General features: G+C 44.3%; 2 protein-coding genes across 3 annotated transcripts; one reads left to right on the forward strand and one right to left on the reverse strand.

Annotated features, from left to right (window-relative positions):
* Nucleotides 1-8,769: 8,769 nt before the first annotated feature.
* Nucleotides 8,770-80,765, reverse strand: THBS4 (thrombospondin 4). Its single transcript, XM_045022034.1, has 22 exons — nt 80,472-80,765; nt 67,874-68,074; nt 59,990-60,237; nt 58,143-58,248; nt 53,017-53,099; nt 52,096-52,147; nt 50,097-50,269; nt 44,178-44,315; nt 42,423-42,500; nt 39,417-39,569; nt 36,170-36,274; nt 35,803-35,910; nt 26,972-27,131; nt 24,961-25,079; nt 24,154-24,206; nt 20,412-20,605; nt 16,590-16,768; nt 16,188-16,236; nt 15,881-16,077; nt 14,979-15,151; nt 11,951-12,090; nt 8,770-9,110 (listed from the first exon to the last, which is right to left on the reverse strand). Exons 1-22 carry the CDS (start codon nt 80,557-80,559, stop codon nt 9,049-9,051), a joined length of 2,859 nt encoding a protein of 952 aa, XP_044877969.1. The 5' UTR covers nt 80,560-80,765; the 3' UTR covers nt 8,770-9,048.
* A 14,262-nt stretch (nt 80,766-95,027) lies between these two features.
* Nucleotides 95,028-113,632, forward strand: MTX3 (metaxin 3). 2 transcript variants are annotated; one of them, XM_045022429.1, is made up of 9 exons: nt 95,028-95,144; nt 97,045-97,114; nt 101,439-101,515; nt 103,485-103,577; nt 105,828-106,010; nt 106,164-106,240; nt 107,107-107,264; nt 109,732-109,820; nt 112,042-113,632. In XM_045022429.1, the coding sequence occupies exons 1-9, from the start codon at nt 95,064-95,066 to the stop codon at nt 112,150-112,152; spliced, it is 939 nt and encodes a 312-aa protein (XP_044878364.1). In that variant the 5' UTR covers nt 95,028-95,063; the 3' UTR covers nt 112,153-113,632. The 2 variants fall into 2 exon arrangements, with proteins under 2 accessions (XP_044878364.1, XP_044878365.1); XM_045022430.1 differs by lacking the exon at nt 109,732-109,820.
* The last annotated feature ends 30,547 nt before the right edge of the window (nt 113,633-144,179 follow it).

Consider the following 144,179-nt stretch of genomic DNA (forward strand, 5'->3'; position numbering starts at 1 on the left):
TCAAATGAATGACGAGATGGCAATGCCTTTCTTTTGACAGCGTTTTTAGCTTATGCATGCGTGCGAAGTAGGTGCTGATATCATCATTTTAAAGATGGATAGGCAGAAGCAGAGTGAGTCACTTAACCCAAGATTGTACAACAAACCAATGATAAAACTGAAGGCGCTCTACACCATCCCTACTCCAGTTTCAGTTCAATCCCTGGTCTGCCTCCTATGCCAGGAATTGGGAGTGCACTGCACTATTGATATTCTCTGCTTCCCATGGATCCCTCTGGTTCCTGGAGAATAGGCTACTCTAATTTAGGCCCTTCCCAGCTTGCCTCCAGAGTGTGGTGAGCACACAGAGGGTGACTGCCTCAAGCATAGGAATGGAGTAACAATCAGTCTTTGGGGTCTCGAGGCTGTGGCAGCACAGCTCTCTTGAATGTGGGGTGCCTGTAGATGTTCAGGTGTAGCCCAGCTTACTCGTTTTTCCTGACTGAACATTTCTAGCCACCTCTATTGCAATGAGAGCTTTAAAAATAGAGCTCCCTAATGTTCAGTTTGTCATGCTAGCTTTTCCTAGAGTTGGCCTTCTGGTCCCATGAAGCCAATGGCCACGGCTCCTTCAATTCTATGGCAGGCTCCTAAATATTTTGTAGGGGAAATGCTGCTGGGTCTGCCCAGGTGGTGACAGGGCTGCTGTGAGATCCCACTCAGATCTTCTCATTCTGACTCTGATGCTACTTCTGAGGCCTTGTTGAAGTCACATAATCTCTTGGTCTTGTTTCTATCTGTAAAATGGGGCTATATCAACTTTTCTTGTGGGGTGCTGGGATGGTCTTTGCTGTCGTGTTTCCCCAAGCCATTCCATCTAAACTGTTCTTCCTTTCTAATTTGTCTTCTGTACTCTTTCTAATTGCATTTGGTGGCTGAGGGAAGCAACTGCTGACTTCAGAACATGAAGCCTTGCTGAAGAAAATAATACAATTCTGTTAACTCCTGTTTAGTCCCAGCCAACTGAGTGCTTTCCACCTCTGCTCCTGTCATCACTTACATCTGTTTGAGCATATCCTACCGGCACACTGCCCCTTGGTGCCTGTCACATACTTGTATGGACCCACTGGCTGTCATTACTGCCGGGTGAACAACAATGAGTCTAAATAGAGCTGCTGGCTCTTGTACTGAAGCTGTTCCTGTAGTACAGATCAAAGGGAATGGTAACATTTAACCCCTAGAATATTTATACCAAGGAGGAATGTAATTTTTCCAGGCCAACAAAGGCAGAATTTTGCTGTTGCAGCTATATAGCCACCAAGAAATGTATTGCATTGCATATAACCCAACTTGCAGCCCGGCACAACAACTAAGCACAAAGATACTAACCCTCATTTTACTGAAGACAGCCCTGAGGGCTAAATTATGGATATAATTCCTTCCTAGTCCCCTGCTATGTCTACACTACAATATTATGTTGACCTAACTTACATTGGCATACAGCCACGGCAGTTATTAAATTGCTTGTGTGTGCACACACTTGGCTCCTTGTGTCAGCAGAGTGTGTTCTCACCAAGAGCGCTTGTGTCGATTTTATTGTCTGTGGGGCCATGTGGGATGGCTCCTGGAGGCCAGCAACAGTTGACATAAGCAACACGTGTCTACGCTGACCCTTTCTCGACCTAATTACATTGACCATGACACTCTGCCAATCAGGGAGGTGGTGTTACTAAATCAGCACAGAGAGGCACTTGGGTCAACGGGAGCCAAATTTAAGTGAAGACACTTCCAGAGCTAGGTGGACACAAGGCAGCTAATGTCCACCTAGCCCTGTAGTGTAGACCAGGCCTCAGTGTCTGTGATTAGCTTGGGAAAGAAGTGCCAGACTGCATGCTGGGGGTGCTGTGTAACAAGTTCCTTTCTGACTCTACTGTTGCATCAGCAGAATTTTTTGCTCTGATTGCCAGGAACGATAACACTCCCCCTTGGCGTGAACATGCTGATTAAATGTTCCCATTCCCATTGAGCTGTACTACACTAACAGCTGCAGTACAAAGTCTCTGAAGCTGCTTTTAATTTAGTAAGTATTCATTAAGAAAAATACTAATTTTGGTTTTGCTTGTCTGAGCAAACATGGCAATAATCTGGAAACTATGGAACTGTAACAGTGGAGAGGTGGTTATTAGTATGCTTAATTACTGGTCAGTGTTGGGACCCATATTTCCAGCTATAAATACTCCCTGCCCCCTTTTCCATTTTGCAAGAGAGAAGACCCTGCGCTGGATGGAATTTCCGTAAGCAGCATATTTCAAATTTCCCCTGAATTCATGTAACACAGAGTTCTTCGTTACTTCCCATTTTCAAACCAAATAACATGTGGTATCAGTTGTGAGAAATGTCTTTAATTTTCAGCTATTTTCCTCTTGGGGAAAATCTGGAAAAACTAAACACTTTCTGCAAAGTCCTATTTTTGTGACAGATGCCTGCAACAGCGGGGGTCCAGTCAAGCACAGCTAGAAACTTATAACTAAAGCTTTTTGACAAAATGTTAATGCAAACAGATGTAGCTGCTGTAACAGAGTAGCCGGTGAAAGCACTAATGGCAGCCCCAAGTATTAAAAAACCTTGAGTCAGACCTCAAAATCATGATTGGCTTAGATCATGAGGTATTTAAAAAAAAATACATTCTACGGGTTTTATTTGCCTTGTTTCTGAGCCTTTAGGGTGTACTCAATCACATTTTCAAAGTTTGTCTCTACAACTCTGAGTTATGGCACTTATGAGGGTTATAGTGGATCACAAATTGTATTTGAGTCAACAAGGTGATGCAGTTGCAAAGGAGGCTAATATGCTGTGGAATTTTAACACGTGTCATATGTAAGACAGGAGATAGTTGTCCCGCTTTACTTGGCACTGGTGAGGCATCAGCTGGAGTAGTGTATCCATTTGGGTGCCACACTTTAGGAAAGATGTGAACAAATTAAAGGGAGTCCATAGGGCAGCAACAAAAATGATGATAGGTTTAGGAAAGCTGATCTCTGAGGAAAGGTTAAAAAATCTGGGCATGTTCAGTCTTTAGTAAAGACTGAGGAGGGACCTGATAGTTTTCTAATATGTTATGGTCTGTAGCAAAGAGAGTGGTGATCAGTTGTTCTCTGTGTGCACTGAAGGTAGGACAAGAAACAATGGGCTTAATCTGTGGCAAGGGAGATTTAGGTTAGATATCAGGAGAAACTTAAGGCTAGTTAAGCAGTGAAGTAGGTTACCAAAGGAGGCTGTACAATCCCTGTCATTAATAGTCTCTTAGAACAGGTTAAACACCTGTCAGGGGTGGTCTAGGTATACTTGGTCCTGCCTCAGCGGAGGAGAGGGGGCTGCTAGATAACCTCTCAAGGTCCCTTCCTGCCCTACATTTCTATGAGGGCTAGAAACTTACCATCTCTAAATGAAAGCTGAGATTCTCATGGAATCTCTTGACCCCTGGAGCTTCAAGAAAAGCACAAACTATCATAAGACTCGATAACATTGTGAGTTGGCAACACTTTGAAACTCAAGGGTTATGATGACTACCTCTTGACATTTTAAACTTAAATACAAAACCAAGTAGCCGGCTATGTTTGAGCTGTGTGAAAAAGTTTGGCGTTTGGGACTGTGGTGGCTTAGCTGGAGGAACTTACAGAAAGAAGGGCCAAACTTCTACTGTTTTCTCTGCAAAAGTTAGTAAATATAATACTAAAAAGATGCAAATTTCCATTCTCTTGTGAAGAGAGATTGTGCCAAATATGGAGACTAACTCAGTCTTTTAAGTGTAAAACAGGGATTCTAATTCTTCACTGCAAAATTTCAGTGCAGCCCTACCTCTGAATTTACTACTGCTATTTCCAGAATTCTGCATGTTCCTATTAAAGGGAGATCCTGGCTGCTTTGGTTTGATGATTTGTACTTAATCTTCCTTGAAGGTCTGTGGGGAACTGAAGCTTCTGACATCTATTTGCACTGGTATTTTACCATTTGTCATGTTAATGAAAGAGTTAACAAATAACTTGTGGCACTGCCCATGAGATCTTTGATCCTGGGGTAATCACATCATGGCCATCTGAGAATGCAAAGTGCTTTCGGGGCGGGGGGTACTTTCATTTAAGTAGAATTTACCCTTGCAACACCCATGTGAGAAAAATGATTAGGCCCATTTTACAGATATGGAACTGTAACTTGGATTTTGACTAGCCAAAGGCATAGGACAGGAATACAGCTCAGATCTCCTGACTCATTCTGAGTTTTATCCACAGAACATCCTTCGTCCTTTAAAACTGAAAGAAGGTTTCAGCATTTCCACTTTGATGCAAAGGTTGGAAGAATGAAAGTGGGGGAAATAATTCTGCTGCCCAAGTAGGAAAGCAAATTTATCATTTGTCCTGCTGCACTTGCCCAACTTCATATCGTCCCTGTGCTCCATTTCACTTCTCAAGCCTGCAACGGTGCAGTCAGAAAGTTCCCCGCTCATTTTTCTTCCCCAAATGAGCATGGGGTATTGCTGGCAAAATGCAGACAGGGTGATGCAAGTTTTTAAGGTGGTGTGTTAGTGCCCAAATTGGCAACCAAATCCCAGCAATTGGTGTCCGTAATACATCCTCCTGGTAGCTTCAGCTGTAGACTTTAATCTCCACGTCTCCTGTAAAAATTTTTGTGCAGTGTTGCTGATGCAGAATTCCTACCACATTCCACCCGATTGACGGCAATGTTTCCATGGCTGTGTATATGCAAGTCTGGTAGTTACATGGCCATGGATTTGAATCCTCAGATTTATCTCAAGGGGAATAAAAGTCACCATCTCCATAGGTCTGTGAATTCATTAAGGAAGAGCGTCTGTATGGACTTGAAGAGTAGACAGCCCTGCACTAGGTACTGTATGGCGTGGGAGCTAGCAGACTAGCCCCATTCTGAGGAAAATGCTATTGGTGTGCTAACTTTTAGGCTACTAGGGGACAAATTTTCCTTGGTGTAACTCTGATACCAATCCAGATAAATTTGGCCTGGTGGCAAATCTCAAAAGATGATGGTATAAGCGCCAAAGCAGCTCAGTTGCTGTCCCCCCTGTGGCAGCATGGCGGGTGGCTGGACAGTCCTGTTCTTGAATGGCGGTCCTTGACTCAAATAGTGCAGGTGTAAAGTGCACTGCCAGAGGATGAAGCTGACGCACTACTAGTGCTTAAGGCCAGCTGCGCTTTCCTCTCTCTCAGCCACATCTCTTCAGCCTCTGACTCCCTGGCATAGCTCAGGACTCCAACATAGCGAGTTGCTAGCTGCATCTCCCCAGATTGTGGGGTTGATGTTGAAAGTTTTCAAATCCTTCTTGTAAATGTCGTTGAACCTGAGCTTTAGTTGGCCCAGTAGCTTTGGCATCACAAGTTCTCCACAAAGGAGATCCTTTGGAATGCATCCATAGGCCATCCAGTGCAGATGACCAAGTTAAGGGAGACATCTGTGTTTGTGTGTAGTGATTAGACTTGGCAATTTTGCTTTCTGAGGTGTCCAAAACTTTGTTTTTTCACAAGTGGAAGGTGTTTAGTTTTCCTTCATGCCTGCTGCAAATGGGCCAGGTCTCACCACCATACAGAAGCATGCTCAAAAGGAATAGCGGGTAGATCTGTATCCTGATGTTCAATGTTCGTTTCCTGTGATTCCACGTGCGCTTGGTCAGTTGACCGAATGTGGTAGCTGCTTTTCTGATGTGAGAATTAAGTTAGTAATCTTGAGATAAGTTATCAAATACAGTTGATCCTAGATCACAGAACTTTGTGCACAATTTCTAGCATGGTGTTAACTATTGACATCTCTGGTGCAGCAAACATGTCTTGAGCAATAAACGTTGTCTTCTTTAGATTATTAGTCCAGATTCATAACAAGTTGTCACAACACTACTTAAAAGTTGTTGAAGCACCTCTTCATTGTATGTGATGAGCCCTGTGGTGTTGGCAAAATAAAATAGTTCTCTTAGCAGCAGATGACGGACTTTGCTTTTTCCTCTAAAGTGTGCAATGCTGAAGAGTTTTCCATCTGATCTTGGATGGAGATATATGCCCTCGGTGCTAGATGAGAAGCATGCCAAAGTGGCAGAGAAGAAACTACCAAAGAGTATTGGTGCCAAAACATATCCCTGTTTGACACCACTGTGGATTAGACTAATACCAATCATACTGGACTGTAGCCTTCATGCCATCATAGAAGGATTGAATCACAGTGAGGAGGATTGGGGTGGGGTGGGGTGGGGTGGGGGAACCAATTGTCTCTGGCAATTGAAAAAGACCTTTCTTCTGCCCAGGTCAAAAGCCGTTGTAAGATCTATGAAGGCCACACAAAAGGTTTTTCCTTGTTCTTGACAGTTTTCTTGCAGTTGCTTCAATGCAAAGAGCATGTCGATAATAGATCTTCTGGCATGGAAGCTGCACTGACTCTCTGCATAAACACGTTCAGGAAGAACTTGCAGTCTTTTGAGAAGGCCCTGTGTGAACACCTTGCCAGCAGCACTTAGAACTTATTCTGCAATTATCCAATCACTCCAATCTCCTTTGTTTTTATATGTTTTGATGTTCGTATCCTTTATGGCTTGTGGTACCCCATTTGCCTGCCAGCAGGCAAGCAAGACATTGGGCTGATGTTTAAGCACAACCTGTCCCCATTTGTCTAATACCTTAGGGACCAGCCAGACTCCAAAGTTTTCAGCCAGGCTGCTGGGAGATGAGAGAGAGGCGCATTTTCTAACCTTTGGGGAACATGAGGGGACTCCTGAAAACTCCATACTCTCTGCCCCCTCCCTCCATCTATTGTTCATAAAATGACTAATCTCCCCAATAGCCTTAATCACTCTCATTAGGAACCCATGGGAGGAGAGGAAAGGAGATGGTCTCATGTGGAGCTGTAGGAGTAAGACTATAAGGGTATGTCCAGACTACCCGCCATATCGGCGGGTAGCAATCGATTTTTCGGGGATTGATATATCACATCTCATCTAGACATGATATATTGATCCCCGAACGCGCTCCCGTCGACTTCAGAACTCCACCGGAGCGAGCGGCAGTAGCGGAGTCGACAGGGGGAGCCGCGGACGTCGATCCCGCGCCGTGAGGACCCGAGGTAAATCGATCTAAGATACTTCGACTTCAGCTTCGCTATTCACGTAGCTGAAGTTGCGTATCTTAGATCGATGCCCCCCCCCGTGTAGACCAGCCCTGAATAGCAGTGGGGAGCGAGGCAGGGATCCTGGAAGGATGAAGGAATGGGAGGGTGGGGGGGAGAGGAACAGAGATGAGCTTTATTCCTCTTCTGTCCCCCAGTAAAGAGCCCAGAGGATGAATATCCTAGTCTTTAGTGCTTGCATGGTTAAGTTTTGCTAAGAAATATGAACGCCTTGTTTTCTTTTCCCTCCAGTGGAATGGATCCTAGCCAAGAGAATGACCCAAGATTTTAATAGGATTCTTCCTACAAGGGTGGGAGGGGGGTGTATGGATTTTTTTGGGCAGGGCCGCCCAGAGGATTCCGGGGGCCCGGGGTCTTGAGCGGCGGGGGGCCCCCGCTTCGGGGGTAAGTCGGCGGCAGGGGGGTCCTTCCGTTCCGGGACCCGCCGCCAAAGTGCCCCAAAGACCCATGGCGGGGACCCCCCGCTGCCGAATTACCGCTGAAGCGGGACCCGCCACCGAAGTGCAGCCCCCACCGCGGGTCTTCAGGGCACTTCGGCGGCGGGTCCCGGAACGGAAGCACCCCCCTGCCACCCAATTACCGCCAAAGACCCAGCTGCACTCCGGCGGCGGGTCCCGCTTGGCAGCGGGGGGTCCTTCTGTCCCGGAGCGGAAGGACCCCCCGCCAGCGAAGACCGGGAGCGAAGAAGCTCCGGGGGCTCCAGGGGCCCCGAAAAACTCTCGTGGGGGCCCCTGCGGGGCCTGGGGCAAATTGCCCCTCTTGCTCCCCCCCCCCCCTCTGGGCGGCCCTGTTTTTGGGTATAGCATTCAGAGGAAGAGCGAGAAACCCGTGACCATGCCTTCAGCCACCTTGTGGTTTAGGCTTAAACCCCACACAAAGGAGAAATCTTCAGTATCTGTAGAAGCAGCAAAGAATCCTGTGGCACCTTATAGACTAACAGACGTTTTGCAGCATGAGCTTTTGTGGGTGAATACGAAATTTTCACTGGAGTGTATGGATTAAATGCTGCCATCTTGTGGGCAGTTAAAATAGGAATTTCTCTTAATGCTGCTGTTTTGAAGATTTTTTCAAAGTGATTTTTCCAAAGTGACTATAGGCCAGCACAGCAACTTTAAGAACAGACCATTCTACATGCTGAACAGACAATCGTGAATGTTTAACTACATAAATTACTTCCACACATGGAGCATGCAACTGAGAGGGTCTGTGATTAACACTGCTTGCCAGGAACCTTTGGAGAACTGAAGAGCTAGAGCCTGAGGCCATGCCCCATTGTTTGCGGAATTAGTTTCAGACTTCTGTGGGTAGAAGCTGGTTTTTCATGGATGAAATTAGAAGGAAAAGTTAGACTAAATCAGGAACAATTCTCAGAGTAGCCCATTAGGGAGTGGTCTGGAATAGTCCATGGGAAAGGGTGGGACCCGATCCTTTCTCACTGAAGACACAAAAAACTAGACTGGAAAAGAGCGTGAGAAGAGCTACCCATGGGGAACAAACCTCCTGTGACAGGAGCATAGACTAGATGACCTAAGACTTTGCTTCCAACTTGGACTTCTACAACTCTGAGAACCACTGATCATTTCATGCTGGTTGCATCCTTTGTTTTATGTGTGCATGCACGCAAAGTAGTGCCTCCCAGTTCATAGCCAAGCGTTTTTACATTAAACTCCATGAGGCAGCATGCCAAGCAATTTCCAAAGACAGGGAAGCCCCAGCCTATTTTATCTACTTTTTATTTTCATATTTACATAAAAAGTCTGACAGTTATATCAGCCACAGGAGCTGCAGTGTGCACTCTTACAAAAAAAATCATAGCAGGATTGAAAGTATTGCTTTACTGTTTGAAATAGCAACATCAGTTTGCTTTCTGTGTTAAATAGCTCCAACTCCAAGCTGCTGAGCTTGAAATTCCTGAAAGTCCTCTGGGATGGTGTCTGAAAATAAGAAAATATGCAAAGGTTAGTCTTCTTCCTATGTAGCTGATGAGTGTTTAGGACTAGAGCAATGTGGCTAATTGGGAATGAATAACTAATTGGCTAAATGATGCCAACTTTTCTAATCAGAATTGCCTGTAAGTATAAATGTGGAAGTTCCAAGCTGAATTTTTGATTTGTTGAATCATTTCTGTGAATAACTTTTGAGTTGCAGATCATTCAAGAATTGGGCACAGTTCTCTTTGCACTGTGTGGTTGTGTAACAAACCACAGCAGGGAAAATAGTGAATTTTATAACTGAACAAGCAACTTATAATTTGCTGCCTGTGATGATTCAAGCTGAAGGTATTTGTGGGCTAATAAAGGCTGAGTGGTCAAATGCTTTGCTGCAAGGGAACACGAAAGAGCTGGTTGTGGGAATGGGGTGGAACCAAAATACACTCTCTCAAATTCAGCGGAACATTCACAAGCAGGTTTTTTCCTACTCTTTGCCCAGCTATCTTTAGAGTGTCATGAAGAATCTGTCTATCTCCTGGTTTTAAGTACCATGCAGGATTTATCAGTCTGTGGCTAAAAGTCCTTGAAGCTGAGTGTGTCAATTTCAAAATCACATTTGTCTGAAAACGTCCTATTACAAACTGCACCTGAAGGACTGAACAGAAAGAGACAAGAAGGGAAATATTTTTTGTGTTTACTCTGTGCCTTTGTCAGAACTTTGCACATTCAGCTGCACTGCTTCGTGCCTACAGCCAGCCAGCGTCCCCTGTTTGGGGGTGCTTTTCACACAGCTACAGGCAAAGGAACCATTAAAACAATAATAAAATATTTAAAAACGGGAAGGTCAGTGTTGCCAAAATGACTGTAGTTCATTTGGTTGGAAATTGACTAGTTTCAAGTGAACAGTGTCCCCTTAAACCTTTGTGCCAAATCCCATAGCTTCTCACTTGAAGCTCCTGGGAGCTGGTACAAAAGCCTCCGAGGCAGATAGCTGAATGACCAGTCTGAGGCACTCAGCTGTACGGGGCTTCAGACCCATGCCCTGACCTAAGCCAGACACGTGTTCCACACTGACCCAGTAACACCAGCCTTAAGCCTTAAAAAATCAAGAGTCAATCACAAATTTGGCTCAAGAATCAGTGAGATTAAAAGGGGGGGGGCTTTTTATTTGCCACGTGTATTTTTTTAAGTGTTTAGGATTCACTTGGATCACGGGTTCAAGCTTTTCTCTGAAATGGTGAGGGCTAGAGAGAAATTTTTTTTTAAATGAAAGCTCTGAGATCGTTTGACTCCAGCAACTGGGGCATGAAGAAAACATTGTGAGACGAGTGTTACAATTGTGAGAGTTGACAGCGCTGCTATTTCCATAAGGGAAGGTACTGCTGAATAGGTGGCAATAGTGCTTTTGCTATGGAAGAGTCAGTGATGTAGCTTAGGAAGCAGAGCTGTTGCCAAGCAGAGTCTGTCAGTTTTGAACCTTTTTTCTACACGTGCTAAAGCGGGGGGTGGGGGGGAGATGCTTTGTGGAAAATCAAACTTCTAATCTTAAGAACTCTTGTCACTTCATAAAGTGCCAATTACACTTGTCACCCCAGGTCTTTCTTTTGCTTGAATCACAACATTTCTGAGCACAGCAATTTGCTTTGTCATTGAAACTAAAGGCAGAGCCTTTGCAGCAAAGGCCAACAGCTCTGAGAGCCTGCTTCACGTATTCTAAGCTGGCAACTCTCATTAAACGTGCAACATGTCACCTTGGGACTAGTTCTGGGCCGGAGATTTGGATTTAAATGTTTCATTCCAACAAATGTAAGTTACTAGCTCAGTCAGTATTTGCTCACTGCAGTATTGGCTAACTGGCTTTGCTTCAGTACATGGGTGGACTATAGTGGCATTAAACAGGGGGACTGTTTGGTCAGGCAGAGGTTGAGTCTGAGAAGAGAGAAGTGACTGTGTTCCACTTCTATAAGACTGATGAGTTGATGTGACAGAAATAGCCTCATGTGAACAATTCCTCCAGAAGAATTTCATACAATAAGGAAAAAGTGTACTCATTATCTAAAGGGGAAGCACAGCTGTGAACACGAAGTACATGGGAGCACCAGGGCAGTGTGGTGATATAGGCGAGGTGGGGGCGACAGCCCAGGACTGTGTATTGCATCACTGTTTTAAAATTAATTCAGAGATTTTCATGCTGACTCACTACATTAGAGCTCTGAGTTCAGCTAGAAGGAGCCCTGGCCAAAACTGAAATCTAAAGTCTGTCTGCAGATGATGATGCCTTCTCAGCTGTGGTGCCAGGCATCACGCAGAGGAAGCTCATAGCAACAACTGTAACTGTAAAGACCGGTACAAGAAACTGCCTTCCACTAACTGATTCGAGCAGCAGCAGTTTGGCTGGAGTGTGGGTTGGCTAACATCCCAGACAGTGGCTGTATTGGTGCAGGCGATGGGTGCTGTGGGACATCATATTTAATTCACTGAGGACAAAGCCACATTTGCTGTATGGTTAGCTTTAAGGTGTTGTCCCTTTGGTCTTTTAGTAACATTTCTAATGGCATCTACTTCATGTAGTTAGCATGCTCCATACAAGGGCACAACTGTGCTGGCAGATTACATGTATATTGCAGATCAGGAGAAACAGAGCAGCTGAGCTGCTCATTCTATCTCTGGTGAGACGCGACCCATACTAAGATAGGCCACATCAGGCACAATGGTTCACAAATTCATTTGCTGGTGAAGGCTGCAAAGTGGTTAATTAAAAAAACAAACCCCAAACTACTTATCCTCTAGTACAGTAGGTCATTTGATAATCATGAGCTGAGTCGCTCTAAGAGAAATGTTACCATTGCAGCGATATTTCAGGTTGGACCAAATAATGTTTTCCTGAGAGAAGCAGAAAACACCAAGTCTTCCTCCACGCATGGTAGTGTCTACAGTTACTCCAGAATCTGCCACCAGTTGAGAACCTTCATAAAATCTTGCCCTTCAGAATAAAACAAATGCAACCTGTTAGCTCTCAAATAGCCACAGTTGCTTTGCAAAAGGGTTTATAATATCTATCTTTAGTCTACCTTGTGACAAGCTCGTTAGACTAGTCTCCGGACCATACCACCATAAACTTGAAAAGAAACCAGGGTTATAACCCTTAGCTGTGACAGGGCTGTGCCAGTGGGGTAGAGAAGGGGCAGAGTTGCTCCAAATTAGGCTAGTTTCTAACAGCCGAGTAGGAGGCCTTATACTAGCTGGGGATCACTAAAGCACAGTACGTTCTGACCACAGCAGGGCAAGCGTTTTCGGTTTTGTGCAATTAGAAAATTGGCAACCCTACATGCCCACGCTCGTCCCAGCAATGCTCCCCACACCAGGGGAGTCAGTTGGCTATGCTAGCTCCATACCAACTACACCAAACGTTCAGCTGTGTACTTACCCATAAATATCAGTATTTATTATTATTAATCAGGATCAGGGCTCCATGGTGCTAGGAGCTGTACAAACACATATGGAAATACAGACACCTTCCCCAAGAGTTTCCTTGCTATAAAACCATTATAAAAAGAAATCATTTACCATCCTTGATTTTTGTTTATTCGGGTGTTTCAAAAATAGCACAGCTGGTGAATTTAGTCGATCAACTATCCTGGGCTATTTTGGCTTTTGTACCTATTCCTAGGCCTTGCTGAAGTCTCCGAGAAATGTGTGATGCTACATATTCCACAGGGCTGCTATATTTAGTCAAAACATACTGTAGTGAGTTATGGCCCAAGCGTTGGCTCAGACTTTCACTTTTGGTTCTGAAGGCCCTTGTTCTTGAAGGATTAAATAAGACTCGCTTTATCCACTCCTTTGGTTTCTGAAGATTTTTAACTGGAGTTACTAAAAAGAGTGTGTGTGGCTGTATACTCAGCACATGCTGAAAGGCAGGGAGCTGCAAAAATTGTGATTAATGTTGAAGTTTATTAAATCCTTTGTCCAATTCAACCTACTTGAAAAAGAGTGTAAATACGCAACTGGTTTGATGGGGCTGTGTGCACTTAGAGTTTTTTTCATATAATACTTTTAGAGCCTACTCCCATTGACTTGAATGTTCCAAGATCAAAGCCCTGATTCTGAATGATGTTTTCTTGTTAAAATGCTTTCTCATTTTTGTCGCTTTGCCCTTCTTAGATATTAACAAAATAGAATGCCCTGTTTCTTTAGGAGACCTACACCTCTCCATGGATGTCAGCCAAAGACCAACATCACTCAAATAACATCTGTAAATCCCGATCTACTGAAAAACAGATTAAAAATCAAGAGCAATTTGTAAAGGCTTCTCACTGAGTGAATCATAGGGCATGGCTACACTTGCAGATGTAGATTGCTTTGAGTTAAACCTGCCTTCGTAGAGCGCAGTAGGGAAAGCGCTGCAGTCTGGCCACACTGACAGCTTCAAGCGCACTGGCATGGCCATATCTGCAGCACTTGCAGTGGCATTGGGAGTGGTGCATTATGGGCAGCTATCCCAGCATGCAAGTGACTGCAACGTGCTTTTAAAATGGGAGGGGTGGGGTAGAGTGTGACAGGGAGTGTGTTGTGTGTTTGTAGGGGGAGAGAAATGGGTTTTGGGGGGGCTGAGAGCATGTCAGCATGCTGTCTTGTAAGTTCAGACGGCAGGAGACCTCCTCCTCCCCCCCGCTTCTCTTGCTCACACACAGCATTCCACAGTAATGGCTTGCATGACGGCTGTCAGAAACAGAGCTTTGAAAGGGCATTTCCACATTCCTACAGGAGTTCAGAACAATGACAAGAGTGGCCACTTGACTTAAGGGGATTATGGGATGTTTCCGGAGGCTGATCAGAGTGCAGTAATGCAACAGCTCGTCCACACTGGTGTTGCAGCGCTCCAGCGGGGGCACAAAGGTTATTCCACTTGCCGAAGTGGACTACCAGCAGCGCTGTAGCTGCAGAGTCAGAGCGCTCTACGTGCCTTGCCAGTGTGGACGGGGAGTGAGTTAGTGCACCTGGGGCTCCTTTATTGTGCTGTAACTTGCAAGTGTAGCCAAACCCATAGTCTTATAGCTGGGTCAACATCTCATTTGCCTTTTAATACTTAAATAGACGACTGCAGTAATGGCCTCACTACTTCCGGACTTTGTTCAAAGAGTGTGAATTCCACCATCATGACTACTTGTCTTGCCCCTGGCAATTTGTAAACATCATAGGGACAAGAAGAACTTCTCTGCTAACATACACTCAGAGAACATATTGAGGTCATATCTCATATAGACAAGGTTACCTGAAGAAGAGCTCTGTATGTAAGCTCGAAAGCTTGTCTCTCTCACCAGCAGAAGTAGGTCAAATAAAAAATATTACTTCAGCCATCTTCTCTCTAATATCCTGGGACCAACACAGCTACACCAACACTGCTTACATCATGGATATATATCTCATGTCATGCTAATTACTGATAATGTTCTGTTTTACTATCTTTACAATTTCTATGTGGCCAGCTTTGGTTGATTAGTTCTGTTACTTGTTACACGTCGTGTTATGGATAAATTATCACAGTTCATCTTTACATATTCCAAGGGATCAACATTAAGGAATATTCATATGAAAGTCAAATATCTGTGAAATGTTAAGATTTGAATGTGTTTCTAGAAGTGATGTCACTGGTATTTTCAAAATCTTTTAAAGCAAAACCAGGCACAATAGCAGTGTCTGTCTTTAGCAGCTACAAAGCCCAGAGACATTTGACAATATTTTGTCATTATATGAGGTTTGGTTTTTCTAAAAAACAAAACCACCCCACACTAAATAGAATTTCACAAATCTAAAAAAACCAGTCACTGCCATTTAGCTCTACAAAGGTTTAAACAAGCCAGTCCCTACCTGATGTATCCAACCTGGGGTCTGTGCTGCAAGAACCAGCGATAAGAGACTTTATCTTTCCAACCTACATTTCTGGGGTCTTTCCATAGCAGTCTGACTTGGTCATTGGTGTCCCCAGTATGCCAGAGTGAATTCCTGAGGTGTTCACCAGGGCCAGTCTTAGATTTAACAGCCTAGACAAATATGGCATAGTTTAGAAAGTGAACAAAGAGAATTTTCTCTTTAAGCGTTAGACCAGGAGCTCTCACTTTTCATAGTGAGATCACATCTTACTAAAGGGCTTGCCTTGTGCACACCTCCCCTCCCATGCATGAGCTCATGACATCCCTGTGCCAATTGTAGCAACTGCTTACAAGGAGAAATAAAAGTATTTAATTTTTGCTGTCTTTTCATTTAGCAGCTAGGAACAAGGAGAAGCCAGCAGCATGTGATCAGAAGGTCTCAATGGGCTACTATTGAGTGGACCACATTTGGGGAAGTTCTGGTTTAGACAAACACACGGCCTCTTTGAAATGGTCACTTTAGGCATCACCAGTGAATTGAATGAGATCTGTGTCCAGGTTTGATTTTAATGTATTTATTCTAATTAAAAAGGCCCATTTCAACTCGAGGTCAACTGATGAAAGCTGCCTTATTCATTTTTAATGAGCATTGACTGGCATGCAAATTTTGGTAGATTCAGCTTATCCTCTGCATTTCCATATACTTATTAGAGTGATGCACATACGTAAGGTACCACTCTGACATTAAATTAAACTTTCCTTTAGGAAAGAGCTGGTGATCCCCCAGCAATGGTGTGAGAACAGCATAGGCATTATATGGCCAACTCCTTGTATGCTTGGGTAGTCATTACACAGAGAACGCTGAGCCACTGGATTTGATGATGTTACTTAGCTCAGTACCTTAAGCTGAATGCCAGGCTCTGCAACAGCTCTGAATGGAGTTGCTTGCCAATAAGTCTGTTCTGTCTGCTTCCACATTACCACATAAAAACTGGAACTGTCTTGGTAACCAAAAATAAAGCCAGCATAGTCATCATCTGTCACCGTGTTCACATGAAAGGTGCCTTCAAAGTCAACCCCATTGAAAGCTGTGTAACCTAGGAGCAATGGATATACACTATGTTAAGACCAATAGTTGGCAGAAAACTTGACCACATGCCAAAAGCTTTTCTATTGCAAAACATGAGTACAAAAAAGGTGTCCATACCAACTGCAAGGCCAGGATCACTGTTCATGGTCTGTACAATCTCCATACCCTGAGAGGGGAAATTAATTACGTTATTGAGGCATGATAAACAATAGGGTGATACTGCAATTACTATAATGAGACATCCCAAAGCAGTACATTGGCCTCATGCTGGCCCTCTGTGCAGCAGGGAAGTTCTCCCAGAATGAGCTTTCTGTGTCTGTAATTATTTTAGCCCATGTGTTAGTATGTGTAACTTCAAACTTAGTTTCACACTTTTTCAAAAATACCCTTTCCAAGCATCAGTTGATTTTCATTTCTTTGCTAAAGCATTACAGATTCTGATAAGTTCAGCACAGGTTTTTTATTTTGTTTTGTAATGATTTGTTTCTGGCAGCTAAATGGTGTTGAATATATTTTTACCTGATTCAGAACCACCCAGTTAGGATCAATCTGAGCATCACCTTCGGGATCCAGGACCACAGTTTGATAAGCCCTGAAATCTGTCAGGGTAATCTCAGCATTCTCAGGGCAAATATCAATTCGATCAATTACTGTGTCCTGGTCAAAATCCGATTCACATATGTCACCAACTCCATCACCTGAATGCATCAATTAAACAAAAGGGGACTTATTTACAATGCAGCTACAGTCACCTTAGGGTACGTCTACACTACGGGATTATTCCGAATTTGCATAAACCGGTTTTGTAAAACAGAATTTATAAAATCGGGTGGAGCGCGGCCATACTAAGCACATTAAATCGGTGGTGTGCGTCCATGGTCCGTGGCTAGCGTCGATTTCTGGAGCGTTGCACTGTGGGTAGCTATTCCCTAGCTATCCCATAGTTCCCGCAGCCTCCCCCGCCCCTTGGAACTTCCGGGTTGAGATCCCAGTGCCTGATGGGGCAAAAATCATTGTCGCGGGTGGTTCTGGGTAAATGTCGTCAGTCACTCCTTCGTCTGGGAAAGCAACGGCAGACAAGCATTTCGCGCCTTTTTCCCCTGGATTGCCCTGGCAGATGCCATAGCATGGCAGTCATGGAGCTTGTTTTGCCGTTTGTGACTCTCACCGTATGTGTACTAGATGCCGCTCACAGAGGCGATTCAGCAGCGCTACACAGAAGCATGCTTTTGCTTTTGCATGACAGCAGAGATGGTTACTAGCCATATTGCACCATCCAAACCCTTCCATAAATTGGAACTGAGGATGATCATGGCTACCAGTCCTTTTGTACCATTTGCTGCTAGTGCCCCTGGCCAATCAGCCAGGGGCGCAAAAGCCAAGATTGGTTACTAGCCATATTGCACCTTCCATCGTTTTGTACCATTAGCTGCTGTCATAAGTGCCCCTGGCCGATCAGCCAGGGGCGCAAAAGCAAAAATTGGGAATGACTCCCTGAGTCAATCCCTCCTTTTTGGTATCTAAAAATAGAATCAGTGCTGCCTAATATAGGCAAGTGTGCTAGAGAACCACCGTATCATAGAACCAGAGAGCACAGCTGCTGTGTGTCAGAGCCTGCAGAAATTATTATCTGTATGCTATTCACAGGGGGTGCTCCTGTAACAACCCCACCTGTTGATTCCGTTCTTCCCCCAGCCTTTCTTGGCTACCGTAGCATTGTCCCCCCACTTGTGTGATGAATTAATAAAGAATGCAGGAATAAGACACACTGACTTGTTAGTGAGAAATGAGTGGAAGGCAGCCTCCAGCTGCTATGATAGTCCAGACAGGACATTAAGCAGTGTGTAGGAGAGAAGCCCAGCATCCCACTGCTAGTCCAGGGGCAACTGAATCTTTTCTTTACACATGAAGGGTGGGGGCTGATGGAGCTCACCCCCTGTTGCTATGATGAGGATGGTTACCAGCCATATTGCACCATCCATCCACCAGAAAAAATTAGGGCCAATAGGCTGATGACGAGGACGGTTACCAGTCCTTTTGTACCATCAGCTGAGGCTGATGATGAGGATGGATTTCCATCTTTTTGTACGATCAGCTTATGCTGATGATGAGGATGGATTTCCATCGTATTGTACCATCAGCCGCCCATGGCGGGGGGAGGGGAGCAAGGATGTTGGTGTTGAGTGCTGCACTATCGCGTCTATCTGCAGCATTCAGTAAAGATAGGGTGACATGTAAAAGAGTCAGAGGATTGTTTTACCTTTCGCTTCTGGGGGTGGGTGGGGGGTGGGTGAGTAGATTGCCAAGCTATGCCCTGACCCGCGGACACTGTGTTTGACCCTAGAAGCATTTGGAGCTCAGCCAAGAATGCAAATAATTTTCGGAGGCTGCAGGAACTGTGGGATAGCTTCAGTCCTCCAGTCCATGCGCATCCATTTGATTCTTTGGCTTTCTGTTACGCTTGTCACGCTGCAGTGCGCTGAGTCCCTGCTATGGCGTCTGTCTGGAGATTTTTAAAAAAGGATTCTGAATTTCATCTTCTGTAACGGAGCGCTGATAGAACGGATTTGCCTGCCCTTACAGCGATCACATCCGCATGGTCCATGCGGGAGCTCTTTTTTTATTTTGATTTCGGACTGCATCGCCACCCATGCTGATCGGAGCTCCACGCTGGGCAAACAGGAAATATTCAAAAGTTCGCGGGGCTTTTCCTGTTTACCTGACCACTGCATCCGAGTTCAGATTGCGGTCCAGAGCGGTCACTGGTGCACTGTGGGATAGCTCCCGGAGGCCAATACCGTCGATCAGCGTCCACACTAACCCTAATCCGATATGTTAATACCGATACTAGCGTTACTCCTCTCGTTAGGGAGGAGTACAGAAACCGGTTTAAAGAGCCATTAAAATCGATATAAGGTGCCTCCTAGTGTGGACGGTTTTGGCGTTAAATCGGTTTTACGCTCCTAAAACCGATTTAAACGCCTAGTGTAGACCAGGCTTTAGTCTTAACCACTGGAACAAACTACTGAAGGAAGCGGTTGATTCTCCATTTCTTGATGTCTTAAAATCAAGACTGGTTGCCTTTCTGGAAGATATGTTTTAGCCAAACACAAGTTATTGATCTAAGAGTGGCAAAGGAACCTACAGAAAGTGCTTGAAATTTACAGCAAATCTGACATGTGCAACAGGTGTTTTATTAGGATTTAACAAACACACCATTAGCTGTACTCTGATCTGACATTGCTAACAGATCAAGCAAAATTCAGAATACAAGTGTATAGCACTTTTGTTGGACTAAAATTAATACCACATAATGACACACAAAATGACGGTCTTTTGCCACTTGTAAGCAAAGATTTGACAGCAGAGTTCCACACTGAGTTCTCAAATGACCAAGACACCATTGTTTTTAGAAATATTTTCTAGTTAAATATAAAAATACAAATATCCAAATTAACGAATAAAGTATATTCTGTGATGCATTCTCCTTGCTTTGTAAATTGTTTAGTCATTTGCTTGTTTGCAAGATTCAGTAAGGTGCAATGGGGACCCTCAATCACTAATAGTAGCAAAGAGTCTTGTGGCACCTTATAGACTAACAGACGTAATCTCAATGTGAAGTATTGAGATTTTACAGTATTGGCTTGTTTTTAAGATTGTTTTGTATCATTGTTCTGGTGAAAACTGAAAAATCTTCCAGGGATATTTTACAAATGATAGTTAGTTTAAGAAAAACAGAGAGAGAAATGATTTTAGTGTTTTGTGCTGAGCCACAGGGATCCTAATGTGAGTCTATCTTTCACATCTGAATAAATTTGGTGAATTCACATTGTTCATGAAAGTGAGAGCCAAGGGCCAAATTCTAGCCTCTGCTAGCACCTCTATGCCATTCCAGCAGCATAAAGGGCATTGAGTGCCCCCTGAGGGAATTCCTCAATGGTAGGGGCATGCTGGGGCAATAAGGGGGGTGTCAAAGGTGTGATGGCAGCAGCTCACAGGCAGCCAAGGAAGGGGTCCCTGGGCTGCCCAGACCCCAGAGTAGCCTACAATCTGGGAAGGCCAAAGATGGTTTAAAGCCTCTCCCCACCCCAGCTGTGCCTCCTTGAGAGATGCAGCACAGAATCTGGCCCAGAGTATGGGATAGAGCCATTGGCTGCTGCTACTCGTAATATGTATCAGTCCTGACTTGTAAGTAACAGGGCTCCCTCCTGTACAAAAGAGAAATCAGACTTTGGACAACAGGGGCCTATGTGAACTTGGTTCCCCTTGGTGAGAATATGCTGCCTTACAGTAAGTGTACTGCATGTTCACTAACTGCATAGGTGGGTAGAACAGACTTACTGTTGTCATCTTCCTGTCCTGGGTTGGGAACCAGTCTGCAGTTATCAGGGCCTGGGGGCGTGAGGTCTGGAATCCCATCATTATCATCATCATCATCACACTCATCACCCAGCCCATCCTTATCAGTGTCCAGCTGGGAGCTGTTAATGACTGTGGGACAGTTGTCTGTGCTGTCCTGGTGTCCATCTCCGTCACTATGAATTCAAACAAAACAATAAACCACACACACACAAACAATCCTCCCTCTCCCCCCAAAGAATCAGTTCTTGTCCCCAGACTAGAGCACAAAGCCAAGCAATCATGAAATACAAAGCCTTTCATGGTGACAGGTTTCAGAGTGGTAGCCGTGTTACTCTGAATCAGCAAAAACAATGAGGAGTCCTTGTAGCACCTTAGAGACTAACACATTTATTTGGGCATAAGCTTTCGTGGGCTAGATCTGATGAAGTGGGTTCTAGCCCATGAAAGCTTATGCCCAAATAAATTTGTTAGTCTCTAAGGTGCCACAAGGGCTCCTTGTAGTTTTTGATGAAATACGAAGTACACTTGATGCCATCAGATGGATCCTGATGCCAGCACATGTAATGAAAGGAAAACTCTCATCAGGACCATGAAATGGGATATCTGGGACAGTGAAACTTGCTCATAGTTAATCTGGTTATAGTGAAGCTTCAGGTTTTGAATGTGAGGACACTGAGACCAGGAAGTGGTTATCTGCCTAGCTTCTCCTTGCCATGGTTTAGCAATACTGCTTTTTGACAGACATTTTGAGGTATCTAAATATAGCACAATTAAAAGTCATGTTGTACCAGTGTGTCCTGGGGTTCCTGATGGACCATGGTACTCAGCACTGACAGGTTTTTTGGGGAAATGTCCATACAGCAGCAGCCCTGCATTGAGGCCCAGCTAAACTGATACAGCTGCATCACTAGTGGTCAGGCTTGGTGGGATTTGATTTTTTTTTAAAATCAATGTTTATTTTTACGCCTTTTCTAATTTTTAATCCATTTAAATGTTTGCTGTTGTGCCAAATGATGGGGAGGAGGCTGCATTCTCCAGGCAAAGCAGAGACCCCCCTACACCTGACCCTGGCAGTGTCCTTGCCTCAGAGGCTCCCTCTTCTTAAAATTAACACATGGTAAATCATGGGGGTTGGGGGAGGAGGGAGAGGGGAAGCAGAGGAACTGCCTTCCAGCCATATCTAAATGGCACCAGCTCCAGCTCAGCTAATGCCCGTATTACAACATGGGCTATACAAATGGAGGTGGGACTCTACTAAAGTTCTCAAGCAGCATTTAATCTGACTTTCCTTATCTGTACATTGCTATTGTTGTAGATGGAAATATTTTGTGTGCGTTCGGTGAAATCAACCTTTCCCAATAAAAATCTAGTCCTCCCAAACCTACTTGTGGCTTCCTGACTGTGCTGTAGTGAAATCACCATAAGATACAATGGCTCGGTCAGACTCCTTCTGAAGACCTTACCGCAGGTGCAGCAACCAATCTGTACAACCCATGCTGGTGAAGCACCTGGGGCTGTGTTATGTAGGGGTAGGAGGTGTTGCAAACTCAAGGCATTCCAGCAATGTTTTTCCCCAGTACCTTTTGGCCTAGAGTAGACAGAGCCACAGTGAAGTGCAGTGAGAGTAGGAGTAGCTACAACGTTTATCAATGGACAGTCATGACTTGTCTCCACTGCTAAAAAAGGTGTTTTTTTTCCCCTCTGGATAGCATTTACGTTATGGTGCTACACCTGCACATCTGGAGTGCTGTAGCTATGTCACTGTAGCAGCTGTAGCGTAGCTTCACTGCTAAAAAAGGTGGTTTTTTTTCCTCTGGATAACAAACGTGTGTGAGGTTCCCTGAGGTAAAACCACAATAGAGATAAGGCACTTTAGATTTACCTCAAGGTAAACTAGGTGAGCTCAATCCCAGTTAGGGATACAGTGCTGTCACTTAGGCCTGGTCTACACTTGACTTAGCTACATTGCTCAGGGCTGTGAAAAATTTCATGCCCTGAGTGCTGTCCATGGGCAGTGGGTATCATAGGCAGGGGGAGGCTGAGCCTCCCCAAACAGCCTGGTTCCCCCTGCAATTCCATACTCTGCCCCCTGGTTCCCCTCCTGCAATTCCTGCTCTTCTGTGCCCCAGGCTGGTTGGGGCTGGGGGGACGGTCTCTGGGACTCTGAGAAGCTGGCGCTGGGGCCACACTATGCCGCCTGCCTGGTTCTCTGGGCACTAGAACTGTGCCATGCGCCAGCCTGGTGCTCTGGGGCTGGGGATGCTTGGGCGGCCCAGAGCTGGGGTGGTGGGGGCTGGTGGCACTGGGGGTGTTTCTCTGTGCTCCTGTGGGGATGGGGGGGCAGAAGGGAAGGGCTGGGGACTAGCCTCCCCCATCGGCCAGTTCACCGACTGCCCATGGTGCTGTAGTTAACGTGATCAAACTCCTGGTGTAGCTGCAGCTAGGTCAATGGGAGAATGCTTCCCTTGACCTAGTTACTGCCTCTCAGAGAGGTAGATTAACTACACTGACAGAAAAGCCCCTTCTGTGGATGTGGGAAGCATTTACGTTACGGTGCTACACCTGCACATCTGGAGTGCTGTAGCTATGTCGCTGTAGCATAGCTATAACCTGTCTTTACCTCATGGAAAAACTACAGTGCCTTGTCTCCACTGTGTTTTTACCCTAGGATAGGTTGTGTAATAGCTACCCCAAGACAGAAAACACACCTTTTTAGTAGTGAAAGCAAGGTCTCATTCTCTTTGCAGTGAAGCTTCACTCCATGATAAAGCTAATCCCCATACATGAGGATAGATGAAGGTAGGGTAATTTCAAGAAATCCTTAGTGCAGACCTGGCCTCAGTGGTTTCCACTGTGCTAATCATCTTGGAATGCAGCAATTTTCACCTTCCCATGAGTGGGAAATGGTGCATCCCTAAGGGATTTAATCACTTCCCCTTTTCTCTGCTTTCAGGAGGGGCAAGTAGTAGTTGCCTTTTCCTTGTGGAAAGAGGAGTAAAATATAATCCTGTAATATTGGTTTTGCTGGAGCTGCTCTCATCATGGAGTGAAAGTGAATGCAGCTGGTCTTGTGACAGTTGTTGCCTTTGGGAGAAAAGAAATGGCATTTCATAGATTCCCCAGCACACCCTCAGCTGCCGCTGCTCCGCCTAGTATCTGCAAGGGATGAAGGCAGACCTTACTACCACTCCTATGCTAAAGTGAAAGGGGTATTTTTTCAGGTAGGTCCTTGCCTTTTATAATGAAACTTTGTTATAGTGAAGTCTTGTGTGTTTAGTGGGAAAACTCCTCACCCTAAAATTGTTTGTATGGTTTTGATTTGTGTTTATTTGATAATATAAGCTCTGTGTGGAGCTTGCCAGTTTTATTTCTATGGAATCAGCTATGAATCATGTCATGTACCTGTTTTCTATGCCTTTTTTGGACCTGAACTGGTGAAATGTGCATAGGAGAAAGTGGAAGGGAGAGGGATGTTTTACCCACTGTAATAGCAACAGTAACTGATGACTATGGCTATGAATGATCGTTATTTCAGAAGAGAATTTTATGTAATGAAAACAAAGTATGTTCTTATTGGGCAGGAAGTACTGAAAATAACCTAGGGCTGAACTGAGTCCTGGTGGGAGTGTGGGTGCAACTCTACTGAATTGGGTGGAATTAGACTAGCTTATGCTAGGGCTAAATTTAACCCAGTATTGACATTAGATAGGGGGTACTGTACCTGTCTTGGTTAGTGTCACAAGAATCTCCAATCAGGTCATTGTCAATATCTGACTGCAAACAAAAACAGAGGAAGTTGTAGTATTAACTGCTGAGAGAATAATTAAATGACAGTACTATGTTGGCAGGATCAGTTCTTTTTATAAAATATATCTTCTGGTTATGTGGGTGATCCAAAAAGAAAATCTATTTAACAAGGCAGAAAAACAACCTAGTATTAAATTGGGCAGTACTAGCTTCTGGGGTTCTAGCTAAAGGAATTAAAAAAAGTTGCCTGAGATACTGAAAATGAATAAACCTTCATTTTCCAGAAGAGATTTCCCTTATATGTAACTTAAAAATAAGCCTACACAGCTGAACAAAATGTTACACAACTGAACAAACAAATGTAGCAAGTCTATTCTGTTTACTCAGTGCCTGAGTCTGTGGTGATAGGGTTTTTTGTCTGAATAAGAAAATCAGGATTTGGCCATAATGAATTTGTACTCCCAGTGGAGTCTTCCCACTGACTTTTATAGGATTGGGGTTTGGCCCACAACAGATGGGACATGTTGCAGCATATTGATCAGGGGAGGTGCACATTGAGACATGCATAGTGTGAAAAAGCACCTATCTGTTCCTATTTCCAGTCTCCTTTTCCAAACTCAAGCTTTCAAAGTTTCAGAAGTTTTTTCTACATATCCTTTAACAAAATGGGAGCTGATCTCTTGCAGCTCCAATTGTCTCCTGCTACAGTTATTTGGTGCTCACGGTCACTTTTTCACTGAGTGCTTGTGGTATCCTACAGATTTTTCTTCCCCTCACTAACCTGGTTGGGGTTGCTGATAGTGGGGCAGCTGTCACAAGCATCACCAACACCGTCGTTATCCCCGTCCTTTTGGTCCCGATTGGGAACCCTCTGACAATTGTCCAAAAGGTTCTTAATACCTGGAAAAATCATCGATATTAGTTAAAATTATTCCCTAGGTTTCCAAATGTGTGTATTTTCCAAATGCATCCGTTTATGTATTTTCACAGAATACAGCATTTCTGTTCAGCCATCACCAATGCCTGCAGCAGTTCACTTGGGGCACAGTATGTGATTACATCATAAACATTAACAGCAAATCTGTTTTGTTCCTGTGTTAATCAAGGTTAGGAGCATCTCACGAAAGACATTGCCTTGCATTCCATTTTCCTGCACACCTCACTGTGTTCTGTCCCCATACCGCATAGTTTGTATCACGTGACATTTCATCCCTATTACTATATTTAAGGGGACTTGATTTTCTCCCAAGCCCCACGCAGCAATGAGAATAAAATGTTGCATGACAGAGATCTCTTGGGCATTCAGGCAGGAGGCAGTCAGTTGTGGTAGGATGTGGTTGGGCCTGTGGATTATTGTGAAGAGGTTTGGGGTTTTTTGCTGTTAGTATTGATAGTCCATTAAAATGTTCAATAGCCTTTTAATTGTATGAATTATTGTGGCGTTTAACTGTTACACGGTGCCTGGGACTTGGGGTGGAGCAACAGCCCCCCCCATATTTACATAAAATAAATAAAAATGGCTGCAACTAGAAGTTGCTTGCAGAGATGGAATATGTGATCTCTGACAAAATCTCACATGAGAAGATGTTTGACCAAGTGATGTCGTCCCCAAATTTGCTGCATTTTAGTCTAAGGCTTGGTTACACTTGCAAGTTAGAGCACATTAAATCAGCCCTGGGCACCATAACTTCTGAGGTGTCCACACTGGCAAGGCACTTAGAGAGCCCGGACCCTGCAGCTGGAGCGCTCCTGGTAATCCACCTCTATGAGAAGCATAGATCTTGCTGCACCCTGGCTGGAGTGCCAGGGTGTCAGTGTGGATGATGTGTTGCACTACTGTGCTGTGATTAGCCTTCAGAAAGGTTCCATAATCCCCTGAAGTCATGTGGACCCTCTGGTCATTGTTTAGAACTCGGCTGCAGACATGTGGATATCCCCTTTCAAAGCTCCGTTTCTCCGTTTCTGATGCATCTGGCAAAGTGGGTATTCACCCATGAAAGCTCATGCTCCAATACGTGTTAGTCTATAAGGTGCCACAGGATTCTTTGCTGCTTTTAAAGATCCAGACTAACACGGCTACCCCTCTGATACTTGGGTTTTACACAGTATCTCTGGGTTACCCCATCACTGTTGGAAACTAGAACTAAAGTATTCAGCCTTAGAGATGCCTAAAATCTGGTGACAAATATCCTCTCTAAGGCCTTGGCTACACTGGCACTTTACAGCGCTGCAACTTTCTCGCTCAGGGGTGTGAAAAAACACACCCCTGAGCGCAGCAAGCTACAGCGCTGTAAAGCGCCAGTGTAAACAGTGCCCCAGCGCTGGGAGCACGGCTCCCAGTGCTGTAAACTAATCCTCTCGGATTAGTGCTGGGAGAACTCTCTCCCAGAGCTGGCGCCGCGACCACACTCACACTTCAAAGCACTGCTGCGGGAGCACTCCCGCGGCAGCGCTTTGGAGTTTGGAGTGTAGCCAAGCCCTAAGGCTATGCCTACACTACAGGGGACACACTATACTAGTGTATGCCATTCAGAGATGTGAATAAACTACCCACCGAGTGACAAGTTACACCAACGTGAGCACTGGACGGCGCTATGTCGGCGGGAGAGCTACTGCTGCTTGCAGGGGCTGGAGTAGTTAAGCCAAGGGCCTGTCGACTTAGAGCGGCTACATTAGCGAGTTTACAGTGGTGCAGCTTGTGCAGCTACGCCATTGTAAACACTAGTGTAGCTGTGCCGTAACACACAAAACATGCTGGGTGATTTTAAAGAATTAAGTGAAGATTTATCAACCATCTCCATCCATGTCATCATCACAGGCGTCTCCTTTCCCATCACCATCTGTGTCCCTCTGGTCATTATTCAAGACTGTGCGACAGTTGTCACAAGCATCTCCAAAAATATCTTGATCACTGTTCCTCTGGTTAAGGTTTGGCACCAATACACAGTTATCCTAAAAGGGAGACAAACACAAATTCCCTTCTGTTAGGATTATTTGACTCCAGTAAGAATTTAACTCTCATTTATACACTCTTTTGCAGATGGAAATATATTATTGTAAATAGCTTGGCATTCTATGTGGTCAATAAATCGGGAACAGATTCCACTGGTCCTATGCCAACTTTCAGTTTTTATATACAGTGTGTGTGTGGATGAGAGGTATTACTGTCCAATGTGCATAAGGGTTTGTTCATAACTCACTTTTGGTTCTCATTTCACATGCGTCCATTTAAACAGTCTGCCTTAATATGCCAGTTCTCTTATTTAATGTGTTCTATTTCAGGGTCTGAATTTCAGAATGCACGCTGCTTCAATCCATTAGGACAGTGGCTTTCAACCTGTAGTCTGTGGACCCGTGGGGGTCTGCAGATTGTCTAACATTTCCAAAGGAGTCTGCACCTTCATTTGAAATTTGTTAGGAGTCCACAAATGAAAAAAGGTTGAAAACTACTGCATTAGGAGAAAAGCCAGCTCCCCCTACTGGTATATCCTCAAACCAAGACTCTGCTTGGCAATTTGACTTTTTCACCCAGAAAAGCGTGAATTCCAGTTTTAACATGTTTTCTAATTTGGTATTAATTCCGCAAGGGGGGACAATGACAAGGAGGCAGCACTTTCCTCTTCTGTGCATCCCTCCTGAACACCTGGGTTCTCATCCTCTCTTCACCCAGAGATGGACAGGACAATAGGGCCCTACGTTAATTTACAGTATCAGCTGTGTATTATTGTTAATGCAGGTTCAGCACTGTGAAGGTGCCAAAGCAATTCCACAGTTAGCACTGCATTAGGATTTTCATTTAAAGCAAAAATTACATTTTTTTTGTTGTGACGTTGCACTCCATATGACTATATTCACACTCATTAGCATATTTTCATAAAATGTAACTGGAATATGCTTCATGCAAAAGGTCTCTTGTAAGGTATCATTACAAAGCTTATAATCTACTGAGTGTGGTCATCCAATTTGTATAAATGTATAATTCTTGTATCTGAAACTAGAAATATGAAATATAACTGAGGTCCTATTGTAGTTATGCAAAGTGTGGGCCATTAATGGTGATTTAGAATCTTGATGGCTCCCATCAACTAGGACAATTGACTGTAGATGGCTCTGTTTACTTGCAAGGCTTCCTGTGAGTCAGGCTGGGAAGAATGAAGGCTTGGGGTCTCACAGGACATGTGACCATGTCACCTGGTAGTGGAATCCATCTTAAACCTGGTGCTTTTCCATTTAGAAGGAGGGGTGGGGAACCAGAGACAAAAGATTCCTGCCTTGTGCAAAAGGTATATAAGGGGGTGGAACAGAAAAAAAGGGACTGCAGTCATGAGAAATCCCCTAGCTACCACCTTAGCTGTAAAAAGGACTGTGCCAGGGGACAGGATTGGGCCCAGACTAGAAAGGAGTCTAGTCTTTGAAAGAAGCTTATTGGAACATCTCTGAGGGTCAGGTTTCATCTGTAATCAGTTTCTTACTGTATTAGGCTTAGACTTGCGTGGTTTTGTCTTATTTTGCTTGGTAATTTACTTTGTCTGTTATTACTTGGAACCACTTAAATCCTAATTTTTTATATTTAATAAAATCACTTTTTACTTATTTATTAACCCAGAGCAAGTAATTAATACCTTGGGGAGCAAACAACTGTGCATATCTCTCTATCAGTGTTATAGAGGGTGAACAATTTATGCATTTACCCTGTATAAACTTTATACAGAGTAAAATGGATTTATTTGGGGTTTGGACCCCATTGGGAACTGGGTATCTGGGTGCTGAAGACAAGAGCACTTCTTAAGCTGTTTTCAGTTAAGTCAGCAGCTTGTGGGGGGCGTGGTTCAAACCTGGGTCTGTGTTTGCAGCAGGCTAGTATGTCTGGCTCAACAAGACTGGGTACTGAAGTCCCAAGCTGCCAGAGAAAACGGGCTCAGAGGTAGTTTCAGCACATCGGGTGGCAGTCCCAAGGGGGTTTCTGTGACCCAACCCGTCACATTTGTTATGCACCAATAACACAGTGAATTGTCCCAAACTGACTGCACTTACTCTTTGAGAACCTGGCCTGATTCAAAGCACTTTGAAATCACTGGAAAGGCTCCTGTTAACTGCTGTCGGCTTTGGACCAGGCTCTGAGTAGAGACTGAATTCTCACGCCGAACTATTCATTATTTGAGTTATAATAACTCTTAAAGGGGCTTCTAAGTTCTTTTTCTGGGGATGAGACTAACTTTATTGCCACTCCCTCTGGCAAATAAGCTCCTGGGTGTTTTTGAGATTTTAAAATTGTTTTGCTGTAACAAAATCTGAGACATGGGCTACTTTCATTGTTAATTTAACACTGTTAATATATCCCCCTATGATGGGGTGTCAACCCCACACAGGACTGGAAGGGGTTAAGGTGGCCAGGTAGGTCTATTTAACTCCACAGGCTGCACCTGGAGGAAGAGCCAGGGAGTTGATTGCAAGCAGGTTCAGCTGTGCAGTAACAGGCAGGGCCTATAAAGCCAAGAAGTTGGCACCGGACAGGGACTGCTGCTGGCAATGGGGTTGCCAGGTGTCTGACCTTTGACTGGAGGGACTAGTCAAAAAGGGGCCTAGTGGCTCTGGTCAGCGCCGCTGACAGGGCTGTTAAAAGTCCTGTTGGTGGTGCTGCCTGGCAAAGGCAGGCTAGTCCCTACCTGTCCTAGCACCACGCTGTGCCCCCGAAGGGGCTAGCAGGTCCGGCTCCTCTGCAGGGTGGCCACGGGACTCCGCATGCTGCCCCCACCCCGAGCACCAGCTCCGCACTCCCATTGTCTGGGAACCGCAGCCAATGGGAGCTGGAGGGGGTGGTGCCTGTGGGTGAGAGCAGCGCACGGAGCCTCCTGGCCCCACTACCTAGGAGCCAGACCTGCTGGCCGCTTCCAGGGCGCAGTGCAGTGCCAGCGCAGTGCAGTGCCAGCACAGGCAGGGAGCCTGCCTTAGCCCTGCTGCGCCCTTGACCGGGAGCTGCCGGAGGTAAGCCCATGCCCCAACCCCCTGCCCCAGCCCTGAGCCCCCCAGAACCCCTCCTGTGCCCCAAATCCCTCATCCCTGGCCCCACCCCAGAGCTCACCCCCCCATCCCAGACCCCGTACTCCTTCCTGCACCCCAATCCCCTGCCTCAACCGCCTCCCACACTTTGAATCCCTTGGCCTCACCACCCCCCCAAGCCTGGAGCCCCCTCCTGCACCCCCAAACCCCTTATCCCCAACCCAGAACCTGCACCTCCAGCCATAGCCCTCATCCCTTCCTGCACCCCAATTCCCTGACCCAGCCTGAAGCCCCCTCCCACACCCTGAACCCTTCATTTCTGGCCCCACCCTAGAGCCTGCACCCCCAGTTAGAGCCCTCACCCTCACCCTCTCACATGCTCCAGCCCAGTGAAAGTGAGTGAGGATGGGGGAGAGCGAGCCACCGAGGGAGGGGGAATGTAGGGGGCGGGGCCTCATAAGGGGCAGGGCGGGGCCTTGGGGCAGGGGTGGGGCTAAGGTGTTTGATTTTGTGTGATTAGAAAAGTGGCAACCCTAGCTGGCAAAGGGCAGTCACTCCCTGGGAAGAGGGAGGAGGGCTTGAGGCTGGTACACCCAGAGCGAGGAGGGAAACCAGGAGTTGTAGGAAGCAGTCCAGGAAAGGAGCAGTGTGTGCTGGGAGAGGAAAGCCCAGAACTGCTGGGTTGAGGGTCCCTGGGTTGGAACCTGGAATAGAGGGCAGGCTGGGGTTCCCTACCCACCACTGGGGAAATGGCACTGGTGGGGCAGTGAACTGAAAGAGTGCCGGGGTCACTGGGAGTGACAGAGACTTTGAAGGCCTACATCCTGAAGTTGGGAATGCTGAGTGACCTGGACAGAAGGCTGACTCATGAAGAGGATCCTGCAGCTCCTGAAGCAAGATAAGGGTTGCAGACCAGAGAGAAAGATGGAGTGACAGTGTACAACCATGGGAAGGGGTGTTGACCTTGTGAGCTAATCCCCAGAGCAGCCAGGAAGAGGCACCAGACAAGTGGTGAATGGTGGACTCTGTGACACTGCTATTGGATGGATGGATGCTACAGAATCTAAGCTTTAATTTAAATAAAAACAAGAGTGCCTAGCTCTCATGGTTGGTTGTTCAAGAAACCCTTGGAAAAAAATGAACATGTAAATAAATGCAGAGTTGTCTTCCTCAATATGTGGACAGCCTCTAAAAATAGTTCTGGGAGGTGAGACCTGCCCAATTCATGAAAATGGAACTTTTATGTCTGAAACATAGAGGTGAAAATTTCAATGTCAACATTAACTATTTCACTGCTGAGACAAGGTGCGTGAGGCAATATCTTTTTATTGGACCAATTTCTGTTGGTGAGAGAGACAAGCTTTCAGGCTATACGGAGCTCTTCAGGTCTGGGAAAGATACTCGGTGTCAGAGCTAAGAACAAGATGGAGCAGATTGTTTAGCATAAGTAGTTAACACGTATTCTAAGGCATGGTCATAACACAAAAAGTGGGGCTAGTGCAAGGGTGGGCAAACCTTTTTTCTTGGCCTGAGGGCAGCATTGGGTTTTGGAAATTGTATGGAGGGCGGGTTAGGGGAGGGGGTTGTGGCCCCGCCCCCCCAGGACTCCTGCCCCATCCAACCCCCCCCCCCGTTCCCTGATGCCACCCCCACTCCCTGCCCCCACCACCGCATCCAACCCCTCCTCTCATTCCTGATGGTCCCCTGGGACCTCGGCCCCATACAACCACTCCTTCTCTCTGTCCCCTGACTGTCCTGGGAACCGCCAGCCCATCCAACCCCCCCCTTCATTCCTGACTGCCCCCCACCCCGGGACCCCTACCCCATCCAACTATCCCTTCTTCCTGTCCCCCTGACTGCCCCCTGCTGGCCCATTCAACCCCCCTCCTTCCTGACTGCCCCCCATGACCTCTGCCCCCATTCAACCCCTCTGTTCCCCACCCTCTGACTGCCCTGACCCCAATCCACACACCCCCAAACTCCCCTGCCCTCTATCCAACCCCCCTGCTCCCTGCCCCCTTACCATGCTGCCTGGAGCACCAGTGCCTGGCTGCACTACAGCCGCACTGCCCGGCTGGAGCCAGCCACGCCGTCGCCAGTGCGCAGCACAAAGCACCGGGTCAGGCCAGGCTCTGCAGCTGTGCCACCCCAGAAGCTTGCACCCTGCCACCCGCAGCATTGCACCAGCAGTGGTGCAAGCTGAGGCTGCAGGAGAGGGGGAACAGCAGGGAAGGAGCCCGGGGCTAGCCTCCCGGGCCAGGAGCTGGGCAGGAGGGTCTTGCGGGCCGGATGTGGGCTATAGGTTTGCCCACCTCGGGGCTAGTGGATTGTAGGTTGTTGTAATAAGCCATAGATCCAATGTCTTTATTAAGACCATGATTTTTAGTGTCTAGCAAAGTTTTCATGAATTTAAGCTCCCAGGCTTGTCCTTTGAAAGTGTTGTGCAGGTTCCTTTGTGTATCTTAGGAAGCATGTTAAAGGTCACTGGGGTGGGTTTGTAGAGTTTCTCTTGGAGTTGTTTGGGGAAGGATTTGATTATATCCTTAAGTTTCTGGGTAAATTGTGGTGTGGGGTCTTCTTTGAGTTCTCTGTAGCAGTGGTTCTGAAAGCTGGTCCACCGCTTGTTCAGGAAAAGCTCCTGGTGGGCCGGGCCAGTTTGTTTACCTGCCGCGTCCGCAGGTTCGCTGCTCCAGGCCAGTGGGGGTGGAGGGAAGTGGCAGCCAGCACATCCCTCGGCCTGCGCTGCTTCCCGCCGCCCCCACTGGCCTGGAGCGGTGAACCGCGGCCAATGGGAGCCGTGATCAGCCGAACCTGTGGACCTGGCAGTTAAACAAACCGGCCCGGCCCACCAGGGGCTTTCCCTGAACAAGTGATAGACCAGCTTTCAGAACCACTGCTCTATAGTACGTGGTGTCAGAGAGTTGTCGGTTGGCCTGATCTTGTATCTAGCTGTGACACTCTTAGTGCCTTTCCCAGACTTGAAGAAGAGCTCTGTGAAAGTTTGAAACCTTGTCTCTCTCACCAATTGAAGTTGGTCCAGTAAAAGATATTACCTCACCCACCTTGTCTCTCTAACATCCCGGGACCAACCACTACTACCCCAATACTGCAAACAACAATGGAAGATATTTAATTACATGGTCACATAGTATTTTTTCCATTGGAAATTTGTCATTAAATAATTGTAATCTTAATGACATTAAATTGCTAGTAATGTAGTATCATAAAAATGAGGAGGTTAGTTAAATAGAAATTAAAGGGTACAGTTCCAAAAGTGAAATCTCTGCAAGCTGCATGGAAACTTTTTCAAGACACCATAATAGAGGCTCAACTTAAATGTATACTCCAAATAAAAAAAATAGTAAAAGGACCAAAAAAGAGCCACCGTGGCTAAACAACAGAGTAAAAGAAGCAGTGAGAGGCAAAAAGGTATCCTTTAAAAAGTGAAAGTTAAATCCTAGTGAGGAAAATAGAAAGGAGCATAAACACTACCAAATGAAGTATAAAAATACAATTAGGAAGGCCAAAAAAGAATTTGAGGAACAGTTAGCCAAAGGCTCAAAAAGTAATAGCATTTTTTTTTAAGTACATCAGAAGCAGGAAGCCTGTTAAACAACCAGCGATGATTGAGGTGCTAAAGAAGAACTCATGAATGACAAGGCCATTGCAGAGAAACTAAATTAATTCTTTGCATCAGTCTTCATGGCTGAGGATATGAGAGAGATTCCCAAACCTGAGCCATTCTTTTTAGGTGACAGATCTGAGGAACTGTCCCAGATTGAGGTATCATTAGAGCAGGTTGTGGAACAAATTGATAAATTAAACAGCAATAAGTCACCAGGACCAGATGGTATTCACCCAGGAGTTCTGAAGGAACTCAAATGTGAAATTGCAGAACTACTAACTGTAGTCTGTAACCTATCATTTAAATCAGTTTCTGTACCAGATGACTGGAGGATAGCTAATGTGACACCAATTTTTAAAACAGGCTCCAGAGGTGATCCCAGCAATTACAGGCCTGTAAGCCTGACTTCAGTACCAGGCAAATAGGTTGAAACTATAATAAAGAACAATATTGTCAGACATATAGATGAACATAATTTGTTGAGGAAGAGTCAACAAGGTTTTAGTAAAGGGAAATCATGCCTCACCAATCTACTAGAATTCTTTAAGGGGGGTCAACAAGCATGTGGAACAAGGGGATCCAGTGGATATAGTGTACTTAGATTTTTCAGAAAGCCTTTGACAAGGTCCCTCACCAAAGGCTCTTATGCAAAGTGAGCTGCCACAGGATAAGAGGGAAGGTGCTCTCATGGATTGGTAACTGGTTAAAAGATAAGGAAACAAATGATAGGTATAAATGGTCAGTTTTCAGAATGGAGAGAGGTAAATAGTGGTGTCCCCCAGCGGTCTGTTCTGGGACCAGTCCTATTCAACATATTCATAAATGATCTGGAAGAAGGGGTAAACAGTGCGATGGCAAAATTTTCAGGTGATACAAAATTACTAAAAATAGTTAAGACCCAGGCAGACTGCAAAGAGCTACAAAAGGATCTCTCAAAACTGGGTGACTGGGCAACAAAATGACAGATGAAATGTAATGTTGATAAATGCAAAGTAATGCACATATAAAATGATGGGGTCTAAATTAGCTATTAAAGAGATTTTGGAGTCATGAATAGTTCTCTGAAAACATCCACTCAATGTGCAGCGGCAGTCAAAAAAACGAACAGAATGCTGGGAATAATTAAGAAAGGGATAGATAATAGGTCATAAACTATTATGTTGCCTCTATATAAATCCATGGTACACCCACAGCTTGAATACTGTGTGCAGATGTGGTTGCCCCATCTCAAAAAAGATATCTTGGAATTGGAAAAGGTTCAGAAAATGGCAACAAAAATGATTAAGGGTATGGAACGGCTTCTGGATGAGAAGAGATTAATAAGACTGGGACTTCTCAGCTTGGAAAAGAGATGGCTAAGGGGAGATATGATTGAGGTCTATAAAATCATGACTGGTGTAGATAAAGTAGATAAGGAAGTGTTGTTTACTACTTCTCATAACACAAAAACTAGGGGGCACCAAATGAAATTAATAGGCAGCAGGTTTAAAACAAATAAAAGGAAGTACTTCTTCACATAACGCACAGTCAACCTGTGGAACTCCTTGCCAGAAGATGTTGTGAAGGCCAAGACCATAATAGGGTTCAAAAAAGAGCTAGATAAATTAATGGAGGATAGGTCCATCAATGGCTATTAGCCAGGATGGGCAGGAATGGTGTCCCCAGTCTCTGTTGCCAGGAGCTGGGAATGAGCAACAGGGGATGGGTCACTTGATGATTACCTGTTTTGTTATGTTCTTATTGGTAGATTGGAGTTAAGGTTGTTTGTCACAGTGTGATTTTTCAGATCTTTGACGTGAGCATCGTATAAATAGAAATGAGTGCATTAGAGAAGATGCTGGTGAGTACAGGTGGCTAAATGTAGTGAGGGCAGTGAGACATGCCTAGGAAAATGATACTGTATTAGGTTTAGAAATGTCCCACCTTGCGCCAACTTCATTCCATCCTATTTGCACAAGATCCCAAACCTGAACCATGTTCTATGTCTGTGTATAGTACCTCTTCATTAGGAATTCCATCTCCATCTGCATCCTCATCACAGGCATCTCCGAGTCCATCGCCATCTGCATCTTCTTGTCCTGAGTTTGGAACAAATCTGCAGTTGTCCTAAGCAAAAAATAAACCCAAGAAATATGACCAGCATTCCACAACATTACTTGAAATCTCTCTCCTGAGGGCTGGCTGACTTTTTTTTTTTTTTTTTTTTACTATTAACCTGAAAAGTTTCTTAATGAAATATATTTTAAACAAAATAAACATAAAAGAACTTGCAAAAGTGTTTTACACATTGTAGTGTTTCCCCCACTGCCTCTTCATGCCCCCCACTATCACTCCCCTGGGTGATTAAAAAGAATAAGTCTCCTACCTTTCTGCAGCTATCAGCAGAGCATGGGAGTTTTTCATCAGGATAGCCATCAATGTCTATGTCCTTTCCACAGATATAGCCATCACCAGCCCAACCAATGCCACACTACAAATGAAAACACTATTATAGAGCCACAGAAAGACTGAAGTTTCCACTTTGCAAACATGTACAGCAATGCTCAAGATGGGACCCTAGGTCAGTTTCAGAAAGGATCCATATGCAGTGCAGGAGGCACTAACATTTATAATGATATATTCAAGCATACATCGCTATCTGTTAAGGTAGGCATCGAGATTTAGCTCCAAACTTAAAATGTATCTGCTAATTTTGGATTGCCAGCTTCAGACACTGATTTTCAGAGGCGCTGAGTACCCACAACTCCAAATGACTCCAGCGGGTGCTCAGATCCTCAGGGCCTCAAGGTGATCATCCAAAATTAGTGGTTGCTTTTGAAAATGTAGGCAATTAGTGATCCGAGGTGAAGCAGAGGTCAACAGTCTCCCTGAAAGATGATAAAATGCAAACACTGGAAAAAGAGAGCCAAAATATGTAACACATATTCTGAGGGCCAGACTTTCAGAAAGAGAAGCCTGAACTTTCTCTGGAATATTTTACACACAATTATTTGCACTAGCAAATTGGGCATTTCTGCATATGAACATTTGTTAAGTATCTAAATTGCGATCAGTTCTCAAAAATACCTAATTTGTGGATACAACTGCTGAAACTGCACACTCAAATGTGTGGATAAAATTGCATGTGGACTTCAGACCTTTCCTGACTGTCCTCAGCACCAATATCTAGAAATCTCTGTTACAGACATTTGAAGTATCCCAGTTTTTTCTTTGAAATAAATGTACTTAAAACTGAGATTCACCTAGAGGGCCAGAGAGTGAGGACAGCAGAATCAACATCAGGAAAAATGTCTGATTTAGCTTCAGGCCCCAGAAGAAAATTGCAGAGCATATGTGGTATTCATATGCAGGATCAGTCCCTTGCTTCTAGAGTGATGAGTTGGATGAGCTGCAAAGATTGAGGTTTGGCAAGGGAGCACCTCTGGTCACACTCTACTAGGGCTAGCTTCCTCATGCTGCCCCACTAATGTATTTCAATCTTGGTTTAGAGTTGCTACCTCCCAGAGTAGAAAGGGCAGTAAAGTCTATATATGTACTGTGTCCTTGGCCTCTCTACTGAGAGTGCCATCTAGCAAACCAGATAAATACTAGCTGTCATGGTGTTTTGAGGGTGTTGAAACATATCCATAGAGAATTAGACTAAAACCAGCAGGTTATTTCACAGAGAGAAGTGAAAAGTGCTGTATCTCATTGGTTGGCCCAAGCAGATTTGTGATCTCTGTAGACACAGAACTTATAAACTCTTGCTACAAAAAGGGGCTCTGAAATATTGCAGTATTCTAGAGACCCTGCCCATAGAGCAGACATCTTTAAAGACACGGAATTGAGCTCTGCTGCAGTGAATCTCCAGCCACCTGATTCCTTCTACTACATCTCTTTAAACAAAGACAAATAGGTTTAGAATGAAAACGTTCAACATAACAGGGAATAGTCTTTTGGCATTTCAGATTACTTTAACCAATATCAAATTTAAATGACTCCTTCACTATCGGATGCTTGCATACAAAAATAGAAATACTTCTAGATAAATAGATCTGTCCAACCTTTTCATTACAACAGAAACAAAACCCTCATAATCCCTTAAATATACCATAAAGAGGAACAATACAGATCTTTATTTAATGCAGTAGGCATCGGTTGTGATGTTTTCATCCTTTTAGACACAGTGGGGGAACTGCTGTACCTGGTGTATGAATTCCTTGATATTAGTCTTCCTTGTGGCAAAATAAATGAACTTCACTTGAGATTCTGCCTGTACAAAGGCTACACTGTTAGGACCATTGTATTTAAGGTTCCATCTACACTAAAACTTCTGATTGAGTTTGTACCCCTTTAGTGGCACAGTTTGTGCCCACACGTTGCATGACTATTAACTACAGCAACCAGCTATGTGTCACCCTTGCCAGAGATCTGATCTGACGTGTTCAATCTTCAAGTAATCTGGTCAGAACACTATCATCTCATTATGTAGACAGGAGCCCATAACCACACTTAAATACCAGAAAACTTTCTTCACAGCTCACTGGACAGCAGGACATGGCCAGAGATCTGCAGAAAAGGACCTAGGGGTTACAGTGGACGAGAAGCTGGATATGAGTCAGCAGTGTGCCCTTGTTGACAAGAAGGCTAATGGCATTTTGGGCTGTATAAGTAGGGGCATTGCCAGCAGATTGAGGGACGTGATCATTCCCCTCTATTTGACATTGGTGAGGCCTCATCTGGAGTACTGTGTCCAGTTTTGGGCCCCACACTACAAGAAGGATGTGGAAAAATTGGAAAGAGTCCAGCAGAGGGCAACAAAAATGATTAGGGGGCTGGAGCACATGACTTATGAGGAGAGGCTGAGGGAACTCGGATTGTTTAGTCTGCAGAAGAGAAGACTGAGGGGGGATTTTGATAGCTGCTTCCAACTACCTGAAAGGAGGTTCCAAAGAGGATGGATCTAGACTGTTCTCAGTGGTACCTGATGACAGAACAAGGAGTAATGGTCTCAAGTTGCAGTGGGGGAGGTTTTGGTTGGATATTAGGAAAAACTTTTTCACTCAGAGAGTGGTGAAGCACTGGAATGGGTTACCTAGGGAGGTGGTGGAATCTCCTTCCTTAGAGGTTTTTAAGGTTGGGCTTGACAAAGCCCTGGCTGGGATGAATTAGTTGGGAATTGGTCCTGCTTTGAGCAGGGGGTTGGACTAGATGACCTCCTGAGGTCCCTTCCAACTCTGATATTCTATGATCCACGTGATGCTGATGCTCTGTGCGCATTGATATTTGGCACACTTTGCCACTGCTATCTGAGCTGCTATCCTGTACGGTCTCAGCAGAAAAAGACTTCCCAGAATTCAATCATACAAATGCTGCTAGGCAGCATGGTAAATGTAGCCACCCAGATTTGGCTACCACCTAGATGTACTGGAGTGGGGGGAGTCTGCTATCTGGACACAACTGGACTGTTTGTAACTGGGTCAAATGAGTGTGTCATACTCTGGTTACAAACACACTTTTTTACTGATCAAAGTGTACACAGGCCCTAAAACATCCTGCTCATTGCCTCAGTAGGACTGTTTTTTTCCTAGTTTCTCTGGAGTGGCCTAAAATATATCCTATCAGCAACTTACAGTACATGAAATCTCTCCTTGTTTTTCTTCAATACACCGTGCATAAACACTGCATGGGTTCAAGGCTCGATTTCTGCAGCTTTTCTCAGCCTTGCATCCTTTGACCTGGTCTCCAGTGTAACCGGGTTTGCATGGGCCGCAGCGGTAAGAACCCTGTAAAGACAATCAGTCATTTGCACGAGTGTGTCTGTGATTTGCCTCACACTGCTTACGATGTGCAGGCTCAGTTTCATGTTCACTGTGGCATCTTGCTAGCAACTTTTGTGAACAGACATGTTGGACTAAGTGCTGTCAAACATGTGAGACTGACAGTTGTGGAGGGACCAAAGTCCCCTATTTATCCAGAGAACAAGTAGAGTACCAGCAACCGCCCACACTTCTCTACAGTGCCCTGTGAATGTCCTTAAAACCTGCTCAGGATGAGCCACCTTTAAGATGGGAGAGGGATATTACAATCTCCTTGCCTGTTCATTCTTTGCTGAGCTCTTGTCTATACACACATTACACTAGTTGACCTCAATCAATTTAACCAGTGCAAAGCATGTGTGGACACTTTTATTTTGGTATAAATCAGCCTTGTTTTGGTTTAGCTTCACTTAATTGGGAACAAGTTTTAAGCTAAACTGAAATCGGCTGCTCTTAAGCTAAAATAAATGTGTCCACCAAAAGTTTTTTCTGGTTTTGCTTAAATCAGTTTAAAAACTGACTTAAGCTAAACCGGTACAACTTCTGTCTGTTGACAATGCCTAGGATTTGACATAAATTAGATCAAAATAAGCCTTGTTTAAGCTGACATAAGAGTGTCCATGCAGCCTTTTGCATTGGCTTAACTAAATCAGCTTAAAATAGCACCGTAAACTACATCAGTTTGACTTTCTTACGTAAACCAGCCCAGAGATTCCAAGCAAGAATGTTGCAGTTAGAGCCTTTGCTACTGATGGTGGGTATTGTGGTGTGGACAGGTTTACTAATGGGTTATAATAAGCCCACACAGGCATTTCATTTGGTCTTGAGCTCTCTATTCCCTCTGCTTAGTTATTTTTAATCTTTTACTGTCTGGGAGGGAAAAAAAAATAAAAACGTCAGCTAAAACCCCACCATAATCAATAATAACTTTCAACATTTTCAAAGACAAAGAAAGGGAACAAATATATATGTACATAACTAGACATGCAGCCCTATGTGTTAATAACGAGTCTTTGTTTCATTAGGAGTTCCAGATGACTTCCTAACACTTAAGCAGCAAAGCTTCATGGGTGACCTGTTAGAGTTGACCTAGTCCAGGTGGACTGGAAAAGCATACTCATAACCCACATATGGAGTATTTTGTCTCTACCAGGAAGTACATGGGTTTTGTCTGGATTTGTTCAGGATTTTCACCGTCTGTGCTATCTGATTTCATGGCAGTAAGCCATACAGTTTGAACGTGGAGATAGGCGGAGAACTGCATAAATCAAATAATCAATGAGTGGTCGTTTAGAAAATTGGCAGCTAGCTTAGATCTGCATGGGGTTAGGACTGTATGAAATCCAGTGCTTTGTGCAATTCTTTCCCCCCCTTAATTAAAGTTGATGGGTTCAGTTCATCCAGGCTCAGAACTCCTGAAATCTGCTAGTTACTTTGAATTTGCACAATGTATTCTGAGCTGTATCATGGCTCCGAATCCAATGGTGCCACATAAACCTTATCACAACCTTGTGTGGGCCAAACAGATTCTACATATTTTAATAAGATTTAAAGTCACCTGTATTGATTTATATTTTAAGTTAGGTCGTTTCTAGGTAAATATTGTCTATTTACACATTTGTGTAAACTAAAATGATGTCAATATGATGATAAAATGCTAATGAATTAGCTGTTAGTGTATTGCATTGAAGTAGGTCACGGGCCTTATGAAATGCTCTGGTGGGCCGTGTATGGCCCACAGGCCAGAGGTTGGGCACCCCTGAGTTAAACAACCTTTAAAGCAGCATTTCCTGACACCGATGATACTGACTGGAGGCAGGGCAGAAAGACAGTCTGTCCCACTCATGAGCTTCTCAAGAACTGGCTTATCCAGAGGCCCACTTATTTCCCTAAAGACTGCATGAAAAAGGGTTGAAGATCTCTAAAGGATGCCTGCTCTAGTAACAGGACAGAAGATGCATCAGATAGAAATGCTGTAGATCTTTTTTAAAAAAAAAAAAAAAAAAAAAGGAAGATATTCAGATGGGGAGTGGGGTTTAGTAACAAAATACTTCATTTATGTAAAAGTACCTCACCCAGAGCTTGCAGTTTGATATCACCAGAAGCACTCAGTAAACTTAAATATTTAAATGTGGAGGTTCTCTTATTCTTTCTGTGTGAGTATACTTAGCTATACACAGCAGACCATCTCACAGTGAAACAGCATTTAGCAGTAGGGTGAAATGGAGTGAAAGGCCCAAAATGCATTAAAAGGAGCTTCCACTCCTTTTCTCCTCCTTTCACTCCTCTCATTCCACTTTTAGTTCCACTCTGCTCACTCTTCTGTAATATAGCAGTTACATTTAACACCTATACTATTTGGTAGCTGTATCATTCCTCCTCTGCCCTGACTTCCCCTATATACTATGGCAATTGAGAAAGATGGAGAGGTTGCCCCTACTTACAGGGCACCAGGCGGAATTGCTGGCTTCCAGTCTTGTTACATCTACTCCCAGTGGGGAGTGAAGATGTATCTTTTCAGAGGATGCTCCACCGCAAACACTTGCACAATTGCCAGAACTCCCTGCAACTGCAGGGGATGAAGGGAAGACTGCCATCATTGCTGGGTGAAGAGGAGAGGATGGAGTTCATGAAGCCATGCTAATTGTTCATTAAGCAATGGTTGTTTTAACTTTTAGGGAGGAGATGGGATTCTTCTTTATCTTTAGATAGAGTCAAAAGATATACTACAGAGGTCATCTCAAGCCAGAACAACAGATCCAAATCACAGCCTGATGTAAATGATCATTTTTTGAAAACAGTAAATGAAAGGGTACTTACCATGGTGTTTATGCACTGGGAATTTGGAACGCATCCTCCATTTTGGCCATTATTACATTCATCAATATCCAAGCAGACCTAATACAACAAAATAAGGAGCCTATAATAAAAAACTAGTGAACCTTAGCTCCAAGTGTGAAGGGAAATCACTCACTGACCACCTTCAAAAGCTTTGGAAACATGAACAAGCATGTTCAGTATGGCATTCAACCTACATCAGAAATTGAGGAAGGCAGGTCTAGGGTTTAGGATGCTGGCCAGTGACCCAGGAGACCTGGATTCACATTCCTGCTCCACTACAGACTTCCTCTGTGACTGCGGAAAAGTGACTTGGTCTCTCTGTGCCACCGTTCCGTCTGTAAGGTGGGGGTAGTGGTACTTCCCTACCACACATGAGTGTTGTGAAACTAAATCAATTTTTGTTTGGTTTAATATAGCCAATATTTTTAGAGTCAGTTTAATTACAAAGAACTTCTTCCCAGTTAATTGACCTTGTGCCAAAAGTCATTATGCAGATACCACTTCTGAGATATGCTATAAAAAAGGAAGAAATGCATTAACTCAGCCTCAGAGGAAATCTAATTTGGCCCTATAAATAAAGTAGAATTAACTTTTTCTTTTAAAATTACTTATTTTGTGTTTTATCTGTGATGGAAAAGCAGACTAATCTCTTAACAATTGCAAACAAAATGGCCACTTATAATAGCATAGAGCAGCGGTTCTCAAACTGTGGGTCGAGAGGGACCCTAAAGTGGGTCACGGCCCTGTTTTAATGGGGTCACCAGGACCAAAGCCAGAGCTGAGGGCTTCAGCGCTGGGCAGCAGAGCTCCAGTTACAGACCCCCTACCTGGGGCTGAAGCCCTTGGGCTTTGGCTTTGGCCCCCTATCTGGGGCAGTGGGACTTGGGGCGGGGAGGGGCTTAGGCTCGGGTCCCCCCTCCTGGGGTCGTGTAGTAATTTTTGTTGTCAGAAGGGGGCCATGGTGCAATGAAGTTTGAAAACCCCTGCCATAGAGTCTGTCCCAAAATAATGCCCTGTTAAATAACTTCCTACACATTGGTGAGGTAACAAAACATATTACTATGTACAGTGTGGAAGAACCAATTACTAAATTGTCTCACCTATATGCTCTGTTGCTTTTTTAATCTGTTTGTGATCCTTCTGAGAAACTCCTATAGAATTTAATGGGGTCGTAAACAGTAGGGTTCTATAGAAATTACACTAAAACCCGTAGGGCTGTATTCATATAGGAATGCAAAACAGCCATGAACATGGCAGATCTGGCCAACTGAAGTCTCTCCTAACCTAGGGGAGCCCATGTGTAGTGTTTCTGCCACTATAGTGACACTCCAGACTCAGCCCAGAATCTGGTCTACAGAGTTGTATGAAAGATGCCAACTTTACTGTAAGTTTTATGAACCATCCTATAGAAATCTACAGAAGGAACATAAATCTCTTTTACAAGATATCCTATGGACCTACAGAAAGTTTGGCATTTTCTATCAAATCCTACAGGACACTTCCCATTAGCTAAGGCCTTCTCCTGTCTCCCCTCCACCCCACATTAACCTGTTGTTGCTGTTAAAGTCAGGGACAAAATGATGTCACTCTGCCGAGCTGCCCAAAACACTTGTAATTTTATTGAATGAAAAATAATTAGAATTTTTAATAGTTTTAAGCTGTATTTGGAAAGCAAAAGTGACAGCAAACCAGCCTTGCACACTGGAGATGGCAGTGTGTCTGGCTGCCACTCACCTGCTTATTGTTCTTGGCAGCATTGATCCCTACCCCCTGAACTGTCTGTCCTGTGTATCCTGGAGGGCAAGCCTCACATCTGAAGCCTGGAACAATGTTCACGCAGCGCACCCCAGGGAAGCATGGGCCATAGCGGCACTAAAAAGACAAATGAATCGTTGAACCTGCATCAGTGAGTCAATAACATTCTGTTGATCTCAGATTCCAAAACGTGACCTTTTTAAGCACTTAAATAATATTGAATTGTATAGTTGTCCTAGAAGTCTCAAACCATGAGCTCAACTCTCCCCTCAGTTGTATGGGTTCAATTCCCTCTGAAGTCTGACCAAGTACCACTTGAATGGACATGACCGAAAAAAGTAGAAAGCCCTGTAATTGTGGCAGTCATGAGATCACTGGGGAATGACTGTCCACCTGTATTCAATGCACATACAAATAGCAAAATGCTGCTATTTATATTTGATAAAATACACGGGGGGGGGGGGGAGAAAAAATGGCATATGCCCTGTTGCAGTCCTGCCCCTGTCTAGTATTTGTCAAATACCAACACCATTTGTTAATTGGCAGACAAATCCTGACTATGTTCATTTTTCATCTCCCTAGATATGGTTCAAACAGAAGATTAAACAAGTAATAGGAAATATAAAATATTTTTAAAGATGCCTGGTCTTTTCACCATTATCTGGTGTGGTCCCACAGGTGTCTGTCCTGGGTCTGGTACTATTCAATATTGTCACTGATGACTTAGATAATGGAGTGGAGAGCATGCTTAAATTTGTGGATGGCATCAATCTGGGAGGGGTTGAAAGCACTTTGGAGGGCAGGATTAGAATTCAAAATAGCCTTGATTAATGGGAAAATTGGTCTGAAATCAACCAGATAAAATTCAATAAAGGCAAGTGCAAAGTATTTCACTTGGGAAGGAAAAATCACATGGACAAATACAAAATGAAGAATATGGGACTAGGCAGTAGTACTGCTGAGAAGGAGCTGGGGTTACAGTGGATTACAAATTGGAAGAAAAGGCTAATTCTGAGGTGCATTAGCAGGAGTGACATTGTAAGAAATGGGAGGTAATTGTGTTGCTCTACTTGGTACTGGTGAGGCCTCAGCTGCAATATTGAGTTCAGTTCTAGGCACCAACCTTTAGAAAAGATGTGGACAAACTGGAGGGAGACCAGAGGAGAACAATTAAAATGATGATAGGTTAGAAAATTGAGTTATGAGGAAAGGTTAAAGAAACTAGGCATGTTTAGTCTTAAAAGAAGACTCAAAGGGACAGTCTTCAAAGGGCTGTTACAAGGACGGTGATCAATTGTTCTCCATGTCCACTGAAGGTAGGACAAGAAGTGTAATGGGTTTAATCTGAAGCAAGGGAGATTTAGCTTAGATGGTAGGACAAACTTTATAACTATAAGGATAGTTAAGCACTGGGATAGGTTACCAAGGGAGGTGGTGGAATCCCCATTACAGGAAATTTTAAAGAACAGGCTGGACAAACCCCTATCAGGGATGGTCTACATTTACTTGGTCCTGCCTTAGCATGGTGGAAGGTACTAGACGAGCTCTCAAGGTCCCTTCCAACCCTACATTTCTGCGATTCTATGATTAACTCAGCTTGGGCATAAAGCAAAAATATCCATAAAATGATGACAAAACAAACCACAATAACATACACAAAATACATACAGTTCAGTGTATATCCCTCAACATATAAAAAAAATGTAATACCATTGTAACAGACTATTAAACACAAAATTGGGAGAAATCATCCTTTGGTGCCTAATAGAAAAAAAGATTTAATAAAAGCATAATCCAAAATGTGAACTTAAACGTAAGACAACATAGGGTGACCAGATAGCAAGTGTGGAAAAATTGGGACGGGGGTGGGGAGTGCCTATATAAGGCAACACCATGAATATAGGGACCGGCCCTATAAAATCGAGACATCTGATCACCCTAGACAGACATGCTCATAATGTAGCTCTTGATTTGAAAAAGTAGATTAATTTTTTTTAGTCAGTAGAGGGAGCTCAAACAATTTCATTATTAACAGAAGAGACATATGCAGTTCAAAATACATATTAAGATAATGTTTTAAGGTTCTGAGGCACATCCCCCAAACAAATCAGCAACGCTTCCTCCTGGGTTGGTGTTAAGAGGCCTTACTAGAGAGATGTTAACAGTCTCAAGGCTCAGACAGGGATAAGGATGGCTCCTAGTTGGAATTCTAGATTCCTTTTTAACAGTTATTGAATACAAAACTCCTATTTAAATGCCCTGGTTTCATGACATGCAGAAACAGTTTACAGAGGGAGACACAATATGATGTTAACTGTCCTTCCTGGACAATTGGACAGTTTGGGGGTGGATAAGGGCATAGAGATCCTTCCACTGGTTCAAATGCTCCCCACATTTAGCCTAGTGTGACAACCTGTCCCTAACTGGGTGGGACAGTGCAAAAATGTACATTTCAAGTCCCAGAACCAGGCTGAATGAGTCTGGAACAGCATTTGTCCCAGATTCCCTGTAGCACCAATCTGCGCCCGCCCAAGCCTCAAGGGCTGTGCCAGATTCTTCCCTGTCCCCTCTGTGGTCCTACCCCCTGTTCCTTCTCTTATTCTGAGGCCCCACCCCCTCGTCAGGCCAGAAGCCAGAGCCAGGCATTAGTAAGAGCTGCCCAGGGAGCCCGGGCTGCTGTGGGGAACCCCAGAGTCCCGGACCCTCCATCTACCCAGGGGTTGGGGGTGGGGGACATGGGCCGAGGGCTTTTCTTGGGCACCACAGTCCCCTGCCCAGAGCTTAGAGCAGAGGTCCCCAAACTGTGGGGTGTGGGGAGGAACGCTTGGGGCCTGGCAGGGCCCAGGCAGGAAGTGATCACCACCCAACCCCAGTTGGCCCCTAGCAGTGCTCTGGCCCCACCCCCAGCTTAGCCCCACTTCCAGCTCTGGCGGGGTGGGTGCAGAAAGGGATGGGGGGGGTGCAACCATGACAAATTTGGAGACCGCTGAGGTAGAGGGTCCAGGGCTCCCGACGGTAGCCTGGGCTCCCTGGGCAGTTCTTACCAATGCCCAGTTCCAGCTTCTGGTCCGACCAGCAGGCGGGGCCTTGGGGAAGAGGAGGAGCAGGGGGCAGGGCTCCTATATGTGTCACATTTTTGCATTTTGAAAAGGTGGTCCACCTAATGTAGCCCAATGAACGTTATCATTTGATGGACTATGTGAGGTGAGTTGTAGGCATTATTCCAGTTTTTAACAGACGTGCTCTTGTAAAGAAAAAGCCCCACGTTGCTTGGCAATTTATTGGCACTATCGGCATAAAGGCGAAGGTGTGAATGGACATGGCTTGTGTCTGTTCTATATCTTTTTGGCAAAAATGTCACCACTCTGACACTAACTCAGCTCCACCATGCTAGGGGCACTAGTGCCTGTGTTTTTAACTCCGTGTGATCTGACCATGTTCAAAGTAAGCCTGAACCACTCGGTGTTGAACACACTGATGACCAATCTGCATTAGTCCTCCCACAACTTCTACCATTGGTGGAGCTGCTCCAATGGTAGTAACAGGAACTTTTTTGCTCAAAATCACCAGGGCAGGGAAGGCTCTGGAAACTGAAGTGCCCTTGCACACCTACCATAGGTAAGGACAAGGTCCATCCAGGTGTGGGCTGAGTCAGAGTAGCAAGGTAGTGTGAGGAAGATGATTGTGCTATGCCTTTTGGACCAGATTTACAAAAGCAGGCCTCCATTTTTGTGCATAACAGTAGGCATAATTCATGTCATGTGATGTTTGGGCACCTGACTCTACCCACAAACGAGGTAACTGCAACATGCATTAAATTTCTTCAATTTAGTTTTCCCCCTATAAGATTTTTTTTTCATAAACGGATACAAGTAGACTCATGCACCTTCTCTCTCCGACTTGCACACACAACATCAACCTGCAATCAAAACAACTATCAAATACTCAAGCTATTTCTCCTGCTGGCTGGGGAGGAAGAAAGAGATTATTTCTATTTTGATTTACTTGGGAGGTGCTTAGACGCTACAATGTACATCTGTAGATTAAACACCTCAGCCTATGTCTAAACTGCAGTTGGGAGGGGAGATTCCCAGTGCAGGTATACAGACAGACTCGCACTAAAAATAGCAACATGAGCATTGCTGCATGGGGGGCGGCTCAGGCTAGCCTCCCAAGTCCAAGCCACTCAATGTCCGGGCTCAGGCAGCTAGCCCATGCAACCATCAGTGCCCCAACAGCCACACTGATATTTTTAGCATGCTAACTCAAGCAGAGCTCACAGAGTCTGTTCACCTGTGCTGGGAATCACAGTTGCAGCTCCCCAAGGATATGTCTACACTGCAGACTCTGACTCAGTTTGAGCCCAAGCCCCATTCTGTCCGCACACAAACCAGTCTGATTTGGTCAGCAAATACTTAGAACCCAGGTCCACAGACACTGCTAGTGGGGTGGGTGGGAGCTCAAGTCCCACTGTGCCTTGGGTCCAAACGCAGCCATTTTGCAGTGTGGACGCAGCTCAGACTGCAGATTTGAGTCAGTAGGTCTGTGTAGGGCAGTATGGCTGCATTAGCAATGTCTGTGGGACTCAGGGCCAGCATTTGTAAGCCCAGGTTTACCATGCAGTGTGGATGCTCAAGTGTCGTCTTGGAAACACGAAGTCCACAAGCCCGGGTCCCACAGAGGGTTCACAATGCAGCGTAGAAATACTTTCTAAGTGACTAGACAGTCTGCAAATAACTGCAGACATAAATCTGCAGGTATAAAAACAGAAGCCTGTTAAATAGTGCCTGAAAAGTAAATGTTTTGTGCCTTTTTTATGCTTCTTTATGATGTATAAAGAAGGTGTAAAATTTTATTTCCCCCCTTCAAAATACCAGGAATATTGAGTGGTTTTTTTTTTTTTACTGAGTGGCTTTTTGAAAATGTGGGCTGGGAGCTTTTTCAGCCCTCAGTTGAAAGGGAGTGGGAGTGCTGAATCCTTAATAAAGGAAGCTTCCCTCCCACCAAACTGTTTTGAGTTAAGTAAGTGCTGCAGCCAACCAAAATACAAAGAACCTGATTTTTCGCTCCATTACACTATGGCTTTTCCCCACAACAATCAGTATAAAGCAGTGGAAAATCAGGACCAAGGAAGTGTGGGTGGTGGATTTTTATTTTTTTTAAACACTTCTGAATAATTCTTATTTCCTCTTTCGATTAATCAGGCTTCATTTCCTTGGTTTTTCAGATATCATTAATCTGCTAATTCTCAAGTCTCCCAGGGTGAACAAAACCTGAATTTCTAATGTAGAACCACTCCCCCTCCCACAAAAATTTAAAAACAAACCTTTTAGGTTTTCTTTATACATCATAAAGAAGCGGCACCATCCCAATGTTTATTCCTTTGCAATTGACCTTTACGGCTGAATTGAAAACAGCCAATTCTGTGAATAAACTGACTTCAGTCTCCAAGGCCATTTAAACTAAAACTTTTTATGAGCACTGAAATTCAGAGAAATAAAATCCAAATCAACAGGAAGTGCTTCTGCAGTTCTGCCCTATAACTGCTGATATTTAATCTTTTTGTGGAATCCCAATAACTGTGTCAATAGCTTTGCCCTTTCAATGTAACATTCAGAGAGCAGTAAAATGGAAATATGTACTGCAGATACTTGAAAAATAAATACAGTGGTCTTGATTCACCACAGTACAACTCCATATTTTCACCCATGTAACTCCACTGACAACAATGGAGTCATGGCAACATACCTCTAGTGTAATGGAGTGAAGAACTGGGCCCAGGATGTATTACTATTCACTGTGCAGCCTGTTAGTGAATGCTGCAGAAAGCAAGAATCAGGGCCCATTTATGTGAGAAATGAGTTGGGATTTTTTTCTTTTTACAAGTCAATATTTTACCTCATCGATATCTGAGCATGTAACTCCATTTCCTGTGAACCCTTCGGGACAGGGCCCACACTGAAATCCATCTGCTGTCTCTGTGCACCTGACCCCCATGAAACAGGAGCTGGCTTCGCATTTGGGTTTAGGGGGCACTGGGGCCTCAGTTGGAAAGTTTGTAGCTCCCAAACCTTTGAGTAGAAAGAACAGCATTTTTAGTGATTCAAGGAAATATCCATCATGCATTTCAATTGACAAGAGTTCTAAGGAGATACCTAATCCACTGCTGAGCAGTGGGATTGTGTTTCTGCATCATAAATATCCTTTATGTTGGCTGGGCTGGGGCTGCAGCAGTAGCAACTTCTTGGATTGTGATTGAGGAGACTTTTGTTTAGGAACTGATCAAGAACGTACAGAATAGTGGAGGTTAAGGCTATGTTGCATATGTCACAGGGATATGGATGTCTTTCTGCTTAGTTAGTCCCAGAGCAGATGTATAACTTCTGATGCTGGCCAGAGGAAAGCAATAAGTGCAGGTTAGAGTGACCTAACCAGGACAAATGGAGAACAGGTCTCAGAAGGATTATAGGTTGATGGTACTATTGGAAAGACAAGGTGAGCCATTACTCTGGCTAAATCAGCAATGCTGCCCTCAGCATAAAAAAAGAGCTATTATTTCGCCTCAGAGAGATCAAAATTTACAAGGAGTGAAAAAAGGGGAGGGAGGAGCAAGTGGCAGAATATTGAATATATGACAGAGTATCCACAACATTGTTTCATGTACTAAGAGACTGACCGGAGGGGGGAAAGGAAAAATCTGGGAGAAGGAGACAGGTGCCAAAATGGTACCAATGCATGTAATTTATCCTTTCAGCTGATTAACACAGTGCAGGCTTTAAAGAAACTTCCTGTGGCTCTAGTCTTTGTCTCACATGTGTGAAAACTAAGTTAGCTGCAGCTCAATCAAGGTGAGATTCAGTGGAGGGATGATAATTTGAGAAAAGCTATTGGAAGATCTGGCAATAATCATGCCTACTCCTCTGAATAAGGGTGTGTCCCCTCTGCTGGTAAAAGAGTTGGCATTTAGGGGATCTGTTGGATTCCCAGCTGTTAGAGGATTCTTCAGAAAGGCTTTTATAATCCTCTCTGGCCATTTCTTTTGAATGCAGACCTTGCTACTGTATCTACGCCTGTGTCACCTCAGGATTAGACTACTTCAATGCAAGGTTTGTATAGATTCCCTAAATCAGCCTGTCAATGTGAGCTGGTGCCAAATATGGCTGTTTGTTTATTCATCTATTCTACTAAAGCTCTTACACTGCTTAATATGCATGTTGTTATCTCCCAGGGACATGTGGCACGATCTGGATTCAGTTGGAATCTGAGGTGTTGAGGTGCGCATAGTAGGTTCTAGAGAGATACAGTGGGTGAGGTAATGTCTTTACCTCACCCACTTTGTGTCTCCAATATCCTGGGACCAACATGGCTACAACACTACTACATACACAGTGGGTTTTGACCTTCCTACTGGGGATTCCCTCCATCTCTCCCCGCACAAAATACTGCCAGAGCGGTGGTCACCAGAAGTGCTGGAGCACCATCACTTGAAAAGAGAGGGAACTGCTATCAGGATAAGCTCTTTGATAGGCTCTCCACTAGAACTGAACTGACTCTTGGTCTGAAATAGCCTGAATGCAGTTTACCTCCCTGGCATGCTACAAGGCTAAGCTCCTGGGGTAGGGCATGATGAGGGTTGCTTGTTTTGGATGAGGTAGAGTATTGTTTGGTTTTGACTGATTATTTTCTGGTTTTGGAGGGAGCAGAAGCTCAAGGCTTTACCCCAATAGGAATCTATTTTTAACTTAAGTCAAAGATGCTTAGAGCCCAGAAGAATAGGCTCATTTTTTCAATGCTTCCTATAAATCAAATAGTGGCAATCCAGTGAGAATTGTTTTTAAACAATTGCAAATCTTATGTGGACCTCTGTTAATTTTATAGGAAATACAGGAATACTTACCACACGCCTGGCATTCTGCTATAGTATTTCTCAAAAAAGTTGTTTCCTTGATCTTTGGGGTATAGAAAATATGTATTAGTTGGGTGATGCTAATTTGTGCCTGGCTGCCCATAGCACCATTATATTTTGTCTAGATGTTAATAAAATCACTGAACATTCACAAAGTGCAAAATCAGACCCTGTCATTTTAAGGCAAATGCTTACTCCCAAGCATGGTACTTATTAGCATGAGTAGTCCTATCATCTTCTATGGAGAACTACTCTATATAGATTGTACATTGACTTCCATAGGGATACTCATGGTGGTGAGATTTATGGCCACGATTCAGTCCATCCCTATTCAGCAATGCACTTAGTAGGTGCTTAACTTTAGGCATATGTTTAGATCCCATTGACTTAAATGGGACTTCAACATGTGCTTGAGCACTTTGCTGAATAGAGGCTTACTTAAGCATATGCCTAAATGCTTTACTGAACTGGAGCCTAAGTGCTGTAGAAAGTGTTTGCAGAATCAAGCCCATTATTAGTAAAGGATGTTTAGCAAATCAGTAAAACACTAGCGACTTCACACCAATGAGGCTAATAGTGCAATTAATTTAGTTTCCTTTACATGTGTAAGACTACCTTTAGCTAGCTAGCCAATGGGCTAGAATAGTAGCTGCAGCTCTTCTCCACTCTGAATGCAGGGGTTTCTGGGGACTGGATCTATATAAGTGGGCCATCTCATGCCCCACCTCCAGTGCCCCCCCCCCCACACAACATGCTGAAGTTTAGTTTCTCTACAAGGTCATTTCACTCCCACTGCGCAGACAGAAAGCTTTGTACAGGAGCATCACAATTAGGTAAAATCTGCCCTAATGCTGCACAAAGCAGTGCTCTATCTGGATCTGAGGGATTCACACTGAAAGCCTCATTCAGTACCTGCTGCCTGAGAAGGTCTTTCACATCTCCTAGTATTTGGTTCATTTGCATCATTTGACCCATGAATTGCTTATTAAAATCATCTGTAGGGACAACAAAAATGAGAAAAGGCATGCACAACGTTAGTAGCTTTTTGTTCATTTGCCAAGATCAGCACTGAAATCTGAACTGAAATTGTCTTAAAGGATGAGCTAGAGCAGATAATTCATAATATCTTAGCATCAGTAGGGAGGGCACACAAGGGGAAATACAATAGCTTTTATTTTTTAGGAAATCATCTGTGTGAACTCAATATTCTTCAAAGATACTGGATTCAAAGCACTGAAGATTGAACTCCTTTTTAGCCACACAAGAGGAAGAACAAAGGCAGAGGAAACGCAAATTTCTCCACATTGGTGCAACACGGTGGGAGAACCATCTTCAAGAGTCAGAGAACAGTTCTAGCTCCATGCCCATTCAGTGTCTGGACTCTTTGCTGATACTATCAACAAGTACACCAGTTAGAACCAGCTGTGTTGCTGGCTCCACTAGGAACCAGACTGAGATGACTAATCTCAGGCAAGGTGACCATATTTTCAAAATAAAAAGGAGATGCTTCTGTGGCGGTGTTTTTTTAGGGTCACAAAATAGCCATACAAAAGAAATGTGTGCTACTGCCCATTTCTAACTCAGCAGCAACATGTTTATGTTGTTCAGAGTGGAGGACTTTTTCCATTTGCTGAATGTTCTGAATCAGTTTATCATGATGCACTGGACATGTCAATAATATTCACTGAGAGTTAAAGAACAGATGTGATAGTATCTACACTAATTTGACTTTTCTTTCCACTCTGAACATTGTTCATCACACTGAAAGCTAGTTCCCTGGGACTTCTTGTTCCTGGTAAACATAAATCAAATTCTGCTCAGAGCAGTACATCTTGAATATATATTTTGTTGTTATTATAACATATATAAAGTTTTGATAGTCTAAATGAAAATTGAAGACATTTGAGGTGTCCTGAAATAAGTTTGTGGGATGCCAGGATACCATATGAAAAGCCAGGCCTCTCATGGCAGAACCAAGAAACGTGGTTACTTTAACTTCAGGGCACCCTAAAGCCATCAAATAGTAACAACTAGTCACTACCCATCTGGCCTAGATTTGAACTGATGAGAGGTGAAACACTTAGTATCTCCAAATTAGGGCTTTCTGACCCATCTCACTGTGTGTCTGTATATAATTCTCACTCAAGCGCCAATTCATTTACTCCTTTTTGTTAATTTAAATCTAGATATCTGTGCAAGATTCACAAGATAGGTATTGATATTTCTGCATTCTAAGTGGGTAGAGTATGTTGAAACTGTTAAATATGTAGTGGCTATATGTGAGTTTACATATACTTTATTTGCTGTAGTATTGAATGCTTATATGGAAATTGGTCTTATTAATGTTTACTAAATTGTTTTGTACTTCAAAGCATTTCTGGTCTGATCCCAGGCATGCTCAGGGGACTTGACCAATTTGACAGATACTGGCTTTTCTTCATTTCAGATTGTTCTCATCAAAATAATAAAGAAGCTGAAGTAACCTGGAAATGCTGCATCTGTTCAGTCCCAACTTTTATTTTTTTGGGAGACTTAATATCTTGGCCATTTCAAAAATACTTAAGTCTGGAACTTGGCTTGCAAGCTGTCAGGCCAGATGTACTAACTTTTCTTTACAAAGAATTGGTTTAGCCATTATTGATTGATTGAGAGCTGCAAAAAATGTGTAATTCTTAAGGTTTCAGAGGTTGCTTTGTTGCCAGCCTCTAAATCAAAAACAGATCAGGTCTGAACACTTTTTTTGTAGACTTTTAAACCTTAAGGTGGACTAATGACTTTTAGTGCTGTGAATTATACAGGATGGTTTTGAAATGCCTGGATGTCTAAATTTGCATGCACCAAAAATGCTTCCCATAACATTTTTTCTTCTACATTTAAAGCCAAATCCTGCCCCCAGTCTGCAGTTGCAGTAGGTCCTAAATGTAGGAGAATTATCAAAGCTCCACCGCAAAAACCAGGCTTCAGAGAAGCTGTTAACACAGTTGTTTAGCAACCGCATGGCACAAGTAGTGTCCCATGGCAGCTTGTTCCAGGAGGGTGCTGGAGCAAGCCAGAGGTGTGGCCAATAGGTATGAAACTAAATGGATCTACTACCCCAACTAAATGAGCCGGGCTGTTGTTAAATGCCTCACCCCGGTTTTGCCTACTGTAAAAATCTAGGTTTTGCTTTATGTCCTTCTGTCCACAATGACATGGCCCAAAACTTACACATCCAGCCCCTACCTAGGATCACTATCCGCACTGCTCAAGTCTCTTTAGCCACCTAAGGTTGGCCTCTAAGGGATGGCGCTGCCATAGCTGGTGTCTGAGTAAGGAGTCCTAGGGCAGGCTATCAAGACCACTGACAGTTCTTTATCTCCCAGACTCGTCTCCACTCCCATGTACAGTCTCTCCTCTCTAAAATACTTTGGGTCCTATACCCATGGATGGCTAAGCATTTCCATTCCTGTTTATTCTGGCTAAATATAGTGCGTTTACTTGATACATTATTGTTGTAAAAGATACATACAGGATGTGCAATCCAGCTGAGTTAATATTGCTGTTGGAACGTTTGCATCTCTTCTTTTCATGATTTTACTTATGAAGACATATTAACATAGTCTCTTTTGCATTTAATATTATATTAATTCCATTTGAAAGTGAGTATGTGATTGAAATTGGAGGCCAGCACAAAAAGCTCAGCCAGGTCTCCTAAAAGGCCACATGTAACTACTAAATAAGAAAGTATTTCACCCGTAAGTTAGTGAACAAAAATTATAGCGATATTTCCAAAAGGGAATAATGTAAGGTCTCCGTTTGGAAATCTTGATCACTGAGTTTTGTGTCTTTACAAGTGACAGTGCTGAATTAATTTCCTGATGTATCTGTAAGTGCATGCTAATTTATGGGAAAGAAGAAGGAACCTTTAGAACTAAACCCCTCAAGATTTGTACATCTAAACAAAAATATAAAGTATCATGGAAATGGAAACCTGCAACGGGATATCTGAAGCTAAATGCAAAGCATATCCAGTCATCATTATTAAGGGTACGATTCTGTCATGGAAGTTATGGATTCCATGACTTTTGGGGACCTCCAGGACTTCTCCAGTGGAAGGGCCAGAGCAGCGGTTAGGCCTAGGGCTGCTGGAGCAGTGGTTGGCAGCCAGTACCCAGGGCTGCCAGAGCAGCGGCCCCAGGGCTGAAGCAGCAGGAGTAGAGGGGTGGTTTGGGGTAGCAGCGCAGTTGGAGCAGCTGCCGCGGTCGTCCCCAGGCAGGGGCGGCTCTAGGTTTTTGGCCGCCCCAAGCAGTCATGCCCGGGAGGCGCCCCGGAGCCGCGGGAGCAGCGGACCTCCCGCGGGCATGACTGCAGAGGGTCCACTGGTCGCGCGGCTCGGCTGGACCGCCCGCAGCTGCGGGCGGTTCGCAGGTCCGGCGGCTCCGGTTGAGCTGCCGCAGGCATGCCTGCGGGCGGTCCAGCTGAGCCGCGGGACCAGTGAACCGTCCGCAGTCATGCCTGCGGGAGGTCCACAGGAGCCGCGGGACGAGCGCCCCCTCCGCAGTCATGCCTGCGGCAGGTCCGCTGCTCTCGGGGCTCCGGTGGACCTCCCGCAGGCATGACTGCGGCAGGTCCGCCGGCCCAGCCTGCCGCCCCCCCGGGAAAGGGCCGCCCCAGGCAGGTGCTTGCCCCGCTGGGCTCTGGAGCCGGCCCTGTCCCCAGGGCTGCCAGAGCAGCAGCAGGCGGCTAGACCCTGGGGCCACCAGAGCAGCAGCCCCCAATGGTCCCCCTCCAGAAGCGCTCCCACTGTTAGTCGTGTTTCTCTCTTTTTCCCCTCCTCCCCCCAGGGTATTTTTAGTAAAAGTTAGGGACAGGTCATGGGCTTCCATGAATTTCTGTTTATTGTTCACAGCCTGTCTCTGAATTTTACTAAAAATACCCATGACAGAATCTTAACCTTAATCATTATGAAGCTCTAACACATACAAATAGCTGGTCAGGAATTTTTCAATTAACTTTTTTTTTTCCATCAGAAAATGCTGATTTGTGGAAACTGAAACTTTTAGAGGAAATGGCTATTCTGGGATGCAAGTGCTCTCATTTTGACCAGAAATTCCAACAGCCTGATGGCTAGGCACTTGCCTAGGGTGATCCAGATTCAAGTCTCTGCTTTGGAGCAGGGACATCTATGGGGAATGCCCCAACCACCAGGCTGTAGACTATTCGAGGTTCTCTTTTGCAGGACAAAAACAACTTTTTAAACCTTGAAAACTTTAGTGAAACAGAATTCTTGTTTTCCAGACAGGGTAGTCTTGTGTAAAAACGATGTACCCTGTCTTGCAACTATATTAAATCGATCCTAATTAAAATGATTACGGCTGTGGTTTTGCCAGGAGGTGGCAGGGGAGAAAAGGTTTGTCACAGATCCTGTATTTTTATTTACAAGGACATTTTTAGTCTTAAACTGGCCCTATTGGCTTCTTTGTCTTATGTAATGTTAACATCTTGTACGCACAACATTTACCTGTTCTTCTCCTCCCTACCCCAGACGCTATGAAAACAGTCACAATTTTTCATTAAATCACTTTGCTCTGCCCTGTCTACTCCTTCACCTCTTACTGTCCAGCAGAGCAATCACAGCAGCCCTTACTCATTTTGCTTCTCCCTACCCCTGACGACCCAATAATCAGGAACCACGTTACATGTAAAAAGAAATCTGTTTAAAAACCAAAACAATTAAATCCTCTGCTTCAAGCAGAACCATCTCACCAGCTGGGTGAGAGCAGCTGAATTGGCCTGCACCCCTTCAAACAAGAAAAGCCCTTTCCCAGCACACTGACTTTCCCATAACTATATCAGTGACATGTTGCTTTGTTACATGTATCTGTGACTGGGTTCCTCTCCATCCTGTGACATTTAAAAAAAATGTGCATGATGTCGTCATGGCCATGATTCTATCTGCTTGCCCTCATTAATTTGAATGGTTTCTTCAGGTTTATAAAATATACTGTAATTAGTTCCTCAGGATATCTTATGGAGGCAGGGTATTTTAACTTATTTACCTGTGTTCTGAGTAGTAGACTCTATCTGCTGAAGGAAGCAATCTTGCAGACTTGCTACTTGGGAAAGTGAGCCTTTCACTACCAGCTTCAGCTCATCCAAAGTGTCCTGGAGCAATCAGAGAAATTCACAGCATCCATCTCCAGAACAATGAAGAAACAAGCATGCAATCTTGAAATGGGGCAAGCCTCTTAACTGATGTGTGGATAGCTCTAAACCCATGTTGCATAGGCAGGGCTTAATAGCCACGCTCAGAGCCAGCTCCAGGCACCAGCCGAGCAAGCTCGTGCTTGGGGCGGCAGATTCTACGGGGCGGCATTCCGCCCAAACCTAGGGCGGCACGGCTGCTTTTTTGTTTGTTTGTTTATTCGCTGCTCCAGCTGCCCTGTGGGGGCGGCAGCACAGAGGAGGGGAGTGCCCTGCAGCAAACTTGGCAGGGCAGTCCGCGTTCTTCCCTCCCCGCCGACCGGAGCAGCGCAGAACCCTCCCGGCAGGCAGCGCGGCAGTCGGGGCTGCGTGGCGAGTGCCCCACTGAAGCACTGGCTGCCCCCCTTCTCTCTCTCTCTCCCCGCCCCCCCCCGCTCCGTCCCCCTCCCCTCCACTAGACTGGGCGCACACTCTGCAGCACAGGGAGTCCCCCTGGCTCCGGCCACCCTGTAGGGTTTTTTGTTTTTTTTCCCCCCCACTTTGCTGCTCCAGCCGTGCCGTGTCTTCCCCCCCACTCCCCGCTTTGCCACTCCAGCCGAGCCGTGTTTTTTTTTCTTCCTCCGGCTTTGCCCCTCCGCCCTCCCCCTCTCTTTTTTTTTTTTTTTTGCTTGGGGCGGCAAAAAAGCCAGAGACAGCCCTGGCCACGCTACTGTACCTCCTAACTACTTTGGCCATTCCATAAAGTCCTTTTGACAGAAGACACTGCAATGCACTGGGCAAAACACCACTTTTTTTTTTTTCCCACAGGTGTGTGTGGGTTTTGTTTGTTTGTTTTTTGCCATTTTGAATCATGTGATTTCACACAACAAATTTCGACAATAGATATTGCTATAACAACAATACCAAAAAAATGCTCCTGTGATTTCACTGCAAAGGCATTTTTTTGCTTGAAAACAAAATCCTGTTCACTCTAAAAAAAAAAAAAAATGGGTGCCCTACTATTTTGTGTGTCCTAAAAATGGGCTCCTTTTCAAGTTTGTAATAAAATTAGGAGAAAACACTGTTTTTGACTAGTTTTCAATTTTCTTATGAATATTTTGCATACAACTAGTTGTAATGATGGAAGATATTTGTGCTGTGTTCCTGAAAGATACTGCTTTTCTGGGATGGTTGATGTGGAAATCACAGCAAAAAATGTCAGTCCCTCCTCCTTGGAATAGCCCAGGCAGAGGTAGATAGCAAAGTTATAACCACATAGCTGGGATTTTGACTCCAGACCATTGCCAATGTAGTTTTCCTCCTATTCCTTCCATTTCTGAATCACAGTCATTACAGAGACTGAAGAGTCAAACTGCATATTTCTTGTACGCATGCACATTCAGCATACATGCTGTAGGAAGCGCATTCAGTAGGAAGCTACTTAGAGCTTTCATTTTTGCAATAGGTAACAATTTACAAATCTGACCTTCAAGTAATACCTAGACTAAAACATCTTGGTTATGGTAGATTGTAAACTGGGTGAAATCCCGGCCCCTTTGCAATCAATGGCAAAATTTTCACTGACTTCAGTGCAGCCTGGATTTCACTCTATATCTAGAGAAGCCACCCAATTTTCCATTCATTTTACAGATTACTGTAAGACCTCGCTGCTAATGCACCTTCTTTCTAATTGCTCCACCTGCTCTTAAGTTTTCATACTTACCTGTGCCTTTTTCGGTAGGGTGCGAAGTTCCACAGATTCTGAGCTGTGGTATAGACCTGAAAATGCTTTAGGTAGACCTTGAATGGCATCCACCTGCATGCAGTCCAGATATAACTCTGCTGTGATGGATCCCCGCTGCAGACCACTCAGCCTCAAAAGGACTGCATGGCGCTTCCCATCAGCCAGCTGGGTGTTGCTGAACGTCACAGAGTTTAGCTTCCCATCATTCTTCACGTAACGCAGGATGACTAGTAGAAAATACACAACATGACTATAGGATGGTAACACAAAACATGAGGTGTGTCCTGATAAACTGAGTGGCTGCTGATTGGAAGATCACTGTGGATACTTCTCACTGCTCTGGTTTATTTAATCACTTCTGCTTTGACAAATGTATCCCATATGCAAATATAAGCAGGGAATATAAATTTGACATAGAATTGCAGGAAATGCAGATAGAGGAAAACTCATAGGGTCAGTATTGTTGCCTACCGATCATTCTCCAGTGCTTTGTTCAGGCTCATTTTAAATGACTCAAATGATGGAGAGCATGTCATCATAAGAAGGCATAATATACTAAAATACACATTAACAGTGGTACAGCATTTTATTGGCAATCTGCAATTAATAGTAAGGCAGAATTATACTCAACATCCTAAAAGTTACTCTGCAGCAGAAATGCATAGCTAGAGTATAAGTTTCAGTAATGAGTATAACATCTCTGCAAAGGATGCTAACAACTGTGCAGTCAAATGTGTTAATTATTACTTGATTCCATTTCTTTATCTGTCTTTCAACATGATGAACAGAAAATGAATACAAAAGGTAACACAGAAGAGAACGCAAACATAGTACTAAAATCTCTCTTCTTTTAATGCTTCCTGATAAAGAAGAGTTGTCAAACACCTGACTTACCTTACCTGATGTACTTGCCCGGCCCCCAGGATAGAATGCACTTCACAGAAAGACACTCTTGTTGTTAACTAAATTACTATATTGAAAAAAACTTAAATGAGTAAAATTGGAAAAGAAAAATCTATCCCCCTAAGGAAACTGAATCTACAAGTGAGAATGAAACACCTCCTCAATGCTACCCAGGACTTATCCCCATGGTTACCTGCTAAACCTTCCTCTGTCCACAATCTCTTATGGGGGGCCAACCTAGCTGAGCATATGTGGCTATCGATAATAGCAGCAGGGAGAACACATCTATAGCGTGTATAGCTACTTTCCAAGATCCCGTTGATTTAGCTTAAATGACATTATTGGAATCTGGCCCTTTTTTGTGATATCACTCGCTCTGGCTAAGAAACCCAGATACCTGCAAACTTGGACTCCTAGGCATCTCAAGGGGATGGTAACTGTCTCAAATTGTATTTAAAATCAAGGCTAATTACATATATAAACAATAGTAATGTACTTCTTTCCTCTTCGAATCTTATAAAAGAGTTTGGAGGATTTTTTTTTTTAATTGCAGCTTCTTTTTAATAGGGTAAAAAAGCTGCTAGAACATCTTTCCTAGGCCTTGTCTACACTACAGGACTATTTCGAATCTACTTAATTCGAATTTGTGGATTCGACCTTATGAAGTCGAATTTGTGTATCCATACTAAATACACTAAGTTGAACTTCTGAGTCCACATTAACGGGGCCCTTGCAATGATACTTTTGCGAACAATTAACTGAGTCTAGGCTGTCTCTGTGAATTTTTTGTTGAGACCCTGTGCCTGCTGTTGCACAAATCATTTGCGCGGTGGATTCTGGGTAAATGTCGCCAGTCATTCCTTCCTCCGGGAAAGCAATGGCAGACAATCATTTCGAGCACGTTTTCCATGAAATGCCCTGGCACACGCCATAGCGTGGCAACAATGGACCCTATTTTGCCTTTTGTATATGTCACCGTATGTGTACTGGATGCCGCTGACAGAGGCGGACCAGCAGCGCTACACAGCAGCATGCTTATGCTTTTGCATGACAGCAGCGATGGTTACCAGGCATACTGCACCGTCTACCATACCATGAACTGGTAAGAAGACGGTAATAAGATGGTCATGGTTACCTGTCCTTTTGCACTGCGCCATTTGGTGCTGTCATAAGTGCCCCTGGTCGATCAGCCAGGGGCGCAAAAGCAAAATTTGGGAATGACTCCCCGAGTCAATCCCTCCTTTTTGGGTATCTAAAAATAGAATCAGTCCTGCCTAGATTATGGGCAAGTGTACTAGAGAACCACTGTATCATACAACCAGAGACCACAGCTGCTCTCTGTCCAATCCTGCATAAATTTTGAGCTGAACGCTATTCACAGGGTGTGCTCCTGAAACAACCCCAGCTGTTCATTCCGTTCTTCCCCCAGCCTTCCTGGGTTCCAATACCATTGTCCCCCCACTTGTGTGATGAAGTAATATAGAATGCATGAACAAGACACAGGTAGTCGTTTGTGAGAAATGAGTGGAAGGAAGCCTCCAGCTGCAATGATAGTCCAGAGATGACATTAAGGGGTGTGGAGGAGGGAGCCACTCATCCCTCTGCTAGTCCAGGGGCAATTGAATCTTTTCTTTACAATGAAGGGTGGGGGCTGATGGAGCTCAGCCCCCTGTTGCAATGATGAGGACGGTTACCAGCCATACTGCACCATCTACCATGAAAAATTAGCAACAGGCGGCCTTGACCGACCGGTCCCAAGCAAGTTGGTACGGTTGTCATGGTTACCAGCCCTTTTGCACTGCCCCATGTGCCAATAGGCTGATGGTACAAAAAGATGGAAATGCATCCTCATCATCAGCCATCCATAGCGTGGGGGGAGCAAGGATGTTGGTGTTGAGTGCTGCACCATCGCGTCTATCTGCAGCATTCAGTACAGATACGGTGACATGTAAAAGAGTCAACAGAGGATTGTTTTCCCTTTAACTTCTGGGGGTCGGGGAGCTGCGTAAATTGCCGAGCTATGCCCCGACCCACCGCGGACACTGTGTTTGACCCTAGAAGCATTTGGAGATCAGCCAAGAATGCAAATGCTTTTCGGAGACAGCAGGAACTGTGGGATACCTTGCGTCCTCGTTCCCCCCTCCCTCCATGAGCGTCCATTTGATTCTTTGGCTTTCCGTTACGCTCGTCACGCAGCTGCGTGCTGAGTCTGTGCTATGCCGTTTGTCCGTTTATTTATTAAAAATACTTTGGACCAGGCGTAACGTAACATTTCTTCCCCTACTTAGATGCAGGAGTCTCCGAGCGAGATCACCGTGAGGACGGGCACTGAAGGAGATAGAGAGCGCATGCTGCGTGAAATCTAGCACGAACCACGGACCTATGCAGCCGTGCTCTGGGAGGCAGTGCTCCCTGAATACCGCGTGAAAGCCTCGCGCGGAAAAGTGTGCTACCACGGAGCACCCAATAAGGCAGCTCTCCCCAGGAACCTCCTGCTGATGCTTATCGATTAACGGCAGGAGAGCTTCGTGGCATTCTCCCAGGAGGATTTCTGTTCTATCACCATATATACAGAGACCTCCTTTTCACACACTTCAGATTCCTGTTATATTAAGAATAAAAGTTAACATGGTTAAAGCACTTACCGACAGATCCTACCCCTGATTCAGGATCCGGGTTCCTGGCCGGGGAGGGTTGGTAGGGGATCTCCGTGACGGTGATGAATAGATCCTGGCTGTCGGGGAAACCAGCGTTGTAAGCGCTATCGCCTGCCTCGTCCTCCACAAACCCTTCCTCATCTTCCCCGTCCGTGAACATCGTCGAGGAACTGTCCGTCGACACTGTCCCATCATCAGAGTCCATGGTCACTGGTGGGGCAGTGGTGGCAGGCTCCGTAGCGTCCGTTGGCCGCTTTGATTTTTTGGTAGGCTTGTCTGGGGTCCTTGATTTTCACGCGGCGCTGCGTTGCATGACGGCTGTATCCTCTGTCTGGATCATGGCTTTGGAGACCTTCTCGTAGGTCTTTGCATTCCGTTCGTTGGAGCGCAGCTCCGAAAGCACAGACTCCTCGCCCCACACACCGATCAGATCGAAGAGTTCCCGGTCAGTCTATGCCGGGTCCCTCTTTCTATTCAGAGATTACATGAACTCCTCTGCTGGAGAGCTCTGCATTGCTGCCGGTGCTGCGGAGCTCGCCCCGATGTGCAACCAGAACGTCAGATTCAAACCGCCCAGACAGGAAAATGAATTCAAATTTTCGCGGGTCATTTCCTGTGTGGCTGGGCAGAGAATCCAAGCTCGGGCTGCTGTCCAGAGCGTCAACAGAGTGGTGCACTGTGGGATAGCTCCCGGAGCTACTAAGTTCGATTTGCATCCACACCTAGCCTAATTCGAACTAGCCATGTCGAATTTAGCGTTACTCCACCTGCCGGGGTGGAGTACCAAATTCGAACTAAAGAGCCCTCTAGTTCGAATTAAATGGCTTCCTGGTGTGGACGGTTGAGCGGTTAGTTCGAATTAACGCTGCTAAATTCGAATTAAAGTCCTAGTGTAGACCAGGCCCTAGCTAGTATCCAGACTTTGCAACATTTTACTGCTCTTGGGAATGAGAAATCTGTAAGTTACCCAATGAGTCTGTGTGTGAGGCAGAAGGTCTGTAGGTAGGATGCAGGAGAAATTACAAAAATGCTCCCTGAATGTAAAGCCACTTGGCACATATTACATATGATATATTTATGGTTACAACCCTCTCGAATCGAAGAAACAGGAGACAGGTGTTTAAACTCTTTGGATACTTGTAGGCAGTTATCATGACCCCTTCAGTTGCCATTTATTCTAAGGTTTGGGATTTCCACTATTCTTTTTATACTATTAATGACTTTTTGTGTTTCCTATGTGTTTTGAACTTCCTTAGAATTTTCTTTGGCCACTACATTGATATAATTTGTTTTGGTCATTTCTTTCCATTTCTTAAATATAAAGAACCAGCTTTTGCTCTGTTTTACCAGTATAAATCCACAGTAATTCCAATGAATCTGATTAAGTCACTTCTGATTTATACCAGTGTGTGGTCCCTTCTATCTTTAGTTTATATATCTTTTCTGGAAATCTCAGCAGTTGCCGTCAATGACTCAATTATTTTCACCATTTTTCTATGTACAAAAACAACCAGACATGAGATTTTCTTAGAATCGCATGGGGTCATCAGTAACTTGACAAAAAGCGACTCTGCTTGCTGGTAAATGCTGAGTTTCACTTGCCAGCTCTATGTTGCAGGCATTTACTTATGTGACTGCTACATGCTTGGGGGTATATTAAAGCAGTATCCTTGGAACTGGGCCCTGCAGCCAGAATGACTGAACACAGCAGTGAGTCAGTGAGAGAGAAACCAGAGGACAGTGGTGGAGCACACAACTGATTGCTGGCCACCAGCCAGGATAGCTTTAGGACAGCTGAACTGTCTGGCTTGAGAGGAAGATCCAAGGACTCATTATTGGGCCATAGCCAAAGGTTCATCGAGGGGGCTGGAACAGTCTGTTGAAGAAGATGAGGGCAAAATTTTGATGGACTACAGCTCCAGTTACACTCAAATCACCAGTGATCCTGCAAGTACCCTCCCACCGCCAGAACGCTTGACACGGACGACCTGCGGATAATGAAGTGTTCAGTTACTTGCACTGTCTAAAAAACATATTCACTGTCATTCTGGCTCCTGAAAGCCAATACAATGGTCTGAACTTAGAAAATGTTCAGTGAAACGACAGCTGCAGCATAGTAATAGACTATGGCTCACAGAGCTGTTAAGCTATAACAGTTGTACTTAGATTTTAAAAGAAACATTGATGTAAAAGAGGTAATTCTGTTATGTGAGAACAGTTTTTCTCCAAGTGCCCTTATTAGACAGTGAACATGAGAAGTCTGCAGGACTATTTTAGCTTTTTATCTATGAAAAATGCACCAGTTTAATTAGATCAAACTAAAAAAAAATTACCTACTTAAACAGGTGCAAATCCCTACTCTAGATACACTTAAAATGGTTCACCTCTTGCTTCTATCAAATTATCTTGCATCAGTAAGAGTGACTTACACTAATTTGATAGAAGCAAGATTTAAACCAGTTACTGTAAATTGACATTAGAAGTCTACAGCAGTTTAACTAGAATGAATTGGTTAAACCACTGCACCTTTCTGGTATAGACAAGACCTTAGTGTAGACTTAGCAAATCCGGGGGTGGAGGGGTGGAAAGGAACCCATGTCCAATTATTCTGCTGTAAACCTCACACAGACATTAACATACTTACAATAGAATCAACAAAACCAAAACCAGAATGTGTGCAAAACATCTGGACCCAGTTTTCAAACATGGCACAGTCACAGATAACTAACTCCTGCTTCAGGTTGCTTATATCAACACTTAGTGCATCAGTGGAAATATTATGCCCCTATATTATGAAGTACAGATGTTTAGATTTCACATCTTATCCATTTGCCATTTGGGCCCGCAATGTGCATAACAATAAAGTCTTGAAATAATACTATATTTACCCTCAAAAGGATGCCAAATCATCCCTAGATTCCATGCAATCATCTAACTAAGATGAGCTGTAGTGAAAAGCCCCACTAAAATGAGCATTCTAATCTACTGCCCACAGCTATTGTACTGCACACTGGATATTTTCAAAGCGCTTAACAAATGTTAACTAATTATACAGGTGCATGTCCTAGGCAAACCACACTAAAATAATGGGGGGATTAGCTCTCAATGGACAGATCTACTGAGGAAGTTCTGTCTCTTTAACTAATCTTAAATCTGAATTTATCATATAATGGTGCTAGAGTGGCAGCCTTGTAGACTGAAGTTCTCTATGTATTCAAGAGTCCAAAAGGAAATGAGTAGTAGCAGTGCAAGCTTCTCCACACTGCCCATCAATATACCTCAATCCTGACACAGAGGGATCATCTGTAAAGATGAGAAGGTAACTCACAATTTGTGTTCCCTGTGTGCAATAGAAACATATTCAGAACTGCCAGGGAACAATTTAAACATTGTCTATAAAGCTCAAAAAGCCTGTTCCTTAATTCATACCAAGAAAGATCTGAAGGCATGCAAAAGTTCTTGCAAATTAGACACAAGCGTGACTTATTTTTTTCAATAAAGTGTGTGTGTGTGTGTGTGTGTGTGTGTGTGCACGTGCATGTGTAAGTATAAACACTGTGCCTGATCCTGCAGTTCTTACTCATTGACTTCAGGAGCAGTTTCCTGGAGCTATAGGATCAGACCTTTGGTTTTAAGGGTTTTCTCTGTATACACCTCTGTATTTTCTAATTAAAAAAATAAAAGTTGTTTTAAGTGAGTCAGAGAATTTTCTTACATCTAACTTAAAATTTCTCAACAAATATATTTCTAACTTTTCTCAAGTCTGTACGGTGACTCTTTAATTAACTGGTTCCAATAAACAGAGAACAAACATTTCTTCATCACCCGCGCAAGGAACATTTGCCTTGCACAGACAAATCTAAACTTCAGGTCCATGGCGCAAGTACCCTTCTTTCATATGCATGAGACAGCATGTGCGTGTGTCTATCACATTCCTTACTAATAAAAAGCAGTTATTGTCCCAAGGGGGAAAAGAAAGGAAAACAGCTTTACATGTTTCTTTAGGAGTCATTCAGCGCTTGCTTGTAGCAAGCTGGCTGGTAGAACGTAGAGACTCCAGTTGATTTTCTCAGCATGCTTCTCCTAGTAGGCATCAGGGTAGTATCAGTGCTGTGCAAGGAAGCATAAAAGGGGAGGCAAGAACCTTGCCAACACTTATATCTTCCTGAGCATTAGAATGAGCAGGTGATGAGTAGTGAAATAAATAACAAAAGAGTAGCTGCAAATAATGTTTGTAAAGACTATTGCAGACGTCAATAATTTTAGATCCATAAAATAAGGGGGTTGGGGTCAAATGACTTACCTTTATTCAATCGCCCCACCACTGTAAATTCAAAATACTTGCTATTGTCATCTGAAGAATATAAGCCAAATATGGTGGCTGTACTCTTTGTCTGCAATTTGAACGTTGAGAGCACATATACTTCATTCAATGTAGGATCAGCAAGCGTTTGCTGTAGAAAGTTTACCAGTCTCTGGCTGGGAGATGAAAGAAGATCAAAAACTGTAAAATAAAAGGATTTGGGAAGTTGGTAGGTAAACTGTGTATCAAATCATAATACAATAATGACCCAAGAGAACTTCATCTAATATCCCGCAATGATTTCTCTTTGGGGGATAGAAACTATTCTTTGTTGTCATGGGGATATTTTAGCAATTAATCCAAATTCTCTCTGAACTGCAGCTAGAATATATAAAGCAATTTTTCACTCATGACATCAGACTCTTTACGGTCTTTGTTGTCACTTATTTCATTTTAGCAACAGTTGTTAGCAAGCATTATCTATTATTGCTCAAATACTAGCATCTTTTATTTTTCAATTCAAATTATTACAATCTCTTAATGCAGATTTCTAAAATTCATCTTTTTAACAGAAATCTCTTAACCCACTGTTGTTTATATAAATTCAGACCCTGTCATTCATGCTCCAATCAAGTCCAAGATCTAAAGTCGAAATTTGCATGTAAAGAATTTTCAGTGCACTTTACTGTACAGTACAAATATTTTGGTTTCAGTTAATATAGTCTACATAAGCAGATATCTAATATGATATAAGTTTTTGCTGACTTTCCAGAAGGCTAAAAGAAGACATTTTATGTAAATAAAACCCACATTCTCTTCATAGTACTGATACCAAATCAAGGCACATCTGAAGGCATAGATTAAGAAACTGAAAGGAGTGACATAATGAAATCTACTTGAATTCTCTTTAACTTTTCAAGAATGCATATAGACCTTTTTATGATATTCTATGCTTCTAACTATGTCAGACTATCTCTCACTTTCTTTTTTAACACAAATCACACTTTTCTCAATATTTCCAAATCTTTGAATACATTTTTCTAAGACAGAATTGGAACAGAGGCACACTTTTCTGTTGACTTAAATATTGTTCTTTTACTATGCTGGTTAATTATTGCTGCTTTTAGAGTAATAAATATAGATGGGAAGGAAAAAGTTAATTAATGCCTCCAAATCAATGATGCTACTAGAAATCTTGCAAATCTCAGACATAAACCAAATATTAATAAAATTGCACATTTCCAGTCTCCTCCTTATAAGAACTAATTACAAGGGAACCACTTCAGTAAACTTGTGGTAGTTCTGTTTATTTAGTCACAGTGCTGTACATATGGTATGCCCTTTTAATAGCTCCATTATGTTAGGGCCATATTACCCCACCCTCACTAACATGAAGACAAAAACTGGTGGAACTCAATGGGGGTTTAAGATGGGGTACACAGAAGAAAGGTAACAGCAGCTCTGTGGTATGCTCTGCCTCAGTTTCCCAAGGTTATAATATAAAGTTTGGGCTGAAAAGGTCAGGGACAGGTAGGCCTGCTCTGCCTGGCCTCATCTCCTATAACTCTGTCCCTCAGTTATAACAATTTTGACTCAGTCCACATTATTTTGCAAAGTGACCGCTCTGTATAATGAATGTGACCTACTCCACTGAATGCACCTTTCCCTACACCTGGGGCAGCAGTTGTCTCCAGGGCAGCCAACAGAAGGGACTACATGGGAACACAGCTTCCTCCAGGATCACATGAAAACACCTCAGCTGTAAGGAGGCACTGGGATTCCATGGTGCTCCCAAGTTCTATGCAAGTCTAAGGATACCAGCTGGGTTAGAGGGCAGAATCGCTCCCCATTGCATTTGGATGCAAATGGAATTCCCCCACAGAATGAGGAAGAAGGAGGTTCTCCCCTTATAGGCAGCGGCCTTTATTTCTTATAAACCTATTGAAAGTTGCACCAATATTCTACTATTTAATGGCCTGATTCTTATGCACCTCAGTCTCCCACTGACTTTACTAGGTGTTTATGGTACACTACAAAAGAAGGACCAGGCCCTAAATGTACCCAAGATTTATTGTCGAATACCAGAGAAATGAATGTCTGAGAGCCACCTCACAAAATGCCATTGCTAGCATTTAATTTATATCCAAAAACAATTTCATTATATACACAGGGCAACCAAGAAGGATTGAGCCCTCACTTCTGCTGAGATCAGTGAGGAGGGACTGACACCTCTTCACATTCGGCCCATAGAAAGCAGCCACATAGCCCCAGTCAAAGACAGAAGGACAACTCACAACTTCATACTGCAAACGCTTGCAGGAGGTAACCACCCAAAATATACAGCTAAATCTTCTAAGTTATAACACTGGCATAGAATAGAAATCTTCTAGGTCTGTTAAATGCTAAACCAGTTATTGAAAAGGGAATATATTAGTAAATAGCTCTGTGTCAAGAGCATATTTTATATTAGCTAATTTCTTATGAGATGAATTAAGCTTCAGTTTATTCAGACATTTAAAACTAAATCTGACTTAATTGTTGGTAAATGAATATATTACATTAGGATATTTATGAAGTATTTAGAAATTCTGTACATGTTTGATCACTTGAGGCCTGCTCCTGAAGTCTTTTTAAAAGCATTTTCCTATTTAAAAGATGTATTTGAATTGTTTGGGTTCTAATAAAGCACAATGTCTTAGCATTGATGGGATTCTTTTGGAAATAAGTGCCAAATCCATGTATCTGGGATGAATTAGAATGAATGTCCATTGACTTCAATGCAGATGTATCACTGTGATCAAATCCATCCCTGGTGTGAGGCACTCACTTGCTAGCAACAGTTGCTGGCCGGGACAAGCGTCTACCCTCCTACAGGTATGTCTACACATTTAGCGTTGTTCTCTGATAGAGCCAGCTTTGGGGCCCCAGCAAGCCCATGATCTGGTTGGAAGGAACAAGAAGCTATGTAAAAGAGAATCACACTTTCATTTTAAGAAAAGTTATCTGCTAGCCCCTTTCCTTGGACTTGAAAACAAACTTATGGGCAAATTGCTAGAACTGAAAGGAACAAGCAGCAGATCTCAATACATGCAGCCAAACATGCCCCCAAACACATACACTCTTTCATTCTTTATTTAAATGAATCAGTGAAGTTGTAGGGGGAGATTTTGACAAACTAGTAAAGTGCCTGAAACCACTATGGCTTATTGCTAAAAGCAGCCAAGTCAGCAGGCTGTAAAGTGGCCATGTAGCGAGCTCAGCTTGACCAAGGCAGGAGGGGAGGGGGTTTTGGATGCCACAGAAAGGGCAGCTTGACCCCACGTCCTTCCTGATAAGAATTGTGTTGAAGTTGCTGATACATGCATTTTAGAAGAGCAGGATGTGCCCCAGGAATGTCTATTGGGGCCTCAAGGCTGCAAACTGGGAAAACCCACACCTGGTTAATCAATAATCGGAACCTCTTGCTTGACCATTGAAACTGCTAGCTTAACGAATGTTCTTTAAGGGACATGTCATCGTGTTACTAATGTATAAAATAAGAGGGAAGAGTTGGGGAGGGGGACTCTTCAGGACTGGACTCTCCCTCTGGATGCATCTGGTGTTACCCACCGGCAGATGGGCTGCTGCTGTGCCACTCGAGAGCCACACTCAGCTTCAGTAATTATCGAGAGTTGGGGGTGTTTTACTAACCTGTTGCGGACTTGTGTAAGTGCTTTAGACTAAGTAAAGTTTAGCTTTAAGTGAAAGCACTCCTGTGTTGTCCTGTTTGTGTCATCCATCTATTGGTTGGACGGCCGTGTCTTCCCTGATTTATTTCCTGACACCATCTCGCATAGAGTAAAAGTTACCGAGAGCTTTGGGTTGAAAGAACCCCAGATAACAAAGTTTGCAGCATATCCCAAGAATCATCTTACTAACTCTTTTTCCAAATTCCTTAGGATGGACCTGTACAGTGCAGCGTGATAATGTTGGTGGGGGATCATTTACATTTGAAGAGAGTGACAAAATATTGTTTTTGAGGCCTGCGCAAAAATGTTAAGACTAACTGTGCACCTGGGAGTTCTCAAAGAGAGGATGTGAGGTTCTTAGCGGAGAAAGGAGCTTGGGAGAATGAAGTCAATGAGGGAAGCTATTGAGGGGATCAGGGAGGAGACCAGCAGAAAAGGGCTCCCGTCTAAGGCAATAGACCAACAAAGTGTGTCAGACAATGTGGACTTGTAAGCAACAGATGCATCACCATGATGATTTGAAGGAAAAGCTTTTATCAGTTTTGTAGGTGTTACTTTTCAGTTTCATTGACTGTGCTCTTGTTTTTGTATTACGAGAAAGTAAATCAGGAATTTCTATTTTCTCTTTATAACACCCATAAATGTTGTACACCTCAAGTTTATCTCTTATTGTTGCCCGTTTAAACTAAACAGTCCTCTTTTTTTCAGTCCATTTTCATATGTAAGTCTTTCCAGGCCTCTAATAATTTTTGTCACCCATCTTTTAACCCCTTCTATTTCTGTGAGATGCAGTAATCAGAATCAAACATGTTATCCCAGATGAAGGCATACCAGTGTTTTACTTAATGGTATTATAATTTTCAGTACTATTTTATAATTCATATTTCATGCATTCTAATATTTTGACTACCATTTCCCACTGAAAATAAATTTTCATTGGGCTGTCCACTGTGACTTTCAGATCTTTTTCCTGTGTGGTTACAGTTAATTTAGAATCTAGCAATGTGTACAAGAAGTTCAGGTTATTCCTTCCACTACACACTACCCTGCACTTGTCAATTCTGGATTTAATCTGCTATCATGCTTTGTTAGATCTGTTTGAAGTTGTTTTTTCAAATCAGGACTAATCTAAATAATTCTGTCCACTGAAAATCTTCCTACATCACTGTTCACCCTCTACCCAGATAATTACAAAAACATATTAAACAACATCGACCCTAGGATGAAACTCTGACCCTATTGAAATCAATGGCAAAACTCCCACTGACTTCAGTGAGGCCAGAATTTCATCCCCAATATGGAACCTTGGGGCATTCCACTGTTAACTTTTTGCTATGTCGACAATTAACAGTTTATTCGTACTCCTTGTTTTCTGTCTCTGTTGTCAGCTTCTAAACCATGACCATATTTTACCTCTTACTTTTGTAGATACGCTCAAAGAAGTCTAGTAGATTTGAGAGGTATGATTTTCTTTTTGCAGAAGCCATGTTTGTTTGTCCCTGTCATATTGTGTATCCAGATGTTTTCTAATTCTGTTTTTAATAATCTTGTTTTTTCTGGGAGAGCACTGTAAAGGACAGTACAGTTTCATTATTATTGTCATTAGCAGAAAGACACATGCTAATTTTTTTTGTAAGTAATTATCTAAAATCTAAATTATCTAAATCTAAAAATGTTTAAAATCCCCTATATGCCTCTCAGCCTTGGTTGTTTATGAGAATGTTGTCTAGTATATTATCAAGACGATGGAGAGGACTGAAAAGGCACAATGGACCAAATGCCTCCTTAATGTAAACTGGTGCAATTCCCAGAGTTTAACTGCTACACTCAAGCTAAATTTGATCCAGTAAAAATGCTAATGTTGTTGGACATGTGGTATGTTTGCAGCCTAAACATTTACTGAAATAGAGTGGAGCACTGACTTCCTGTGTAGTATACTTTTATTATATAAAGCCGTGTTTCTTAAATGGTGGGTTGCAACCCACCAGTTGGTTGGGAAGGTTCTAGATGGGTTGTGGGCCTGGTTTAGAAGGGAGGCCCTGGTTTGAGGGAGGGAAGAAGAGGCTACCCATGATGAAAGGGTGGCCTGGCCAAACCTGAGTGGCATTGCAGCCCAATGAGCCAGGTTGCAACACCCAGAACAAGTTGCTGAGCCCAGCTCTGTAGAACAGGAGCAGATGCTGCAGGGTAAGTGCAGGGTGGGCTAGCTCTCCAATCCCACCACCGCAAAGCCTAAACCTGGATTAGGTTTGCAGTGCCAGCACGAAGGGTGCTGCTGCAGGTAGTGAGCGACTCCTTGGCAGGGTAAAAAGGAGGAGGTGGCAGAGGAGAACGACTCTGGCCTATGATTTTGGGCTCTTCCACCCAGAATTTGGATCCTGGGTGCACAAGAAAAGACAAAAGGCAGTTGGTGGGTCACCTTAGTAAAACATCAAGTTAACTTCTGATGTAATTACTTTCTATCACTGGTATCTAGTCATGTGTGTTATATTCCATTGTTAAAGGAACATTCATGCCAGGATTTCAAAGTGCTTCCCAGACATTAATTAATCTGCAAAGCACCTTTCTGAGGTAGGTAAGTGTTGTGCTCATTTTAGAGACGGGTAAAGTAAGGCCATGCCTACATTACAAACTTTAGTCAACACAAGTTACATCAGCGTACAGTCGCTGAAATTTGTATCTCTCTCCTATGCATACGTGCTTGCATTGCCACTGAACATACTCACCAGGATTGCTTGTGTCAATGCAAAAAGTGCAGGTATAGCAGTTCACCATGTGCTGGCAAGATGCCTTTTGGGAAATTTTCACAATGTGTTGTGGATAGAAATGCTCGCCCAGGGACCTCTGGAAGCTAAGGGTCAAGTTCCCAGCATGCAACTTTCTCTATTCCATAATGCCATCCATATCACATAATTTTCAAGACTTATTTAAAAAAAAAAAACACATGGCATTTTTGGTGTCTGCCATCTCTGACAGAAGCATGGAGCCCACAAAGCTCTGCACTGTTCTCATTAATGGTGCAAATACAGGACATGTGATTTTCCTGTATTTGCAGACTCTCAGGAAATACTGCAACAACAGGGGACATGAGGATTTCTTCAGGGATAGTTTGCTAAGGAACATAGTGAAAAACAGTTCAAGGTTGTCGGTGGTATTCACGGAGCAGCTGCAGACGATGAAGCACCACTTCTGGGCCCAAGAAGAGAGCACCTACTGATGAGATTGCATCATAAAGCAGGTTAGGAACAACAAGGAACTTCCAGGTGTGAGAGAGTCCACATTCCTTCATCTATGTGCCAAGCTAGCCCAGTCCTCCAGTGCAGGTGCATCAGAATGAAAGCTGCATTAACAGTGGAGAAATGAGTGGCAATCATACTCCGGAAGCAACACCAGATTGCTACCAGTCAGTAGGAAATCATTTTGGAGTTGGAAAATGCACAGTGGGAGCATACAAATTTGTAGGTCCATTAAATGTCTCCTGATCTGCAGGACAGTGGCTCTCAGCAATGTGCAGGACATAGTGGATGGATTTGCAGCACATTAGGGTGTCAGACAACATGCATAGCCCTATTTTGACACTAGCCCACCTTGCCATAGTACGTGAACAGAAAGGGGTACTTTTTTATGGTTATGCAAGCACTGATGGATCACTGGGGTTACTTCATTGATATCAGCCTGGGCTGGTGACAGATTACGCTCACATCTTTAAGAACTCAGGACATTCTTTCCCAACCAGCAAATTACCACTGGTGATATTGAAATGCCAGCAGTGATTCTAGGGGACCTAGCCTACCCTTTGCTCCCTTGGCTCATGCTGTGCACTGGCCACCTCAATAGCATCAAGAAAAGAGACAACTACTGGCTCAGCAGGTGCAGAATGACAGTTGAATGAGCTTTTGGTAGATTGAAGGGGCGCTGATGGTATTTACTCACTAGAATGGATCACAGTAAGAAAAATATCCCAATGGTTATAGCTCTCTGTTGTGTCCTGCATAATAACTGTGAGGCAAAGGGGAAAAATACCGTTGCCAGGGTGAAGGGGGAGCAAGCTCTGACTTTGAACAGCCAAACACAAGGGCCATTAGAAGACCCAACATAGTGCGGTACACACAATATCAACATTTGGTCTATATACAGGTCTTGGGGGAGAATTTGAATCATTATTCTTCTGGCTCTGAGGTAAGAGGTTGAATGAGGCTTTGAAAGAGCACTTTAGTGGTCAGGCAGAGTAGTGTTCTCTGCTGGATGGTTCTCTGGGCCTGGAGCTTTGGGTGCTGCTAAAAATTGTGTAGTGCTCGCTGCACATTTATAAATATGAATGAATCTTGAATTATGTGGTGGCTGTACACTTATAAGTACTGTTTGCTTTAAGTACCAGTGTGCATTCTGCAGTATTTGTTGTGAACTAAAAAAGATAATTTAGGTCTCCAAAAATATAACTTTGAGTGGGAAAAGCAGTGCAAATAAACAAAGTGCAAAAAAAACCACAGGCAATGTAATACAAATGTTTAATATGAATTAATGGAGTAAAACTTTAAAATTGGAAAGGGATTGAACATTTCTGTCCACTTCCATGTACAAATGTAGTCTATTGTGGCTTCACATACAACAACCATTGTTCACATTCACAGACCTCTGAGAAGTGGTGGTTTTCCTTGCTATCCACTGGCATGGAGGGGTAGAGGTAAGAATGCAGCCCATGATGCCATGTGGCATATTGGGGTGTGTAGGGCGCAGCACGCATGGATTTCTCCAAAGACTGCACAAGGTGGAGAGTTTGGGATTTCTGGAACTGTAGGTCAACCAGGATCTGCAGCATTTGGATTTGCTGCTTGAGAACATCCATTATGTCCTTGTGCATTTCCCTTTCCTTGTCCTGCTGGGACTCTTGCGCCTTTCTTCTGTACTCCTTCCTTCTCCATGCTGTCAGTCATATTGGCTTTCCAAGCCCTTTGCTCACGGTCCAATGAAGCACTGACTTGCAGATCTCACTGAACATGTCCTCCCTAGTCCTTTTCTTTTTCCTCATCAAGGTCAGGTGTTCTGCAGGTGTGTAGGGGCACTGTAGTCCCATAAATACTTTTAATAAGAAATGATTATTGACAATTCAGCTTTAGAGACCCTCAGCACAGCACTGCTCTCCAGCCCCAGCCACGGCTGTTCTGTTGCATGAAGCTATAAAATTTCACTCCCCATTCCATGGACCCAATATAGGGCAATGATACTGAATATTAACCCTATTAATATTCAGTATAATTGAATACGGAATATTCACAAGTGGTGGTGGGTTTAGATGATCTCTCATTCCTGAGGATCACAAGGACACAGATGCTACTGGTGTCTCAAAGTTGACCAGGCTTGTATGCTGTTACCCTGTTTACTGAGATGATGCCAGACGAACTCATTGCAGAGTGCGGTGGAAAAGTGTCCTACTACAGAGGAAAAAATAAGGCAGCCATTGCCAGAGACCTTCTGGAAAGGATTGCAGAGTATCTCCATGGAAGTCTCTCAGGAGGACAAAATGGATATTTCTGTGTACATAAACAAACTGCTCCACATGCTGCCCCTGCTTAACTCTACATGGGAATGAGAGGCAGATGCCAACTCTATCTCTGTTGTACCTCTACTGCTTCTCATACAAGTAAAACAATGAAAAATCAATACCTTTGTCTTATTAACTTATGGATGTGCCAGGTGCCATCTTTAAATTTAAACACTGTAAGGAAAAAATGCCTGCACACACTTACCCAAATTCCCTTCCCCTCCATCAAGCTCACCCCGCTTGCCTGGCAGAACTGGCTAGACTGTGGTGGAGTCTCAAACAGGTCCTGGATTGCTGCATGGCCGGACACTCCTTCAATGTCTCCCCCGCCACACCCTTCCACTATACTGTTCACGGCAGGGATCTCTGTCTTGTGCTCCTCACAGTGGTTGGCAAGGTGCTGGTGGGGTCTCCACCAAGTACGGCATGCTGTTCATTGTAAAAGCGGCATGCCTGTGAAACAGCACCAAATCTATTGTTGGCTTCCCTGAACTTGTGTTATCCCTGGCAAAGTTCCTTCACTTTCACACAGCACTACTGCTGATCCCTGTGTACGCCTTTGCCTGCATCTCCAGTGCAATCTGCTTGTAGATATCCATGTTTCTATGGCAGGTCCATAGCTGTGCTTGCACAGGCCAAGGAGATCCAATACCAGGCAGGAGTGCGTTTAGTCAGGGCCGCCCAAAGGATTCCAGGGGCCTGGGGTCTTCGGCAGCGGGGGGCCTTTCCGTTCCGGGACCCGCCGCCGAAGTGCCCCGAAGACCCACAGCGGGGGCCCCCCCTGCCACCGAATTACCGCCAAAGCGAGACCCGCCGCCGAAGTGCAGCCCGGTCTTCGGCAGTAATTCGGAGGCGGGGGGGCCCCCACCGCGGGTCTTCGGGGCACTTCGGCGGTGGGTCCCGGAACGGAAGGGCCCCCCGTCGCCAAATTACCGCCTAAGACCGAGCTGAACTTTGGCAGCGGGTCCCACTTCGGTGGTAATTTGCCAGTGGGGGGTCCTTCTGCTCCGGAGCGGAAGGACCCCCTGCCGGCGAAGACCGGGAGCGGAAGAAGCTCCTGGGCCCGGCCCTGCAAGAGTTTTCCGGGCCCCCTGGAGCGAGTGAAGGACCCCGCTCCAGGGCCCCCGAAAAACTCTCGTGGGGGCCCCTGTGGGGCCTGGGGCCTGAGGCAAATTGCCCCTCTTGCCCCCCCCCCCTCTGGGCGGCCCTGCGTTTAGTGCATGGAGCTGGCATGGTTGACTAAGTGGTTGCACACAACAAGGGTGAGCTGCTCGGTGTGCTTGCCAAGGTGAGCAATTAGGAAAAGGCAATTGGAATACACAAGGAGTTCTAAAAAGGAAAGTGTCTTCTAGTCTCTGTGATCTCTTAGGGCAGAGGACTTTAAAATTGTGACCCCAGTGGTCACTGTCACAGAGAATGGGGAATTATGGGACAGCTGCTGGAGGACAGTTAGGGTCAACACAGGCCATGCAGCGTTTACACTTGCATTGTGTCAACTTCAGTAGCGACTGTTCAGGGAGGTGGGTTTACTGCATTGCTGGAACAGGGCACTTAACGGTGGCCGGAGACAAATGTAAGCATGGACACATGAACAAGCAGATGGACACAAGGTGACTTACATAGACCTAATTTTATAGTGCAGACCAGTCCTAAGAAACAAAGAAGGTAAGTGACTTCCCCAAGTTCACACAAGGAGTTGGGAACAAATTCCATCTAGGAGTTCTAAGTCCTAGTCCCTTCTGCAGTCACCAAACCTCACTCCACTTCTTGCCAACATCTTATAATATACAAAGGCAGCATCTCTCATAGTGCGGTACACACACTATCAACATTTGGTCTATATACAGGTCTTGGGGGAGAACCTGAAATCATTGTTCTTCTGGCTCTGAGGTAAGAGCTCTACCAATTGAACCACACTGGACCAGTAAGGAAATGTATATATAAAATGACCCATAGGAAATAGAAGAGGCAATGCATACTTACTCTAAATGTATACTTGGATATTGAAAGGCTATTTAATACAAAATGCTACTTGAGCCTTTGGAACCTGGCACATATACTTTGTCTACAAAACAGACTTTTTTTTTTAAGTAATACTGAGTAAAAATAAGTCAATAAAAGTTAAAGGTTCAGCTTTTTAAAGCTGTCCGAAGGAAGATGTGTGTCTGTATTTTGAAAATCTCAACCATAATTTCCAGAGAGTGCCATCTTTTTGCCTCAGAAGCGAACATACTGTAATTATAAGCGGTCGCAGAGAGTACGCTACTTTACAAAGTTTAAACACAGCCTCTTTCCAAACGTATGGAAGAATTTCCCCTAAAGCAATCACATCTCTCAGTTACAAGGTTACAGTGTTCAAATCAAAACGTGCAAACAGGTGGATAAATACAAGTAGAGGTTACTGGGAAATTAAACAACACAGCATCCAGACATTACCAGTACATTATTCGTAATACCAAGTCAAATGAGTCCTTTCTCAAATTCTCTAAGGAAGAATTTAACTTTCACTAACTTAAGATTTTGTTTCTGCTCCCCGCCCCTTCTCCCACATCACCCAGTGGTCAACTCAAGTGGGCACCAACTCTTAACATATTAAAGGCACTTTTGCTTTACTGAGCCTTCAATAAATTAGGATTTTGTTTGTGCCTGACACATTCATTCCTTTTGAGGTACTTTAGAGTAAATCATCATAAAACTAAGCACAAATAGAAAGAACTGTGCCTAGGTCTAATCCTTAGTTACACTGTCCTCACATAGGTACGGTTCCTGTGTACTGGGACAGAGGAGAGAAGAACAAAGACTAGAAGATAGGAGATAAGAAAAACCCTACAGAATGTCACTAAGAGGTGAGACATGTCACAGACGCCTGTGAAATCACGTGGTTTCCTCACATCTGGGTATCTAGATAAACATGATCCCAGACCAATACTGACATAGACACATCTCATTGCCCATTTAAAGAAACTTTCTTTTTTCTTTAAAAGTTTGAGACCCTGGTGCTTATCTATTCAGTTAATCAGCTTTGATTCCCATGTCTCTGAATGAGACACTGTTCTGCTGTGCTACCTTAGCCCCTTTCACGGGTTAAATAATGACCTCAAGGAGATTTATTTGCGTTCGATGTACCCATCTTTGCCTCAGGGGAGCGATCCGGGGTTTCTATCACTGCCGTATGTTTCCAGTCCAGACACCTGCTGTCTAGCACGACAATGCACCTCAGCAGAATAACTACTCATCGACCGGAGGCGAGTCAGCTGGGAAAGCGCCTCACCTATTCCTATCACCGCCCCTTCGCGCGTCGGGCTGCAGAAGGGCCGCTGCCCCTTACCTTGCGGGGCAGGCTGGACGCCAGAGCCCGGGCACAACTGCAGCAGAACTTGCAGGAGCAGGACGGTGACTTGGCGCTTGCTCAGCATGTTCAGTGCAGGGGCGGGAGAGCGCAGCCCAGACCCCTTCCCCGGCTCAGCTCCGCTTCTCGGCTCTGGGGAGGAGGAGAGGGATGCCGGAGCTGGCCCCTAAGCAGCCAGGGGCATGGAGCGCGCCTCGGAGGCTCTGCGGGGACAATCGCTCACTCAAGCTCGGCAGCCCAGGCAGGGGCTGTTTAACCCGGGGACCTGCTCCTCGTGCGGGGAAGGAGGGCGGAACTTCAGGAGGCTGCAGTCCATTGGCCGCAGGGTCCTCTCCCCTGGGCAGGCAGTGGCGGCAGCAGGAGGAGGAGGGCGAGAGGCAGGGGGTGAAGCCGGGGCGTTGTGCGGGACAAGCTGTGTTAGAGACAGACTGACACAAAGAGCTGCCCCGAGAAACACAGAGATCGGCTCAGGGAGTAGGGGGTCTCCCCAGCCCGAAAGGGGGAAAGGACTTGGCGGGAGGTTCACTTTCCCCTAATCTCTTGTATTTCGAAAAAGAGAGGCCACAGCTTTGGTTGTTCTCTTTTAAAATAAGACATTAGAATCTGTACACTAGCAAAGACTGAAACCGAGCAACCCACACCTGATACACTTACACAACGTTAGTGAAGCTTGCCTTGGACATCCAGGGATGTCTTCCAACGAATTAACTCCAGTTTACACCAAAAATACCCGTGTATCAAGAGTGGGACTCATATGGAAAAATAATTTAACCACTAGTCACTTATATTAGTATCTGTTCCAGTAAACCTAGATCCAACTGAAAGCATTAACCAATGTGGCCCTTAGATAAATTATGAAAATCAACAGAAATTAAATACATCCCTAAAGGTGACCTGCAAAAGATTTTTTTTTAAATTGAGCATAGAGCACTGTTGAGATTCTTTACTGGGGCACATAAAGGATGCCCTTTAAAGATTTTTTTGCTGCTTGTTTTTTACCTGAAGGCTGGTCTACACCCAGAAATTGGACTGATTTAACTAAATGGGAAATGGCTGATGGAAATTGTGTAGGTTGATTTCAGAATGTCTGAGAGGTTGGCATCTGTTTAGCTTAGCTTTTCTTAAACTGTTTCCAAAATGTCCACAAAAAGGAGTTGCACTGATTTAATTAATTCTGTTTAGAAAGTGGAGCAAATTTGTATTGCTAGATTGGTCCAAATAAGAAAAATTAGGAATTTTCAAGCCTGGTCTTCCATGGCATTGGGAAAGCCCAGAGCTTGTTTAATGTGAGCTCTAAAACCTACACTGAGGTGGTGAGGTCTCTCACAAAGACTTCCTTTTATTCAATATGGTTATAGATCAGAGAAGTTGAATAAATGCTAAGGAAAACACAAATACCTGGGTTTTAAACCACCTAAAACCCCTCTCTTTCAATTAATTGTCAGTCTCTTGTGGTGTCACTATTTCAGTAATTCTCCAGTCACCACAGCGTCTTCCAGCCAGGCCAGGACATAAATTTCTAATATAAAACACCCAGTTCCTTTTGGAGACAGGCTCTCTTGTAACCTCTCTCATGGATGGCCACGCAGAATTCCCATTCAGGTAGGGCTGTCTCGTAAGTAATCTTTGGGCAGTTTTATGCTTGAAATCAAATGGGATTCCCAAGGGAGTATGCCACAGAATAACAGCTGCCTGGCTCCTCTCATACTCCTTGCCAATAGCACATAGCCCAGAGAGGTGCCACTGCCTTCTGCTGGGTTAGGGAGCAGCGGGGAGATGTCTGGGGATCAGAGAAGACAACACAGGCAACACCGTTTAGGATTCAAGTCAATGTTGTTACCCTCTACCCCAGGTAGAATGTGGATCATTGTTTGTTTGAATATCAGCAGGAAGGAGGAGCTATCTGAAGCTGTCTACATCATACAAAGGGCACAAGAAGGAAGGGACTTGTATTAGTGAGCAAAGGGGTGTTGACCAGTGTGCAATGGCAGTCGTGCATGGAGTGCACAGTTAATGAGCAGTGCAGAGATTAGAACCACGGGGCTGGGGGGTATCACTGTGTGCCTGAACACCGCTAGCCTTCCGGGGTGGGACTGTAGGACTGGAGCACCCACTGCTCAGCAAGTGGAAACCCCACCACTACATATGGAGTGCAGGTGCTGCAGAGGCTAGAATTAGAGACATAGAGCAGTCCTGCTGCTGCTCTACACTCAGTGGGGTTGGGGGAGGAGAATTCCTTCATCCTCAGACCTTATTCTTTAAAAATATAAACGTAAGTGCCTAGCACAAACACACCACCAAAGCAAGGAATATGACAGCTATGTACTAAGGCATCCAGTTACTATTGTAGACACTACAGAGAAAAAAAGGACAGTGTTAAGATTTGCCATCACTAATCTAAGTTAACAGACTCAAATATTTGCTATACTAGTTGTTTAGCTTCATTAAGCAATGCATTCATTAGAGTTTGTCAAAATATAGGGAGTGTTTTCATGAGACTTCCCTTTTTTATCTACAGCATTTTAAAATTGTTTTTTTTCCTGACCAGCTCTAGTTCTAATTTAGTCACAGAGGTGATTCTTGATGGTGTGCACTGACAGCAGTGGATTTAATTCTAGGAAGATCTCTGCTCCAGTGCCATGAATTTCACAGTATTTGCTTTCTGAGGGCCAAATTCCGTTCCCACATCTGTGCACCAGGAGTTGCATGTGCATATCAGAGAGCAGAATTTGGTTCTAACAAATATGCTGTGCTACCTATAAAATGTCAGAGAACAGAGCAAGTTCACAACTTCTATAAAAACAGAAGTCAATCCATGTTTACATGTACTTAGCCAGTGCACATAAAAGGTCCTTGTAGTTTTCCAGGCTTTCATTTCTATGTTCAGTTTTATTACTGAAATATATTACAGACTGAACAGGATTTTATACCTATGCACAACCTTCTTTAAAAGGATTTTCACAAAGTGCTATGTTTATTTGCAGTCTGGATGTGAGTATTTGACCTTTTAACTGTCTCTTTGGATAACAAAACTACTATTATATTAACTATTATATTTTTACTGTTGTATATTCTCTGAAATTTCAACTTCAGGTTAGCTGAGTGGACCTTAAAATTTTGAACAGGAATCATGACAAATTACTAAGCACTACATTATCAAAACATGTTCATACATTTAATAACATGTTCATAAAGAAAATTCTTAAAGGCACATGAGACTGTAATCCTTAATATAGAGTCTGTGAGTGAAGCTCAGTTCAACTGTTAAAATATTTTTCTTTCATAATTTATTTAAATCAACAGAATACTAAGCATACAGAATTTATAGAAATTGTCAACACTGTTGGTTTTCCTTTAAAAAAAAAAGCCAGTGTTTTGTTCAAATTCCAAGTAATGGGGCGGGGAAGAGGCCAATTGATGAATTCAACTTTCATAATTTGTTCTTAACATGCAACAAAAGACTCACTGTTTTTCATGAAAGGGTGCCTGGATCACTATTTTAAAAACTCAGCATACTTGCAAAACTAAGACACAGGAATGAAACAGAGCTCTAAATCACAGCCTTTTACTTTTATTTTGATAATACAGACCTAATCCTTCAACCTGTACACAGGTGAAATTCAGATGGGCTTCAAAGAGAGTTTTGCTCATATAGAAATGCAGGCTCAAGCCCTAAACTTTCAAAAAAAAGACACATAATATAATCCTTCCCAAAGTGCATGCGTAGCTTTCATTAACACTAACAGGAGTTTCAGGCAAGCATCCTAGTGGGAAAAGATCCCAAATAGCCCCTGGATTGGGGAGGGAGGGAGCAAGCTGCTTCCTCTTGATCCCTGCACTGGACTCTGCAGTGGCACAGGGATGAATTTGGCCCTGTGGCAGTGTAGGAAGGGTTGATCCTTCTACACCTGTTTAACAGATGTAGCCCTCCAATGCAGCCAGTTTAGTCTGCGCCCAGGGAAGAGCCACAGATTCACCCTCCCTCCACATAGAAACAGTCCCTTTTGGGGCCACTGAACATGCAGGCAGCGGCCACCTATCCTTGCACACTCCAACACAGGGATACTATGGTGATGGGAGCCATATAAGTGCCTAGACAGACAGACAAGGAAGTAGATTATAGCTAAACCCTGGATGAGTGGATTAGGAAGGAAAGATTCCTTGAACCCTTTCCCCCGTCTAGCGCATCTGCCCTTCGTCTACACCCTACTTTGCTGATTGAGTCTTCAGTGTATTGTTCAGTGGATCTTCCTCCTCTCCTTCCTCCATGGTTCTAAGGAGGTCCCACCAAGATCAATATTTGCCCCCATCTCTATTCTTTCTACAACCTTTCTAACATGATCTAATGCACTCTTGTATCCTTAACTGATTACTTACAGCTCCTGTCTCCACTCTATCCAACACCACAACTTGTCCTGTCTCTCTGACATCTCATCTCAGATATCTTATCAACTTAAATTTAACATGACCCAAACCGATGTTCTCATCTTCCTTCCCAAATTCATCCCACTGTATCTTCCTTTCCCTGTCACCCGTGACAGCACTACTATCTTTTCAGTCATTTGGGACCAGAGCCTGAGTTTAGTCTTTTTGCATTCTCACTATCCCCATACATCCAGGCCCTGACCAAACATGCCACTTATTCCTCCATAACATTTCCCAGATACTGCTTTTTCTCTTTCTTTGAAGCAAAAGAGGCTGTCCAGCTCTTGCATTTATCAACTGCCATATTGACTACTATAACCTCCTCCTCTCTGGCCTTCCTGTCACCTACATCTCCCCATCTATACAGGTCAATTCAAAAGACTGATTTTAAGATTACCTTCCTTGGGTCATCAGTCTGCCATATCACCCCCAATTAGAACCCCTCCTTTGGCTCCCCATCTCCCCCATATCAAATACAAAGGGCCTTCACAACTCTTCTCTTCTTTACATAGCCCCACTTCTATCCTGTGTCATCACCTGCTCCCTGTGCTCCAACAACAATGCCAGCCTTGATTTTCCATTTATCTTCTTCTTCTACCTTTTCACTTTCTTCCATGTTACTTCTCATGCATGGAAAGCAATCCCTGAACCAGCCATTATCCTGTCCTCCTTCAAATCTCCCCTCTAGACCCACTTGTATCACAATAACTATGGTAAATCACCAACTGATAAGGGTTAGGCCTGTGGGTCATAGGGATTATTGATATCATTAATATTTCTTATTTACATATATTTAATTTTAAATTAGCTTAATATTTGAACTGATCACCTGCCTACTCTGTGTGACCTCATGTTCCTGTCACTGTTTCCCTTATCCTGTGTTATATCCATTTTCTTTGCATGTTTTCTTACATTAGATTTTCAGGGAAGAGCCTGTCTCTTACTATGTATTTGTACAGCACCTACCACAAAAGGGGCCCAATTCTGATTGGTACCTCAGCACTACTGTAAGACATGTTATCAATAGTAATAATCTCTAGGGGTAAAAGGAGAATTCAGTTACCATACCCACTTTTCCTTTTCTCTTTCCTATGATAAATTATAGCATATATTTTTCTCTGTTGTCCTCAGTGCCTCTTTCTTTCTCTGAAATCTAAGACCACACTTCTCTTATTTAACTGACCCCATTAATCTCTTATTTTATCAGAGTTTGCAGTTTGTTAGAGCTATGAACAGCAGTATAGGCACTGAGCTGCCTAGCTACAGACTCAGGAGGATTACATTGCAATGGTTTACACACGTCTTTTGTTCTGAGGAGTAGCTTTGCAACCATAAGGGCTAGAAATTTAATTTAAGAAAGAAAAGAAAAGCTTACATTTAGCAGAAGTTGATGGCATCCAGCTGGAAAAGTTTCCTATTTACCAAGGGCAAGGTGGATGCAGGCCCGCCAATAGAAATTCCAGGGCCAGGGCTGTCCCTAGGGGGGCAGGGCCCGGGGCGGAAGTGCTGGCCAATCGCGCCGGCGCGGGGCCCGGAGCAGTCTTGTATATGTAGGAGCCCTGCAGCCCACCCAGGTGATTTTAAAAGGGCCCAGGGCTCCCGGCCGCTGCTACTGCGGCAGCAGCGGTGGGCCCTGTGCCCCTGGGCAATTGCCGCCTTTGCCTCCCCCACCCTCCATCGGCGGGCCTGGGTGGATGAATGGATGTTCAAGCCATAAATATTTATATAATGATCATTCTGAAGCTTGGAATGTCTGTACAGTCACCGTGAACTGATGGAAACAGCTACAGACAAGGCTGAGAGTCCTTTGTTCAGAATAACATCCGTCTTAATCATCACTGGGTTTTGCAGTCTGTTACATGCAATTTTTAAGTTCTCAAACATTTTGACTTTATGAATTACACCCATGTGATGTACAGCTACAATAAGGCATGCCAAGAGTCCTGGACCATTGTGATATTAGTGGTAACTCACCCAATCACCACCCTTACTCTACAGTTAATCTGCATATAACAATTTCATTACTGTGTTTGGGAGACTGCACAGATGGTGGATTACTTGGCCCAACTGCCACAGTTCGTCAAAACCACCTACACAAGAACACAACCAGCACACACAATAATCCCAAACACACATCCTCATTTGCCACCCACACAAATTCACACAATTCTCCCAGCACACCACAACCCACACACAAATCAACATAGCTATCCCAGCACAACCCACACATTTGCCCACTCTCTCTCACACTTACCATAAAACCATAGTCACAAATTATCATCAGGTTCGATCGTGACCAGGATTTGTGGTCTATTACCATCCAGTTTTTAAGTTCTCAGCCAGTTTTGGCTTTCTTACACACAGCTTTATGACAGGTTTCAGAATGGTAGCCGTGTTAGTCTGTATCAGCAAAAAGAACGAGGAGTATTTGTGGCACCTTAGAGACTAACATATAGTATTTATTTGGGCATAAGCTTTTGAGGGCTAAAATCCACTTCATCAGATGCATGCAGTGGAAAATACAGTAGGAATATATATATAGAGAGAGAGAGAGGGAGAGAGAACATGAAAAAATGGGGGTTGCCATACCAGCTCTAACTTTTGTAGTGATAATTAGGACGACCCATTTCAAACATTTGACAAGAAGGTGTGAGTAACAGTAGGGGAAAAATTAGCATGGGGAAATAGTTTTAGTTTGTGATTTATCCCTGTGATGGGCTTTCAGCTACTAGTTATTTAAATGTAACAAAATATTACTCCCAAAAAGCTGCACAGCATATTTTTTTAAAATAAAATAAATAAGTACTTACCTCTAGAATATCATTTTATACTTATTGTATATTACTAGCTATGGCAACTGTACTTTGCTAGCTAATATATAATTTTGGTCTTAAAGTCCAAACAGAAACATATTTATGTGGCATATAACAACTTAAATGAGATGATTATTCTCTCATTTAATTTACATGAAAAGATGAGATATACCCTATCTACCATGGTTCTGATGGAAGGCCAGGGTCCTAAATTATGTTTTTAAATCAGGCCCATATCTAATGTGCTACAGTATCTCAGAAAAATGTGAAGGGATTTCTTACAGTTACTATCATAACTTATTAACTTGAATTAACTCTTGAATTCCTCTTTTATTAATAGTAAAGCACAATATATCGGGTGACAAAGACATATTTGTAACATTATTTAATAGAAAAGAAGATACAGTACCAGGTACAGCGAACAAATACTTATGCATCTCAGCAAGGAATTATTTTTAACATATTTTCCCTACCTACTGTGATACATTAAACACTTATTTGTGCAAAGTCACTTTTTTAAAAATAGCAAGCCATGTTTTTCCTTCTCTGTGAATAGACATAATTAAAACAAAATGTCAGAAAGGAGTAATATAGTAATCTACATTATTTCTGCTTATATAAATATACAGGGCACTTTTTCTTGTGGTTAGTGTTTGTTGGGAGCAAACGCAGATTTAGACTTGACAGAAGCCTACTGTGATTTAACATTTTAACAGAGTAATGTTTAGTGTTGTGTTTATGTAAGAAATTGTAAAGTAATCAAGTTTGTGGGGAAAACAGAAAATAAACTACACAGCCATAAGAAACTGGTTTGAGGGTACATCTATACAGCAACTAGACATGTGCGGCTGGCCCCCCGTCAACCAACTTGGGCTCGTGCTGCTCCATTGCTGTGTAGGCTTCTGGGCTCAGGCTGGTGTCCAGGCTTAGGACTCTGTGTGGTGGGAAGGTCCTAGAGCTCTGGCTCCAGCCCAAGCTGGGAAGTCTACACAGCAATGAAACAGCCCCGCAGCCCAACCCCCACAAGTCTAAATTGCAGGTTTTTCTTTGTTGTGTAAACAGACCCAGAGTTAGCTCAAAACCTCTTCCGAGAGAGACTAATACATAGGGCTCTACCAAATTCACGGTCCATTTTGGTCAATTTCATGGTCACAGGATTTTAAAAATTGTAAACTTCATGATTTCAGCTATTTAAATCTGAAATTTCACAGTAATTGTAGGCGTCCTGGCCCAAAAAAGAGTTGGGGGGGGGGAATCGCAAAGGTTATTGTGTGGGGGAGGGTTTGCGGAATTGCTACTCTTACTTCTGCATTGCTGCTGCTGGTGGCACTGCCTTCAGAGCTGGGCAGCTGAGAAACGGCAGCTGCTGGCTGGGAACCCAGCTCTGAAGGCAGAGCTACTGCCAGCAGTAGCACAGAAATAAGGATGTCATGGTATGATATTGCCACCCTTACTTCTGCGCTGCTGCCTGCAGAGCTGGGCCCTCCGTCAGCAGACACTGCTGTCCGGCCACCAACCTCTGAAAGCAGCACAGAAGTATGAGTGGCCATACCACATCTCTCCTAAAATAACATTGCAACCCCCCCTGCAACTCCCTTTTGGGTCAGAACCGCCAGTTTGAGAAATGCTGGTCTCCCCTGTGAAATCTGTATAGTATAAGGTAAAAGCACACAAAAGACCAGATTTCACAGTCCATGATGTGTTTTTCATGACTGTGAATTTGGTAGGGCCCTACATAGGTATAAGAAAAGATGATTAAAAGTCTTATGTATAGCCAGCGTAACAAAGCAAAGCTGTACACTGTGCCGTTGGAGGTGACTGCGGTGAGTCACAGGGTCAAGCTCTAACTGATTGCCATATTTGGGATCAGGAAGAAATTTTCCTCTGGGTCAGAATGGCAGAGGCCGGGGGGGAGGTTCACCTTTCTCTGCAGCACAGGCCATGGGTCACTTGCAGGTTTAAACTAGTGTAAATGGTAAATTCTCTATAACTTTAAACCATGATTTGAGAATTTCAGTAACTCAGCCACAGGTTAGGCAGCTATTTTTGGAGTGGGAGCATGCAGGAGGTCAGATGGTCCCTTCGGACTTTAAAGACTGTTAAGTGCATCCTGATGTGCTTTTCACTTGTAACCGATCACTGCTTATGGGTGCTTACCTTCATAAAGATGTGTTAGCTCCATCAGCAGCATGGTGGAAAAGCTCTATCCACCAGTGTTCAAGGCAATCACGCAAACCACTGTATTCCTGTATACAACCAGGAAGCCTTCTGTTAGGTTAAAATGCAGAGCAAGTGCTCAGGCCTAGCTAAGGGTTTGGCTACACTTGCAGGTGTGCAGCGCTGGAAGTTACAGCTGTCTTCGTACAGCTGTGTAGGGAAAGCGCTGGAGTGTGGCCACACTGCTACCAGCGCTGCAATGTGGCCACATTTGCAGCATTTGCAGTGTTGTTGGGAGTGGTGCATTCTGGGCAGCTATCCCACAGAGCACCTCGTCCCATTTTGGCACCGTGGGTTGTGGGAAGGCGGCGGAGGGTGCGGGTCATTCTGCTTCCTGTCCCAACGCCCCGTGATGCATCACTTCACATCCCAGCAATCCCTGTTTTTCCATCCACATTTGGCGCCATCTTGACTCTCTCAACGGTTTCTGTGCAGCGCGATTTCTGTGGGAAATGGAGCCCGAACTGCTGAGGAATATGCTGATGAGTCTGGCCAGCGCATCACGTTTGGCAGTTGAGCTATTCCTTAAGATCCAAAGTGATGAGGAGTCTGACGATGATAGCGAGTCGCCTGACGTGTATGACACTAAATTGCTTCTGGCATTCACGGAAATGCTCAGCACCATGGAACGCCGCTTCTGGGCTCGAGAAACAAGCACTGAGTGGTGGGATCACATCGTCATGGAAGTCTGGGATGACGAGCAGTGGCTGTAGAACTTTCGGATGAGAAAAGCCACTTTCATGGGACTGTAAAAGCAGCAAAGAATCCTGTGGCACCTTATAGTTAGTCTATAAGGTGCCACAGGATTCTTTGCTGCTTTTACAGAACCAGACTAACACGGCTACCCCTCTGATACTTTCATGGGACTGTGTGAGAAGCTCGCCCCCACCCTGCGGCGCAAGGACATGAGATTGAGAGCTGCTCTGATGGTGGAGAAGCGGGTGGCTATTGCAATCTGGAAGCTGGCAACTCCAGACAGCTACCGATCGGTCGGGAACCAGTTTGGAGTGGGAAAGTTGACGGTTCGAATCGTGTTGATGCAAGTTTGCAGGGCCATTAATCGCATCCTACTAAGAAGAACCATGACTCTGGGGAATGTGCAGGACATTGTGGATGGCTTTGCACAAATGGGTTTCCCTAACTGTGGAGGGGCGATAGATGGGATGCATATTCCAATTCTAGCACCACCCCACCTAGCATCCGAGTACATTAATTGGAAGGGGTATTTCTCTATGGTTCTCCAGGCGCTTGTGGATCACCGTGGGCGTTTCATTGACATTAACACAGGCTGGCCTGGAAAGGTGCATGATGCACGCATCTTTCGGAACACTGGCCTCTTCAGGTAGCTGCAGGCAGGGACTTTTTTCCCAGACCGGAAGATCACAGTAGGGGACGTTGAAATGCCCATTGTGATCCTTGGAGACCCCGCTTACCCGTTAATGCCTCATGAAACCGTATACAGGGAAGCTTGACAGGAGCAAGGACCGGTTCAACTACAGGCTGAGCCGGTGCCGAATGACTGTGGAGTGTGCTTTTGTCCGTTTAAAGGGATGCTGGCGATCTCTGTATGGGAAGCTAGACTTGGGGGAAAGCAGCATCCCCGCGGTTATATCCGCATGCTGTACCCTCCATATTTATGAAGGAAAAGGTGAAAGATTCAGTCAGGCATGGACCTCCGAGGTTCAACGCCTGGAGGCTGAATTTGCACAGCCAGAGAGCAGGGCTACTAGAGAGGCCCAGCAAAGGGCTTCAAGGATTAGGGATGCCTTGAGGGAGGAATTTGAGGCTGAAAGCCAACAGTAATGTTTGGTGCCTTGCACGGGAGTGAAGTGCAGTGGTTACAATGTAAGTAGGAATCTGTTTTTCCTAAGCTGATTTGCAGTGCCTGTTTCTTTCCTGGGCTAAGGTATCTTTTTGACTTTCTGCAATAATAAAGACTGTTTTCAAAGCCAAGAATTCATTTATTGAAAAGAAAATAACTTTATTGACAGACACCCAACATTTTGGGAACCTAAAAGGGCAGGGAGGTGGGGTGGGGAACTGTGCAGTCACAGGTTTGAATATGTCCTGTCTGGAGCGCTGTGCAATGACTGCTGCACTTCAGGATGCCTATACTGCATGGTGATGGGGGTTGAGTGCAGAGGGTAAGGGTCGTAGTTCTCAGGGCTGGTTGGTGAACGTACAGGTGTTGGAGGCAGCTGGTGGTGGTAAGAAACTGGATGCTGGGGAAGGGGGTTTTGAGCTGACATTGGGGCACAAGGGAAAGAGCTTTGGGATGGGGGTGGGGGCGGCGCGGTAGTGCTCTGCCTGCATGGCTACGAGCACCTCGATAGAGTCTGCTTGGTGCGCCAGGATGCTTATCTGCTGCTTTGTGCTTTTCTTCCTGGCCACTGCGTTTTTCTGGCGGATCCTGCTTTCCATTTCCCTCCAGTCCTGCAGTTTTTTATTCTCTCTGGCAGAGTGATCCATAACTGCTTGCAGCAGGTCTTCTTTGCTTTTTCGCGGCTTCTTCCGGAGGTTTTGGAGCCTCTGAGCTGTTGATAACACGGGCAGCAGCCGAGAATTCAAGGTTGCTTGTGGAAAGGCAAAAAAGAATACACTTAACAGAGGCAGCATTGTTTATATCTCAGACAGTTATTCCCACACAGTGAAGGAGTAACATTCTTCACAATAGCATAATTTTCCCATACCAAAGAGAGCGCACAGAACCCACAGGAGCCCCGAAATGGTGAGTAAGGGGGACTGATTGCTTCAGGGCTGATATCTCGGTGCTGCCAGTCACCTGGGGGACTGATTGCTTCAGGGCTGTACTGGGGTTTCTGTACATTGGGAAAAGCAAACAGCTGCAGGGGGCACCTACACTGAACACTCTCCCAACATTTTCCACAGGAGTTGATCCTGGAAGATATCTCGCTGCTGCGGGTTACCTGGGAAAAGCGGGAGGGTCTTCTACAGCAATGCGGATTCCGGCCTGGCCCCTATGCAGCTTGCCTGTGTGGAGCAATGGTCCCCCCACCCCTCGTGGCACAGTGGCGCAGATGCGTTAGCCTGACTGGGACAAGGACCATGTGGCTCTCCCAATAAACTTGCGCAAGCGCATTGCCCACGCTCTGACTGAAACTTTTGAAGAGATTACCGAGGCCAATTACTGCGACGTGATAGACCACTTCAATGCGCTATTCCACTAGGCATACATGCATGCAGCCCTAACCCTCCCTCCTCTCCAGAAAAATTTCCATCCTGAAAATAAAAAGCCGCTCACCGGGAACCCGCTCCTCTGTTTGTCCTCCACCAAGTACCGGCTGCTGTGACTGGCTACCTTCCTCCTGACTTGAGAAGAGCTACTGGCTTCATGCCTCCTGGGACTCCGGGGTGTCTCCCCCCAACCCAGTACCCTCACTCTCGGTTTCCTCCTCTCCCCTCACCCCCCCCCCCGCTCTGAAGTGTCCATCATGGTCCTCAGATTGGCGGTGAGGTCACCCCCAAGTATTTGCGTCCAGCTCTTTGTAAAAACGGCAGGTCGTGGGGGCAGCGCTGGAGCGGCAGTTTCCCTCGCGGGCTTTGCAATAGGCACTCCGCAGCTCCTTCACTTTAACCCTGCACTGCAGCTCGTCCCGGTCATGGCCCCTTTCCAGCATGGCCTTTGATATCTGCCCATAGGTATCGTAATTCCTACGGCTGGAGCGCAGCTGGGACTGCACAGCTTCCTCCCCCCAAATACTGATGAGGTCCAGCAACTCGCCATTGCTCCATGCTCGGGCTCGCTTGGCGCGTGGAGGCATGGTCACCTGGAAAGACTCACTGATTGCACTCCACACCTGGCTGAGCAAACAGGAAGGGGATTTTTAAAATTCCCGGGGCATTTAAAGGGCGAGGTCAGGGCAGTAGAGTTCGAACTGATGAGCAGAGTGGCTGAACAGGCATTCTGGGATACCTCCGAATACCTCTGGAGGCCAATAACAGCGCTTTTGGTGGCTACACTGGCGGAGCAGCGCTGCATCACCAGCGCTGCAGTCGTTTTTCCCCAGGCAGACGTGGAGTACAGCCAGCGCTGTATCTATTGGGTTTCCAGGAAATGGGGCGGGCGAGCCCGCCCCATGCTAACGGAACCCCCCCCAGCCTAAGGGGAGGTGCCACAGAGCCTCAGAAACCCACTAATTGCGGGGGACAACTAATAAAAGAACAGGGACAGGAGTGCGGTCAAAGGGTCATAAGAAGGGAGCCTGACGGTGACACCGAGCAGAGAACCCCGGACAGCGCCCACTGCTCCTCGAAGGCGTCAAGTGAGCCAGCGGACGCCGCCCAGAGGAACTCCGCCCGGAGACGTGAGCGGACTAAGGATCGGAAACAAGCCCCACAGTCGCAGGAGTCTCCATTGGCCAACCGCCTCTCCCTGGTCGCGTAGATGGCCATTTTTGCCAGGGCGAGGAGGAGGTTGACCAGGAGGTCCCGCGACTTCGTGGGGCCACGGATAGGGAGTGCATGGAGCCAGGGAGATACAGCGCTGTATGTGCCTTGCAAGTGTGGACAGTGAGTGAGTTGCAGCACTGTAAAGCCACCACCAGCGCTGCAACTCTCCAGTGTAGCCAAGCCCTAACACAGGCCAGCCAGCTGACGCCAGCGCCCCTAACAACGGCTCTGCGGACATACTCTGTGTTAGCTGCTGAGGGCTGACAGCGAGGCTCAGGGCGGGGCCGAGGGCACTGAACTAGACGTGGGGAGAGAGGGAAATTCGAGGCCCCACCCCAGCTTGTACCACCACCCTGGAGCCCTACTGCACCACCCGGCCTGCGGAGCTGCGGGTTCATGCACCCGGCTGCACTAGCAGCCATGTCTCTGCGGTGCAGAGGGTCTCTCCCTGTTCCCACCCCGTGGCCGGGCGCCGCAGCTCCGGAGCGGGCGGCTGGGCGCAGGCTGTGTTGGGAGGGTGCAAGGTGGGGGCAGGGCCGCTGTGCGCGGGCTCCGACGGCCAGAATTCCGCGACACGCGCTAGCGCTGCACCCCGCGCGCAAGACCCCTTCCACTGGGCGCCAGCAGCGCCCCTCGCCACACGCGTCGCACAGCACCCGCCGGAAGGCGCGAGCGAGCGCTTCCGGGGGCAAAGGGCCGCGGCAAGATGGCGTCTCCCATGGAGCTGAGCTGCTGGGGAGGCGACTGGGGGCTGCCGTCCGTGCACACGGAGTCCTTGATTGTCATGGTAACGGCCGGGGGGGGGGTCGACCCAATCAGCTCGCGGGAGGTGGGGAGGGGAAGCAGCTCGCGCCCGATCGGCTCGCGGACCGGGATGGCCCCAGCTGGCGCCGCGCTGGGGAGGCTCTGCCGCTGCAGCTGCCGGGCGCAGGGTCCTAGTTCCCGTCTCAGTTTCGGCGGAGCCGGCTGCCTTCGGCGATCGCAAACGGCCTCCGCTCCCGCTGCAGCGCGGCCCCCGGCTAGAGCCCCGTCGGTGCCCTGCCCGGCCGCGGGAAATCCTACCCCGGGCTGTGGCCATTGAAATAACTCCGGGAAGCGGTTCGGTTCCCTTCCACCACTGGCCTGTGTCTGACGTGTGTTTCGGTTCATGCCGCCGGCCGGTTCCCTGATACCGAATAGCGCGTTATTTATACCTAGCATGAGACTCTGTGTAGGCTACAGGAAAGCGATGCTGCCTTCCCTGGCAAGTGCTATTGCCAGAGGTGAGCAAAAAGCCCATTAATTGAAGTGTAGCAACATTATTGTTCACTTCTGTGACTTTGGTGAGTGTTCAGTACGGAAAATTATTTCTTTAAACCTAAATGGCAGTCTGAGGAGTTCACAACCTAAAATACTAATCCTGATATCTGATCTGCTTTGGTGGACTTTTACACCGTCGCAGAGCTCCCCGGAAGTCATTGAGCTTGCACAGGTGAGATTGCATGGTCAGGAGGTAGTGAATTGCTGCCATGTCTTTTTCCATGTAGTCTCTAGAGCAGGGGTGGCCAGCGTGAGTCCAAGAAGGAGCCTGAATTTATCAATGTACATTGCCAAAGAGATACAGCAATACATCAGCAGCCCCCCCATCAGCTCTCCTCTCCCCCCCCCCCCCCTGGCTCCTAGCACCTCCCACCCACCGACAGCCCGATCAGCACCTCCCCCTCTCTCCCTGCACCTCCTGTTCAGCTGTTTCGCAGGGTACAGGAGGCTCTGGGAGGGAGGGGGAGGAGCGAGGACACGGAAGGCTCAGGGGAGGGGCTGGGAAGGGTGGAGTTGGGACAGGGCCTGTGACAGAGCCAGGGGTTGAGCAGTGAGCACCCCCGGGCACATTGGAAAGTTGGCGCCTGTAGCTCCAGGCCCGGAGTCAGTGCCTATACAAGGAGCTTCATATTAACTTCTGAAGAGTCAGATGTGGCTCCGCAGCCACAGGTTGGCCACCCCTGCTCTAAAGCCCATAGTAATGCCTAGTCACATAATTTCAAGGTCTCTCTACAGCATAGGGTTAATTTGGATACTTGTATTATCTGTTTGCAGTATGGCACTGATATTGCCAGGACATTATTCCTAAGGGCTTGGCTACACTCAAAACTTTGAAGTGTGAGTGTGGTCGCAGCGCCAGCGCTGAGAGAGAGCTCTCCCAGCGCTGCACGTACTCCACCTCCCCGTGGGGATTAGCTTGCAGCGTTGGGAGCCGCACCCCCAGCGCTGGGGCACTGTTTACACTGGCGCTTTACAGCGCTGTATCTTGCAGCGCTCAGGGGGGTGTTTTTTTCACACCCCCTGAGCGAGAAACTTGCAGCGCTGTAAAGTGCCAGTGTAGCCAAGGTCTCATAGTTTCCTAGAAAAATTCTGACATTTAAAAATTATTCTAGCTAACCACCGCTGCCTGAAACTGCCTAAACCAACCCTTTAGCAATTAATATAAATACAAGTTATAGCAAGAAATTCTAACTCTTAGCACAAAAGGGTTAATGTTAGTCATCTATCTGTTAAAAAATACACTGAATGTGCATAATGAAGTTTAGATCATGTACCAATAACAACATGGCTACCCATAAGTGCTCTAGCTTAGTGATATCAATTCTTAAAGAGATCACATGTTTTTTTGGAAATGCTGACTAGAATTTTTAATGCAACTTTTATTGCAGGCTTATGTCAGATTTTCTGGTGCTCCAGTGAAAGTGAATGCTATTGATAACTCATGGAGAGCTCCAAAAGGTATTTGCTTTTGTAAATTTTTTTCCTGGACACACTAGCCATTTTACGAATGAAGGCCTGAGCTTGCAAACACTTGTATGTACATGCCAAACTTTTACACATGCGAGTAATCTATTTGACTTCAGTGGGTCTACTCACATTAATGAAGTTAAGCATGAATGTAAATATGTTTACAACATCAAGCCTGGAAATTGTATGACAGTAAAGTGCTATCTGGAGGGTATAAATAGCATGTCCTGGATCACTATGTAAATTTGATACAACTGACAATCAACAAAACACTGAAACTGACTATACCTATAGTTTTGTCAAACACACAAAGTAAACAAATTGAATCAGAAAAAAATAAAAAATTTCTAATCTTTCAGCACAGTATAGCTAGAGGTTATTTGTTACTATTCAGAATAGTAGCCACAGAACTTTCAAATGGAAATTAGATTATCAAGTTACCAGTGTTCCTTTAAATTAGGTGTAACTTGGTTGGAAGATGAGTGTAAGCATCAAGTATAATTTGCACCAATCTGAATGTGCAAAACCATGCTGAATTTGCACAAAGGTGGATCAAAAGGAGGGTGTATGAGAAATACAACTAAGAGGTGAGTTTAAGATAAGATGTTAGAGGGGCCTTTATTTTGGACCCTCCTGCTAGTTTATTTCCTTCACCATTGGCATGTAAATTGCATTCCTTTTGCACAACTCTGGAAACCAAATCAGTGCAAGTTAAACTAATTGGCCACTTCTACCTGTCACGTGATTAGCTTGTGTATCACTTATATCCACACAGAACTTGGCCCCTTATGACTTGTAGGGCCAAATTCATCCCTGGTATATCTCCTTGACTTGAGTGAATTACATCAGGAACCAATTTAACATATTTGCTCATAAAGTCTGTATTTTTTAACAAGTAAGTGTAAGGAAAGAATATTTTAAATTCATCTAATTCTCCAAAACTCTGGTTCAATAATAAGAGTCTTATTTACTTGTATTACGGTAGCAGATAAAGACCCAACCAAATCTAGTCCCATTGTGCTAGGTACTGTTCAAATATATAATATCATAGAATCATAGAATATCAGGGGTAGAAGGGACCTCAGGAGGTCATCTAGTCCAACCCCCTGCTCAAACCAGGACCAATCCTCAACTAAATCATCCAAGCCAGGGCTTTGTCAAGCCTGACCTTAAAAACCCCTAAGGAAGGAGATTCCATCACCTCCCTAGGTAACCCATTCCAGTGCTTCACCACCCTCCTAGTGACAAAGTTTTTACAAATATCCAACTTAAACCTCCCCCACTGCAACTTGAGACCATTACTCCTTGTTCTGTCATCTGGTACCACTGAGAACAGTTTAGATCCATCCGCTCTGGAACCCCCTTTCAGGTAGTTGAAAGCAGCTATCAAATCACCCCTCATTCTTCTCTTCTGCAGACTAAACAAGCCCAGTTCCCTCAGCCTCTCCTTATAAGTCATGTGCTCCAGCCCTCTAATCATTTTTGTTGCCCTTCGCTAGACTCTTTCCAGTTTTTCCACATCCTTCTTGTAGTGTGGGGTCCAAAACTGGACCCAGTACTCCAGATGAGGCCTCACCAATGTCGAATAGAGGGGAATGATCACGTCCCTCAATCTGCTGGCAATGCCTGTACTTATACAGCCCAAAATGCCGTTAGCCTTCTTGGCAACAAAGGCACACTGTCGACTCATACCCAGCTTCTCGTCCACTGTAACCCCTAGGTCCTTTTCTGCAGAACTGCTACCTAGCCATCTGGTCCCTAGTCTGTAGCAGTGCATGGGATTCTTCCGTCCTAAGTGCAGGACTCTGCACTTGTCCTTGTTGAACCTCATCAGATTTCTTTTGGCCCAATCCTCTAATTTGTCTAGGTCCCTATGTATCCTATCCCTACCCTCCAGTGTATCTACCACTCCTCCCAGTTTAGTGTCATCTGCAAACTTGCTGAGGCTGCAGCCCACGCTATCCTCAAGATCATTAATGAAGATATTGAACAAAACCGGCCCCACGACCGACCCTTGGGGCACTCCGCTTGATACCGGCTGCCAACTAGACATGGAGCCATTGATCACTACCCGTTGAGCCTGACGATCTAGCCAGCTTTCTATCTACCTTATAGTCCATTCATCCAGCCCATACGTCTTTAACTTGCTGGCAAGAATACTGTTGGAAACCATATCAAAAGCTTTGCTAAAGTCAAGGAATAACACATCCACTGCTTTTCCCCATATCCATGGAGCCAATTATGTCGTCATAAAAGGCAATTAGGTTAGTCAGGCATGACTTGCTCTTGGTGAATCCATGCTGACTGTTCCTGATCACCTTCCTCTCCTCTAAGTGCTTCAGAATTGATTCCTTGAGGACCTGCTCCATGATTTTTCCAGGGACTGAGGTGAGGCTGACTGGCCTGTAGTTCCCCGGATCCTCCTCCTTCCCTTTTTTAAAGATGGGCACTACATTAGCCTTTTTCCAGGCATCTGGGACCTCCCCCCATCACCATGAATTTTCAAAGATAATGGTCAATGGCTTTGCAGTCACATCCGCCAACTCCTTTAGCACCCTCAGATGCAGTACTTCCAGCCCCATGGACTTGTGCTCGTCCAGCTTTTCTAAATAGTCCCGAACCACTTCTTTTTCCACAGAGGGCTGGTCACCTTCTCCCCATGTTGTGCTGCCCAGTGCAGCAGTCTGGGAGCTGACCTTATTTGTGAAGACAGAGGCAAAAAAAGGATTGAGTACATTAGCTTTTTCCACATCCTCTGTCACTGGGTTGCCTCCCTCATTCAGCAAGGGGCCCACACTTTCCTTGACTTTCTTCCCGTTGCTAACATACCTGAAGAAACCTTTCTTGTTACTCTTAACATGTCTTGCTAGCTGCAACTCCAAGTGTGATTTGGCCTTCCTGATTTCACTCCTGCATGCCTGAGCAATATTTTTATACTCCTCTCTGGTCATTTGTCCAAGCTTTCACTTCTTGTAAGCTTCTTTTTTGTGTTTAAGATCAGCAAGGATAAGCCAAGCTGGTCGCCTGCGATATTTACTTTTCTTTCCACACATTGGGATGATTTGTTCCTGCAACCTCAATAAGGATTCTTTAAAATACAGCCAGCTCTCCTGGACTCCTTTCCCTATAAGATAGACTCTGTGGGCCACTGGTCCCCAAACATTTTAAGGTCATGCCCCCCGCATAAATATAATCTGTATGCGCCCCCTTGGGAACCAGGGCTGGAGCTGCAGCTGGGAGCAGAACTGGGGCTGGCAGCAGAGCTGCAGGTGGGAGCGGAGTCGTGGCTGAGAGTGGGGCTGTGGCCAGGCCATGGTCATGGCCAGAAGCCAAAGCTGGGGCCTCAGCTGGGGGCAGGGCTGGGGCAGAGCCAGAGTGGAACTGTGTGGCACTCCCTCCTCGCCCCCTGTGGGGGCTGGCCTGGGCTGAGTCCAGGGCCGAGAGCAGAGCAGTGGCTGGGAGATGGGGCCTTTTCTGGGGGCAGGTCTGGGACCTGCAGAGCTGGAGGCAGAACAGGGCTGGGTGGCTTTCCCTCCCTGTTCTCCCAAGAGGGCTGGCCTGGGCCTCACCATGCCCCCCGGAATGTTTGGGGGACACCCCACAGTTTGGGGACCACTGCTGTAGGCTGTCCCAAAGAGTTTACAGTCTTAAACCCCTATCCTGCAATCTGGTGTGTTCAGGTGGACCCTCACACCATTGTGAGGAGTCCCATTGAAGTCAGTGAGGTTCCATAAGGGTGCAGGGATCTGCCTGCTCAGATCAGATTGTGGCCCTAGTTTAAGGCAAGACATTACTGAGGGTTAAAACAAATGGGGGAGAAAGATGAGAGAATGGGCTAACAGACTAGTTGTGTGTACAAGTTGTAGGTTTACAGGCTGAAATTTTCAAATAGGAATCTACAGTTAGGTACCTAAAGAAGTAGCCTGCTTTTCAAAAGTGCCAAGCACCCAGTATCAGAGGGGTAGCCGTGTTAGTCTGGTTCTGTAGAAGCAGCAAAGAATCCTGTGGCACCTTATAGACTAACAGACGTTTTGCAGCATGAGCTTTCGTGGGTGAATACCCACTTCTTCGGATGCAAGCACCCAGCATATGCCATTGACTTCAGTCTGACTGTGATGTGGTCCTGTCTTTGTTTGGATTCTTTTTTGTGCTAACTATGGCCCTGATTGTGCAAACACACACACAACTTTAATTAAGTTCTTTGTTATGTAAAGCTAAACACTTGCATCAGTGTTTGCTGGATTAGGGCCCATTTCAAATTAGACTGAAAGTGTCCGGTGTAAATTCTATTGACAGTATAATTCTCACTTCTTAGGAGATGTGCCAGTGTTGATATCAGAAGACACAGTTATTGCTCAGCCAGCAAAAATACTAAACTTCTTAAGAAAACAGGTGGGTTTCTAACTTGCTAAAGAGAAGTGTTGGGTTTAGTTCAGTTTGATTTAATTTGCAACTTGTTTTTTTCCTCTATCATGTAACATTTCTACCTGTGTCTCAATATTTATCTGTAAATATCCATATAGATGGTTTCTAATAACATGAAGCCCGATTCTGCAATTCTTACTTGCGTAGAGTAGCATTAGGTCACTTCATTTTGATTACTCATAAGTAATTGCCTCTCAAGCATAAATAAGGGTGGCGGAGTGTGGACCATGGCTAGCTGTTTAAGTAAGATTAACCTTAACCCTTCTAAGGTTTAAATATAAAACAAACAACAAAAGTTTCATTAAGCAGGCTGACCCAGCCTGAGTTGTATATTAAGTGTTAAAATAGCTAATCTTTTTCTAATGTTGCTGGTTTTTATAGATCACATTTTTATATCAAGTTTTTTACATAACTGGATTACTCTAACAGAAATTTTTATTTTACTTTAAAACCGCTATTATTTTTAATCTGCTGTGGGGATTTTTTGGATAGCAAAACAAAGAAAATCTGGAATCATTTTTAGTGATGCACATTTTGGCAATGTACAGTTTTACTTTTGGTGAGCTACATCTAGAATGTTAAGTAATCTGCAAAGGGTGGGAGTTGGTTAGTACAGTTTTTCCGTCTTTATAATGTAGGAAGAGGGCCTAAAATGGTATTGTCTCTCTTTTTTTTTCCCCTTGCTTTGTTTTTACATTAGAAATTCAGTTCCTGTCTAGCCTGGAAGAGTCTCTGATGACTAGAAAGTTAGTGATATTATGACATCAGAAGAATTAAGAGAGTGAAAGCTGAGAATTGGAGCTGGGAAAGAATTTTTAATCACACTGTTAAATAGGTGTTAACCCCAAGAATTTTAGACATCAATGACTTAGGAACCTCTTGGAGAAAAGACATTGGTTAGAGATTCAATACCTCTCTCTTTCCAATCAAAGTGTGAGAACTAACAATATGCATCCTCTGAGATATCCAAGAGGTCTTTCACAAAAACTGGGAAGAAAAGCATTAACGCTCCCAATATGTCTAAACTTGTCTCTTTTTGACAAAACAAACTTCCAAATCCTCTTTATACAATGAGGATAAAAAAGTGGGCACAAGACCCATTTAAAAAAAAATCTGTTGCAGGTCACCTTTTAAAAGGAACAAATATGTACCTGCATAAATTTGCGTGTAATTAGCCTTACATTCTTTGAGACATTTCTCACTTCTGCTCTAGAAACCAGGAATGGTACAGAATAGTTTATACATATATCCACTTCTCTTTTCTTTCCTTGTGCAGTGAACTTGTGCAGTGTACTATAAGGCTAAACATCGGGGTCAGATTCTGATCTCAGCTGACTTAAATGGAATTGATTTGTTGACTTCAGTAGAATTACTCAAATTTATGCTGGTGTAATTGAGTCTAGAATTTGGTCTATGGTACCTTTAGCACTCAGACTGTTTACATTTCTAAAACGGTAACTTTGAAAAATAACAAATTAAAGAGTGTTTTGGTTTATTCTTTATACATCACCATATGTGCATGAGGCTTTACAGAAAATTGAGAGAGCTATCTGCTGGAGGAGTTCAGTACAGTATTGGGACCTAAGTAATACTTTTACAGCTGTTTTACTCTGCTGCTGCTGCTTGGAAAGCACTTAAAGGCAGGCTATTTTTCTGGACCTTCCTCCCCAGTGGAGGCTGAGGATACTGGAAGGAGTAGAGAGGTTGGGCAGGGAGAGATTTAGCGTAGCGGGTATGGGTGATTAAAGGAAGGAAACTTCAGTAGGTATACATTTTTCCGTTCTTAGACTGAAGGACTTAAAATTATTTTGGTTACTTGACCTGCTTAATAACTGTTTAGCTCTACAGAAGTCACCAGTTGTGGGACTTCTTTTTTGTGTGAGAATGTTCATGTGACGCTATGTGTGTGTTGTGCGTGTGTCTTTTAACTTGACAGAAGTACAATGCTGATTATGAACTATCTGCAAAACAAGGAGCTGACACACTGGCATACATTGCACTACTTGAAGAAAAACTGCTTCCTGCTGTGGTAAGCATCTACAAACATAGAATGATGGTCAAGATAAAAAGTGATTAATAATTAAATAGTGCCTAATGTGAGACATTTTAAAGGAACTTGGTTTTCAGAGAGAGGGTGATGAACGCTTTCAGACACCGAATGGAGCAGGCTATACATTATTAGTAAATATTTGTATCTGTGAAGGTGTTAGGCAGCATGCATTGCTCCAAAAGGATTCTTATGGGAGATGGTCATTGGTGTTGACTGTGGAGACGTAGCAGTCACACCACAGTTATAGCTGCAACTTACTTCCTTTTTTAGGCCCAATTTTGACAGTACTTTTAACTGCTTCCAAAAATTTGGGGGGGCAAGGTAGTTGAAAGCAGCTATCAAATTGCCAAACTGGATAGTCTCAATGCAAAAGAATAAATGGACACAAATCTGACATCAGGAATCATAACATTCAAAAACCAGTAGAACACTTCAACCTCTCTGGTCATTCAGTAACAGACTTAAAGGTGGCAATTTTGCAACAGAAAAGCTTCAAAAACAGACTCCAACGAGAAACTGCGGAACTTGAACTAATATGCAAACTAGATACCATCAATTTAGGTTTGACTAGAGACTGGGAATGGCTGAGCCATTACACACATTGAATCTATTTCCCCATGTTAAGTGTCTTCACACCTTCTTGTCAAACTGTCTGTAATGGGCTATCTTGATCATCACTACAGAAATTTTTTCTCTTAATTAATTAGCTTCTTAGAGTTGGTAGGGCAACTCGCACCTTTTCATATTCTCTGTATGTGTGTGTATATATATATATATCTCCTTACTATAAGAACGGCCATACTGGGTCAGACCAAAGGTCCATCTAGCCCAGTATCTGTCTACCGATAGTGGCCAATGCCAGGTGCCCCAGAGGGAGTGAACCTAACAGGCAATGATCAAGTGATCTCTCTCCTGCCATCCATCTCCACCCTTTGGCAAACAAACAGAGTCTAGGGACACCATTCCTTACCCATCGTGGCTAATAGCCATTAATGGACTTAACCTCCATGAATTTATCCAGTTCTCTTTTAAACGCTGTTATAGTCCTAGCCTTCACAACCTCCTCAGGTAAGGAGTTCCACAAGTTGACTGTGCGCTGTGTGAAGAAGAACTTCCTTTTATTTGTTTTAAACCTGCTGCCTATTAATTTCATTTGGTGACCCCTAGTTCTTGTATTATGGGAATAAGTAAATAACTTTTCCTTATCTACTTTCTCCACATCACTCATAATTTTATATACCTCTATCATATCCCACCTTAGTCTCCTCTTTTCCAAGCTGAAAATTCCTAGCCTCTTTAATCTCTCCTCATATGGGACCCTCTCCAAACCCCTAATCATTTTAGTTGCCCTTTTCTGAACCTTTTCAGAAAACTGTATACTGTATGTTCCATTCTATGTATCTGATGAAGTGGGCTGTAGCCCATGAAAGCTTATGCTCAAATAAATTAGTTAGTCTCTAAGGTGCCACAAGTACTCCTGTTCTTTTTGCGGATACAGACTAACACGGCTGCTACTCTGATTCAAAGTTAAGGTTCTCTAACAACCTTAACTCTGACTCTATTAATATCCACATTCTAACAGTCCACCAGTAGCCTCCATACCTCAGTCACATCTACCATAGGCCACAAGCCCTCACCAGCATACTGTGAAATACAGTAAAGATGTAGAACTCTGTAGCTACTAGGATTACCTCTATATTGGAGTTGTATGACTTTGGCTCCAGTTTGAACAGGAAACCATTACCTACCATACTACAGGTCTACCAAATCTCACAGACTGGTGCTGATTTTAACCTAGCCTCTTCACTTTCATCTACTTCCTGAGAGAAATAAACACCAATATCTTCCTCATCCCATTTAGTTTTGTAACTGTCTCAAACCCATTCCCTCATTTTGTTTCTCAGTGAAGGATATAGTGTGTGATAGTGATATAATCTTTTCCTATGACATCAACACTGCACCATAACTTTCACTTTGAATGTTATGCATTAACTACAATGTCCTAATGTCTTAATTTAATAGGAGCATAGTTACAGCCTTAACTGTCTCTTAATGCCTTGTGTGTGGGAATATAATTTAGTAAGGAGCCTGCTTGTTTTTTTTAATACTATGAAAATTCCTATTATTTGTGTAACAGAGAACCTTACACAGTCTTTATAAAGAGAAGCATATTCTTTTCACTAGAATTCCTATTAACTCTTGTTCATGTTCTTCACTATGTTGATACAGCTGCACACATTCTGGGTCGAGGCTGAAAATTACTGTACTGTGACAAAGCCGTGGTTTGCTTCAAGGATTCCGTTTCCATTGAGTTTGTATCTACCTGGGAAGATGTCCAGGGAAGCACTTAACAGGATCCTGCTGACGAGGGGAGAGCCTCCACTTTACAGTTTGAGTGAAGTAGAAGCACGGGTATGCTTTGCTTTATGAGTAGCGTAGGTCACAAATTGGTACTGACAAGGGGAAGAACTGAAATGGAGACTTACGTTGTGTAATGATAAACGCTGTTCTGCATACTAGTCTTCCCACTTTTTATTGCTCTTAGGTCAATTTTTCTCTTGTTAGATATACAGAGATGCCAAGGAGTGCCTAAATCTTCTATCAAACAGATTGGGAACATCTCAGTTTTTCTTTGGAAATACGTGAGTGTATTTTTTATGATTGATAGTTATCTCACATATTGCATGCTCTAACATTATTGATTAATTGCAAGAATGTCTCATGCTGCTCCACAAGAGGTTCATGTCAGACAGGGGTCTTGGTGAACCAAAGATGATGATTTTTCACTAGAACCTTCTGTGCTTTCTCCACTTATTTATATGTCTTTTGCTGGTGATGGCCATTGCTTGAACAAGATAATTAAAACCAGGCCCATCCACTTTAACTGTAGCAAACTCCCAATTTTGGCTGCCACATGCTGCCTCAATCCCCAAGTGTGGAAGGCCCTATATACAGTGTACCCACAGGAGGTCTACTGTGCAGGTGGACATCCCAAGTGTGCTAGCTCAGCAGCTCTCTCCAAAGTAGTTCTGGGTGATTTGGAATCAGGAAAAGGGAGGGGCAAAGGTGTGGTAGTTATCTAAATTGATGCAGTGATCCCTCCACACTTAGTCAACTGCTGCCTGCTTCTATTTATGGGCTGTAGTGCTGGATGTACTAGTGCTTTGTGGCCTGTGAGCGGATTCTGTTTCCCTGCATAAAGTTTGTTCAGTTGGTCTCTGCACAGGAGACCACACTGTTCCAGAGGTGGTGTAAGAAATGGTTTGTAATGTGACTTGAACACCTACATGGAAGCAGGGCTGAATTTTAATTCTGAAATTATGCTGCTTGAGCTTGTAGGGCCCTCTCAAATTCAGAAGCTCTAAAGTCAGTAGATGTGCACCCAGCTGATGGTGTGATGGAGTCCCAGAATAATTGGTTAAATTGTGCTTTGCATTTGTTTGGTGTGTGCTCAGAAAGTGGTTTATGGAGTACTGCATTGTTTTGTCTGTTTTTACATTCTCTATAGGCCTACAACCTTAGATGCCTTTGTATTTGGTTTTCTCGCACCTCTTTGTAAAGTGCACTTCCCTAGAGTCCAATTACAAGAGCACTTGAAACAGCTTTCCAACCTGTGTCGCTTCTGTGATGACATCCTGAGTGGCTACTTTAGACTTAACATTACAGGTAAGTCATGTTTGTTTTTCTTCTTCAACATGTATACTATATTCAAAAGAAGGATGCTTCTTTCCATTGCATGCCAAATTGAAACTATATTAGTTACAAAGCTACAACTTTGGCCTGTGGCTTTTCATGTTGAGGTCGTGGAGAAGAAATTGAGTCATGATCAGTTCTCAAGTTGTATAGTAGGATAAAGTAATGCTTTTGAACAGTGGAGTGACAACAACATTTGTTTAACATTTTTAAGTAGCTTCTCCTGCCCCTTTCTCTTATCGTATATTACACCTCTACCTCGATATAACGCTGTCCTCAGGAGCCAAAAAATCTTACCGCGTTATAGGTGAAACCGCGTTATATCGAACTTGCTTTGATCCACCGGAGTGTGCAGCCCCACCCGCCCAGAGCACTGCTTTACCATGTTATATCTGAATTCGTGTTATATCAGGTCGCGTTATATTGAGGTAGAGGTGTTTTTGGAAATGGGAACAAATCTACATTTGTTATTCTGATGTATGAAACTGAGAAACTGGATTGTTCCTCTTCATCTTTGTTCCTGTAGCCTAAACAGACATCTCCTTTGGGTTAAGAAGATAACATAAGTCTATATGGCCAAATTTGGTGGTCCTTAAATTGCGCAGTTCTCCCATTAACATCAGGGGGAGGTTTTGCTTAATAAAGGATGACAACACTTGGCCCTTATTTACCAATTTTTCCTCCTGAATTTAGAATCTGCCCCTTCACAGTCAGATTTCTTTTCCTTTTCTAGAAAACAACCTACCAATGTAAGCGACACCAAGACCCATAGTGTGGGTCTTTATCCCATCTCTAGTGACAAGATCATGTGAGAGTTTGAGTTTGCTACTGCTTCCCATTTGCGACTGCCAATGGATCTGGTCCTTTAACTCAAGCAGTAGAGTTTCATGCTTTTAGATCCAGAGGTCCCAGGTTCAGTCCTGAAGATGACCCAACCTGAGGCATCAGTACATCAGCATTTCATGTTAGGATGTAGATATAAACACAGTACTGACAAAAACTCAAAAAGCCAGACTGATATTACCTCTTCTGATTTGCCAGCTGATATAGTGTTAGATGTGTGTGTTGTGGGGGAGGTTTCCCTTTCTTTGGAAGGCTGAGGGAAGGGATAAAAGGCATGGAATATATCTGGGAAGGAAACGGGTACTCTTGCATTACAGTAGATAAAGGGTTACCAATGTCAGTTGTACAAGAATAATCTTGTCTAGTCAGTCTAGAAATCCTACATAAAATATCTAATGACTTGGGATGGGGAAAGGAAAAGAGGTGAGTTCATAACTTCTCAACCACTTTGTACAAGTTAAGATTAGCATTGCATTTTAAAGTCTAAGGGCTTGTCTACACTAGGGGTTCTCAACCTTTTTCTTTTTGAGGCCCTCCTCTCCACCCCAACATGCTATAAAAACTCCACAGCCCACCTGTGCCACAATAACTGGTTTTCTGCATGTAAAAGTCAGGACTGGTGTTAGGGGGCAGCAACCAGGGCAATTGTCTGGGGCCCCACACCACAGGGGCGCCACCAAAGGTACATTGCTCAAATTCGACTTCAGCCCTGGCTGGTGGGACTCAGGGCCCTGGGCTTTAGCCCCATGCAGTGGGGCTTTGGCTTTCTACTCCAGGCCCCAGTGAGTCTAATACTGGCCCTGCTTGGCGGCCCCCCCTGAAACCTGCTCTTGGCCCCTCAGGAGTCCCCGGACCCATGGTTGAGAACCACTGGTCTACACTACTGCTTAATTTAATGTAAGTGACGTCACTCAGGAGTGTGAAAAAACTGCCCCCCTGAGCGACATAACTTACATCGACTTAAAGCGGTGTTTACACCACACTATGTTGGCGGGAGACGCTCTCCCACTGGCATAGCTTCTTCCTCTTGTTGAGTTGAGTAATTACGTCGATGGGACAGTGCTCTCCTGTCGATGTAATGAATCTTCACCAGACATGCTACATCAGCGCCACTGCGTCAGTGCAGCAGCACGGTAGTGAAGACAAGCCCTAAGTATTTGACTATTGCAAATCTTGCTTATGGCTTTAACTTTGCTGTCAAACTTCTGTGCAAATGGCCCTTCTGTCTTCTTTATGGCTAGATGGAGTGAGGAGAAGAATCCCAATTTTTTTTTGAGTTAAGGGGGGATCCTGAAACTTTCTTTTGTTGTTGTAACATGGTTTTTAAAGGGTTGAGAACCACTTAATTCTTTCCTTTAAAGCATGTCAAGAATTAGCAGGGTGTATCTATATCTACATAGGAGTTCAGGTTCAGGATTTCATTTTGGAAACAAAAGGCTACAACATTGTCTGCAATACAAAGTGTTTCTTTAATAAAGACCTGTTTATAGGGGTGAAAAACTGCATGATCTTTCTGTCCAAAAAAGCATTGCAAGAGACTTGTGAAGCTCCTCTAAATTTCATTTCAATCTTCATCTTTTCTGCTTTGATGCTTTAGGCTTCTCTCCATCTGGACAGGATACGGTAGATGCAAATCTACAGAAACTCACACAGCTTGTAAATAAGGAATCCAACTTGATTGAAAAGGTTATTTTTCTTCATCTTTATTTTCCATTAGTTCTTGTGACTTCGTTGTTGTTCCCAGCTATTCTTGCATATTGGGGCCTGGTCTACATTTCAGAGTTATGTCGATGTAAGGTAGCTTATGTTGACCTAACTCTGTAAGCATCTACACTAAAATGTAGCTCCCACTGATGTAACTCATTCATTACACCGACTTCCTAACTCCACCTCTGCGAGAGGTGTAGCACTTAAATCAATGTAGTTAGGTCGACACAGTGCCAGTGCATACGTCGACTGTTGCTGCCTTTCAGATGCTGTCCCACAATGCCCCACACTGACAGTTAAAGTGGTGCAAGTGCTCCAACTGACGACATGCACTGCCGACACAAGAAACACAGTGTGGCTGTGTAAAACCGATTCAATTACTGTGGTGGCTGTATGTCGATGTAAATTAGGTTGACTTAATTTTGTAGTGTAGACTTGCCCTAAATAATCAATGTAACTTTACAATGCAAATTCTTTCTTTCCTTGTTTCTTTGCTAAGGCAATTTACATAGAAAAACATGAACATAATGTCATAATTCAAAATAAACCAGTAACAAATTCTTGTTCTTCCGAAGTAACTGTTTCATTGTATTCAAAGCAGTACTGTTGACAAAGGAAATACTGTGTGTTCAAATGTTGAAGGATAACACAACATATTAATAGGAGTATGTATTATTTGTGATGCAGTAGCACCTGCAGGCCTCATTCCCGGGTCAAGGCCCCATTGTGCTAGTCACTATACACACATGTAAAATACACAATCCCTGCTTCAAATCTTGTCATCTTCCAAACGTATGTCAGCAGTTTTCTTTTGAATAAATGCTGTCAACCAGCAGAATTGTGTTAACCATGTCCCTATGAATAATCTAGACTTCTCCCTGAATAAGAATTGGTAATGAGAGAGGTAGCTTTTCACTGTCAGGCCTGCAGTTCAGATAATCCATCTGAACTAGAGACCAAAAGTCCTTCCCATGTAACTGTTCAGGGCCTTATGTGAATAGTCTTAGCAATCTAGAGATGTCCATCCACATCATCAAATCTGCTGCAGTCTGATACTACCCCTTTTGTTATGGTTTCTGTTATCACCAGTAAAATCGGCAACTGACAAAGTTTTTTCATGGTGTCCTCTAAGATGTGGAACTTGCTCCGTATGGACATCCATTTAAGCCCTTTCCTTTTGGTTTGAAGACCCAAAGAGTCTTCTATGTAACGACTTGTCATCCCCTGTCTAGGAACATTCCTTCTTTCCCCTACTCACCCTGTATTTTTAATCCCACATTTGTTCCTTCTAATGCTTGTTGAGTTTTTGGTTTTTTAGTTAATGGGTCAGTCAGAAGTTCCCCTGTCTGTCCTGTACTTGGTAAAGGGCACTTGTTTCCAAGGCTGTCTGTCAGAACCTTTCATAAGAACTAAATTACTGGGGAAAATATTTGAGGACACCAAGCATATTAATTCACTAAAAAATGCTACCCAGATGTGACTGAAAATAACATTCAGAGAAAAATGTCAGTGTATCAAATGGTTTGTTCATGAATAATGTGGAGAATTTCCTGCATTAGGTATTGATTGTAGCATATTTGCTGAACTTTATGCACTGTTCTATGTGGAGTGTTTCAAATTCCATTTATTTCTTCTGGGAAGTTAAAATCCTTTTATTCAGAGATTGCTTTTAATATGTCTTTGAAAAGTTCTTATCATGCTCTTTTAGGAATATATTTTATAAATCATTAGCTAATTGAAATTCCTCCAACTGCTCTGCAGCACTTCTGAAATTAAAGAATACACTTCTGCAAGGTGCTGAATGCTGCTTCAGGTGCTGAGCAGGTTAATGCGCCAGTTGAATTTGGCAGCTGTATGACTTTTGATCCAACAGAATTTGGCTGTCATAAAACTTAGGTACTTCCTTGGAGAAGGTGAGCCACAGCATTCCCTCAATGCTCCCAGTTAGATGATTCAAGGAAGAGCCCACATAACTGTCCCACCTCTTATCTGTCATGATATAAATAGCTATCTCAGCACAAGTAGGAGTTTAGGGATGAGAGAGGAACCAAAGCATCCTTTATGACCAGGGCTGAGAGCAGAAATAGCAGGGTGAGACCACTCACACAAACCTTCATGACTGAAACCCAGTATGCAGGCTCTTGGCATGCATCTGTGTTCTTCGGTATGCCAGATTCAGCTTCCATTTTCTTTCCTGTAGATGGACGACAACCTTCGTAAGAGTCCTCAACATCCCCCTCGGAAGCTGACAACACTCAAACTTAGTGCAGCAGGAGATGAAAGCAGTTCATTGAATCGCTTGTCTCCCTGACAGCCTGTGTTGCCATGTACGTGTGTTTTACTTCAAGTAATCTGAACTTTGCAGTAATTCTTTACATAAATGTGGTCTGACAAGGGGATGAATCACTTAATATGGTATAAAACATCCCATGCTGTCTATTCCTATAGGAAAATGTATAGTCCAGAGAACTAACACTAAGTTGAGGATAGAGTGAATCCTTAAACAATGTACTGTATGAAATTGCCTTAACTTCTGGAGATTTCTGCCTTTTAGGCTAGCACATTTGTTGACTAAGATTTCATTTTACTTTTAAGATTTTTGGTTTTACTGTAACCATGTTATAGGTTGACCAGGTTGCTATACACTAGTTTAGCTACTTAATCATCACTTCTAGCATTTTTCTAGATTTTAGCAGATTACCAAATTCAGTTCTAAAATGGGAAAGCAATGAAAGACTATCTTTGATGGCACACAAGAACTGAAAAGCAATGAGGGATGTTGGCCATTTGTTAATGTGCTTTCACAAATAATGTATTGTGGATGGCTTATGTTTTAAGAGTATGTATATTTTAAAGTCACGTTGCACTGCTAGGAGGCACAGTGACCAAATGTACTAGAACATCACCTCTGAATCTTTATTGAGATCTGGCCTTAGTCAAACAAGTTTCATCAGCCTACTGGATAGCCATGCTGCAAAATCACAGCACAAACTGTAGTATAGAAAGATTGGCAGTGTTGGTTCAACAAAGGCAAAAGACCAGACTAGCTGGTCTGGACTGAAGTGCATTGGTTAGGGTTGTGTGAAGAAGCTTGCACAGGCCTTTCTACTTTATACTGCTGGCCTGTCTCTAACAAGTCATCAGTGTCTCACTTTTATAAGCACTATAATTCACCCAAAAACGAAAACAAAAGCTATCTAATCTTATTCCTTGATCAAGTCCTTGAGAGTATCACACTGCAAATTCTTCATTGAATTGTTAAAAGAGATGCACGTGTAATTATGTTTCCTCTTAGCAGCACTGTCAGTTCTAGAAATCCAGATAATTCTGAAATTTTGATATGTTGACAGATGCTTTATTAATGATATCATCAGATTACTAAAAATGCTCAGCCAAAATGGGAGCTGCTTTTTGTCAAGTGTTAATTAAAGATTTCATCTGAGAGAGAGATGATGCAGACGGGTATATGTGCAAGATTACTACTAACTTTATTTGCCAAGTCAAACTAAGAAGTCTCTTGACATTTTTCCTCTCAACTATTTCCAATGTTCAATATATGTAGATAAACTATTTATACAGACAAGACTGTGGATTGTGTAAATACTGTACTTTACTTTATCAGCAAGGAATGTAATCTTAACTTTAACATATCTTGTTATTTATAAATAAAATGTTGGGTCTCCAGTGGACACGTGGAAATAAACTTTGTTACATGCTACTTCTAGAATGTTTTAGCAATTTGAGACATACTGAAACCACACACAATAATTGAATAAAATAACTTTCATGTACATCCCTAGGGTTGTCAAATGTTTTGAAATTTTTTATTGTCTGCATCTTGACGAGATTTAGAATGAGATCATGTTGCATAATTTCTCCAAAGTTCTTTCATAATTTAACAAACGTAATTGTGAAGAAAAGTATAACTTGATTAGTCTGTTTTGTGAATATGTATGTTTGCCCTTTAAAAGCTTATTTTGTAAAATAGTTGATCTCTTGCTGTGAGATTAAAGGGGTTTTTAAAGCACTTCTTATCCAGAACTAAAAGTTTGTGTTTGAGGCAAAGTTTCCTATGGAAGGGTTTGCATATGATCTATGAAACACTTCTACAGAGTAATGAAAGGGAAACTTAAGTGGCATTTGGTAGAATAAGAGGGATCACGATAGGTGGATTTGTATATTACATTATAGATTTTGTTTAAATTTAAATTATAAGCTTTTTCAAATAATTAAATTTTTATATTAAATATACATATTATCAAGACTCCTCCAATCTGATTAAATCTGAGTACTGTTTGTTGTTGGAACCCCTTTGGCCAGACTGGAATCAAGCCCCATTTAGTCTTCATTTACCAATTAGTTAATATTAATATTAAGGGTTTGTATTTAGTGACTACTCATTCCGGTCAGTGGCCAATTGTTGTTAAATCTTTTGTGCAGACCAATATTTAAGCAATGTAACTCAAATGTAAAAATAAACTTTAGGTGGAAATCTTAACCTCTGGTATGAAGACAGACATCAGATTGTGTGCACTACACGTAGGTGGTGGGCGCAGAGCTTGATGAATCGGTTGTGTCATTCAGTAACTGCCTCAGGCTCGGCTGGAGAATGAAAATGGGTGGCCCTGTGAAGTCACAATGCAGTTCTGTGTGAGCTAAGGTATACAGTTTGGTGTGGATATCAAGTGTTTAAATATGGCTTGTGCATATAGGTCCTTTTTAAAACAAAAAACAAAAATAAAACAAACTTTTCTGTAACTTTCTCTGTTCTAGTTGCAGGGACATCTGTAATATCCTAAAGAAATAAGATGAGAAGTATAAAGAATGAGCTGCTGTAAATGTGCTCTATTTAAGGCTTCAAAGGCTAACTTTTAAAATGGTCTTTATTTATTTTTGCTGAAAATCTTGGTGGAATAGAGTATGTTCTTATAAATAATTGCATTTTTATAAAGTTATAGCACATGCCAAAATGGCTTAGAATGGTATTAAGAAAACCACTCAAATTATTTGATTTCTGGTTAAAATAGTTTTTCAGACTCTCAAAATATGTACCTCTCTTACTCAACGTTACTATTATTTTTGGCATTCCAGTGGAAACCATTTACAATGGTATTTCTCATACATAATATCAATAGCTTTTTTTTCTATTATATATTTAAAACCTTGTTGCTGTACATCAACTACTCTTTGCTGATCTAAACTATTGAAAGAGCTGTTAAACACACTGGCCTTGTCTAAGACATATTACTTAATGACATGTTAGATTTAGAATGTACTAATGTAGACCCCAGTTTATCAAAGCACTTAAGCATGTACTTAAAAGCTAAGCCTGTGGCTAAGTGCTTTGCTGAATCGGGGCGGTAGATCACAATCCTGCAAGGTGCTAAGCAACTCCTGTGAGGTGCTGAATTCTCTCAATACTCACTGACACTTCTCACAGAAGTGCTGAGCATGCTGCAGTATTGAGCCCTTTATCATAAAGGCTGGACTCAATACAGAGCAGGTTTAGGCTTAGACGCTTACAGTGAGACTAATTGCAACAAGTGCTAAAAACTTTAATGTGCTCCTCTGACAGCCCTGGTATCTGGCTGCTCAAAATCAGTGGCCAAGCGGTCTGCCTTAGCACTCCACCCTGAGCAAACCTTTCATCCTTAGCAGCAAAGAGGTTATGCAATGTACAGCACTCAGCTATGACCATAGGAATATTGTCCCCAGTGAAGTCCAACCTGCCACAAAGGCATCGTCAGTGCACCTTTAATCTGCCAAAGGCACATTCAGCTGTCATCTAGCACCCATTGAGCCTGTCGTTGAACCATTCCTTACTGCTGTCCAGGTGTCCCATGTAAGGTTTCATGAACCATGGCTGTAAGGGGGACGCAGGGTCCCCCAGGATCATTATGGGCATTTCAACACCCCCCACTGTAATCTTCTGGTTAGGAAAGAAAGTCCTTGCTTACAGCTTTCTGTACAGGCTGGTGTTCCTGAAGATGCGTGCGTCATGCACCTTCCCAGACCACCCCACGTTGATGTCAGTGAAATACCCAGTGATCCACAAGTGCCTGCAACACCATGGAGAAGTACCCCTTCCTACTGATGTACTCTGTCACAAGGTACGCCCAGTGGTCTGGGATGGGATGTTAGATGGGTTGGGATCTGAGTTACTACAGAGAATTCTTTTCTGGGTGCTGGCTGGTGAGTCTTGCCCACATGCTCAGGGTTTAACTGATCGCCATATTTGGGGTCGGGAAGGAATTTTCCTCCAGGGCAGATTGGCAGAGGCCCTGGAGGTTTTTCGCCTTCCTCTGCAGCCTGGGGCACGGGTCACTTTCTGGAGGATTCTCTGCAGCTTGAGGTCTTCAAACCACAATTTGGGGACTTCGATAACTCAGACATAGGCTAGGGGTTCGTTATAGAAGTGGATGGGTGGGATTCTGTGGCCTGCATTGTGCAGGAGGTCAGACTAGATGATCATAATGGTCCCTTCTGACCTTAAAGTCTATGAGTCTAAGGTGGTCTGGTGCCAGATTGGAATATGTGTGTCATTTATCGCCCTTCTACAGTTAGGGAAACCCATTTCTGCAAAGCCATCTGCTATTTCATGCATATTTCCCAGAGTCATGGTCCTTTGTAGCAGGATGTGATTTATTGCTCTGCATTAATGCCCTAATGGCCAACTTCCCCACTCTAAATTGATTCGCAACCAACCAGTAGCAGTCTGGAGTCACCAGCTTCCACACAGCGATTACCACATGCTTCTCTACTGAGAGGGTAGCTCTCATTCTGGTGTCCTTGCGCCGCAGGTCTGGGGCAAGCTCTGTGCACAGTTCCAGGAAGGTGACTTCTGCATCCAAAAGTTCTGTAGCCACTGCTCGTCATCCCAAACCTGCATGACGATATGCTCCCACCACTCAGTGCTTGTTTCACGAGCCCAAAAGCAACAGTCTACCCTATGCAGCTGCTCTGTGAATGCCAAAAGCAATCTAAAGTTGCCCCTATCCATATCATGCACAATGTCTGGCACCTGTGAGTCTTCTTCAGTTATGGCTGGCAGTTCAGTTAATCATGAAGTTCCTGATGTTGTCATGACAGAGCATAGGAAAGCAGTGTGGGAGCCATCCCTTCTCACAAAGATGCTGGGGTGCACAGCAAAGATGGGCCATTGAAAATATGCTGAGAAAGAAATCCGGAAGCCCATGGAGTGCTGGGGCAGAAATCAATTCATCACGGGATATTTAGCACTGTCTCAAGATGAACCGCGATCCTCTTCGTCGTCCCACAACACCTAGCAACAGAAGGACTGTGGGATAGGTACCCACAGTGCATTGCTCACACAGTCGATGGTGCCCCCACTGTGGATGTGATCTGCCAATAGAGGGAACAAGTGTGAACACGAATTTGCAATTTTTAACATGTCAGCTTTTTGGTGTCAACATAACTTTTGGTAGTGTAGACATGGCCTAAGTCTGAGGGCAAAGTCCCTTGGTCCTGAGGGATGTTAAGAGGTGGCAAGTTTTCTGAAGGTCTTCCATTTTCCTGCCAGTAGCATCACCTCAGTCTTCCACCAATTCAGCTTGGATGAAGAGCTACCTGCTCTTCATCCAAGAGCGGATTTCAGCTAGGGACTCTGAAGGCTGTGAAGTGGTGCTGTTTAAGTTTTACATAAAGGATGTGTAGAGGTGGGTGTCTTCTATGTGCAGCTAGCACTTCAGCCTGTGTTCTCACTGCAGCTCTCCCAACAGCTTCATAGGGCTGTTGAATAGTATATCGAAGACTGAGCAAGCTGATTATGGATGTGTTTTCCTTGTGCACATACAGGAGCTAGTCATCCACCATAGCAACAAGTGTCTCTGAACCAGGGTCTAGTTTGAAGCTTGACTGAGAGGCATCCAGGATATTGGTGACTGATAGGTGCTGTTGGAGACTCTGCTCACTTCTCAGTTTGTTCAGCAATGGGAGGTGAGAACTAAGGAGCAGTTTGTGAGGAGTCTAGCACTGAGTGATGCTTTCTTTTGAACTGGAAGGTATTTTGCTTTAGGATGAGTGGCAGATTTCTTAAAGGAGGTTTTACAATCTGATATTAGATGTCCCAGGTGTGGGTTGTTTTTTGTTTTTTTACTAAGGTCAGGAGTCAGTCCCATGTACGGCCTTGATTTCTGTCGGTGCTGCTATGATTGCTTCTTGTGTAAACAGGCCAAATTCTTGGAAGCAGGGTATTGTGTTCTGGGTGACTCATAAAGCCATCATGTAGGTGGGTGATCTCATGAAATGAGGGGCTGGTTTCCAGGGCTGAGTTGAGGCAGACTGAGTTTATGAAGTGATTTACAGTCTGGAAAACCTCTGGAGGGCATGACGCTGCTATTTCTGAGGCAGAGGAGACGTACGATCTCTTTGCCTCCTTTGCACTAGTAGCATAGATTGGTAGAAATTCTTTGCCTGCTTCTATACCAACTGTTTTCCACTACCGACACTCTAGCTTACCTATATGACATCCAAATTTCCTGCAGTTCTAGTGGCTTCTTATACCTGGCAAAGCATGACGTAAGTGGGACATCAATTTAGAGATGCTCTTCTTTTCTACCAATAGAAGATTTCTAGTAAACAAAAAGTCTTATTCTTTGAAATGTGGCTGAACTCCATATTGTAACAACATTTTGCAAAAGGAAAAATAAATGCCAAAATTACATCCGTTCTCTGATTTATCAACTTCATAAAGGGTGTTTGACAGTTCTTCACAATGCACTATTTCATTGCATCTTATCCTCTGTCAAAACATTATTAAAATAATACATAGGCACAGGGGGAAGGATATGTTGGGAGTGGGGAAGAGTAAATTGGATGTTTATCTTTCAGAAACCTACCACCCTTCTTCCAAAAAGCATGTGAATGAAATTATAATAGGTTATGCTCACTGAAGTGTAAGTGGAGCAGCTGAAATGTTACCCACAGGATACAGACCATGTGATTTCTATTAAGTAACTAGCTGGTGGTTCTTATGTATAATTACATTTTTTTCCATTCTGTTTTAGTCTGTCTGATAGTGTCCCAAGGGGCTGTTGTCTGAGACTTTAATAATATTTTTTGGAGTATTTTCAGCTTTAGTAACATCTCCTTCAATCCTAGGCTTACCACACACACCAGACTCTCCAGGGTCTGGTCTGAGATACTTCTACAAACTTAAGTAACTGAATATACACCATGGACACATTCTGGAAACAAATGGACCTAGACAGACTCATTTCTTCTAACCACAACTGCTGATATATAAAACATGAATTTTAATCAACTAACTTTTTTCCATGTACTTTACTTTTCCTGAAGTATTCAGTTTTGTGTCCGTGTTTTGCTAACTAAAAATAATTGCTTTGTGGAGACTGAATGGCTTGACCTGCTGATAAGAGATTATAGAGCCTTTCACCTTAGTCAGGCTCTTCCCAGTTCCCAGTTTGTAACTTAGGCCTGGTCTACACTAGGACTTTAATTCGAATTTAGCAGCGTTAATTCGAAATAACCGTGCACCCGTCCACACCAGGAAGCCATTTAGTTCGACCTAGAGGGCTCTTTAGTTCGAATTCGGTACTCCACCCCGACGAGGGGAGTAGCGCTAAATTCGACATGGCTATGTCGAATTAGGCTAGGTGTGGATGCAAATCGAACTTAGTAGCTCCAGGAGCTATCCCACACTGCACCACTCTGTTGACGCTCTGGACAGCAGTCTGAGCTCGGATGCTCTGACCAGCCACACAGGAAAAGTCCTGGGAAAATTTGAATTCCTTTTCCTGTCTGGACAGTTAGAATCTCATTTCGTGGTTGGACATCGGGGCGAGCTCAGCAGCACCGGCAGCGATGCAGAGCTCTCCAGCAGAGGAGTTCATGTAATCTCTGAATAGAAAGAGGGACCCAGCATAGACTGACTGGGAACTCTTGGATCTGATCGGAGTGAGGGGCAAGGAGTCTCTGCTTTCGGAGCTGCGCTCCAAAAAACGGAATGCAAAGACCTACGAGAAGGTCTCCAAAGCCATGAGAGACAGAGGATACAGCCGGGATGCCACGCAGCGCCGCGTGAAAATCAAGGACCCCAGACAAGGCTACCAAAAAATCAAAGCGGCAACCACTGCCCCACCAGCGACCATGGACTCTGACGATGGGACAGTGTCGACGGCCAGTTCCTCGGCGATGTTCGCGGATGAGGAAGATGAAGAAGAGTTTCTGGAGGACGAGGCAGGCGACAGCGCTTACAACGCTGGTTTCCCCGACAGCCAGGATCTCTTCAGTACCGTCACGGAGATCCCCTACCAACCCTCCCCGGCCATTAACCCGGATCCTGAATCAGGGGAAGGAGCAGTCGGTAAGTGCTTTAACCATGTAAACTTTTATTCTTAATATAACAGGAATCTGAAGTATGTGAAAAGGAGGTCTCTCTATATATGGGGATAGAACAGAAATCCTCCTGGGAGATCTCCACGAAGCTCTCCTGGAGGTAATCGAAAAGCCTCCGCAGGAGGTTCCTGGGGAGAGCTGCCTTATTGGGTGCTCCGTGGTAGCACACTTTTCCGCGCCAGGCTTTCATGAGGTACTCAGGGAGCATTGCCTCCCCGAGCACGGCTGCGTAGGGCCCTGGTTTGTGCTGGCTTTCACACAGCATGCGCTCTCTATCTCCTTCAGTGACCGTCTTCAGGGTGATCTCGCTCGGAGACTCCTGCATGTAATTAGGGGAATTACTGTAATGTTACGTCTGGTCCAAAGTATTTTTAAAAAATCTCCGGACAGACGGCATAGCAGAGACTCAGCACACTGCTGCGTGACGAGCGTAACGGAAAGCCAAAGAATCAAATGGACACTCATGGAGGGAGGGGGGACTGAGGACGCAAGGTATCCCACAGTTCCTGCTGTCTCCGAAAAGGATTTGCATTCTTGGCTGAGCTCCAAATGCTTCTAGGGTCAAAAACAGTGTCCGCGGTGGGTCAGGGCATAGCTAGGCAATTTACGCAGCCCCCCAACCACCCCCAGAAGTGAAAGGGAAAACAATTCTCTCTTGACTCTTTTACATGTCACCCTATCTTTACTGAATGCTGCAGATAGACGCGATGGTGCAGCACTCAACACCAACATCCTTGCTCCCCCCACGCTATGGATGGCTGATGGTACAAAATGACTGGTATCCGTCCTCATCATCAGCCTATTGGCACATGGGGCAGTGCAAAAGGACTGGTAACCATGCCGACTAGCATCGGTAAGGTCAATCAAGGGCGCCTGGTCCTAATTTTTCGTGGTAGATGGTACAGTATGGCTGATAACCATCGTCATCATAGCAACAGGGGGCTGAGCTTCATCAGCCCCCAACCCTTCATGTGTAAAGAAAAGATTCAATTGCCCCTGGACTAGCAGCAGGATGCTGGGCTCCTCTCCTCCACACTCCTTAATGTCCTATCTGGACTATCATAGCAGCTGGAGGCTGCCTTCCACTCATTTCTCACTAACAAGTCACTGTGTCTTATTCCTGCATTCTTTATTACTTCATCACACAAGTGGGGGGACAATGCTATGGTAACCCAGGAAGGCTGGGGAAGAATGGAATGAACAGGTGGGGTTGTTGCAGGAGCACCCCCTGTGAATAGCATACAGCTCATAATCTATGCAGGATCTGACATAGAGCAGCTGTGCTCTCTGGTTCTCTGATACAGTGGTTCTCTAGTACACTTGCCCATATGCTAGGCAGGACTGATTCTATTTTTAGATACCAAAAAGGAGGGATTGACTCAGGGAGTCATTCCCAATTTTGGCTTTTGCGCCCCTGGCTAAGAGCAGGCAGGGGCACTTATGATAGCAGCAAATGGTGCAGTGCAAAAGGACTGCTAACCATGCCCATCTTATTACCAATTTATGGTGTGGTAGATGGTACAATATGGCTGGTAACCATCTCTGCTGTCATGCAAAAGCAAAAGCATGCTGCTGTGTAGCGCTGCTGAACCGCCTCTGTCAGCGGCATCTAGTACACATACGGTGACAGGCACAAAAGGCAAAACAGGCTCCATGGTTTCCACGCTGTGGCGTCTGCCAGGGCAATCCAGGCAAAACGGGCTTGAAATGATTGTCTGCTGTAGCTTTCCCAGAGGAAGGGATGACTGACGACATTTACCCATAACCACCCGCGAAAATAGTTTTTGCCCCATCAGGCACTGGGATCTCAACCCAGAATTCACAGAGACAGATTAGACTGTGTTCATTCTTCGCAAAAATTTATCTTGGCAAGGAATTCACTCCCTTTTTCCCATCACACAGCTTCGACTGTCTCCAGACCCGCCACAGCATCCCCCTCACAGAGGCTGGCAAAGATTAGGCGGCAAAATAAAAAGACACGGGACGAGATGTTCGCTGAACTTATGGGGTGCTCCCGAGACGACGCAGACCAGCAGAGCCAGTGGAGGGAGACCCTCTCTCTGTACCAGCGCTCACTCAGCGAACGGGAGGAGAGGTGGCGTGAGGAAGACAAGCAGGCGACTCAAACGCTGCTTGGACTAATGAGAGAGCAAACGGACATGCTCCTGCTCCTTGTGCATGTTCTGCAGGACCTCCGGCAGGAGGACAGAGCCCCCCTGCAGTGTATCTGCAACCGCCCTCCCCCGCCACAAAGTCCCATACCCCCCTCACCCAAAATAACCAGAAGGAGGGGCGCCAGAGGCCGTGTAAACTGTCACTGCACCCCAGCAGAGTGCTCAAGTACCCAAAAGCTCTCATACCCTACATTTTGAAAAATCCTTTCCTTCCCGCCTCACCCAAGCCCCCATCCCAGTTTCATCCCCTAACTGTCTAGTTGATAATAAAAAATACTTTTCTGTTAATTACTGTTTCCGTCATGTTCTTTTAGAGGAGACTGTGTTTGAAGGGGGGGAAGGGGGTTGGTAATTTGACAGGACAATCACCTTTACCAGGGTACAGACATGGGGGCAGGATCAGCAGCAGGTCACACACACACACTGCAGTCAGTACGCACCCTGGTCGGTATGGGAGGTGGTTTGCAGGTTCTGTGTGGGTGGGGGGGTACGTGACTTTGTAGCGGGGGAGGGGGGTTACAGATCTCATGCAACGGTCCCTGTCCTGGACCACAGAGCCACGCAGCAGAGGAATCTATATCCGTCCTCCCCCGCCAAAAGGCCACATAGCCCCCGCACACAGAGTCCCAAAAAGGAGGGATGGCAGGCTCCGTTGAAACATCCAGTCTGGCACTGCAGACCGCTCTGGGAGCAGGAGCCTGTCATTCCTCGAGTTTACAGGCGGTCTTTACATCACTGCACACCCTACCCAGCACAGTCCGTGTCCCGGTTTCAACCCTGTAACGCAAAGTCATCAATAAAGAAACCTTTGTAAAGTTACAGTGGAACATGTATTTTATTTTTAAATGTGTGTTGGAAGTTGGGGAAGCGGGGTGGGCGGGGTATGTAACTGCAGATGCTAGTCAACAGTCACTTGGTAAAGAAACAGGGGCAGCTTCAGCTTCTCTGTAGAGAAACTGAACAGTCACAGGTCACGCTGCTCGCTGCTCGCTGGTACTTGAAGAGTTCCTTGTCGCTGTGAAAGGTGCCTACACAGAGCTTTACGAGCCAGGGCATTAGCGGGTAGGCTGGGTCCCCGACGATCACTATAGGCATCTGCACATCCCCAAGACTTATTTTGTGGTCCGGGAAGAAACTACCTTCCTGCAGGCATCTAAACAGACCAGAGTTCCTGAAAACACGCACGTCATGAACTTTGCCTGGCCACCCGACGTTGATGTTGCTAAAACGTCCCCCATGGTCCACCAGTGCTCGCAGCACCATTGAAAAGTAGCCCGATTTCTCAGCAGCTGACTGTGGAAGAGGTGGACGATAAGGTGCGAGGAGTTGACAACGGCCATAACTGCAGCTGGATCCGTGCTCAAAGTGCTGTGGCGCCCGCGCTGTCACTGAGCAGAAAAGTGCACGAACAGATTGCCCGCAGGCGCTTTCAGGGAGGGAGGGAGGGAGGGCGTGATTGACGGTTCAATGATGACAGTTACCCAAAACCACCCTCGACACATTTTTTCCCCCAGCATGCATTGGGGGGGAAATCCCAGGATTCCAATGGGCAGCGGGGAGTGCGGGAACTGTGGGATAGCTTCCCACAGTGCACCGCTTCCAAAGTCGACACTGGCCCCGTTACTGTGGACTCACACAGTCGAACTAGTGTATTTAGTGTGGATACACAACTTCGACTTCATAAAGTCGATTCCACAAATTCGAATTAAGTTGATTCGAAATAGTCTTGTAGTGTAGACGTACCCTTAGGCTATTTATTATCCCTATAACATAGCCTCCATTTAAGGACTTGTATATACTACAATTTCCAGTTGTGTTTTAACACCTGCTTTTAACACAAACGCAGACAAGGAGCAAATATTTGTGCCTTCTGGTTAATTCTAAACACAACTAAGAACTGTAGGTTAAATAAACCTGGGCAGGGTTAGATTTTTTTCAGAGGCTCAATTCTGTCCTTGACAGGCTTATGGTCACCATGGCATGAGGCAGACTTTCAAAGGCAATGCTTTTTATTTCATTGGAGCCCAAAGTGCTGTTTAATCTACATAAACCAATACTGTCTCATTGTTTACTTGTACTCTCCCATGTGTCTGTATCCATCTGTTATCACTTGTCTTATACTTAAATTGTACACTCCTTGAGGCAGGGAGCATCTTTTTGTTCTGTTTTTGTTCAGCGCCTAGCACAGGGGGGCCCTGGTCCATGACTAGGGCTCCTCGGTGCTCCAGTAATACAAATAAAAATGGGAGCACTTTACCCACCATAGGACTGCAGTGACCTGTGTGGGCAGCACAGGAGCTGTTTTATAGCACATTGTACCACTCCACAAAAGAGTGAGACAAGACCTGAGAAGGATAGTGTACCTTACCATGGCCTGGAATCAGGAAAAACTTAAGCATGTATTTAAGAGCTGCCCTAACTAGCGGTGCTTTTTGGAATCAGGCCCTAAAAGTGAAGGGCTGATTTAGTCATGCCAAATGTAACTCTTGCACTGGAATAGGGCCAGCACACTGACACTACCAGCCCAACTTTTAGAGACAGGACCATGAGTCTTTTGATTTGTTTCTTTAAACACCTTTATTTTCATTTTCTCAAATACTTCACCGCTAATGGGAAAAAATACTTGTTGATAAAAACAATGACCTTCGGGTCATACAAAAGGGAGAGTAAAATGTGGATTATGTTCTCAGAAGAGCCACCATGTAGATACTTCAGCAAGCAGAGAACACATTTTAAAGTAATGTCTTGATGTTGTTTCAGAATGTACCACAGGGAGAAATATCCTGAGCAGCATCAAAAAGAATATTCTCACACTGAAACCAAACAATCATATAAGGATTTAGCTACAACAGCATTGAGATTATCACCACTCAAGGTGTTGTCATTAAGCCCCCTTTTAACTTTTTAATTATTTTGTTACTAACAGTTTGGCATCATTTTAAGAAAATGTATTTCTTCTCTTCAATTGTGATACAGCTTTACAAAAAACAAAGTGAAGTTGTCATTCTGAGAAAAATCAAACTCTTAATTATGTTTATGCTGTGCCTGCACTGCTTCAGTAATGTTAGGGAATACATTTTTTTTTCTTCTCACTTCCAAATTTCTGGTATAACTCTTTATTTATCCAAAGCAGAGAAAAAGGAAAGCACTAAAATTCTGCATGTTATTGAAGAATGGAGCAAGTCAAGTTGAGACTCGGTATTTTGAAAAATGTAGGAGGAGGGAGGAGGGCAGTTCTTGGGGAAGCTCCAACTCTGAAGGTGTATTGTCATGATAATTAGTTTCAGAATTGTCAGTAAGCCTCAAACAAAAAAATGCCTTAAAGTTCTCATTATTGTGATTTTTCCATGGAACAACTGCTGTCTCTTACAATGGTAGCACAAAGTGCATTTACACTCCAATTCTGCACCTGTACTTCAGACCCCATGAGACTGATTCTCAATTACACTATGCTTAATGTTCTTTCAGCCGTTTCTTGTATGTTAGAATTCTAGGGTGAAATTCTGCGTTTATTGAAGTCAATGGCAAAACTCCCACTGACTTCATTGGAGCTAGGATTTCACCCTTTGGTCAGATTCTGACATTTTCAAACTTATATGGCTACCATTGCTCCCCCTGGCTCTCCAGAGGAAAGCAGTATTAGGCAAGTGTTTTTTATTGGGGGCAGGGGAAGAGGAGTGTGTTTAATATGCTTGTGATAATTTCTCAGTGGCCTTTGAGAGGTTAAGAAATATAAGAAAGAGTTAAGGAATGAGAGAGACCCCTTTAAGTACAACAAAATACCAAATTATAACAGTGGTCCAGCTAAAATAACCAGGATGAGAAAATATATTATTAGTCATCAACTGGATCTCAAAAATAGCAATGGGCCAGCATGGGCTATGCCACCAGGAGAAGTAATAAGAAAAATCTCCACTGCAATTAAAGGTGAACTCAGCCCCCAGAGAACTAAAATCCTCCTTGCTTCTAGTCTCCTTCAGAAACAGTGAGGCAATCCAGGCTGCCATGTAACCATTAGTGACTCCAGTTGAACCAGACCTTAGTTTTATGTTTCATAAGTAAAACAGCACCTCCAATATCCCACTGCCTGGTGGCACCATGCAGTTACATTGCTCCAGTATTGACTCCAAACAAATGCTGTTTTGTGCTGAATCACTAACGCCAGTAATTCTGGTATGACCTAAATGTTGTCCAGAGGTTCTGTAAACAAGTATTGAACAAACCTGCAGCTTAATTCGGGATATGTGGCATAACATGATATATCCATAGACCAGCCCCATAAATCATCTCCGAGTCTCTAACTTTTATAACTCTAGGTTGGTGAATTTAGTTAGCAGCATTCATTTAACATCAAATCTCTTCCTCTCCATTCTGGACAGTATTTTTCCTGTAGGCTAATGAAAAATAGGTCATACCTACATTTTCAAAAATAACTAGTAATTTTTGATTACTTCATTTTTGAGTGCCTAACTTGAAACCTTAATGTAGCTTGATTTTGAAGAGTCAGGTGATCGGCCTCTTTTGAAAATCAGACTCCTTTCAGATATCTCAACTCAGACTTCCTAAGCCATTAATCACTTTTGGACATCACATGTTAGATATCAACAGGAAGATATGGTAAGGAGATTGCATCCATGAGAAAGATATCAGTTCCAAAGGGTCTCATTCTGGGCAGAGATAATAAATTTAATGGAGGAGGAGGGATCACAATGCTATAGAAAAGTCTCTCTTTGCCATTGTACAGCTTTGGTAGGACTAGGAAAAATCTGAACTCATCTGACATATTTTCCTAGAAGTCAGGTAACCACAGTGCAAAGAATTACATTGTCATTGGCTTGCTTTGCAGGCTTGGTCAGAGCAGTGATATGATCCTAGGTTGCCTTATAAAAGTCAAACCCTAAGCGTTAAAAATTGTGAACAATATTATTCCTATAATGTCTTGGTCAGCAGGTGAAAGTTGAGCTTCATGAGGCCTAATCAGAGTAGGGCTCATCAGTATTAAAAAGACACTGCTCACAAGCAAGAATATTGTATGAGGAAACAGATCTCTTTGCTTGGTGCCACAAAATATTTGCAGCGTAGAAAAAAGTCTCCTCATTATTCCTCCCAGTTTGCCAATAGACTAATGTTAAAAACATACATATATATGAACGCCAAGCGTACTCGCCTGATTTTTCTCCAGGATGGATGTAGTCATGTCCAGAAACTACCTCAGAGACCTTTTCCATCAGCAGAGGGAACTGAAACCAAAGCCTCCCACTGGTTTTCAAGTGGTTACTAATATTGATAAGTATCCTTGGAACAAAGATCAAAGTGTTCTGGAGGTAAGACTCTCTAATCCCTATGTCAGCTTTTTAGCAATGATCTCAAGGGCTGTGTTGAACAGTGAAATGTGCTTATAAAACTATCTTTCCTTAGGCTGCTTCCCTGACTTCACCACTAACATCATTAGGGTAGTTCTTTAGTGACTCTGGAGGGAGTTAATTACACTTAACCTCTATAACATTTGCAGCACATGGGGCGCCTATCCCTGTTTGAACTGCTTGTACAATTCAGATAATAAATTATCTGTTCCTAGTGTTTTCCCAGGGTACAAACTGAATCCAGAGAAAACAGAATGTTTTGCAAACTGTGCAACCAGAAGCTACAATGGTGATCACACTTCCATTTTCTTTAATTGTTACAACATCTTTAAACTTGAGTCAGTTAAAACACATGTCAGTAACACACATGCAAAACACATTAAAGCAGAAAAGAGAAGTGGCTCCTTAAAGCTGATTCTTTCATTCACTAATGATAGTTTTAGACAAGCATTTGCTGTGCACTGATTACTGCATTCTTCTGCTACACAGAAAGACACCCTTCTGCTAGTGCACTATGGAGAATGTATAGTTAACAAGCTGGGTCAATGCATTTCTGGTAGGGTGACCACTCGTCCAAAATTGGACAGGCCAGGCCCAAAATGCGGAGTTCAAGTCCCAGTCCTGGGCTGAATGATTCAGGGTCTGCATTTGTCCTGGGATCCTTGCGGTGCTACTGCACACCTGCCTGAGGCTGAGGGGCAGTGCCAGCCTCTTCCTGGGGGGCGGAGGCTGAAGTGGGCCTTAGCCCCCACCCTTTGCCATGAGGCCCCACCCCTGTTCCTCCTCTTATCCCCAAGCCCCCCTCCCTGGGCAAGCCAGAAGCCAGAGCCAGGTCATGGTAAGAGCCACCCAGGGAGCCTGGGCTGCTGTGGGGAATCCCGGACCCTCCACCTGCCTTGGGCAGCAGGCCCTAGGGGGGCAGGGGAAGGGGGCAGGGACACGGGCCGGGGCTGCTTTTGTGCACCCCAGCCCCCCATTCAGGGCAGATAGAGGGTTCTGGGTCATCATAGCAGCCTGGACTCTTTGGGTGGCTCTTAGCATGGCCTGGCTCCAGCTTCCGGCCTGGCCAGGGGATGAGGCCTCACGGGAAAGAGGAGCAGGGGGCTTGGCTATGGAAGGGCAGGGCTCCTGCGTATGTCTCGCTTTTGCCTTTTGAAAAGGTGGGCACCCTAACTACTGGGACATTCTGGGTTCAGTTCATGGGACCATCACAGCAGCTGTTTGAGAAGATGGCTGAAGATGCAGTGCAATGGGGAACAGTCAGGAGAGTTGCCAAGAAGGAAAGGATTGAACCCTAGAAGGGTTTGGGTTTGCATAAGTTTAGGGTAAACATCCAGACATGTCTGGACTGACCATTCAGGCCCTTTGAGAGCTTTTTAGTCTCCCATATAGGGTGCTTCAGCACAGATGGCGTAACAGCCCCAGCAGGTGTGCACGGTTACATGCCAGTCCCCAACACACTCTAACCTATTTCACAGCCGTGTTTGTGACTGAGTGCAGAGGGGATCAGGATGATTAAAAGTATAGCACCAAGTGTGCTTTCCAGCCATGTACAGAGGCAGCTTTCCACAGAGACATATTCAACAACTTCCAGGGTCCATCCAAACAGGAATAGCAGAACTGGCCTGCATTGTGCAGGAGGTCAGACTAGATGATCATAATGGTCCCTTCTGACCTTAAAGTCTATGTCTATGTCTAATTGGAATAGCCGTGCTCAGAGAACTCTTTCTTGGACCTTTTCTGTCTGAGGTGAGGTGAATCTCTAGCCTAATAGTGGATAGGACTGTCCTCCCCCAGATCCACTGCAGAAAGGTATCTCCATGCCCAGATCGCCCCCATTCCTCTGAACACTGTTGAAGGTTCTCCAAGTACTGGGTCTGCAGTGAGGGGGTGGGTTGAGCAGGTGGGCTGCTGAGTGAGAGGGACCACAGAAGCTGTATATAATCTACTTCTACTGTCAGGCTCCTAACAAGGGCAGTCCGGACCAAGAGTCAGAGCTAGGTCAAACCTGAGACGAGGAGTGGGGGGAGGAGTTTGTAGTCAGGTTCCATGTCAGGGTCAATACTAAGCATCAGAGTCTGAGTTAGGTTTCAGGGTCCAGGTCAGGAGGCAAAGACCAAATAAAGCTGAGGTAAAAGCCAGAAGTTCAGGAGCAGAAACTATAATGGCAATGACAGGAGATCCACCCTGTTGTTTAGACACTTCCTGGAATGTCCCTATATGGCGGGGAGCCATGAGCCTTCTGCCTATCAGACCCCTTGAGGTGGGACTTCCCATGGTCTATAGCCACAGCAGGTGATGGGCAATGGCACACAAGCTGGTTACAGCTGCTGCTCTCTGGCATCATGGAGCTGTCAGCTGCCTGACTGCTCTGTAAGCCTGGCTTCTAGACCTTCAGGGCTTTACAGAACTAGTGTCATAGAGGTTCCTGGAAAAGATACTACAACCTCAGGCTGGATAAACTTTTCTACAAAGCTTTATGGGGACGAGGGCGAGGGGGGGGGAGTTCCAGGTGTTACCTGCAGCAAGGTGGGCCATCTCTAGTAGTGCTACTTGAAGGAAACCACACTGCTAGGGGCAAGGCAGGTGTGTGAATACTAGTGGCTAGACAGAGTAGACACACAAAAAGACCTCTTCCCAGGTGACCCTCCTGGGGCAGAGCCTACAGCCTATTCCACAGGGGAGTCAAACCATGTTCCCAGATGGAGTGATGTGGGGAGAAGGCTGAAGAGGGTCATGGTGGGGCATGAACCCCTCCTGAGAGTATTCCTGTGGTATGTTGCACTTTGTCTCACTTCACTCATTTTCCTGAAAGCTTTCTGGCAGCAGCAATGTCCTATTCAACCTCTGCTCAAATTCATGGCTTAAAAAAATAACCCTCAAAAGAAACATTCCCAGTGTCACTCGTCAGACAGGGGTGTGCAGGAGTAATTGGACAAAGGAGACAAGGCTCTGAACTGTCAGGAAAGCCTTGTGTGAACACTCCCCCAGTTTTCAACATTTGGTGAAAATCAGTGAAATATGGTGCACAGATTATACAGCAAACTGGGCATTTTCTTCTAAATGACAGCACTGGATTCTGAAATTATACACAGCAGGACTGAAGCACTCCTCTGGATTTCTAAAGATGCCCTAAGTGAAAGCAACACATTATCAGAACACACACAGCACATTTTGAAGCAACTTTTAAGTCAGCTCAGAAATGTACCTCTAGTGTATTATTGCACATAACCACTTATTTGTAGAATAAACTAGGTAAGACAATGCCAGGTCTCAAGAATCTAGATCACAAAGTACACACAGCCAAGCTGATGTCATTGAGTGTTGTGAAAAGTGGGAGGAGAGAGACAATCTGTGTTTTGACTAGAGGGTGGCAAATAAGTGCCAACAGCTGGAATGTAGGAGAAGGAAAAAGTTGCATTTGGAAAATAAGGGAGTTCGGATGGAATCCAACCTGTTCAGGATTAGCAGGAAACCTAAGCCCCTGGGCTGTGGTCTAGCTGGTTACTGGAGGAGTGGAAAAGCAGAGAGTCACAGTAGCTGTGGTTGAGAACACTAGCCTTTAATAGATTGATGCCATTTACATGTTCCAGGAATAGATTATTTTCAGTGAAATAAGGCCATCTCATGTCTTTTGGTATCTAGACTATCATGACTGTCTGGCAGGTCAGCATAGGATATATCAGAAAACTCATTTCATTTTTGAAAAATTAAAGACATCAGTAGCAATAACATGAGTATTGCCATGGCTTTCCAGCAGGAGCACATGTTTTCCAGTGTATGACAACAGGCACAAATCAGACATTTTCTAGCTTTTCACCTGTTTTAACTGGAGTGCTCCCTTCAAGATGGATCTGTTCAGCATTTCAATTCCCACCCTCGACCCCCTTTACCTGTAGCAAAGATAATAACTTTAATTTATTTAGTGCATTGGAGCCAAATGTACTCTACAAAGTATTGCTTCATCTCTCATTAGGGTGAAATGCAGGAACTATTAAACAGTGCAGAGTAACAATCTACATAGTTTACGACAGAAAATGAAGATCACTCCCACAGTCAACTGAAACTGCTTGAAGCATTTAAAGAGGTTCATTGTAACTACCTAAATTGGACTCTAGCCATTCAATCAAACTTAACTCTCTCACAAAAAGACATCTGTGATAGATGCTTAAATACTACAGTGATGTCAGCCATATAAATATTTAGCACGAGAGACTTATTGCAGGCATTCAGGACCTGAGTTTTATGTCTTATTTGGAAGAGGGCACCTCCAGCAGCAGCACGTTCTCCTCCTAGAACCATGCTGTCATGCTTGTTCTGAGCCCACTCAGTTCCACCTACTCAGTCAACACCACCATTGCTTGCAGCATGTGTGTATTCCTTAGCAGTCTCCCATCCAAGTAGTCTCCTCGCCTCACCCTGCTTAATTTGTGAGAGCTAACAGGATCACAACACAAAGTGATGATGATAATATTGACATGAGTAGAGCTTTATAATCTCAGATACAGCTGATACACTTTTTCATAGTTTAGCTGAAACACCAGTGGTCTGAAACTCTAACGGCTCTCTACAAAAAGCAGTTCAAATAGAACTAGTATGTATTTATTAACTAAGGGAGCAACACAGTCTTAGGAAGCCTGTATGTGGCCTAGACAGCAGTACAAGACAAGTGGACAACTCAGTGTAAATCACTTATGGTGATCCTCAGGTAGCCCTACTCTACTAGAAGTACTCGTGGCACCTTAGAGACTAACACATTTATTTGGGCATACGCTTTCGTGGGCTAAAACCCACTTCATCAGATGCACGGAGTGGAAAATACAGTAGGGAGATTATATATAGGAGAACATGAAAAGATGGGGGTTGCCATACCAACTCTAACAAGACAAATCAATTAAGGTGGGCTATTAGCAGCAGGAGAAAAAAAACACGTGTAGTGATAATCAGGATGGTCCATTTCAAACAGTTGACAGGAAGGTGTGAGTAACAGTAGGGGGGAAATTTAGCATGGGGAAATAGTTTTGAGTTTGTGTAATGACCCATCCACTCCCAGTCTTTATTCAAGCCTAATTTAATGGTGTCCCCTCTTTCCCTTCTCTCTACTCCTCTCCCCCCGTAGGAATTGTAGTTCCTGGACTCAAAGGTACAGGAACCACCTAAGAACAAACATACAAATGCAAACTGGGGTACCTATCTGCACCTAGCTAGATACACACTTTCCTCCAGGCTAAATAACCCAGCTGGGTACTGGGGAGCCCCGCTGGGATAAGGAGAAGGAAGTATTCTTTGCCCAGGTCAGGGATTGGCAATGGAGCTGCTCTGTGGAGTCTAAAGACTGGAGTAGCCTCTGTTGGCAAAGCATGAGCTTCCACACAAAAGATGGGCTCTGCAGCAGCAGATCCTATAGGTAGGATTGCCCACTTTCTAATTGCACAAAACCGAACACCCATGCCCTGCCTAGCCCCACCCCTTCCCTGAGGCCATGCCCCCCACACCCCTTCCCTGAGGCCCCTGCCCCCATTCACTCCATCCCCTCTCCCTTTGTCACTCACTCTACCCCACCCTTACTCACTTTCACCAGGCTGGGGCAGGGGGCTGAGTGCGGGAGGGAGTGAGGGCTCTGGTTGGGGCTGCGGGTTCCAGGGTGGGGCCAGAAATTAGGGGTTCAGGGTGCAGGAGGGGGCTTTGGGCTAGAGCAGGGGGTTGGGGTGTGGGAGGGGGTCCAGGCTGGGGCTGAGAGGTTTGGGGTGCAGGAAGGGGCTCCGGTCTGGGGCTGAGAGGTTTGGAGTGGGGTAGGGAGTTCAGGGCTGGGGCAGGGGGTTAGAGTGCAGGAGATGATGAGGGCTTCAGCTGGGGAGTGCGGGCTCTGAGGTGCAGGAGGGGGCTCAGGTTTGGTGCCAAGGGGTTTGGCATGCGGGGGGGGGGGGGTCAGGGCTGGGGCAGGGGATTGGGATGGCAGGAGGGGGGAGAAGGGGTGTGGACTCCAGCGGGTGGCGCTTATGTTGCGTGGCTCTCTGAAGTGAGCAGCATGTCCCTCCAGCTCCTTGGCTCAGGGGCGGCCAGGTGGCTCTGCGCAATGCCCCTGCCCACCACCAACACATTTTTATCAACCTCCTGGCTCCAGTCTGTACCCGCAGCATTCCACTTTTCCCCTATCACATTCCAGCACTGCGGACTCCCAGTACCCACTGCACTCAACACCCATCCCTCTACAGTTTAGCCCTGCTGAAGTACGGTACCCACTGCACTGTACTCCAAAGGACAAGGTTGCATATGATACCGGGACATACACAAATCTTTAACTGTCCCGGCATCCCACCTCCTCCCAGGATCCTCCCTTCCTCCATCCCCCTCAGTGCTGATGTGCTTTTTGTTTGTCTCTCTCCTCGAGTTGTTTTTTAATAAAATAATTGTGTTGGTTTGAAAGCAAACAACAGAGCCCTGCAAAGCAACAGGCAATTTTCTTAAACCTTCCTAGTGCATCGTCTGCACCAATCACAATCACCTCTTAGCATTACAAGCACTGCACTCCTGAGCATAGTAACAAACATTAGTGGCTTTCGGCTTCAAATTGCTGCCTCAAGGCATTCCTGATCCTTATGGCCCCATGCTGTGGCCCTCTAATGGCCCAGGTCTCTGGCTGTTCAAACTCAGCCTCCAGGAGCTGAGCCTCAGCTGTCCAGCCCTGAGTGAAGCTTTCACCCTTCCCTTCACAAATATTATGGGGCATACAGAATGTGGCTATAAGCAAAGGAATATTGTCATAGGCTAGATCCAGCCTCCCATATAGGCAGCACCAGCAAGCCTTTAAATAGCCAAAAGCACACTCAGTCATTCTGCATTTGCTCAGACTGTTGTTGAACTGCTCCTTGTTGCTGCCAAGGTGCCCCGTGTATGGCTTCATAAGCCATGGCATTAAGGGGTAGGCAGGGTCTCCCAGAATCACAATGGGCATTTCGACTTCCCCTATGGTGATCTTCTGGTCCGGGAAGAAAGTCCCTGCTTGCAGCTTCCTGAACAGGCCAGTGTTCCAAAAGATGCGGGTGTCATGCACCTTTCCGGACCACTCTGCATTAATGTCCATGAAACACCCACAGTGATCCACAAGCACCTGGAGAACCATTGAGAAATACCTCTTCAGATTAATGTACTCGGTGGCTAGGTGGTCTGGTGCCAGAATTGGAATATGTGTGCCATCTATCGCCCCTCCAGAGTTTGGGAAGCCCATTTATGCAATGCCATCCACAGTGTCACACACGTTGCCCAGAGTCACAGTCTTTCGGAGCAGGATGTGATTAATGGCCCTGCACACTTCCATCAACATGCGTCCAACGATCAATTTTCCCACTCCAAAATAATTAGCAACTGATCAGTGGCACTCTGGAGTAGCCAGCTTCCACTGTGTAATCTCCACGCACTTCTCCAATGGCAGGAAAGCTCTCATTCTTGTTTCCTTGTGGGGCTGGGGCGAACTTATCACACAGTTCCATGAATGTGGATTTCCTCATCCAAAAGTTCTGCAGCCACTGATCATCAGCCCAGACATGCATGATGATGTGATCACACCACTCACTGCTTGTTTCCTGAGCCCAAAATGGGCATCCCACTGTGGTCAGCACCTCCATGAATTCCACAAGCAATCTCATGTCGTAGCTAGTACGCATGGCAAGATCAGTGTTGCATTCCTCTTGCCTTTGTAGTTTAAGGAATAACTCCACTGTCACTCGTGACGTGTTGATCAGAGCGAGCAGCATACTGGTCAACAGTGCGGGATCCATTCCTGTAGACCAAAGAGGCAGAGTATGCAGTACACAAACTGTTGAAAGATGGCGCCAAATGCGGACAGAAGCACAGGGATTGCTGGGATGCAAAGCAATGCATCACAGGGCATTGGGACGGGACCCAGGATGCCCCGCAACCCCCTCCACCTTCCCACAACTCTCAGTGGCAGAAGAGAAAGAGATGCTATGTGGGATAGCTGCCCAGAGTGCACCACTCCAAATACTGCTGCAAGTGCCGCAAGTGTGAACATGCTATTGCGCAGGCAGCTGACGGTGTGAACACACAACAGTGGTTTCCCTTCAGTGCTCTCTGAGTGGCGCTGTAACTGCCAGTGATGTAACTCTGCCAGTTTAGACATACCCTTAGATCCACTGTCTGTCTTGTCCCCTACCTGGTTGTTTTGCCTTGCACCAGCTACTGACTCTTCTGATCACAGATCCTTGTCCACCTAACCGAGATCAAGACCATGCAGTGCAGCATTGCTCTAGCGGTGTGTTAGGAAGGATATACAAGAATTTACAGTGTTAGTGTCTGACCTACCACCTACCACTGACATCAAAGGCAAAATTCCCACTGACTTCAATGGAACAGGGTCAGGAGCTAAGCTCCCAGGGACTGTTTTTGTACAGTGCCCTGCACAATGGACCCCCAACCTAGGCATAACTGCAATAAATAATAATAATGTAGCCTCAGGTGTTTCTGACTAAGGTATGTCTACAGTAGGTAGGTAGGTAGGTACCTACTGCAGGCAGATCTGTGGTTCCAGGATCGGACTCCTGATTCATCTCAGGACCCATATGTAAATCTGTGGTAGATCAAATTGAGGGATCGCCGATGATGATGACGTCTATAGTGTAATCAGGAGGTGTAATTGCAGCATGTGTAGACATACCTGAGTGAGCTTTCGATACAGCCAGCTCACGTATTAATAGCGGTGAAGTCTCAGCAGTATGGACTTGAGCGCAGACTAGCGACCCAAATAATAAACCAGGGTCCCCAGAGGGCTGGAACAGCCTATGCTGAAGCCTGGGCTGCCACAGCTTCACTGCTATCAGTATTCAAGCTAGCTAGCTTGGTTCCATCTACATGTGCTGTAATCACAACTCTGATTGCAATGCAGATTGCACATTGTAAACTCTCCTTAATGCACATTGTAAATTCTCCACCAAAAATCAGAAGGCAGCCAGCGTCCTTACATGACAGTACCTCTCCCCTCCTGGAGTTGGTGACATGCAACCCCATCCCTCAAAAGAACACTTTGTTTCACTTGCTATTTCCCCCGCTCCACTCTAACCACACTCCTGTGACCCTGCTAGTGTGGGAGAGGAAGGCTTTTCCAGTAATAGCACTTAATAGTAATCTGAATGGTAGGGGGAGCAGGATTTTCTATGCATTGGCCTCAGCAAATCTGTCTGCTCATAACCTGTTCAGTGTATGTTTATATGATACCCTGGAAAAACTGTAGAAGTACAGCTTGTTCTTAGGCAGCAAAGGTTGTCCATGTAATGATGCCAAAGACTTCAGGCTATCTGAGGTTTTCATTGAGAAATCTGTTCCATTTGCTTGTTTTGGATGAGCTTGTCCTCATTCTCCACCCACATCTCTCAACACACCGTAGCTGTACCCTGATATATCGTTTAAAATCCAGGTCACTTAACACCGTGTTATTACTGATTGAATGTATGTCTGCTGGGAATGGAGGAGACACATTTCTATAGAATTCATCTTTTTGCCTTTCTTATCCATTTGTATAGATGCCTAATTCGTTGGTATTTGTATATCATACTCTTAAGCAGATATTTCATCATTTCTGTACAAAATATAAGAAAAATGGACTCAAAGAAATCACAAACCTCAACCAAATATGGTGTTTAATAATACCCTATGCTTTTCTTAGGCCTATACCAAATGGGGTCTTTAGGTGCTACAACAATACAAATAACAGAGAATAGCAACAAGAGTATCGTATATGGTTCAATATTTAAACACAAAAGTGCTTGAAGAACAGTTCCCATCTTCCCACTGAGAAATTAATAGTTCCCTTTAATCTCATTGGAAATGTGCCTGTGGATTTTGCTATTAAGAATAGTCTGTGGTACTTCCATTCAAACCATTACCATTTTATCACACTATATAACCGAGGTTGTTAGTGACAACAATAAAAATGTTATGAATAGTGCCTGCTGTGAAGCTTTCTAAAGTCAAATTTCTCAGCTGCTTTAGTTGCTTTTTAATAGCTCACAATAAAGAATAAGGAGGGCATTTTCAAAGCCTTGTATAGAATTTAGCTACATAGCCCCTGATGATCTTAAAGGTAAAATCCCTGTGCGATATATTGCAAACGTTCCCCTAAGAACTTTTAAAAATGAGACCCGTATTACCAAAAGATAGCCAATAAATGGTTTGAAAGTCTATATAATGAAAATGTCAGGTTAATCAATATAAGCTATTATTTAAGATGGAAATTAACTTCAAAGCTGAGAACTTACTGCCAAAATTTGACATCCCATCCCGCACAAGCTAAATTAAAATGGCTAGTTTATTTAAAAAAAAAAAATCTGAAAACCAGGTTTATAATAAACACCAACACAGTTTTAACCCTTTTACTAAAAACCCAATGCTATAATATAACATTATTTCAGAATTTTGCATACATTATGAATAGTATCGCCAACATTTATTGATTAAAAACAAGCAAAAAATAAATATGTTATTTCAGCTTTGATTGGCTTATATTGTGCAATATACTAGTGGGATCATTTGAGACACAAAAAGGGCTATCAGCTTTCTGAAAGAAATAAACCAACTATGATGATGGTTCACAGATGATGAGCACCTAATAAACCCTGAGTCCCCAGAACAAATTGGAGAGAACATAGAATCAGAGAAATGTAGGGCTGGAAGGGACCTTAAGAAGTTATTTAGTCCAGCCCCATGTGCCAAGGCAGGACCCTAAGACCATCCCTGACAGGAATTTGTCTAACATATTCTTTTAAACTTCCAGTGATGGGGATTCCACAACCTCTCTTGGAAGCCTATTCACTAGCATTATAGGTAGAAAGCTTTTCCTAATATCTACTCTAAATCTCCCTTGCTGCAGATTAAGCCCATCATTGCTTGTTGTACCTTCAGTGATCGTGGAGAACAATTGATCAGCATCCTCTTTGTTACAGCACTTAACATATTTGATTACTGTTATCAGGTCCCCCCTCCAGAGTGACGCTGTGGCCAAAAGAACTAATACCTTGGGTGTGTAAAGAGGGGAATATCAAGTCGAAGGAGGGAGATTATATTACCTCTGTATTTGGCAGTGTTGTGACCACTACTAGAATACTGTGTCCTGGTCTGGTGTCTACAATTCAAGAAGGATGGTGATAAAGTGGAGAGGATTCAGAGAAGAGGCCTGAGAATGATTAAAGGATTGGAAAATATGCTCTTCAATCTAGTAGACAAAGATATGGCAAGACAAGATCCAATGGCTGGAAGTTGAAGCTAGATGAATTCAGGCTAGAAATAGGGTGCACATTTTTAACATTGTTCTGCAAAGCTAAGGCATTCCTGTGACATTCGTATCATATGCATGCCTTATTTCCTATCTAGAAGTCCCCCAGGGAGGTATGTCCACAGGGAAACCTTTGGATGTGGATCACCTGCTGTCCATGAAGAGAAGGATCGTGTGTTACCTCCATAACACCATACTCATGTCCTTGGATTCTGTGGAGTGCTTCCATAGGGTCAGGAATCTGTATGTGTTAAGGGAGACAGTGAGTGGAAGAGGAGAGTGCATGATGCTAAGTGTATTAAGTACACCATCATCTCACTCCACACTGTTTCCTGCCAGCTATACTTGTTTTTCCAAGAATGAGAATAGGTCTAGGCCTCAGATTTTTTTTTAAAAGAGATGCGGTACCATCACAGGGAAGAATTAGGCTGCAGTGATCTGATGCCTACAGTGGCATAAAGTGAGGGACAGGGATACTATATTTTTGCTATATTAGGGATGGGAGAAGCTTATTTTCTGACACTATTACACAACCATATTACATATCCTTTGTTCTGGCCTTTAACATATGGAAAGAACATTATGCTTTCTTTTCTAAAACAGATGGATGTTGCTGGTCTCCACAGTTCTATCGAAAGTCAGTTCATTATTTCGAATGTACATAGACTTTGTAAAATACATTCCTCCTATAAACTCGCAAATCTTTGAAATTTAAGTTTCCTGAGTTTCCTGTACCATCTTCAAAGAGAAGCAGTTGATGCTTTTCCCGCCCCTTTTAACCATCATGCTACAGAAGTCAAACAACATAGAAAACAGGAAATTAAATGAATTACTGTGGAAGCCTGCAGATGATTCTAATTTTGTTTTTCCAGCTAATAAAGTTTTGTTGTTGTTTATAAAAATCATTAAATAACCACCCCATTAAAGTGTTCTGTCTGTAATTAGTTTATTTATATTATTCTCATTGTCCAGTATACATCTTCCCTACATTCAATATGTAATGAAGGAAAACAGATATTTCTGTTTTGTAACATTTTGAGAGCACATTTGAAGCATTTTATTGACACTGTTAAGTAACGGTTAGATCCCTTGGGTCCCTGTTCACGAAATACACATTTTCGCATATACCAACAAAAGCAGCAGCAGTTTCTGGATAAAGGCAGGTCCAGTCCCAATTCAAAAACAAAATAAAACAAAACAAAAACAAAAAAAACCCTAAGGCAAGTATTCAGCATAAAGTATATCTGCAAATTCCTGGAGAATGAAGAGGGGAAAGCTTAATTTCAGGACAGGTTAAGTGTATTACAACTCTGTACAATACCTGTTCCAGTCATGTATACTTGCCAAAAATCACAGCATTCTCCTTGTTGAACCAGTTCATTTTGGCAGGACACTAGCATGTCTATTACTCCAGGGATTATTCGGTGGTCTATACGAATCAAGTTTTTCTCGTCTTAGTCTAGTTGCTAGCACACAGATCAAATAATAAAAAACCACCATGACAGCTGACACTGATTCGCACCTTTGTTGGAAAGCCCAGCAGAGAAACCAAGTACTGAATGTGTTTACAGACTGGTCTATCTTTCTATGGGGGAGGAGGGGTCCCAGGAAGTCAGAGTGGAGGCAGATTGGGGCAGCGGCGTGAGGAAGCTTTTACTGCCATTGCCCATTTTGTACTTACTTTTTGGCCTAGCAGAAAATGTCAATCTCCAGTGCTACCATCCTGCCACGGGTACTAAAATTGACTTACAGTTTCTTGCAGAATATAAAATGTCTGCTATTCATTCTCTGGCACAAGCAAATCCAGACTAAATACATAGAAACAGAATAGGAGGTTTTTTACATTCTGAGATAGGTGTTGGCATGTATCATGCAGCTGAGGTTACCATCTGCCCTTTAGTTAGTAAGAGAACCCACTATATGTCATCCCTGCAACTCACTCACTCCGAGCTGATATGTATCCTGATGCCTGCCAACAATCTGTAAACAATTGCTAAATTTACAGCTGATGCCTTTCGCAGAAGCAGCCCATTCAGACAGTTATATTAGGAGCTGTCTCCCTCCCCCACGCCTCAACTTTTCAATTGTGGTTATCAAAAAATAATTGACAACTTCTTATATCGAGAGAGAATGTGAGCCAATCTCACCTGTAATATGTTTTAATCACCAATTCCTTTGGAAGGATTCAAGTATCAGAGGGGTAGCCGTGTTACTCTGGATCTGTAAAAGCAGCAAAGAGTCCTGTGGCACCTTATAGACTAACAGACGTTTTGGAGCATGAGCTTTCATGGGTGAATACCCACTTCGTCAGATGCATCTTTGCTGCTTTTGGAAGGATTGACTGAGGGTAGGTTAAATATATATGCAGAGGTGCTGGAACAATTTGTATAGTGGGAGTGCTGAGAGCCACTGATCCAAACTGTAAATCCTGTATATGATGGAAACCACTTCAAGCCAGGAGGTGCAGCAGCACCCCCAGCTCTCCTTGCTCCATCACCTATGAATAGAGGGAATCCCTTTCCAAATATTATCCATCAAATACCTGTCTAAACCAATAATTTCAAGCATGTAAATCACTGTCCATTCTGGAGCTCAAAGCGCACACTCCTTTCTCTTTACCTTCTATAAAATTATCAGAAGCAATCAGGACAAACTCCCCTACAGTTTCTGCCAGGAAAGACTGTTGGGGCTCCTTACTGATGCTATCCCCTCAGAAGCTCACACAAATGATTATTGGAAAACGATTGTCGCTGCATGTAGATGTAGCATTGCAATAGCAGAATAAAGAGTCTACAGTAAGGTGCTCTGTTTCAACAATTAATGGAAATTATTATTCTGCAATGTGGCTGCCACCACTATGGATGAATGGGGGAATCTTCCTCAACGGTCAAAGAGGCAGAATAGAGTGATGTTATTTCTCCCCCCCCCCCCAAAAAAAGAGGAAGAAGAATATAACCTTTGGTGCAACCATATTAGTTTCACTAGAAGCAGATAATGGATACTGGTGAATTCTGCTTCACCCTCAAAAGTAACAAGCTGACTATTTTATAACACCAGACAGAAGAGATTGCTTTTTTCCCCCTCCCTCTCAATATCACAAGCGCTTCAGAAATCTTCCAAAGGGACTTTATAGATTCATAGATTCCAAGGCCAGAAGGGACCATTGTGATCATCTAGTCTGACCTCCTGTATAACACAGGCCAGAGAGCTTTCCCAGAATAATTCCTAGAGCAGATCTTTTCGAAAAACATTCAACCTTGATTTAAAAATGGTCAGTGATGGAGAATCCACCATGATCCCTGGTAAATTGTTCCAATGGTTAATTACCTGCACTGTTAAAAATCAATGCCTTATTTCCAGACTGAATTTGTTTGCTTCAGCTTCCAGCTATTGGATTGTTATATCTTTCTCTGCTAGATTGAAGAGCCCATTATTAAATATTTGTTTCCCATGTAGATACTTTAGACCCCTTAACCTTCTCTTTGTTAAGATAAATAGATTGAGCTCTTTGAGTGTATCACTATTAATCATTCTCACAGCTCTTCTCTGAATCCTCTCCAATTTATCAACAGCCTTCTTGAATTGTGGACTCCAGAACTGGATGCAGTACAGTATTCCAACAGCAGTCTCACCAGTGCCAAATACAGACTTAATATAATCTCCCTACTCCTACTGGATATTTCCCTCTTTATACACTCAAGGATCGCATTAGCTCTTTTGGACCCAGCGTCACACTGGGAGCTCATTTTTTCAGCTGATTATCCACCACAGCCCCCAAATCTTTTTCTGAGTCATTGCATCCCAGGACAGAGCCCACCATCTTGTATGTATGGCCTACATTCTTTGTTCCTAAATGTATACATTTACAGTTAGCTGGATTAAAGCACATATTGTTTGCTTGTGCCCAGTTTATCAAGTGATCCAGATTGCTCTGAATCAGTGACCTGTCCTCTTTATTATTTACCACTTCCCACCCCTCCCCTGCCCTCAAGACTCCCTCTCTCCCTGACCCAGAACTGTGCTGGATAGACCAACCCATTCTAGGGTGGTGCCTTTCCTCCGCACCCCTCCCCCCATGCAGTCTTGGGGGGAAATCGCTGAGAGGAGCGAGGCAGACCCTCCAGCTGGTAGGAACAGTTGCAGAAGCAGAAATGCAAGGCCCTTCAGACATTCAGGGACTTCGCTACTGTTCTGACTGGACTTTCTCTACCCTGTGCCAATTGGCTGTTTCCTCCAACCCTCTCCCTCCACATCCTCCTTCTCCCTCACAGTCTCACTCCATACCTACCCCTCTTATCCTCCTCTCACCTGCCCTGTCCCCCGTCAATGCCCCCTCCCTTCCCTTTTCTTTCCATTGAGCTTATTCCCTCCTAACTAATCCCACCCAAAAAACCTGTGGAACCAACATACCGTGTGCTGCCATTGCACTGTTCATGCTGCTTGTGCGCTCCTCCCCTTCCCTCCCCACACACCATCTGTCTTTAGATTGTAACCTCGTGTCTGCTACTCAGGGTTTGTACAGTGCCTACCACAAAGGGTCTCTGCTCTTCATTGGTCCTTGGACACGACAATTAATAACAATAACTGCCTGTCATCTCTGTAGTCCCCATTTTTGTTAAGTCTCTTGTCATACAATAATCCCCTTGGGTCCTTTCTCCTTCAGCCAGAACCACACAGCTTCTAGATCTCTAAAGACACTGACATAAGCCATTCAGGTCCATCCAAAACAATCGCACCCCTGATTGTGTAGAAGCCTTGCTTAAAAAGATTTGGCATAATAAGGATCACACGACCTTACCAGGCATTATCTTACAGTTTCCTAACACAGCACACAGAGCTAACATAGGGTCCTTCATGTGACTGTATAGATAAAGTAGGTCCAAACTATAAAACACTCTGGCCCTGGTGGGGGACGGGGTGCTGTGAGTTAAATGACAAGTGATTAGACTTCCTACCTCATCAGTGTCAGCTCTCATCTTTGTAACCCAGAACAATACTTTACCTAGATTGTTTAAAAGCAGCAACACTTTGAGGTTGGCGGGGGGGGGGGGGGAATCTCATCTTTATTGCAGATTTTAAAAATAGCAAATTACTTGATCATCCACATCGTAATGTCTCATGGCAACTAGAACAAATAAGG

The sequence above is a fragment of the Mauremys mutica genome, chromosome 6 (assembly GCF_020497125.1).
Source record: "Mauremys mutica isolate MM-2020 ecotype Southern chromosome 6, ASM2049712v1, whole genome shotgun sequence".
NCBI lineage: Eukaryota > Metazoa > Chordata > Testudines > Geoemydidae > Mauremys > Mauremys mutica.

What these genes read in the sequence shown, in the direction of transcription:
- THBS4 (XM_045022034.1), bottom strand. Translation starts at nt 80,559, where the DNA reads ATGCTGAGCAAGCGCCAAGTCACCGTCCTGCTCCTGCAAGTTCTGCTG. An exon ending in CATGCTCAGATATCGATGAG is followed by an intron (nt 44,316 to 50,096) that starts GTAAAATATTGA and finishes TTGTCTTTTTAG; the next exon opens with TGCCGCTATGGCCCATGCTT. An exon ending in AAGGAGAGATTTCATGTACT is followed by an intron (nt 36,275 to 39,416) that starts GTAAGTTGCTGA and finishes TTTCATTTGTAG; the next exon opens with TGTGGCATTGGTTGGGCTGG.
- MTX3 (XM_045022429.1), top strand. Translation starts at nt 95,064, where the DNA reads ATGGCGTCTCCCATGGAGCTGAGCTGCTGGGGAGGCGACTGGGGGCTG. An exon ending in CGGAGTCCTTGATTGTCATG is followed by an intron (nt 95,145 to 97,044) that starts GTAACGGCCGGG and finishes CTTTTATTGCAG; the next exon opens with GCTTATGTCAGATTTTCTGG. An exon ending in CAGTTTTTCTTTGGAAATAC is followed by an intron (nt 106,241 to 107,106) that starts GTGAGTGTATTT and finishes CATTCTCTATAG; the next exon opens with GCCTACAACCTTAGATGCCT.